Here is a 122,071-nt window from a genome sequence, read left to right on the forward strand (position 1 = left end):
ACACCATTCTTTGTAAACCCTAGAAATGGTTCTGTGTTAAAATCCCAGTAACTGAGCAGATTGTGAAATACTCAGACCAGCCCATCTGGCACCAACATCCATGCCATGCTAAAAAAAAAATTCCCATTCTGACATTCAGTTATATGTTATATAATGTTTCTTTTTTGCCATGTCATCCAACCCATGAAGGGACACTGATTACTAACCTATTTTACAACATTACACCATGCAGAGATGAACAGAGCACATGCTGGAACTATTAGTGGGGAAATCCTGTGCCTGTTGCTCTGAACTGTCTTGTACAGAAGAGTGATGTGAGACAAGATAAGAGAAGGGCCTGTGTGAAGTGGAGCTTTTGAGGATCCTCAGAAGCATTCTATAGTCATTCTCCTAGAGCTCTGTCTGTTAGGCTATCAGGAATGCATTAGCCATGACATCATATCAGCTCCTCTTTATGGGGTGGATTGATTTTACGTTTTTGAGACACATTCTCTAAAATCCTAGCTTTAAGTTGTAACGTGATACATTCTGAACTGTCGAGGCCTCAAGCTCTGGGAGGTGATGTCACTCTGGGACTAATTTTTGTGAGGAATGGCCAGATTTGTGCAACTCCATTATTAAACCCCCAAGGCCTGCAAATTATTAGTGCATACTCGTATACACTTTGCACTACATGTGTTTTGTGTTTAGATTTTATACAATGTAATTATCCCACAACACATGCCTTAAAGGTCCCAGCAGTTTCCCAGAATCAAACCTGACACATTATGTTTGATGTTCATGTTAAATTGAACTGACTTTCTGACACTTGCAGATATTTTTTTAGAGAAACGTTATAAAACTATCACATTTACACAACAATATCAATCACACTGCCCCTACAAGAAGTGTTGGGTTATGTTGGACCAGCGTGTTAATGCCAGGTAGCCTATTTGTTGGGGGGTATTGAAAAATTGCCCTTAATATAGGCTGTTTTTAATTGTGACTATCACAATAAAACTTTAGTGATAATAGGTAGTATAAGAATATATAGTATAGTATAGAATAAGTGGGCTACTTCAAATGGGTCTCTACGTTTAAAAAAAAATGCTAATTCAATTTTCGGAAGAAGATAGAGCCCCGCTCCCGAGACTCCAAATAAACAATGTGGTCAGCCTTTACAATGCTACATTTTTACCAAAAACTTACACATAAGTAAGCTTCCAAATAACTTAAGAAACAACATCTTGTTCTTTAAAAATGTCTATTTAAAAGGGTATTTACATCTACAAATAATATTAAAATATTTAAACTAGTTCTGGTTTGAATGTGTGATAATAAAACAATTAGTAACATTTCCAGTAGCCTATGTTTTATTTGTAACATTTCTGGTAATTTACTTTTCTTCCCACCTGTCAAATCCTCGTTTGACTTTATACGAGTCAGTAATCGGTTCTCAGCTCACTGGGAATTGATTCAGACAATGTTCGAACGAGACGGCAGCAGCTAAGACCGGCGAGTTTTTATGAAGTGTGTCATTTGGGACAGGGCATTTCTCTGACCGACTCGCACATCCCTGATTCAGTCCAATTCGTAAATGGATTGTTTAGACCAGTTTTATGAACGGTGCAAAGGGTTCAACCAATTCATTAAAACTCTTACTCAATAGAACGATTTGTTTGTGTGATATACACTCACCTAAAGGATTATTAGGAACCCCTGTTCAATTTCTCATTAATGCAATTATCTAATCAACCAATCACATGGCAGTTGCTTCAATGCATTTAGGGGTGTGGTCCTAGTCAAGACAATCGCCTGAACTCCAAACTGAAAGTCAGAATGGGAAAGGAAGGTGATTTGTGGATTTTTTCCACATTGTGGAGCTTACGAAGACTTCCGCCATCAGCTCTGCTTTCTGTTCAGAAAAGCTTTTATCTGTTATGTGTTGGTATTAGTCTAATTTTTTTTTTTACTTTGTTGCACTTCGAAATTCTTCGGAATGTTTTCGTACTGTACGTTATTAACGTATTGTACGTTATAAATAAAATGTATTATTATTTAAGCAATTTTGTGCGTGTCATGGATGTTGGTGCCAGATGGGCCGGTCTGAGTATTTCACAATCTGCTCAGTTACTGGGATTTTCACGCACAACCATTTCTAGGGTTTACAAAGAATGGTGTGAAAAGGGAAAAACATCCAGTATGCGGCAGTCCTGTGGGCGAAAATGCCTTGTTGATGCTAGAGGTCAGAGGAGAATGGGCTGACTGATTCAAGCTGATAAGAGCAACTTTGACTGAAATAACCACTCGTTACAACCAAGGTATGCAGCAAAGCATTTGTGAAGCCACAAAACGCACAACCTTGAGGTGGATGGGCTACAACAGTAGAAGACCACACCTGGTACCACTCATCTCCACTACAAATAGGAAAAAGAGGCAACAATTTACACGAGCTTACCAAAATTGGACAGTTGAAGACAAAAAAATTTTGCCTGGTCTGATGAGTCTCGATTTCTGTTGAGACATTCAGATGATAGAGTCAGAATTTGGCGTAAACAGAATGAGAACATGGATCCATCATGCCTTGTTACCACTGTGCAGGCTGGTGGTGGTGGTGTAATGGTGTGGGGGATGTTTTCTTGGCACACTTTAAGCCCCTTAGTGCAATTGGGCATCGTTTAAATGCCACGGCCTACCTGAGCATTGTTTCTGACCACGACCATCCCTTTATGACCACTATGTACCCATCCTCTGATGGCTATTTCCAGCAATATAATGCACCATGTCACAAAGCTCAAATCATTTAAAATTGGTTTCTTGAACATGACAATGAGTTCACTGCACTAAATTGGCCCCCACAGTCACCAGATCTCAACCCAATAGAGCATCTTTGGGATGTGGTGGAACGGGAGCTTTGTGCCCTGGATGTGCATCCCACAAATCTCCATCAACGTCAAGATGCTGTCCTATCAATATGGGCCAACATTTCTTAAGAATGCTTTCAGCACATTGATGAATCAATGCCACGTAGAATAAAGGCAGTTCTAAAGGTGAAAAGGGGTCAAACACATAGTATGGTGTTCCTAATAATCCTTTAGGTAAGTGTATGTTGCTATTGTGTAAGTAGCCTAAAGCATGACAAAACTTACTTTCATTAAAGTTGTGGTAAGTGTTATTTCAAAACTTTTACAAAACGGACTCGGGCCGAGTCCAAAAATAAACTTGTAGCCAATCAGCAGGTAAGGGGCGTGTCTACTAATAATGGTGAGAAGAAAGGCTCAGTGCATTATTCAAAACACACGACACACATTAGCCGAAAACTAATATGCTGGCTTTTGCTTAAATATGCTCGTGTGTCATGTTCACTTGTTTGTTCATTTGCGATTGTAACGTTCGTTCACTTCACCGATGATCGATGATTCAGCATCTAAACCCCCTAAACCTGTTTTAAACGTCAGTTCACAAAATGTGTCCGACAATTAAGATACTATACTCCTAATATATGTTTGTTGCCTCTTTTCATAATCTATATATCGTATACCAATCTATATATTCGTCATAATGGTAACTTGTCGTTAGCTGGACTGTCGCGTTGGGTTGGTGTAGCCTATTGTCATGAGAATGGTTTGTGCTTTTGAGATGGAAGGGGTGACTTTTTCATTGAATATCCGACCTGGATTAGTAACACACAGATATATAAGTATATAAATTGTACTTCTTCCTACTCCTTTTTTGTTCATGAGATAGAAGCATGTTTTTAATAGGAAAGTAAGATACTTTTGCTGTGTTTTTTACTTTACTTTACTTTTCTATTTTTTTCATCTTTACTTATCCTTTTAATTGTCTGAACATTATTGTATTTTTGTTCTCTCATGTTCAAAAATAAGTAAATAAATAAAAATAAATAAATTCTGCCATAGTCGTTGCCTGGGTTATGTATGTGTGGGGCGGAGCTATCAAAATAGGGCCGGGACCCTTTTTGAGGTAGGGCATGTTAGTTTTGGTGATTTGAAATTACAACAACGGTTGCCAGAAAGCACTTACCCCACCTTTAAGTTAATTTAATTTGTATTTAATGTTCATAAAATAGCTAACGTTACTTACTCTTTTGTTTCTGTCCGTCTCCTGAACGTCCTCCTCTGTAACACCTTGTCTAATCATGAGTTTCACTATGAGCGCGTTGTTTTTGCAACATGCTTGAAAAAAGGACAGCGGTGCTGGACTCTCCGGGGAAGGGGTTCTCAGGGAGTCAGACAAGTCATCGTCCGGTGGATAAAAAGAGTCATCTGAGACGATACTCCTGGTATCCGGCAGTTCTGAGAAGTCCTCCAACTCCTCGAAGTCCTCATCGTTCCTATCCAACTCGCACGAGCCGAGATATTCATCATAATCGTCATCACCCGCGCGATCAGGTGATTCCTCCACGATAGTGGGACAGTTCTGGGCGCTTTTAGCATGTTTAAGTGGTTTAACTTGTCTTGGAGATGATCCTCCGTCTCTGCTGTCCGTTATCAGAACCATTTAACCCCTATAGGACAAAATCCTCAAATCCTGCGGATCAAACACCTCCAGGTCTCCTTCGGCTGCATTTAGATGCGGTAAAGTCATAGATCCCAAATGAGCAGAAATGCTAGGCTATTTAAAAAATAAATAAATAACACGTTTAATCTCCAAACTGAGGTTCAAATCTTCTTTTAAGTATCTGCGACGTCATTTTCCCCTACTCATATAACATAAATGCCGTAAGTGTCCATAAAATAATAATTTATCAGCTTATTTTAATTACTTGATGTCTCCATAACACGAAAGTGTCAATGTAGTGTTTCTCACTTACACCCGGCGAAGCTCGTGTGGAAACCGAAAAGTCCCCCTAATAAATATTAGCAGTTCCGTGTAAAGTGAAACAATCTTCAGAATGACGCAATTTCTTCCCAAGAGAAACTTTTCAGATATTGTGATGTTCCCAAAAAACACCATTAAGAGTGGAAACGCTGGACCATCCCGCAAAAGATAAGAGGAGGAATAGACGCGTGCGCTACAAAACTCTGCCTCCATAATCCGATTAGATGCTCTCTCTCTCTCTCTCTCTCTCTCTCTCTCTCTCTCTCTCTCTCTCTCTCTCTCTCTCTCTCTCTCTCTCTCTCTCTCTCTAGTATATGGGTCAATGACAATTTCTCCCCAGATCTATTAGTTATTCAAAAATACATCGAAAATTTCAAATGACACAAAACACATTTTGTCCCACGAATATGTTTGAATTAGTTGTGTTTGAATTTAAATGAGTTCTAGATTAAAATGTAACATATAGCTATTTACATTTTATATACACACACACACTTAACACAAAGCTCCTGAAACCTGTAATTTCAGGAAAGTACAGTTTTGTTTACCATCATCATGGGTTTTTCTCTTCTCAGTGACTTTGACTCTGCCGGGGCTGTCCCTGACAGTAGCAGGGTAATTAATCAACTTTCCAACACTTGGGTTTTTTTTTCTCACACATCTTCAGAAACTGTCAACATTTAATCTGTCATCTCAGCTTTTTTTCACTTCAGTCCTATTCAAATAATGTCATTCACATTTCACTTCTGAAAACAAACTTGTCACTTTCAAATAAAAAAAATCAGCTCTTTTTAGGGAAGTTACACCATACACACATGCACAAACTTCTCACAAATGCCTCTAAGTCACACATTATAGCTAATGCGTGTGCTCTATTACAAGCTCAAGCTTTTTCCACAATCTTAACACTCCCATTTCCTCTGAGTTCTTAGATAAGTGCCATAATTGCCGTGTCTAATTAGTGAGTCGTTTAGCCCCGAACAGCTGGGAGCTTGGGCTCCATCCCCTTCACTTGCAGCTGTGATCTTATCAGTCAAATATATGTACAGTGCAGCAGTCCACACCGCTTTGTATGCTTGTGTTCAACCGTTAACCATCTGTGATAAAGGAAGTACTGTGGTTATTAAAACCAAAACTGCCAAAAATGAGTTGCCTAACTGCCATGGCATGACTCATTTTATGGCCAGTGATGCAATTGTACTCACACAGAAATTCACCCGTTATACTATGCTATATTTCCCACTATATATGCACAATTATACTACACCATAGTCCTGTAATATTAAATATAACATTTATTAATTTTTCAATTGACAGTATTTCAGGCATAATGCTGATTTCTCTGGTTCAGGGTTACAGTTAGGCATTGTGAATGGAGCCAATCCATAAACATTAAAATACTCACTTTCAGTAGTCACAAGACATGAACAATAAGAGTGTCAACATTTTTAGTGGAAAATCACATCCTAACCTTTTTGTGTAAAGTTGTATCTAATTTTACAGCTCGTTTTACAACTTCAAATGCCACAGACCCTAAACCTCCCAAAACGGTTGTAAAAAAAATTGGGTTTAAACAGCTTTACTGCTAAAATAACACACGTTTTAACAGAAGAATGATTGTAAATGCTGATTATAAGAATTATTTCTGCTTTTAAATCCTCCAAAAATGATCCCCATTCACTGTCATTTGAAATGCCTACTTTAGAGAAAATGAGGGACGAGATGAAATGGTTATTTGCTAGTATCAACCTGATTTGTAGCGAGTTGTTAGTGAGGATCAGAAAGGGAACTGACTATCATCTCTCTAAGAAATAAAAGAAGCCATGCTGCTCCTTGGCTATTTCGGCTTAGGCAATTACATTAGCTCAGCACTCTGGCCTGCTTAGGTTAATAAATCCCCAGGAGCTGATCGAGAGGGGAGACCTTCATACTGTGTAAAACTTCACGTGGGATCCTCTGTCGAGCATTCAAAAGCAGATCCTTGCAAGCTTTGATATTAGCTGTCCAAAAGTGATATGTCTGCATCAAACAGTCTGTCTCTAATTTAAAACCTCATTTAAAATTGAAGTGAAATTAAAAGTGAAGGTTGAGTACCACCTTTTGGTTCCAAATTAGTACACAGCCTCTTTCCATCCTCAAAAAGGTAATTAATCAGACTAACAGGGTGACTGTCTGCTTCTGTGCCACTGCTTCTCCAAAACACAAGACAAATGTGGTACAGAAAATGTGATCTAGTTACTGTCACACTGTGTGTGTGTGTGTGTGTGTGTGTGTGTGTGTGTGTGTCTGTGTGTGTGTGTGTGTGTGTGTGTGTGTGTGTGTGTGTGTGTGTGTGTGTGTGTGTGTGTGTGTGTGTGTGTGTGTGTGTGTGTGTGTGTGTGTGTGTGTGTGTGTGTGTGTACAGGTCCGGAAAAACTGAACCTTTCTCCAGAGAGGAATCCTTTTGTGTTCCGCTGCACATCCCTGTGTGTGTAATAAGCAGTGTACACGCTTTGTGCACCTAACATAGGCGCATATTACTAAAACACACCTTTTAAAAAACACAAAAAATACTGCGCTATTGACTTTAGACCATGCAGGTTTCAGTTGGTCAGTGGCACAGTCGATTTCAGTTGCCTCAAAATAGCAACACGCCTGTGCCTGAACACACCTCGTTTTCAGACCAGCACGGCACATGGACACACAAATGGGCACAAATGCATTTTGTTTTGAAAAGAGTAAAAATGTGCAATTTGTTCTGTAGGTACGTAGTATTAGTGGTGGTTTTGATGGTTTTTGGTGGTGTTTGTGACTATAAGTGAGAAACGAATTCATGTAAATTGGAATATGTAGTCATTTACAGCATTTTTTGCTGAAGCAATGATAAATGATCCACAGTTTATCCCATAAAGACCGCTGTTGTGCTCACTGTGTGAAGACGTTTGAAAAAGTGACCTAAGTATCATGAAATGTCTACTAGCAATTGTTAAAAACTGTAATGTTTAACATGTTTCTCGGATGGATAGGTTAAGAGGTAGGGGTTTAGTTATGCGCTAAAATATAATTAATATGATATAAAACCAATGGAGTGTCAACGAAAGCACATGACAACTACAGTGGAGTTAATTTTTGAAAAGCCTAACGTATGAATGGTAAATCTGTAAATCAAAATCAAAACTGAAAGCTCATAATGCTTGAATAAGCACCTAATATACCACTAGCCTTGTTTTGGCTTCCTTTCACTTTTGTAACATTATTCCGGGCAACCTAGATTGGAGATTCGAGGATTTATTTTGGTTAAATAATCCAATCACATCACAATATACAGAATATGTGCAAACACAGGACACAGAAACTAGGATCAATATTTTTGAAGCCTGGTGTAAGATATGGACCTGAGGAACATCTGTACTGGATTCTACGCAGACTTCTCAGCGCTCCGGAAGCTTGTAAAATTTGAAGGTTGCACCATTCCTCCTTGGCATTCTCTGAAAGCAGGAAAAACAAAGTTTCTTAAACAGCTATAAATGTCATGTGTAATGTTTTTTCTCATCATGACAGATTTCTGCATCCAACTGCTCTTGACCAGATCTTATGATAACTGTTTTGCTTATTATTTGCATACTAACTTCCTCTTTTCAACTCTTACACATTCATTGGCTGTCTTCATTATTCTGAAACACGTCGGTTCACTCAGCATGTTTTTTTTTCTTCTGTGTCTGTAATGTTGACTCACTAACACGCTTCCCATACATTTGTGTATTTTCAGGAATCGACTGCTCTTGTTTTAGGAGTTCCTGTTTCTAGGAACACTAACAGACATTAACCTGTGTACGAGATTTTAATCAAGATCAGTTAATGTGCTAAGAATCAGCTTGTATATTTGGATTGGAATTTAGTTTTCACATTGAATATCTGTGCAGACACACTGCTTGTGTGCTGCTGTGTCTGTTGGGATGGTTCAGTGATATCAGTGACTGGTACACACATACAGACATGCAAAACAGAAGAAAAAGTCTTATCTGTTTTCCTGTTGTCTCTCAGACAGTTTTTATTTTCTCTCACATACACCCTTAAAAACAAAGGTTCTTTATTGAAAAGGGTTCTTTAGGTTTTATAAATGTCCTTTACTCGCAGATATAGATTTTTTTAAAGAACTGTTTACTGAAAGGTTCTTTGGTTGAACCAAAAATAGTTATTCTATGACATCACTGCAAAAATCACACAATGACATCAGATTATTTTATAACAAAGGCTAAAAGGGGTAGCGAATCCAAAAATGAAACCAAATCTCTATGACTTTCATTCTTTCGTGAAACACAAAAGAAGATTTTTTAAATGTTTTTGCTTATACAATGAAAGTAATTTAATTCTAAAATAATATTGGACACCTTTTGACTGGCATCATATGGACAAAAATGAATAAGGGTCCTATTTTAACGATCTGAGCGCATGGTCTAAAGCCCACGGTTTAAGTACATTTAGGGTGTGTCCGAATCCACCTTTGTTTAACGATGGGAAAAATTGTCTGCGCATGGTTGTCTCTATCCTCTTAAAAGTGCACTATTTTTGCAGTAAAATACCCAAAAACCACTAGGCCATTGTTATATATTTTGTTCAGTTGCGTACTTATGATACCCCAAATGTTTCCAATTATTTGTAAATTGTGAAAAAATTGCTATTTTAACCAAGGAGCCGGGACGTCTCAGCATAGTGTCTGAGAGAGTCGTCTATCAATTGCGTCATATCTGCGTTACCCTCGGTTTTATTTGGTAGAAGCGCTTTACTCTTAGCAGCGTGAACAATTGTCACAGCGGCTTTGCCTCAAAATAGCAATGTGCCAACAATGCGCCTGAACACACCTTGTTTTCAGACCAGCACGACCATGGGTGCAATAATGCTATTTAAAAATATGTGCCGCTGAACATGAAAATGATAACTCCGTTGAGATGAAACTAGCAACAAAAAAAACACTTGCACTGTGCCTGGTGTTTGATAGGGTCCTAAGATATTTCCTTTTTCTTCTTTTGTGTTACACAGAAGCGATAAAGTCATACAGGTTTGGAAACGTGAGGCCTAGTACATTTTTGGAACCCTCTTTAAGAGCCATTTTTGTGTATTAAATGTATAAAATTATCGTACATTATGGGCTTTTTAGTCATTTTTAATACAGGTTCTATATCTAAGAACTGTGAATGTCCATTTTGTCTTTAGTTCATCATTTATATAACAACGTAAATTACAAATGTGTCAATTAGTCATTCTTTCTAGCCTTTAAAAGTGCTGAAGAAGAAATAATTTAAATTGCCTTAAAGCAGGACTGTTAAGTATAAAGCACCTTCTGATATAGTGTCTGAATTGTAATTAAATAGACTAAATTAATATTTAGGCTATACTTACCAACAGGTTGATTTACAACATGTCATTCAATCTCTGACAGTATTTATGGGGCCAAATAGATGTACATTGTTGTTTTACCAGTAGGGTCAACTTTGAAGGCTATGCTTGGATGTAATAATTGCCGTTAATAATAACAAGATTCATCCAAAGTTCATCTATAATTTCTTGCCATTATGTCTTAATAGTAAAATGGATGGTGTGCTGGCTCTTTGAATTGTCTTAAAGATGTTTAGGCTTCCTATGTCTTAAAAACATTAAGCTAATAAAAGCAGGGGATGAAATCATGTTGAATGTGATTTAAAAAGACACTTGCTGTTGGTATGCTGGTGAAGTATGACAACAAAAACCCATCACAAAGTAAAAGACACACCCGCAGGACACAATTTCTTACAAATGCACTGGTAATTTTTTTCCGGTATTGTTTCTGCAGTGATTGAACTGTCTTATATGAGTAAAGACAATAATGGTTCAGATTCTTGCATTATGCAATTGGAAAACAACGTAGCCTTTTGGCATTATGTGATGTTTTAAGTCGTATGTATTATGTATCTTTTCAATCATTGTTTGAAGTAGTTTGGAATATAGAACAGTTTTCTAAAGAAGAAAAACAGAAGCCTTTGTAATTTTCATAGGAGTAAATGCAAACAAAAAAAGACCTGAAAACACCTCAAGCAACAATGTCAAAGCAATTAATTTTATTCCTTATCACGTATAACCTTCTAAAACAAAAGTAAAACAGATAAATGGTCACCCTCAAAATGTGCCTAAATCATTCAGTCAAGCCTCTTCTCATTGCTCAACTTGTCTCAAACTACTAGCTGTCAGAATGATTGAGTGTTTTGCATTTTTTTTCTTCTGCAATTGGTCACCTTGATCAGACCTTCTTTCCCCTAAGGGTAATATTAACGGCATACTAGTACTACGTGTGTGTGTGTGCTTGCGTGCGTGTGTGTGTGTGTGTCCTTGATAACGTACACTGTGAGATAGTAATACCAGAATTTCACCTTGTGGGGACAATTTTTTTTTTTGCTGGTCCTAATGAGGAAAATGGCTTTTAAACCATACTAAATGATGATTTTGGAATATACAGTTTTTACAGAATAAAAATCATGTATTTGGAAAATACCCATAATACATGGAAATCAGTGTGTGTGTGTGTGTGTGTGTGTGTGTGTGTGTGTGTGTGTGTGTGTGTGTGTGTGTGTGTGTGTGTGTGTGTGTGTGTGTGTGTGTGTGTGTGTGTGTGTGTGTGTGTGTGTGTGTGTGTGTGTGTGGCCATGGTAAACCCTCTGAAATCCTTGTCCTTGTGTGGATATTTTTTGGTCCCTATGAGAGAAACAGCTTATAAATCATACTAAGTGATGTTTTTTTGAAAATGTAAAAATGCAGAAAGTTTTCTGTGATGTGTTGGTTTAGAGGTAGGGTTAGTGTATGGGGATAGAAAAAAAAAAAAAGATAAAATAGATTAAAATGTAATTATATATATATATATATATATATATATATATATATATATATATATATATATATATATATATATATATATATATATATATATATATATATATAACATATATACATTAAGTACAGGGTAATATTAATTACTATTGGTAGGTTAATTAGGGTTCGGTTGAGGGTTAGTTGCATGTAATTATGCATAATTTACTGTTACACTATCAATAATGGTTTACTATTACTATTACTGTTTACTATTACTATGGTAAGTCTATGTAACATGTAACACGGACACTGTAAAATAAAGTGTTACCAAAAGTCCTCATGTCTATGGAAAGTCCCCATAAAACATGAAAAACAATGTGTGTGTGTGGGCATGTTTTTGTGACATATGAGGACACAAATGTGTATAACAAGGAGTAACTGTTTTAGAAAGTTAAAATGCAGAATGTTTCTGTGATGGGTAAGTTTAGGTGCAGGGACAGTGTAAGGGGATAGAAAATACGGTTTGTACAGTATAAAAACCATTATGCCTATGGAATGTCCAAAAACAAGCGTGTGTTTGTGTGTGTGTGTTTACTCACTCCTTTAAACGGTGCAAGAAGCTGTCGATCTGTTCTTTAGGAATTTCTCCATCCAGATGTGCCAAGTATGTGTACAGCCTCTGAAATGTGTCGAAAGGAATCTGGGCTGCACCACCCTCAGAGTCCTCTGTGAGTATTTCACAGGCATGTTTCAAAGCACTCACGATAGTCTATGGGAACAGCACAGTGGGCTTTCTTTTAAAACTTACACTTTAACATCACATTTTAACACATTTTTGATGAATGATGACTACTGTGTCTCTTAATGCATCATTACTCCTTATTCAACTCCTTGAAAGTTAAGACCATTTCAAATCCAACACTGCCCTCTAGAGTCAATTAATAGATTAAATAAAGCCGCCACCGCACAAAATTGTATTAAAATACTGTTAAATACATAATAAGATATTTATAGCCACTCACCCCTCCCAAAGTACTGCATCCTAAAGCAAAAAAATGCATCCAATTGATATTTTCACTGAAGTTGCCAAGGGCAAGGATTGTGTCAAGCTGTTCAACTGGCAAGCAAAGATCTTTCCACTTCCAAAGAAGCTCCTCCTTTGTAATGATTTCTTTATATGCGAGCTACAGGCAAGAGAAATCTCATCAATATTGACTGTTGCACTGTGTATAAAACAAACAAAAAAATGCAGTGGCTCACACCTGTTGATGAAGGCTCTTTAGAAGGCCTGGCGTAAGTCCTGTGTCTGTTTTCTGAGTTGCCACTGGTATTTCCAGCCCCTCCTTGACTGGTAGGTCCTGGCCTTTTGATAACGCTGAAAAATAGCTAAAGTAGAGGCAGTTTTATTGTTGTCGTTTGTCATACTGTATAACATTTTCACTACAATATGAAGCATAGCATATATTATACATTATTGGTCAAATGTTTAGAATAATAAAAAAAATTGAAAGAAGTTTAATATTGTGAAATATTACAGTTTTACACTTCCATTTTATTATATTTTAAAACGTAATTTATTTCTTTGATCAAAGCTGAATTTTCAGCATCATTACTTCAGTGTCACATGATCCCTCAAAAATCATTCTAATATGCTGATTTGCTGCTCTAAAAAACATCTTGTTATGTCATGTTTTTGTGGAAAACCTATATACTACCATTCATAATCTAGGGCAAGATTTTAATTATTAAAAAAAGAATTCACTTTTTTTTCCTTCCGCAGACACATTAAATTGATCAAATGTGACATTGTAATGTTACAAGAATTTATTTTTGAAATACATGTTTTCTTGAAAGGTATAACTAAGCAGCACAACTGTTTAACATTGATAATAACCATTATTAGTAATCCATCCCCAATCATAATAATTCAGCAGCAAATCATCATATTAGAATGATTTCTGAAGGATCGTGTGATACTGAAGACTGGAGTAATGCTGAAAATTCAGCTTTGCCATCACGGGAATAAATTATATTTTAAAATATATTCAAATAGAAAGTTATTTCAAATGGTAATAATATCTAACAATTTTATTGTTGAATAAAATAAATGCAGCAATAAAATCCAATAAAAAATGTAATTCCAAAACTTTATAAACTTCTGAATGGTAACGTTAGTGTATATAATGCCAATCAGATACATTATTAGTTTACTTTAAATCATTTTTTTTTTTAAACAAGACTTACTCAGCTGCCCATTGCAACACATCACATGGCTGTGTTCTAATTGCAGCTTTTGTGAATTGCTTTAAAATATTAGGCAGCTCTGGAGGGATGTTGATCTGCTGGGCGCAGTACATGGTTTCAGGAGGAGGCATCACTTTTGGTTTTGTTTTAAGGTAATGACAAGAAGAACGTGAACACAAAAAAGCACAGAAATTACATTAGACAGTCAGAATATCATCAACACATGCAATATAGAAAAGGAAAATTAGAAAAATGTTGTAACGTTAACTTACTTAAATTGGCTAGCACAGGTGCTCAAGCTAAATTATACAGCATTTAATATCTTAAACAAAAGGACTTACCGCTTTAAGTTAAGTTTATTTTATAGTTAGGTCTTTGGTACTTCTTATTACATATAATATAGGATACGTTTATATAGCCTAGTACTTTATAATATACAATTTTGTCATCTTATGGGACAGCAGCGACTTGCATCTCTGTTTTTCATAGCAACGGGTTGTTTGTAAGAATCACCTAGAAACCAAAAAGGGCTCCGAGATCTGATTGGTCAATGACAACATAGAGGACGTTAACCAGATAAGTTGTTGCCATGTCCGCTTATTATATTTATAAGGGGCTTGTTTAGCTCTAAAATAGGATCCCTTGGGTTGTTTCAAGAAAAAGAATATGTTAGGTTACAATAGTTTTTTTGAGACTGCTTGGGACTCCCCTCTTATGTGCACTTGCATTTTTTTTGTTACTTTGTGCGCACGAGAGCCTTACACTGTAAGAAATGATTCTGTGGTCATGTAGATTTAAATTAATGTTTTTGGTTAAAATGTATTCAATATAATTGTGTTTATGATTTTGAGGCAAATATTTAATTAAATTTAAAATAAAAATGGTTGGAATAAAATCTACCCATTGTAGTTAAATAAAATTTAAGCATTATATTTACCTAATCCCAAATGCAGAGAATATTGAGTTAATTCAAATTAATGTAATCAGGCAAATTTAAATTGAAAACCACTTCCTTTCAAAGTGCGCCTTTTTTTTTTTTTAAAGTCAGCTGGCCTACAAGACAATAGAGAGTAACGTTAGGCTACAGACAGTGAATGTTCGTTTTCTTCTATATTGCTCATCTTGCAAAATTTAACTGGTTGACTTAGGTAAGAAAACTTCTTTTGTTATCACTGGGCTAGAAGAACGAGTAGTGGTATATTACAATTTAAAATGAGTTACCACAGAAAAAGAGACTCAGCAGCAACACAAAGTTGACTTCTGTCGGAAGGCAGAATGTTGTTACGCTATAATATTAACACAGCATTATACATTTTGTAAGAATTCTTATGTATCGAAGTCGAACTTTTATTTTGAAGGGTGTGCTAGCATTTTCACTGTCATGGTTCCTCTTTTGCGTGTTAATATAATATCCTCAGTATGTTTTAATGAAATTGCGTAAATAAGTACATTGGGTTTAATTTTAAGGTTCCATAAAGAGCAATATTTGGGGTTATCGCTGGAAGAGCATCGTATATTTCAGACGGCACTTGACGCAGTTCTGTTGGCTTTACTTCTCGGCAGGTAACGTAACTTCTCTCTGTTTTTTCACCGTTTTGTTGCAACTTGCAAATGTGAAGTTAACTTAGCTAAATCCACGTGAAGTCAGTCTATTAACAGTGTTACGTTTTAGAGTCGCAATTTTATTTTTTACCATGCATCTGTTAATTTTATTGTGGTAATGTCCGTCCTTAGCGGCTAGCAGCGAACACAGCTCATGCCTTTAAGATGCTGCTTTTTGTTTTATAAATTGATCCGAGGCAAGGCAATTTTATTTGTATAGCTCATTTTGGAAACATTTAGTTTCAAAGGGCTTTACATAGCATCATGACAACAGCCTCTGCCCTTAATTTCTCAAGTAGGTGCTTGATCTAGATGTGACCTTTATCTGTAAATTAAATTAATGATGATTTTCTTCAGAATTTCTTTTTATCTGAATATTTTTTGGTAATGCATCGTGTAGGTCTTAAATTTACATCTTTATGGTCTTAAAATGTCTTAAAGTTCTCACATTTGACTTATTGTAACCTGAATGGACCCTGTACAAAAGCATCAAAATGGAGAAAACAAAACAGACCAATTTGACACCAAGGCCTGCGAGAAAATAAAATCTAATACAATCGATTTATAAGCTATGAAAACAATAATGAATGTATTTTCTAGTAATGTGATATGCTTGCAATATATTTCTGACAGTTTTATACTAAGACAATGACAATTTCTTGTTGCAGGATGCTGAGAACTTGGAGGAACTTGAACAGGTCATAATGGCCGTGAGCCCAAAGCCTGGAGCTATTACAAGCAACACCCCAAAGAACATTGGGATCGTCATAGAGGGCGTGGAAGTCATCACAGGACTTGGAGATATTGCAAGGGCTTGCTCTGTCCTCCTTGGCTTGACCTACGCGATGAATCTTAAATATCCCACACAGCTAAAGTACACCTTTTGAGGTCTTCCAAAAACTTTTCTTGGAACTGGATGATTTAAAGCTTTCAAGCAAAGTCCAGTCTCTCAAGAGCAACCTTCAGGCTTGAAATGAGACTGTATTGCCGTGCAGACTTTTGTGCTACACAATGTTTATCTTCTAAAGAGAGTGAAAATTGCTGAAAGTGCTATGTTTGTAAGTTTGCACTGATCTGTCCCACATATGTCATGACATTTCAATTGTTGTAAGTTCAAAGTCTTTTCTTTAAGATCATTATTGATTCAATGTAGTGGCTAAGTGAGGTCATAAAGCATGGAAACTGGATTATGGACACATCACCATTCTGTATGTCATTTATTTTTGTTTTTACAAAATAGTTTAAAGTCAGCATTCTCTCCTTTTTCAAATGTCTGGTTTGAAATGCAAGATCCATCTTCTGGCTTGAAATATAACTGGTTGCAGTGTTCAATGATGTGCTACAACGTGTCTAAAGCACAAAAGTGAATTGTTAATAAAATTCTTGAGTATTTACATTCTGTACTTTCTGGGCCATTTATAAGAAAGGAATATTTAGATTTAATTAATTGCATTGATTAAATTCAAATAAGTGTGCAGATTAATGTAGTTGATTACTCAATTATGATATGTAGAATCTAATTAATTTTTATTAGTACTATTTACACATTAGGGAGTTTATCTTTTTCAAATCAACTCAATATTTTTGTTTAGGTTATAATTAATTATGTACCGTTTTCTATTCAAATTTACTAATATTAAATGTGTAACTATTAAGAGTCTCATTTAATTAATATTTACTCAATGCCAAACCTTGTGAAATTTAATTAATAATATTGCTTGTAATCTGTTGCCTCATTTTTATTGAGTAGATATGGTGTATTTTTTTTTACAGTGTAGATGTAGATGTGTAAAATATTTGAATAATTTTTGTGAAAGAAAATAATTGTCATGAATGATTGCATTTTTAATACCCAATATGTCTAAGAAATGGTTCGCTGCTTTCGCTTGTTTTTTTGTTGTTGTTTTTTTGTTTTTTGGGGGGGGGGGTTTAGCGAGTTGCTTTCTCGATATCTGGCAACACTCCAACAGCGTCCCGTTTACGTCAGATTTTAGTTTTTTGTTTAAAGATTTAATTTTTTATTCAGTATACTTGAAATAGGCTTTTAGAAGCATTACAACCCGTTAAAGATGTAACGTTAATGATAAGAAATTGTTGTGTGTTTATAAAGGTTCATGAGCACACGACTTCCGAGAAAGAGCAGTCCGAGTTTACAGCCTATGCAAAGTGAAAGCTAAAGGACGTTTCATGTTTTTGCTTTTGTGTTCAGCTGTATTTGGTTTTCAGTTTTATTTGCTACACGAGCGTATGCCAGCGATCTTTGCAAAACAATGGATGTTCAGAAGTATTTGGCACGTATAGGCTGTTCTGGTCCATGTCCTCCAACATTGGAGACCTTGCGATATGTTCACCTTAATCACTTAATGGCAGTTCCCTTTGAGAATCTCTCTATTCATATCGGAGAGCGGGTCAGGCTTGAGTTGCCACTTCTATATGAAAAAATCGTCATCATGCGACGTGGGGGATTCTGCTTTGAGAATAATGGACTCTTCTCTTGGCTTCTGTCTCAGATGGGCTTTGACGTGACTATTCTCTCCGCTCAGGTCAAGAATCGTTTCACCTGTGCTTACGGACCACCCTTCGACCACTTCATCGTGATGGTGAAGCTGGATGGACACAGATGGCTTTGTGATGTTGGGTTTGGATACGGATTCCAGCTCCCTCTCTCTCTTGAGACAGATGGTCCTCAAGCCCAGAGCCACGGAGTGTATCGCCTCAGATCTCAGGGAGACTTCATTTTCATGGAAATGAAATCTGAGACTGAGGTACTGGGAAGTGGAGGAGAATGTTGGTTGGAACAGTACAAATTCACCCTGGAGCCTTGTGAAAGAGATGATTTCAGAGCCATGTGTGACTACCATCAGAGTTCTGTTAGCTCGATTTTCTTCTGCAAATCTCTGTGTTCACTCTTATTGCCCACTGGAAGAATCACAATCATGGGCCGCAAACTGATTATAACCAGTTTGACCTCAGTGGATGATGGACACCAAGCTATGAAAACCACAACAGATCTTTCAGATGAAGACATTACAGAGCTATTAAGAGAGAAGTTTGGAATTGTTCTTCCTTCTATACTCACTCCAAAAGATGTTGAGATTGTACCTCCACCAGTTACTTATTAAATCATTGTGTAGCATATGCCTATTTAATTGGTGCATCTTGCTCTTTAAGCAGATCTAGTGTTTTTTTCCCCATGATACACACAGGGGAATATTTAAATAGGCTTTACATTTTTGTCTTTGTACTTTATAAAAAAGTTTAAAAATAACATTAAAAGTCATATTTTATAGATCTATTAAGATTACACTGTTATTTCATGAAGTGCCTTTTCCATTTCAGTAGTGATTTTGTAGGCCTATGTCTTTTTAATGATCAGACAATTTATAGTGTAATAAATTATTGTCAATAAATTAGTAACAAATAAATAAATTCATTGGATCGGTGTTGATGTGTTATGAAATAAATGCATAATTACAGTAAAACGTGCTGTGTTGTTCATTGTTAATTTAGGATTTCTAGTAGGCCTAGCATTTTTAATTAGTTTTTTCTGGTGGTTTAATGTTTAGGAATTTTGTTATGTGCTTTTGTCATTTTGTGCTGTTAATAATAGGATGTTTATTGCAGTTTTATTAATTTTAATAGGCTACTAACTTAAAATTATTTAGTTTCTTTCAAATTAGTAGAATCTAATATTATTTTTGTATCGGTTTAATTTCAATGAACGAAAACTATTTTTAATACTGCGTTGTTCAAATAATTGTTTACAAATGATCGATACACAAAATCAATGAAATACGTATCTTATTTGTAATAGGTCCCAGGTAATAAAAACATTGGCCATTCACAAAATTCTTTACAAACCCGTTTCAAAATATTTAGTTGTCACTGAGAAGTTTGTCCTCACAGATTTGCCGTAGCAGCAATGTTGCAAAATCCGTGGTTTTCCCATTGACTTTTGGTACTAGTACTTTAGAACACTGTTGCCTCTGGTTGTTTTTGTCGTGCACGGTTTGAGAAGAAAATTTCCCCCTAGAACGTAATTTTTACCGGTTCGCCTTGGAACGCGACTGGGGTAGTTTTAGCCTGCGACTGGGTTATAAATTGGGCTGGTGTTGTTGTGCAGACCTGGCAACCCTGCGTAGCAGAGCGCTTTTCTCCAGGAAAAATGTCAAATCTTGGGAAAATAGCCAAGGTAATAAATGCATGAATTCAATTTATTACTGTTGTATTTTATATTTTTAATTAACGTTGATAATTATTCGTGATACTATAGTAAAACGCTTATTTTAATGATGAGCTATCTCAGCGCATAGAGTGGCAGCAGCAGCACTGATGTAGCTAACGTTAGCTGTAGGCTAACTATAGCTTTGCTTGATAGGTTATATTATTTAATGTTATACATTATCCATTATATATATATATTCCATTTGCTCCATTGTAATACTTTTTCAGTTAATCAGTACTCATACATATACCTCATTTAATTGCTCTGCTTCTGAGGTTATGACATTTAATGTATTCTATCTTTCTATCTATCTAATTTTTATAATATATATCATAGCAACCATCAGAGCATCCATCCATCCATCCATCCATCCATCCATCCATCTATCTATCTATCTATCTATCTATCTATCTATCTATCTATCTATCTATCTATCTATCTATCTATCTATCTATCTATCTATCTATCTATCTATCTATCTATCTATCTATCTATCTATCTATCTACTTCAAACTTTCTGGCTAGGCTTTTTCAAGCCAACCTAAAGCCACCTTCTTTGTTCAGGTGGTGCTGCCCGTGGCAGTGCCTGGAGCCCTTGGCCTGATGTCTGCCACAGTTTTTGCTGCAAGCAATGCCAAAGAAAATACCACCACCCTAATGACTGATGAGGTACTTCCTGTGCAGTGTGTTTTAGGATGGCTCGTGGCAGAACAAGGAGGTAATTTGCTTAATGTCAAGTGTTTTTACAATACACCATTATTTTTCAGCTTTCACTCTACAGCACACCAGAGTCCCAGCTGAGGTACGAGGAGCCCGAGGTTGGTCATGTTGAGCAAGGTGTGGCGTCTCTGAGAAAGACGGCGGAACCTTATATTTCATGGTGTCAGGTATGCTGTCATACTGACAGTGTTTAGTGAATTGATTCAGAAAGAAAAGCTTGACTTCTAGGGAAGCAAAATGTAGTTAATATAGTGTACATGAAACTGATGATATCAGTATGCATTCATAGTTCTCATTAATTCTTTATGACTCTTGTCCACCTCCAGGAAAAGACACAGTTTACTGTGGAGAAAATACAGGCAAGTTATGTGGGCTTTTTTAGCCACAACTATTATGCTCATCATTTTTGATTGTGATAATTAACCTGTAATATATCTGTTACCTAACATTTTCTCTCTTTTAATCATAGTCTTACTACAAGACTGTTGAGCCCGGTGTGAATACCACTCAAAATATTGTAAAGGGTATGGACACACACACTTATCTATATCATGGGCTTTTAATCTTTTAGATGCTACAAGCCCCCATATATAATCACTGTAGTGCGAGGGACCCCCATCCTAAAATTGAAAAGGAAGATATAGTACATATTTATGTATAAAGACCCAATTTATACTGTGAAAAATAAATTTATATATTTATTTATTATATATATATAATAAGTTTTTATCTACTCACTATAGTACACTATGTATTATTAGTTATTTATTTGTTTTATCTCTAATTTCCTAATTATTAATGTTTAATCATTTTAATGGATTATTTTTATAATTTATTTAAATCTAATTTATGTATTTTATTTTTATCACATTCGTGTTTGTCATTATTTTAGAATTAATATCTTTTTATATTTTAATATTGTTATTTAATTTATTTATTTTTCATTTTTAACAGTTTTTCTCTAAACATTTCCTCTGACAATATTGCATTTCTTTTTTTCTCAGATGTATATGTATTTTTGAATGACCCTCCATCTGAGTTCTATGCCAGTGTGGGTGTTATAGGGTTTTCTGGAATTCTGGGGCTTTATTTTGCAAAAGGTATTATTTTTATTAATTGTTTGTTATTGTTTATTCTATTTGAATCATATCAAGGTCTTTGGCCTGTAACATCTGTCCGGTGTTTGGATTATTAACTACTGTTTTTTTTTCTGTTTCGTCTGGACAGGCAGCATAGTCAAAAGACTGATGTTCCCCACTGGGCTAATGGCTCTCAGCGCCTCCATGTTCTACCCACAACATGCCGCCACTGTTGCCAGGGCAAGTTTACAGTTCTTTCTGTACAGATGGACAGAGTCTGTTGTTGTTTCTCAGCAGGCTGCTCCAATACAGACAGCAGCAACTGAGGCTTTGAATAATGTAGTATCAACTACTTCACTTGCATCCTGGGATATTAACAGCGCCTGCCTGAAGGAAATTCAGTCTGTGAATTGTGTGTTCAGATAGTCATTGTTCCTTCCTCTTTTTTCCCTGTGCGACCATCCATAAGTGTAAAACTAGAAAGTGGAGGGATATTTTGAGATTATTTCCATGGATAAGATCAGTCAATTAAAGTGAAAAATGTACTACTCCCTTCCTCGCTGGAAGAGCACAGAAAATTATATGAACACTAAGTTAATGTTTTAATTTTTGCACAATTGTTTAAAATTCAAAAGTACAACATTTAAAGGGATAGTTCACACAAAATGGAAAATTCTGTCATCATTTACTCACCATCATGTTGTTCCAAACCTGTATGAATTTCTTTCTTTTCCTGAACACAAAATATATTTTGAAGAATAACCAAACAGTTGATGGGCCACATTGACTTCCATAGTATGGAAAAATACTATGGAAGTCATCAACTCAAAATCTCTGTTTGTGTTTAGCAGAAGAAAGAAATTCATACAAGTTTGGAACAACATGATGGTGAGTAACTGATGACAGATTTTTCCATTCATCAACTATCTCTTTAAATATTAGACTTGTATAGTCTACTGATGATGAGTTATATGCCCCGATTGTGTTTTCTCAATGTGAGTGTTTTTTGTTTGTTTTTAATAGACCACAAAAGACTACATATTTTCCCGGGGTTCAGAAGGGCGAGTTGTTTTGGAGGAGCTGCTGAGAGGAAAGTCACCATCCAAGGACAAAGTGAGGAGAAATCTGATACTTGGCACAGTTTTGTCCTAGTTTTTCCCCACTTCCAAGACAGAGTGCATACAGTCTTGAGCCAAATGTCTTTAAGGTTGAACTGCCTTTAACTAAATTGTTATGATGCATTCTTGAAACTTTCAGACATACACTTCCATTCCAAAGATAGGGTTCATGCTGTGTTCACGCAATGGTATAATTTCTGACTACTCAGAGCCGTTCATGTCCTCGGACTTGTAATTATGCATTTCTTTGGCAACTCTATCAACGGCAATAAGAATCTGAGGTGGTCATGTGGTACAAATTCCCAGCAAACAAGCTGTAATGTACAAGTTCTACAAGGATGTGAACACTTTTTTATCTTGTAAATACAGATACCTTGTTAATACAGTAACAACATGGATGTAAAAAGCACCTTCAGTCTGATTTTCAAAAATGTTTGAAAACTCATCCTTTATGCTCACCAAGTCTGCATTTGTTTGATTACAGAACAGTTTTATTTGAAAATACAGTAAAAACAATAATATTATGAAATAGTTTTCATATTATATTTAAAAGAAGTTTTCTATTTGAATATATTTTCAAATGCAATTCATTGCTGTGATGAAAAGACAAATAATTTGGTGCTCAACAAACATTAAATTCTTATTAGCAATGTTGAAAAACAGTTTTGCTGCTTAATATTTATGTGAAAACCAACATTGTAGTCGAGACCAGCTCATTCGAGTGTGAGTCAAGACCAAGGTCAGAGAGGGTCGAGTCCGAGTCGAGACCAAATTCAGAGAATATCCACAAACAACATTAGAACTTAATTTTATTTATTTTTTAGTTAATTAAACAGATTTGGTTTTCTGACATTTTTGTCCTACTATGTAAACAGTAAATATGTTAAAACATAGTTGAGACAAATAATGTAGCGATGTGACTTTCTATTCTTTGATGAATAGAACATTTATTAGAACATTGTTTATTTGTAATAAAAAACATTGAACTTCAACAAGTAATGTCAAAAATCAATACTGAGAGACTGTTTTAATGGCATATATTTAACATAAAGAGCCTTCTAAAAGTTGCGGAATGAATACTTTTGCTTCTTTGTAATGGTTTTCCCTTTTCTTTACAGGTTGAGAAGACACAGAAAACAGACAGCCAAAAATCAAGTTGAGACAAAGCAGCAAGTTATGAGTTCCTGCTTTGCACCTGGATTGTGCTCCCTTATCAATGCACTGATCAGTTTAGTGGTATTTGCTATATTATTGTGTTGACTGTGTTTACCGTGACTGTATATTATACTTTTCCGTGCATTATATATATTTATTTTAATTTACTTTATAAATGTACACTGCAATAGCAACCATTTGGACCAACCTAAAAAAGATTTACCTACCTGACCTGCACTGTGAAATTGAGACATTTTTCAGCAACTAAGTGACTTTTAGGTTTTACTGATGGGTCCAATTGTATTTTCAGAGTATTCTACACCAGTGTTGGCATTGCATTATATAGAGCTTTCCAGTATCATTAAACAAACCTCACATTTCAAACTTATTTAAGTTTTTTACAATCACACTTACCCGTTCACAAACCACACTGATAAGAGCCTGTCCCATGCAACATGAACTTGGCCTAGTCTGGACATAAACAAAGGGACATTTTGCAAAGTAAAGCACCCTCCTGGAGGATACAATCCATTCTCTGTTAATTTACAGTACACTGCACTACAGTGCAGCAACACTACAGCAAGTAGTCAACTTTTACCCATTTACCATTATGACTTCCACATTTACACTGAGAGGAAAGCCTGAAGATGTTATGTTATGCATAGAAAGAAATACAAATACTTAGTAGATATGTTATTTTATTTTCAATGCATTCAATTAATAAATTACTGTTGATGAGTTAGTCTGACATGCAAACTACAGAATATGATTACAAGTCCTATTATAACTTCCTTTTAAGAGTAATTTGGTGTATTTTAACATGATTAATACCAAGTGTCTAAAATAATACAAGTAATTAAAATGCCTGTGAGCCATCCCTACTCCCTCCTTGAACACTGGAACTTTGGCCAGCTCACTCTTCAGCAGACATTTTCAGGAGATTCTCCTTATCAATCCTGAAAAGTCGCCATCCCTCCTGCAGCGAGAGGTCAGAAGCCCCGCGTCGCTTGTAAAAGTCGATGGATGCTTTGTTGGACTCGGCCACGATGAAATGCATGCTGCTGCAACGACTCTTCACCGCTGTCTGAAGGAGGACACAACTTTTTATGGTTATGTTTAGATGTGTAATACGTTTAAAAAAAAACAACAACAACACTTTAAGCATGATCTGTTGTCTATTTTGAATTTTAAACTACTTGCTGTGTCAGCAATGCCAACTAGAGTTTTGAATGGAATGGTGATTTTAACGAATCAAACCATGTATCCAAAAGATGAAAATGAAACTTACATCACTGAGTGTTTTCAGGATTTCAGACCCAATTCCAAAACCTGTGAAGTATGAAACTAGTCAAGGGAATTTAGGAAAAGCCTGCAGCTTCATAAGAGACACATTAATAACACACTCTTACCTCTGTACTCGCTCATTACATAAAAATCCTCAAGGTACAGCAGTTTGCCAATCCAAGGGTCATAGGTGAAGTAGTACATGGCGAATCCAATCACAGAATAACCTATAAGTGTGAACACTAGTGTCTTACACAGTAGCATTACTTGAACATGCATGTGCAGGAATGTGCTTTGTGTATGAATGTTAAACAAGGGATGTAAGAACGCCGTTTTAGGACATTACTTCTGAACGTTTCAAAATCAAATGAAAAACACTTTATTCATTAGTCTATTAAAGGGCATCTTGGTTTTGACGTTTTACCCTCGACTTTCTGATGCTCGACTGACACGTCTGCGACCACGCAGTGGTAAAACGGGTGGTCTCCGAATCCGTCCTCGAGCAGATCTAAAAACAAAACTGTTGTCACTGCCGACCAACTATTGATCAGGTTTCACATTTGATATACTGTGTCATCTCACCTTTCTCAGTTAATATAACTTGGTCTTCCATTTCTTCATACTTAGCGAGTTCCTACAGAAGGTAGGAAAGAAAGAAAAATTGGTTGAACATCATGTCCTGTAGGCGGTGGGCCGTTTGTTTTCATGCAGGGTCATATTTGGATACTTTATCAATGTCATGGAACGGTTTTGAAACTATTTCAAAACATTAATACAAACATCAGAATATGTGTGATGATAACTTTTACTATGACTAACGTTACTTGGGACAGTATACCTAATGAACGCATTTAGGGCACATTTATGCACTTTTTAAAAGTTTATATTGGCACCCTTAACAGTGTTTTTAAACAAAATATACATATGTATTATAAATGTATTATGTAAAGTCTACCTTTATTAGTCGCAATATGTCAGGCACGTCTTTGGGCTCCGCTTTACGCAAAATAAAATTGGCCATTTTCTTCTTTTACTCTTTTTCCCTTTTCTCACTAGTCCTCTATATGTGAAGTGAAGCAAAAGGTGTTTCTTCATTCGCTTCCCAGAATATTACCCTCCGCTGTCAAGTTTGGGTTTCTCCTGTATGGGACTCGCATGCAGCAGCTGAACCGGCTGTTTTCACCTGGCTTCTGTAAATGTCTTTTGTTTATCAACTCGAGCGGGCATATATTTGCCGGTGGGGGAGGGGTCTGGTTACCATAATAACGTTTTCTCCGATTGCGGACCAATAGCAGTTGTCCATTCGAGATACGTCATGACGCATCGTTATTATTCACTCATGCTGGCTCTGGCTGGTCCATATCATATAACTGTGGGATCAAAACACTGTAGGGATGTATGTTTTCAAGTGAAATTGGGTAAAAGGACAATTCTTTCTAGAATAATATAGAAGATGAGTAAATTCGTGTCAAATATTTTTATAACTTTTTTCCACACTTTTATGTCTCGTTGAGTACTTTCAAAACTTCCAAAGTATAACGGCCGTAATTACGGTAGAAGTTTTACCGTTAACTTATTGAGGAAGACGCCTTTGAATGCGCTTTTAAAACAATAATTACGGTAAATTTGCCGCGCCTACGTCCCAGGAAGTGAAGAAAGCTGTCGTTTCTGCAAGGACTGCGCTGTTGTATACATAGATGGTTGTATATGTCACAAAACTCTTGCTGTTAGTGTTATACAATAAAGTGGTTAGCCAAGAACAAGGAAGATGCTTTCTCAACGGTGAGTTTTACAATCTTGCGTCACTCATTTGTTGTTTTACACGTTATTTGAGTCATGCACAAGGAATTCCAGACTAGTCTGGTCTCTCAATGGGAGATTTTTTAACAGTCAATGTCTTTAGTTAAAGGTTTCATCATTTTGTGACATTACTATCAGTATTATATGAAGTAATGGTAGCTCTCGCCAATGTTTTTTGTTTTGTTTGTTTTTTGGCTTTCTGTAAAGGGTCTTGAAATCTGCATCGTCCCTAATGTGCAGAGGGTTTTCCATGGGACAAATTCGCCGTCAAGGGAAGGCACCTGATATGGCTGAGGGTAATTATGAAAAAAAATATGTTTACACTCACCCAACCCACCCAACACTTTAAACCTAGTCCAATAAAAATATTGTCAGTGAGTGTACTATTAGTACTATTAGTGCTTAGTTAGTGCTTACTTTACTCCTTCAAGATGAATGCAGATAAAGTGGGACTACAAATCAATTATCTGTGTTTATTCTTCTATTACCATTACATTGATCCCAAAATAGAATGGGGGTGATTTTGATGTGGCTTTTGGATTTGACTTTTGGTTCATATTTTTAAAAACAACATCAATGACATTATCATAAATTGTCCCACTTTACCTCTATTCACCAGTGTTGCCAGATTGGGTCGATGATTTCCAGCCCACAAGCTCACCAAAACCCGACCACTCCAAGAAAGAACTGGCCAAAACTTGAACTGCCAAAATAATGTGATATAATTTTATTGCCATACCAACCAATTATCTCCTTAAACATAATGTTGATGGGGGGAAAAAAACAATTTCCCAGCAAAACAGACCTAATAAATGAAAGATAATTAGCAAATATGACTAAAATGTCTAGGTGGAAACTGTCAAAACAGCAATCCCTCAGAAAAACGTGCATCATTTTCTGTCAACAGTAAGAATAAGCCAATTTAAGTGCAAAAAGTACCCAATATAAGATATCGGAACAATGCAATGTAATTAACAGGCATTTCGCAAGCGTTAATCCACACACCATTGCCAACATGTGTCATCCATTGATACTGTACAATTAATCTGCCAACAAAAAAATAACAATGCCGTTACCTTTGTGTTGTGCTTTGCTCTGACAAAACTAAAGTACGTCTTTGGTGAAGTACATAGAACATGCTCATAGCACAGTCAAAACTGATTAATTGTTGATTCAAACCTCTTTTAGCAGCTGTTGGGGTTGCTAGTTGCAGATGTCCTTTGTATATGATGGTGGACAGGAGTCATGGTTCTATTTATAAACAGTCTTCGAGTCACAATCCACGTTTGAGAGTTAGATCACTCTACCACTCTTTACTGTACTGTATACCTATTTATGCCACTTTGGCATTGCGATCACTTGAATATACAGCTATGAGTTATCGCACTAAAAACCTGTCAGTCATGTATGAGCACTTCTGCCTGCTAATCACTGATTGGCTGAAAGTGCATGCCCGTCTTCGACGTCAACAACTATGCCAGCTGACTCTTTGTGGGCCTGTGTGTGTAATGATGCCTGATTTTTTTGGAGTACATACACACTTGAGTTTTGTTTATTAAGCAATTTAACTACACAATTTAGATTTTTGAAAACCGCCAAACTAATCCCAAACCAACCCAAATTTTGTCCACCTGTCCAAACCCATTTTTACCCACACAATCAAGTTCAAAACTGCCCAATTGTAATCTGGCAACATTGCTATTCACTCTGCCTATTCAGATATATGAATGTGTTGCATGTACATTTTTGTGTAGAATAATGTCCAGCTGTCCAATCCATGCCTTAAAAAGAAAATTGTAAAAGTAAATATTAAAATCTATATATCAGTATATCACTGACAGAATAATAATCATTGATGTTGGCTAAAATGATTTAGTAATTTAAGAGGTTTTTCTGCTATGTATATAAATATATACATACACACAGTAATCATTATAGTATTTCCCATTGGTGTTCCTGACCCATTTTTATGTCCCCACAGGAAACACATTTTTACTTGTGAGCAATGGTAAAATGGAAGATCATTTACTTTCTTTGATATCAGACTCTCTTTTGCATGTGGCTTAATTAACATTGTCCTGCTGTTATCTTATGGTACCATGTGCATTGCATGTAGTTCTTTTTTAATTTGACATCTAGTGTTTTTCCTTTTCAAATGCCTTCGTCTTGTGAGCAGCCTGTTCATATAGACTAGTCTTGGTTCCTCTCTAAAACATTCTTTCTGCTCACTAGTACTTACTGTCTCCATATTATGTTATTGGATGATATAGACTCTGCTATGCTTTCCAATCCAAAACTACTATAAAATGGTTAGTCCACCCAAATATTAAAACTCTGTGATTAATTACTCACCCTCATGTCATTCCAAACCTGTAAGACCATTCATCTTAGGAACAAATTAAGATATTTTTGATGAAATCCGAGAGCTTTCTGACCCCTCCATAGACAGCAATTTAATCACTTTCAAAGTCCAGAAAGGTATTAAAAACAAAAATAGGTCATGTGCTGCTGCAACCTTAATTTTGTGAAGCATTGAGAATACTTTTTGTGCGCAAAAAAACAAACAAAAATACCTTAATTCAACAATTTCTTGACATCTGTGTCAGTCTCCTTTGCTGTTGACGTAGTAGATCGAGTGCTGCACTTCCGAGTTATGTCAGCACCCCGGCTTACCATTGACCGATGCTGGTGTGTGGTACATAAAATCCTGTCTATGGAGGGGTCAGAGAGCTCTCGGATTTCATCAAAAATATCTCAATTTGTGTTCCGAAGATGAAAGAAGGTCTTTCGGATTTGGAACGACATGAGGGTGAGTAATTACCGGTAATGACAGAATTTACATTTTTGGGTGAACTATCCCTTTAAATAAATACAGTATGTGATGTCTCGGTGCTTCATTTTGGTCCTCCTTATTTTCACAGTTCGTAACAGGCTGAGGGAGATAGTTGGAGCATCTACCAACTGGAAGTATGTTTATGTTATTCCTTTTGCAGAATAACAAGTCCTTGTTATTTGTGACAGCTTTACATAAAATGTTTAATTTTGTCCATTGCATTGTACAGGGACCATCAGCAAGCATTAGCTGAGCGTGCGTCACTAAGCCAGTATCTTGCTCAGAGTCAGGATGAACTGCCTGCAAAGACAATGAAGGACAGTGCAGTCGAGGCTCACCTTCCTCTGGGTACCCAGCCTGCCTTGAGAGAGAAATATCTCAACTATCACAACAGTGTCAGGTACTAAAAGGCAGATTATATAAAGTGGCATTCAGATAATAACCAACTTGACAACCAACCATTTTTAAATATGCTTTCTGATCGGAGTAAATTTTTCTTTGCTTATGTACCTTTTTCTCAACAGGTTTGGACGAATTTTGGAGGACTTGGACAGTTTAGCAGGTAATGCATTTTAAATATAAAAGTTACAAAAGGAGGTTTTCACAGTGTTGATTCCCCAAAAGAACATTTCAGTGAACAGTTCTTAAAGGGGACCTCTTATGCCTATTTTTACAAGATGTTATTTAAAGGTCCCGTTCTTCGCAATTCCATCTTTCAAACTTTAGTTAGTGTGTATTGTTGCTGTTAGAGCATAAATAATACCTGTAAAATTATAAAGCTCAAAGTTCAATGCCAAGCGAGATATTTTATTTAACAGAAGTTCCCTTTTTAAAGCCTACAGCGAACGGCCGGTTTGGACTACAGCAGGAAGTGCAGGGATGTAATGACATCACTAGAACCATAGACTAGAACAGTTTGTTGACTAACCCTCCACCCACAAGAACACGCAAAATAGGGGTCGTGGTCTTGTTGCTCTCCCACGTGGAGAAGAGCGCGCATTCAGCGCTTGCATCTCCCCGTTATGGTAAGAGGCGGGACCTTTCCGGGCAAAGTGCGCTAAGCTGCTGTCCAATCACAACACGGGAAGCGCTGGCCCAATCAGAACTCGTTACGTATTTCTGAAGGAGGGACTTCATAGAACAAGAAAATCATCAGGCCGTTTTTAGGACAGAGGAAACAGTGTGGGACAGTGTGAACAGACTTTAGAACAGTGTGAAGTTTCAGCTTAAAATACCTCACAGATCATTTATAAATCCATGTGTAAATACCCATTTCTGACTACAGTCAAGAACAGGCTGTTTTCGTGCCATGTGCAAATGAGCTGCTGCGTGCCACCCCCTCTCCACACATTTCCTGCCTCAATCAGATTCTCTGACCAATACTAACAAGACATCTGCTTGGTTTTTATTATCAACTATATCGCGATCACTCTCACGGATAGCATAAAAAACAAAATAAAGGTGCCTTTGGTGGAAACTTGCAGATTAAGGGGCCGCAATGTAATAATAAGATCACCTTCCTACATCAGAAGGGGAGAGATATCTGAACGGCTCGTATTTTTCACACGATTGCAGATTAAGACTTACCAAACAAAGTTATTGGGTTGTCTTTTTTCACGTTTTCTGGGTTGGTAGATGCACCGGGGACCCGATTATTGATTATATTATATATTACTATAGTATATATTACAATTCTATTAACACTTGAGCTTGGTTTGGCACAACAACATTACGAACTGTTCTCTACCCAGAATTGTTTGCTGGTAGGATCTGTGCTGGTAGGAACTAACACACTCAGGATTGGTCTGTTTTATCTATTGCCTTGCTTGCCTTCTCATATCGTCCGTAAACTTGCTTTTGCTAATGACTGATGCATTTGTATTACTTTCTAAAGAGCGTGTGCATTATCAGCCCCACAGTGGAAGCTGAAACCATATAATTTTCATATAAATAATCGGATCGACACGACCCAGAATGTTTAAGCAACAAGAGCAACTGTGAAAAAGCATCTATTGATGCCATTGCAGAAACTTTATTTTTAAGAGTGAGCTGTAGATGAGCACACCTGTATGGGCTGAATCATAACTCACTGTTTTATCACACACGGTCTCATTCTTGTCTCTTTAGTGCTCATCTGTTACTCTCACACATGGAACAAGGAGCTGAAAAGATCTCCACTGTCTATTGTCACCGCCCTAGTGGACAAGATCGGTATTGTCTCTTGTATAGTAGTCTGATAAATCGTTTTTTATATAATTTTTTTTATTTATGATTATTTGAATTCAGTTTTTTATTGTTTCACAGACATGAGAAAAAACATCATCTACCCAGACTGTGACATCAAGTTCACAGGTCACGTGACATGGGTTGGCAAAACCTCAATAGAAGCTAAAATGCACATGTCTCAGGTATATCTGGTCTTTTTTTTAAATTGAAACATATGTTATATGTTGCGCATAAGATCATTAAAATAAAATGAACTGTTTTCTCAGTATCACAATGGAGCTTACACCGATGTATTAGATGCCACGTTTGTTATGGTGGCTCGAGATCCTGAAAACAAAAGGTAACGTTAAATCATTTGGTACGATCGACATGTTCATGATTTATATCTGCAAATAAAAGCATGAGTTATATACTGTTTATCCAGGGCAGCTTTTATAAACCCACTGATACCAGAAGGACCAGAAGAAGAAGCCATTTTTCAACAGGGTGAAAGTAAGTAGCACTTTTATACGTTTGCAATCACAATTGCCACTTCAACTTGAAACATATAGAGTAAAACTGACTGTCTTTATATTGATAAGTTAACAAGAAGAGGCGTGTGGAGCTGAGCACGGCCTCTCTTCTTAAAGTGGCCCCTACAGCTGAGGAGAGGACTCTCATTCACAACCTCTTCCTCAACACTCTAGACACACGGTGAGATTTATTGTCAATACACCGATATAAATCTCTGTCTTTATTTTTATGGCCAGTTTTTAAGAATAGTTACTTTTTCCCTATAGAACTGTTAGCTTTCGAGGTCGGATTTTACCGCCTAACTCAATGTGGATGGAAGATGCCAAAATGAAAGGGCTTGAGATTTGCCACCCACAAGTGAGGAATTTTTTTTTTTTTTGCAGTAGTTGACTCGAAACTGAGACTGTCAACGAGTACATTGGTGTAGTGACCTGGATTTTCTTTATTCTTTGCATTATACAGGAAAGAAATATCTTTAACCGGATATTTGGTGGGTTTTTGATGAGGAAGGCCTATGAGCTTGGTTGGGCTAATGCTTGTGCATTTGGGTAAGAGGATTCCCCATTGTTATTTACTGAATGTCTAGAAGTCTTTCATTTCTTCACATGGCTGTATTTGTGTCTTTCAGCGGATGCAGACCAACGCTGGTGGCTGTAGATGACATCTTATTTCGGAAGCCTGTAGAAATTGGTTCTTTGCTATTGCTTTCCTCACAGGTTTCTAAGTTCTTTAATATCATTAGTGTTGTAGCCTATTTTTCTCTTATTTTGCACATCTAAGATTGTTGATAATACTCTGTCTGCTGTCAGGTTTGTTACACAGAAGGAATGCACATCCAGGTGAGGGTCCACACAGAGGTTCTTGACCCATTGACCCGGCAGCACAGCACCACCAATGTGTTTCACTTTACTTTTCGTGTTGAGAAGGATATCCCAGCTGTTGTACCACAGAGCTATGGAGGTCAGATACATATTTTTTTTTTGTTATATACAAATGTTGTTACATTATATTTTAATGAAATTATTTGTAACTTGATATTGTTGTCATTTGCAGAGTCTATGCTTTACTTGGATGGAAAGAGGCACTTTGATGAGACGATAAGGACCCAAAATTGAGCATTCTAAGATGTACTGATGGAATGAGATTCCTGCCAAATCTGCAATGACGCTCTCACTGTATTTACATGATAATTTGTATGTGTAGATTCAGCTTTTATATTATTTTAGTTCTGTTCATTTTATATTTATATATTTTATTTCTTGCTGCGTTTTTACATTAATGTAAAATATATATACATATATATATATTTTTTTTTACAAATTCAAGCTTACATTGGGAGAGGACATATTAGGAAATTGTCTGTTTTGGGGTGTTTTTTTATGCAGTCATATCTGAATTGTTGAGCTGTTGCTACCGGTTTAGTCTTTGAGACTAATAACACCATGTTTTATTGGCACTACAATGACATTTATTTAAAGACTGGTTGTACATGTGCAATTGACCTGTTTTATAGTGTTAATGATCTGAATACTGCCAGAGTGATTCAAGAACAACTTGTGTATGCACAACATCTAAGAATGAATACAGTCTTCCTTCCTTGATCCCCTTAAAAGGAAACAAGGAGATCCTAAACTGGAGAACAAATAACTCCAAAAACCTAACCTTACACGTCTGTCCTAAGAAGTTAACATGATGCCTTTCGTGTACAAACTACCAGTGCCAGAATGAGCAAAAACTGACAAATGATGAGTGCATGCCGTTCCAATGTTTTTGTTCAAATATATATATAGCATCATATTTTTATGCATTATTTTAAATGTTTGTTCGTTTCTTATGGACTGTTGTAACAACACAGACCCTTCTACATCTACATTGCCTTAAATCTCCGAGATTTATTCTCTTGATTCATTTATTTCATATGCGAAAGTGTCCGTGGATTACTCAAGAGAGTAATATTTGTTCTGGTCATGTGACGTAAGTATGGTCCCCGTGAGGCGACCCGCTCCATGTAAATAAAATAAAATTTTATCCCATGTGAATGTATAATTTAAACATTTTACTAAGGAAAAGGTTACTGAACGATTACTGCCACCGAGTGACCAACGCGTGAAGTTGCAAGAGTGATAAATAGCTGCCACTACGTCAGAATTATATTTGGTCATGCTGAGAGAGTGAGTAATTTTTCCCTGCTAAAATTGTTACACTGAATAACGCTCATTGATCGATTTTAAAACAATAATTTAATAGACAATAATGGGCGTAACTAGAATCAAGAAAATTGTGTGTGTTGTTCGTTAAAAGTTAAACAGTAGCCTACGGTGGATCAAAAAGTGAAAGAAAAACTATATCTGCAAGTTCTGATCTGTTTTGACAAAAGTTCCTGCAAAAGTGGTGAGGGAAGAACCAAAACATATGTCGTGTCCACGGTGAGTTACATCTATGTCTGACTCTTATTTAATCTGTAAGACACTAACTTCTTTGTTTGTTTCCTTCGAAAGTTTCCAATTTACGCACATTTTCAGTCTTCCTCATGCCTCTTTTTCATTGCAGCTCACTTATTTTATATAGGGTCCTTAAATCTGCAGTGTCCTTCACGTGCAGGAAGTTTTCCGTGGGTCAAATATGCCAAAAAGGGAAGGCGCCGGATATGGTTGAAGGTAACTGAACAGATTTTGTCATTCGCAGTTTATAAGTCGATCAGACTTGGAACCAGGAATAGGTGCTAATCATTTGAATTCCCTGGGTTTTTATGGGTAGGGTTAGAACAACATTTTCAGACAGACAGGAATGTTGTTCCAGGATCAACAAAATATGTTGATCCTGAATGTCTCCACGGTGATCACACTAGTCATCCCTGATTTGTTGTAGTACTTTTGGAATATGTTTTATAGAAATATCAAACTGTTAAGTATGCAGGTTTACTTTTCACTTTTTTTACATGATTATTTTACTCAATAGCAAGAAAATTAACAGGATGCCTGAATAAAGGGAAGGTCTGAGTGTCAACTTGAAATTTGAATATTTATTATTAGATTTTCTTTCGTTATACTGTCATTTTATCCAACAACACTGCTTTTTAAAGTGAGACAAAACAACTAATGACTCAAAACATCACAAAATTCGCCAAATCCATTGCTATTGCACATAGAAAAAAAGGTGTTAAAATTATTGTACCTTCAGGAGTACAACAGCTTGTCGCTGGTAAAGTACCCTTAAAAGGTCATCTTTGTACTTTTTTTACTCCTAAAAGTACATACCTTACAGTACTACTATGAACCTTTTTGTGGTAATAAAGGTACAAAGATGTCCTTTTAAGGGTACTGCCCCGATGACAAGATGTTGTACCCCTAAAGGTACAATTTTGACCCTTTTTTTTCTCTGTTTGGTTACAGGCGTTTGTTGTTTTTCCACCAGCAATTAGGGAGAGAAAAAATCCCCTCTTTTTGCAATGGCGAAAAAATTTAATTGCCCTGCATATTTTCCCTTTTATCCATTCTGAATGCATATTGAGCTCTGGAAAGTTATTTCTCTCTCTCTCTGCATGCGGCTGCCCTCCTGCTGTTATTTTAGGTATACATATGCATGTAGTCCTTAGTACATGGGATTGTTTTTCATTTTTGAAAGGCCTTTCCCTTTTGTGACCTTATACCTTGGCTTTAATTAGCAACCTGTTGAAGCATTCTTGTTTTCATTCCTGTATTTTGCATCCTGTTTTGCCATGTGTGTCCATTAACTGCATTTTTTCCCTTTAGCTTTATTTTCTTAAGAGCTCTGACCAACGAAACAGGCAACATAATGCAATTGTCATAAAATTGACTCTAAATGTATCAACTCCAGGGTAAAGCACTAATACCAAAACTGAAAGGCTAACCAATGTCTCTTATTAAAATATATTTTTATGTTTTCTGTTTTTTTCACAGTTCGCAACAGACTGAGAGAGATAGTCGGCGGATCTACCAACTGGCAGTATGTTACTGATATAACATTTTTGCAGTCATCACGCATTATGCTGAAATAAGCAAATAAGTTAGAAATGCAGACGGACAAACATAAGCACGCCCACTAAGCAAGATGGCGCCTTTGTTTGGCATGGCCGCTGCTGTGTCACATTTATGTAGTTTTTATTTGTTTGTTTTCGTCTCTCTTATGGTTACATTAACCATGCCTTTACACCACTGTGCCACTGCTGTTCGGACATACGATCGTTTCACCCTGATGAACATTGGAGTGTACATGGAAGGACTTTGTAACAACTGGGAAAGTTATAGTCAAACTTTTCCGCCCCCGTTGGTGTGTGTGCCCAGCCTATATGAATTCCGATTTTTGTTTCGGTGCCGTGGCAATTCCAAGAGGAGACGAAGGAGAAGGGGCTGCAGAGCTGGCACTCAGGTCAGAATGAGACTGTCTTCGGGAATGGGGGTGCCCAAGCCTTTTTGTGGGTGGCGGCCACGGTGGCTGCTGCCTGTTTTTCCCCAGGATGCAGGTGCTCGTTGGACAAGATCCCCTTCGGTCAATTTGGGCCGATGGAGAAAACGCTGTCTGGATTTGCAGTTTGTGGCGGACCTGCCTGACCAGCGACTGACCACTTGGCACCGCTGGAAACCGCGTGATTGTATCAGGTGTTTGCGGCCACTACACCTTGCCATTATGGAGACCAGCTTGCCATCATCACTCCGTTTAGCACTGCTAAATGTTCGCTCCATCACTAGTAAGGCGCATGCCATCAACGATCTTTTTACCAAGGAAAAGATGGATTTCATGTTTCTTACAGAAACGTGGCAAAAGGATAAGGAAGCTGTACATTTAAATGAACTCTGCCCTGCAGGTTGCTCTGTGATTGGGACACCTCGAATGTCACGTCGAGGTGGTGGCCTTGCTGCTGTTTATTGTGACAAATTCTTATGCAGAGTAATTAACTCCGAAACCTTCTCCTCATTTGAGTCACAGATGATTAAGGTCGGTTCTGTTAATATGTTTTATTGTGTGGTAATTTACCGCCCCCCTGGTCCTACAGGCGTCTTCCTTACTGATTTTACTGATTTCCTATCCTCTATAATCAAGCTGGAGAAAGTTTTAATTATTGGAGATTTTAATCTTCATATTGATGATATCTCATGTATTGCAGCTACAGACCTCTTATCCATTACAGACTCTTTTAACTTTACGCAACATGTCTCAGGACCTACACATTTAAAGGGGCACACTCTGGACCTTGTTTTCTCATTAGGTCTAGAGATAGTAAATGTGTGTGTGGAGGATGTACATATGAGTGATCATAGTTGTGTTTTCTTTAACCTAAATTTACCTCGGGACCCTTCACCCCCGAGAATTAAGGCTCAAAGGAGAGTTATTAACCAGGATGTCGCTGAGAAGTTTTCTATTTTGTTTGATCCATGCCGACTAAAGGGTTGCAGTGATGCAAATGTGTATGCTGAGTCTTTTAACAGTCAATGTTTAGAAATTTTAGATGAAGTGGCACCTATGAAATCAAACATTGTCTCTCTTAAAAAGCCCTGCCCCTGGATAAATAAATCTATCCAGAGTTGTAGAAGTAAACGTCGGAAAATAGAGCGCTTATGGAAAACAACTAAACTCGAAGTTCACAGGCTCTATCTTAGGGAATTAACTGCTTCTCTAAATGAACTTCTGAAAAGTGCTAGAACGAAATACTTCTCTCAGCTAATATCCTCTAATAAGAAAAACCCCAAATTCTTGTTTGATACCATTAACTCTATTGTTTCGCCATCTGTCCCTCCAATTGCAGTTTTCTCTCCATCAGACAGTAATGTATTCCTTAACTTCTTTATTGAGAAGATTAGGGATATTAGAGTTAGTATCTTACCTCGACCTGCCCGTATAAAGGCATGTATCTTGGCTCCTTCACATCCGTGTTTCTCCTTTAAACTAGTGACATTGCATGAGGTCACCACTCTGCTAGATAATCTGAAACCTACTTCCTGTCACAGTGATGTTCTCCCGATTATGCTGTTTAAGCAGGCTTTTGATAGCATTGGCCCCTGTGTTGTAGAAATTATCAATACTTCTCTTTTAACTGGTGTGGTTCCAAACTTTTTTAAGCATGCTATTGTTGAACCTGTTCTTAAAAAGCCAAGCCTTGACCCATTGAAACCAATGAATTATAGGCCTATATCCAAACTCCCCTTTATGGCTAAGATTCTAGAGAAAGTGGTAGCAGAGCAGCTTACGACTTTCTTAAAGATAAATGATATTTTTGATAAATATCAGTCAGGTTTCCGTAAAAACCATTCTACTGAAACCGCATTAATTAAAGTCTCGAGTGATATTTTGATGTCAGCTGATTCTGGGAAGCATACAGTATTAGTTTTACTGGACCTTACATCTGCCTTTGACACTATTGATCATAATATTTTGATTAATAGACTTCAGGATCTAGTAGGGATATCTGAATCGGCTATAAAATGGTTTACCTCTTACCTTTCTGGTAGAAGTTTTAGTGTCTTTATTAATCAGATCATGTCAGATACTGCAGGTTTATTGAGTGGTGTACCTCAGGGTTCTGTCCTGGGACCGATTCTTTTCCTGCTGTACATACTACCGCTAGGACAGATAATTGGCCAGTTTACTGATGTTTCCTATCATCTGTATGCCGACGACATTCAGTTGTACTGCTCTTTTAATCCTACTGAGTTACATAAACTGTCTTCTTTAATCAGCTGTCTGAGCAATATCAAGCAGTGGCTAAATGATAACTTTTTAGTTCTGAATTCAGCTAAGACTGAAACACTGATCATTGCCCCTGAGCAAAGCATCTCTCAGATTAAACAACATATCGGTGCCCTAAGCTCGTCTGTCCAGCCGAATCTTAGGAGCCTAGGTGTTGTTTTTGATTCGGCCATGTCCTTGGAGAAACACTCAAATCTACTTATTAAAAACTGTTTCTTTCAATTAAGGAACATTTCGAAAATAAGAGCCTTGGTGTCAAAGGCCGAATTGGAGATGATCATTCATGCTTTTATTTCATCCCGTTTAGACTATTGTAACAGTCTTTTTATTTGTCTAAATAAGAAAGATTTGTGTCACCTCCAGACTGTCCAGAATTCTGCTGCAAGGCTTTTAACCCACACCAGTAAAAGAGTACACATCACACCGATCTTAGCTTCCCTTCATTGGTTACCAGTGAAATTTAGAATGCATTTTAAAATTTTGGTTCTTACTTTTAGAGCCCTACAAGGACAGGTGCCTTGTTACATCTCTGACCTGTTACAGCTGCGTACGTCTTCACGTAGTCTAAGATCAACAGGTCAAAGATTTTTAGTTGCCCCCCACACACATTTTAAAACAAGAGGGGACCATTCATTTCAAGCTGTGGCACCTAAACTGTGGAATGCATTGCCTTCTTCCTTACGCTGCCTGGACTCAGTGGAAAATTTTAAAACACAGTTGAAAACTCTTCTATTTAAAGAGGCTTTTATCTAGAGTGTAGGATTTGGCTGGTCTTTTGTGTATTTCTGTTTATTTTCATTTATACTTATTGTTTTTGTTACTTATTTTGACTAGAACTGTAATGTTGTGTATTTCCTCTTTTTGTTGTGAAGCACTTTGTGATTTTTATCTACGAAAAGTGCTATACAAATAAATTTTACTTACTTACTTACTTACTACAAACATGCATTTTCTCCATAACATACAGGGACCATCAGCAAGTATTGGCCGAGCGTGCATCACTGAGCCAGTATCTTGCTCAGAGTCAGGATGAACTGCCTGCAAAGACAATGAAGGACAGTGCAGTCGAGGCTCACCTTCCTCTGGGTACCCAGCCTGCCTTGAGAGAGAAATATCTCAACTCTCACAACGCTGTCAGGTACTAAAAGACATTACTACTATGCACATGCAGTATGCTTATTGGTTGCTGGCTGCTTGTATATGCAAAAAACACCTAGTGTTATTTTGAATCTTTGTTTAAAGTATATCTTTTTCTGATCACAGGTTTGGTCGGATTTTGGAGGACTTGGACTGTTTAGGAGGTACACTACAGATGTTTGCTCTAATAACTCACATGAACACAGGGTATCACGCTGCATAATTCTTGTCTCCTTAGTTCTCATCTGTTACTCTCACACATGGAATGAGGGGCTACAAAAATCTCCAATGTCTATTGTCACCGCCCTAGTGGACAAGATCGGTAATGAATCTCCTTTATTCCCACAGATGCAGATACAGATTTCACAAAGTAGACATGTTCCTGGAGACAACATCTTTGTTGATCCTGGAACAACATTCCTCTTCAAAAATGTAGTCTCAACACTATCCGTACCTCTAAACCTAACCCTACCCATTACTTATCCCTAAAATCAGAGGGAAATAATCTCTGAACATCTCTGATGTAGAATAAAATTGACATAAACTGTAAAATTGTCGCTCAGATCTGATTGGTTGATTGGAATCCGATCAACAAAGATGTTGATCAAGGAACATGTTGTACTTGGTGAAGTCATATTCACCCAGCATAAACATTTAGTTAATTGTATTTGCCACTCAAGTTGATATAATGTGAAATTAAATACATGTATTCATACTTTGGTTTTTTAGTTTTTATAAATAATAATTCATTTATATGCTATTGCTACTATGTCTCAGACATGAGACAAAACATCATCTACCCAGACTGTGACATCAAGTTCACAGGTCACGTGACATGGGTTGGCAAAACCTCAATAGAAGCTAAAATGCACATGTCTCAGGTATTTTTTTTTCTTTTCTTTTTTGTAGATATGTTTTGTATAGTATTATTAGAGTTTGTATCAAACTAAAATTAACTTTTCTCAGTACCAAGATGGTGCGTACACAGATGTATTAGATGCCACATTTGTAATGGTGGCTCGAGATTCTGAAAATAAAAGGTAACAAAGTTCAAAGATGTGATCAACATGTCAAAAATTGATATGCGGTGTCAGTGAGGTCATGCATATATTCTTTCCTTAGGGCAGCTTTTGTAAACCCACTCAAACCAGAGGGCCCGGATGAAGAGGCAATTTTTCGTCAGGGTGAAAGTGAGTAAATTTTATTTTTGTCTATTAACAATAAAAGTATTTTCGACCAGAAACCTTTGATCATTTTTGTTTGAAAATTTGTTTTGACTTCTTAATCAATTACCACATTTATATTGATAAGTTAACAAGAAGAGGCGTGTGGAGCTGAGCACGGCCTCTCTTCTTAAAGTGGCCCCTACAGCTGAGGAGAGGACTCTCATTCACAACCTCTTCCTCAACACTCTAGACACACGGTGAGATTTATTATCAGTACACTGATATAAATCTCTATGCCTTTATTTTCGCAGTGGTATTAATTAAAAATATTTCTTCCTTTCCTTTAGATGTGCGAGTTTCCGTAGTCGTATTCTACCACCAAATTCGGTGTGGATGGAAGATGCCAAATTGAAAGGGCTTGAAATTTGTCATCCACAGGTGAGAAAAATCAGTATTTTTAAATGCAATTCTCGAAATAATTTTAAAGTGCCCCTATTGTGCTATTTTAAAGGTTCCTAGTTTTGTTTCAAAGTGTCTTACAATAGGTTTACATGTATCAAGGTCAAAAGACACTTTAATTTTCTTATAATATAAATTGCAGCATCACCTCTTTTTTCACATTGTCTGAAGTGGTTCAATAAAGGATTCAGTCTCTCTGAACCCCTCCTTTCTGAGATTCTTCTCTGCTTTGATCGGTCAGATAGCCCTGATTCAATTGGTCTACCACTACAGCACACAAGTCAGAAATGAAATGGTCATTAGCATTTGAGCTATTTCAGCTTTTGAATACGCAGTGATATGAATAGTAATGTGTTATATACATTTCTTCTCTACATGTTGACATTATGAGCCAATTCTCTTCCAGAATTGTGTTTGAGGGCTTGTCAAAGTAGACATTGTTCAAGAGCAGCCAATGAAGACCACAGACAGGCATTATGCAAATATGTTGCAAACCTACATACACTGATCAGGCATAACATTATGGCCACTGACAGGTGAACTGAATAACACTGATTATCTCTTCTTCACGGCAACTGTTAGTGGGTGGGATATGTTTGACAAGGGCCAAATTGTGATGGCTAGACGACTGGGTCAGAGCATCTCCAAAACTGCAGCTCATGTGGGGTGTTCACTGTCTGCAGTGGTCAGTATCTATCAAAAGCAATCCAAAGAAGGAATTGTGGTAAACCGGCCACAGGGTCATGGGCGGCCAAGGCTCATTGATGCACATCGGGAGCAAAGGCTGGCCTGTGTGTTCCAATATAAAAGACAAGCTACTGTAGCTCAAATTGCTCAGGAAGTTAATGCTGGTTCTGATAGAAAGGTGTCACAGTGCATCACAGTGTGTTGTGTATATGGCTGCATAGCCCCAGATCAGTCAGGATGCCCATGCTGACCCCTGTCCACTGCCGAAAGCGCCACTGAGCATCAGTGAAGAACCACGGAGGGATGGAAGAAGGTTGCTTCGTCTGATGAATCACATTTTCTGTTACGTCACGTGGATGGTGTGTGCGTCGCTTGGGGAACACATGGCACCAGGATGCACTATTGGAAGAAGGTAAGCTGGCAGAGACAGTGTGATGCTTTGGAAAATGTTCAATTGGGAAACCTTGGGTCCTGTCATCCATGAAGATGTTACTTTAGACCTGTACCACCGACCTAAGCATTGCTGCAGACCATGTACACCATTTCATGGAAACAGTATTCCCTGGTGGCTGTGGCCTCTTTCAGCAGGATAATGCGCCTGCCACAAAACAACAATGGTTCAGGAATGGTTTGAGGAGCACAACAACGAGTTTGAGTTGTTGACTTAGCCTCCAAATTCCCCAGATCTCAATCCAATCGAGCATCTGTGAGATGTGCTGAACTAACAAGTCCGATCCAGGGGTCTAGTGGAGTCCACAACTCAACAGGTCAAGGCAGCAAAAGGGGGACCAACACAATATTAGTACTGGAAGTACTGATGACTCGTTTCATACAGTGCAAAACCAGTTCTTTCTTTTAGGAGACAGTAACTCCATTTATCATGCACTTTGATCTATGAAACTTTGCAGACCTTTTAAATTCACAAACAGCTATATTACACAATACATGAAAGATAATTTCCAAAAAATCATAATGGAGACCTCTTAAATATTGTATTTATATATGTGAACTTTATTTATTCTTTGTACAGGAAAGAAATATCTTCAACCGGATATTTGGTGGTTTTCTGATGAGAAAGGCCTATGAGCTTGGTCGGGCCAATGCTTATGCATTTGCGTAAGAGGAAAACAATGTTGAATATTTCCTGTGAAAATGTTATTCACTCTTCACATGGCTGTATTTGTGTCTTTTCAGTGGATGCAGACCAACCGTGGTGGCTGTAGATGATATTTTATTTCGTAAGCCGGTAGAAATCGGATCCTTGCTCATGTTGTCTTCTCAGGTAAGTAACTTTTGCTGTTTCAGCTTATTTAAATATTATGCACACTAACAACACTGTGATGTGATATCTTAATATATATATATATATATATATATATATATATATATATATATATATATATATATATATATATATATATATATATATATATATATATATATATATATATATATATATATATATATATATATATAATATCCCAGCTGTTGTACCACAGAGCTATGGAGGTGAAAAATATTATATATATATATATATATATATATATATATATATATATATATATATATATATATATATATATATATATATATATATATATATATATATATAGCAAGGACAGTGTGTAGAGAAAATAATATTTTATTTCCCATTTAAATATAATTTGTAACAAATCATTTGTCATCTTCAGAATCTATGCTGTACCTGGATGGAAAGAGGCACTTTCATGAGACGTTGAGGAACCAGAGTTGAGGATTAAGGGATGTGCTAAAAGGATGAAATACATGATAATTCTTCACCAACTTCCATCACTACAGATAAATGAGTGTGTTTATGTAAATCCTGCTTTTATTTTCTAAATCTCTACTCTACAGCTGTTACATGCAAGTAGTTAATAAATTCAGCAATTGTTAATTTAATGTTTGTTTATAATTTTTCTGAAGCCTTTTTAATGACATGTTGTTTAAAAGTTGAGATAAGGTGGGACGGTTGCAATAATAACTGTCCAAGTAGCTGTGCTGAATCCTTGTTATCTGCCATTTTGTCCTACACACTCAGACATTGGCTGCACCTGAAATCACTTACTTCCCTACTGTATAGTAGGTGGAAAACGAAATGTGACAAAAGAAGTATGTCTGAAATCACAGTTCTCATTAAAGAGTAGGCAAAAAGTACTTAGATGTCCTCTACTACTTTCAGTGAGATTCTGAATTGTGCAAAAGATGGACAGTTTACTATCCCATGAGGCCACGGGAGAGGTTTTATGATTTACAGTGAAGCTGGTAGTTTTTTTTTGTTTGTTTGTTTTTTTTTATCAACATTACTTTTCCTTTTTTTCTGTCAGATCTAAACATTGTAGTTTTGCTCATCTCATTTTAAAATGGAAATTGCCTGACCTGAAAAAGCCATGGAAATAAATAATATCTTAAATTCTGCATGAAACAGAAGTTGCAATTTTAACAGATTTAAGTTTGGTCTTGAGACCCTTGTTTAAAATTTCAAAAAGTGAAACCAAAAAAAAGTTAGAGCTTTAAGTTTATGAAAATGATTGATGAACATTTTTTTAAATATAAAATATATATTTTACGAAACATGTTAAAATAAGAAAACAAATCTAAACCAGTTGTGTTCCAAGTTTAAGGTGGATGTCTCAAAAAATAAGCTTTCTGTAAGGTTTTGTTTGGGCACAGTGCCATATTTTCCCCATCATATGCCAGCAAAGATTCACTGGTGCACACAGTGGATGGATTTGTGATTTGTAGTTGAGTTTTTCTCCCTCAAATATTACAAGCACACATTCATTCACATTTTTATTATACACATTCAAACCACACTCTGACATCCAACACACCCTTACAATTATAGCTGCATGATGCATCATCTTAACCAACTGGCTCTATAATAATATGCATAAGCAGAAAGCAGAAATAAAGTGAGTATTGACTTTTATAGGCCAAACCTGAAAAAATGGCACCATCCGGTTAAAAAAAAAAAAAAAAAAAAAAGTACAACTTTACACTTTGAATCCTTGCCAACAGAATGAAAACCGATTAACAAAGTTTTTTTAAAGCATTTTGTGCAGGCCTACCTAGTGCAAAACATATCTGATAAAGGAAATAGATGGGCGAAATAGTAAAATTCAAATCAAGATACACACGGGACCAAATGTATGCAATTGGCATCAACAAAGGAAAAATAAATGAAAAAAAAAATATGAAAAAGACAAAAATGTCCGGATGCTCAAGAGTTAAGTTTTTAATGTAAGAGTGGTATATCTGGTTTACGTCGACTGGTAACGTTTGTGCAAAAAAAAAAGTGAGGGACGATTTATTTTGCTATATATTTGGCAACATCACAAATGCTTGTGGGGGGGGGGGGGGGTATATGCGTTTAAAACATGGCAACCCAGATATTCTCGCGTTATTTCTGCGGTGGGTGGTGGTGAGACGGCATGGCAGCGCTGGTGCTGAAGCATTGTTGGAGAGGACTTTTGCTGAATTCGAGCAATGGAGCTGTCCACGCTATCAGACCGAAGGTTTTGGAGGGTACGTACAATTAAACTAAAAAGCTACATTTAGGTATAAAACAAGCAAACGACGCTTGTTTCAAAGTAGACAAATGAAGGGGGTGTGGTATCAGGACGCCTTGGGGGAGTGGAACTCACTGAATAACTGCACATTATATATGATATTTAACCTTTAAAACTGTAAAAGTGTGTGCTTCAACTAAAAGTCTTCAATGTTTATGTAATTTAATCTATTCTAATCAGGTTTGTTAGGAGTTGATTTAACACATGTTGTCAAAAACCTAAAAGTCAACGATGATGACCATAATATTTCTCTCAAAGACTAACGTTAGTATTTCAATAAATGCTTTTCTTTTGAAAGTTCCTTGCATCATTCCTTTTCCACAAAACATGAAGCTGCATTAACGGTTTTCAACATTGATGATGATGATGATGATATAATAATAATAATAATAATAATAATAATAATAATAATAATAATAATAATAATAAATGTATCTTAAGCAACAAATCAGAATTTCTGAAGGATCATGTGACACGATGTCTTAAGTAATAACTGCTGAAAATTCAGATTTGCCATTACAATAATAAGTTATTATAAGTTATTATGTGTTATAATCTAATATATGCATGTTCGTATAATAATTTAATTTTGTGTGTGGGAGTGTGTGTGTGTGTGTGTGTGTGTGTGTGTGTGTGTGTGTGTGTGTGTGTGTGTGTAAAATATAATATGTGTGTGTATGTATAAACAAAAACCTTATGTTAAATGCAATTATTAAATTTGACAGCACTAATTTGAAACTATATAAAACTAGAAATAGATTTAAATTGCACTAAAAATAATGGCATCTTATAGCTTACTGACCCTAAACTTTTTGAATGGTCACAAAATGTAGACCTATGAACTCTAAAGCCACATACTGTTGTGATTATTTGCAGGCGTTCGACAGAAATCTACAGTACAATACATATCACGGCCAGATCAACCAAAGCTGGCCTATCGTAGAGTGAAGGGAAAGAGTCCTGGTGTTGTGTTCCTCCCTGGATATGGATCCAACATGAGTGGACAGAAGGCAGAGGCCATGGAGGAGTTCTGCAGATCTCTAGGCCATGCCTACTTGAGGTTTGTGTCTGATATTCACAATCATAAATATGTGCTATGTGGTCTAAAGGTCTGAGACTTCATTTAAATAATAATAACATACTGCTTTAGAAAAAAAAACAAATGTTTTAATGTAAAAAGTAACATTTTGCACTATTTCAAGGTCACTACTCAATTAAGCACATTTGTGGCATTTTTTTATGTGAACTCTTGTACAGATGTTTTTTTCTTTGAAGTCTCATTGGCTCATTTGCAAATTATGCTAGAGATCATGATTGTCAGATTATTCATACATTCTTTTAGTTCTTGCAGATTGGTCAAATACTAAGGCATTCAGATTTTATTTCTGAATTCAATATTCATATAAAAAATCAGATCAAATTATTATGCTAATAACATAATTTGTGATAAACCTATTAAAGTCATGATGAGAAAAATATTTTCTTCTGCATTGTGATGTACATCTGAGTGTTACAGATTATCGGAAAAGAAAAAAAAATTGGACAGGGACTTGGTTCTATGCAAAGTTTGTTGATTCAAGTTTGAAATGGTCATTGCACTCAATAGCAGAGTCAGATGAATGCGACCTTGAGGGGGGGTTAACGGACTAAATAACCGGAGAAGTCCTGCATATTCACCAGAAATAAGCTGCTTGTGTACACCATGACATTATTAAGAAACATGAGGTCAAAAAATTAGGTAGTCTGACTGCATAAGAAAAAAAAATGAGGACCCCTCTTAACATGTTGCATAATTTGGATCAGACAAAACCCAGTGTGAAATGAAAAACTGTTGAATTCCTCTAGGTGAAAGTTCACACAAAACCCAAATCATTTTACATGGATTTACAGGTTTGATTACTCTGGTCATGGAGCTTCTGAAGGTGTATTTTCAGAAGGCACCATTGGAACATGGAAAAAAGATGTCCTGTTCATGTTAGATGAACTTGCTGAAGGTCCTCAGGTAAGGTACAAAGATTTTCTTGGTGCTATCTAAACATCGAAGTGAAATTATGTGACGTGATGACCAATTATGGTAACCCATACTCTGAATTTGTCCTCTACATTTAACCCATTCAAGTTAGTGAACACGCATTAAAAGAGTACTCAGAAGTGCACACGCACTGTGAACCGTGGAGACACACACACATCCGGAGCAGTGAGCAGCCATTCACTATGGTGCCCGGGAAACGATTGGGATTTAGGTGCCTTTTCTCAAAGGCACCTCAATCGTTTCCTGCTAGTATGGGGATTCAAACCATTAGGGCACACCTATCCCATTAGACATGATAGACATGAGTCAATAATTTGGACCAGCTGAGGAATGGGCAGCTTTTGCATTTTTAGAAGACTTACTTCTTACTAACTAATCAACGAATAAACTAATTTCTGGGAATAATCATGCTCAGTGTTTTGCCTTAAAGAGATAGTTCCCCCAAAAAAGAAAATTGTCCCATGATTACCCTCAAGCCATCCTAGGTGTATATTTTTCTTACACAATCGCATCAATTCACTTCACTTTATTAACCTACTGAAGCCGTATGGATTACTTATATGATGGTTGGATGCACTTTTTTGGCCTTCAAAATTTCATCCCTCCCTTCACCGCCATTATAAAAATGGGAAGAACCAGGACATTTTTGAATATAACTCTTATTATACTCGTCTGAAAGAAGAATGTCATATACGCCTAGAATGACTTGAGGGTGTGCAAATCATAGGGTCATTTTCATTTTTGGGTGAACTATCTCTTTAATTCTTAATTCATTTTAAAGAGTGACCACTAGAGGTCACTGTTTTCAATTATGGCATTGAACGCTAGCTTTGACTGTAAGTACTGTAGTATGTTGTCGCCTAGATTCTTGTTGGCTCCAGTATGGGTGGCTGGCTGATGCTTTTGGCTGCTATGGCTCGCCCAGAGAAGACAAAGGCTTTGGTGGGCATTTCCACAGCTGCAGATCATTTTGTTACAGCCTTCAAGACACTTCCTATAGAGGTGAGATGCAACTGAAGTAGTTTGACATGTTTTGTGTTCAAAAAACATCACATTAAATGTCTGAAATGTTGGGGTGTTGATACTGTTGATGTTATTCAGGTGAGAAAAGAGTGTGAGGACAAGGGTTCATGGACGATCCCCACAAAAAGTAACGAAGAGGGCATTTACACTGTGAGTATAGACTTCCTGCGTGAGGCGGAGAACCACTGCATCTTACAGAGCCCCATTCCCATCACCTGTCCTGTTCGTCTCATTCACGGCCTGAAAGATGAGGACGTGCCCTGGCACATATCCATGCAAGTGGCCGAGCGCGTGCTGAGCCCCGACGTGGACATCATTCTGCGCCGCCACGGCCAGCACCGTATGGCTGAAAAAGATGACATCAAACTCATTGTCTACACCATCGATGACCTCATAGACAAACTTACCACCATGGTTTGAGCCACCGTTTGGATCAGGTTACCAAGCAACTAGCCTTAAGACCCTCTCCCACTTGCTTTTGCCAAACACTCGCTTCCTGTTTTGTCTTGCAAGACAAGAACAATGGAAAGAGTGAACTGTGGGAAGACAAAATCTTTCTTTTACATGTTTACTCAGTGCAATGCTGTGCCATAAAAACCTTTAAGGTAAAGCTGCTGTTTGTCTAGCATGAGGTTTGTCTAGATCTCCTGTGCCTTTTTTAACCATTTTTCAAACTGTTTTATGGAAATAAAGCCTCTGTATACCAATACACAGTATTTTGATGTAAATATCAGTGATTACTGTATTCCTTTAATTCCTTTGAAGCATATTCCTGTTTTAATGCAAGTTAAAGGGATAGTTCACCCAAAAGTGAAAACATGTTTCTTTATTCTGCTGAACAAAAAACAACTTTTCTTTAATAAATGTTGGTAATCAGACAGTTTACAGCACCCATTGACTCCGATGCAAGCCACAACAACTTCACCAGGCTTTTTCGGTCAATGGCCAGACCCATCCAGTCTCTGCCTATGTCTTGTCTGAGCGAGTCCCGCTATTGGGATGTGGGGCGGCCGAGCGGTCTTCCATAGTATTTTTTTTTTTTTTATTACTATGGAAGTCAATGGGTGTCATCAACTGTCTGGTTTTAAACATTGTAATTTTTGTGTTCAGCAGAAGAACGAAACTAATACAGGTTTGAGACAACTGGAGGGTGAGTAATTAATGAAAATAATTATCCAGGCTGGATGCTGGACACAATAATTTACCATGACAATGATAAATTGAAATTGAAAAATTACCGAAAATACACACTTGTATACTAAGGCCCCGTACACACGAAGCCAGCGCTTTCCCTATCCGATCTTTTTTTTCCCTCGTTTCAAGAAATATCTGCGTCCACACGAGATTACGAAAACGGACTAAAAACGATGTAGTTTGCATGCTAGGCCAGTGTGTGGCGCTGTAATTTTGCAACAGAAATACACTAAAAACGGAGAAGAAGAGTTGTGGCTAGCAGGGGTATAGCAGTGGTCGGAGGTGAGGCAAAATCTCACAATTAAATAACAATAAATACATTTGCTACTTAACAGATGTTTTATTAATGCCTACACCTACCCCGACCCTAAACATACCCTTACAATAATGCAGATACGGTTATTAAATGACGTGATATTGATGTGCGCATGCCCAGTGCCTGTAGTTGTATCCCTTAACTCTTTCACCGTGCTGGACGTAGTGTGATGACATCACCGTTTCAGAAAATATACGGATTCGTTGTACACACGAAAATGGAACATGATCGTTTTCAGATTTACTTTGGGACCCGGTTTGGAAAAATATTGGATTCATGCTTCTAAAACACCAGATCCGTGTGGACGAAACGCTGATACGGTACAAAATTTATACGTATACAGCTAAACGCGTCTCCGTGTGGACGGGGCCTGAATAACAACCTATTCTGCACTGAGCCAACGCAGAGCCCGGAACATGACTCCCTCGAAAAAAAAAAAAAACCTTTTTGCAAACAGCCAACGAAACAGCCACTTTATCTACTAAATTTGTGCTCGTGTCTTTTTACAACATTTCAAATCATTCCTGCATTACTATTTCATATGGTATTTTCATACAAGGTTATACAGGTGCTAGTCATATAATTAGAATATCATCAAGAAGTAGATTTATTTCACCAATTCAATTAAAAAGTGAGGATATTCATTCATTACACACAGACTGAAATAATTCAAATGTTTTTTTCTTTTAATTTTGATGATTATAACTGCCAACTAAGGAAAATCCCCAATTCAGTATCTCAGAAAACTAGAATATTACTTAAGACCGATACAAAAGAGAGGACTTTTAGAAATCTCTGCCAACTGAAAAGTATGAGCATGTACAGCACTCAATAATTAGTTGGGACTTCTTTTGCCTGAATTACTGCAGCAGTGCGGTGTGGCATGGAGTCGATCAGTCTGTGCCACTGCTCGGGTTTTATAAGAGCCCAGGTTTCTCTGATAGTGGCCTTTAGCTCTTCTGCATTGTTGGGTCTGGCATATCACATCTTCCTCTTCACAATACCCCATAGATTTTCTATGGGGTTAAGGTCAGATGAGTTTACTGGCCAATTAAGAACAGGGATACCATGGTCCTTAAACCAGGTACTGGTTGCTTTGGCACTGTGTGCAGGTGCCAAGTCCTGTTGGAAAATTAAATCTGCATTTCCATAAAGTTGGTCAGCAGCAGGAAGCATGAAGTCCTCTAAAACTTCCTGGTATACGGCTGCGTTGACCTCTGACCTTAGAAAACACAGTAGACCAACACCAGCAGATGACATCGCACCCTAAACCATCATTGACTGTGAAAACTTTACACTGGACTTCAAGTAAAGTGGATTGTATGCCTCTCCTCTCTTCCTCCTAACTCTAGGATCCTGATTTCCAAAGAAAATGCAAAATTTACTTTCATCAGAGAATAAACTTTGCCACTCAGCAATCATTTTTGTCTTTAGCCCAGACGACACACTTCTGATGCTGTCTGTTGTTCAAGAGTAGCTTGACACAAGGAATGTGACGGCTGAAACCCATGTCTTGCATTCCCTGTGCGTAGTGTTTCTTGAAGCACTGACTCCAGCTGCAGTCCACTCTTTGTGAATCTCCCCCACATTTTTTAATTGGTTTTGTTTCACAATCCTCTCCAGGGTGCGGTTACCTATTGCTTGTACACTTTTTTTCTACCATATTTTTCTTCCCTTAACCTTTCTATGAATGTGCTTAGACACAGAGCTCTGTGAACAGCCAGCCTCTTTTGCAATAACCTTTTGTGTCTTGCCCTCCTTGTGCAAGGTGTCAATGGTTGCCTTTGGACAGCTGTCAAGTCAGCAGACTTCCCTATGATTGTGTAGCCTACAGAACTGGACTGAGACACCATTTAAAGGCCTTTGCAGGTGTTTTGAGTTAATTAGCTGATTAGAGTGTGGCACCAGGTGTCTGTCTTCAATATTGAACCTTTTCACAATATTATATGAAATATTACAATAGGTGCCTCTGCACCTTCGGTGCTTGGCCCCTAATTATATAACATAATATGAATTTGGGATTTTCCTTAGTTGTCAGTTATAATCATCAAAATGAAAAGAAATAAACATTTGAAACATATCAGTCTGTGTGTAATGAATGAATATAATATACAAGTTTCACTTTTTGAATGGAATTAGTGAAATAAATAAACTTTTTGATGATATTCTAATTACATGACCAGCACCTGTATATTCATTTTAATTATTTTTTTACCTGCAATATGCCCTTTTTATATGCCTAGCTCAGTTTACCGCACATAATTTTAAAATTAATTTCAGTCCATTGATTGAAGCATCGGATCCGGTCATATATATGCCCCCTTAAAAGTGTGTGTGTGTGTGTGTGTGTGTGTGTGTGTGTGTGTGTGCGTGCGTGCGTGCGTGCGTGCGTGCGTGCGTGCGTGCGTGCGTGCGTGCGTGCGTGCGTGCGTGCGTGCGTGCGTGCGTGCGTGCGTGCGTGCGTGCGCGTGCGTGCGCGTGCGTGCGTGTGCGTGTGTGTGTGTGTGTGTGTATGTATGTATGTATATGTGTGTGTGTGTTCTTCACATCTGTTAGATCTTGTGTATTTGAGTGTCCTTACATAATTTAATATTTTTTTGCGTCTTGTGATTATAATATTGAAACAGTGAATATTTTAAAGTTTACAAGTTGTCCCTATTAATTTCCATTATACGTCACTGTTACGGCCCTCCTTTGACTGGTAACAATCTAGGGATTGGAGGAGGGAACATTTTAAACCCAGTTCTGATTGCCACCTGCAATGACCAATGTAACCCAGAATTCTACAAGTGAAAATTCACTTTTGTGGTCATCAACATTATAGTCGAAGATCATTGCAATTATTCTTTAGAGCATAAAGACACAAAAATAAACTGCCACAGATTTAGCTCAAATTAGATTTAAATGAAACTGTAAATCAAACAATCATGCATATAAACCTGACCTTTCAATTTTCCCTCGCCCCCTGCACTCTTTGTTTGTTTAGAGGACGTATTGGGCCACTGCTCCACAAACTGCTTGGTTGTTTATTAACATGCAGGATTAGTGTTGGACTGTGTTCAATGAGCCAGGGTTCTTTTTTTTTACCCCATCCCAAACGATGAGCTTGTTTTTTTAAACGATCAGACTGACCTTTCTATATCAGTTGGTTATCCGAGGTCTAAAAATGGCATTATGCAGTTTATGCATAGTGAATCAATTAAACATGAATCAAACGATTCATTCAGGTGCCATTTAAACAGAAAATGCATTATAGAAGAACCTTCTTGAATTATATAAGCTGCCTTTACAAATATACATTGATATTTACACAGTATTTATACTCTACAATGTAAGAAAATAATTGTGTGTCTAAAGATTTACATTTACAAGATTGTTTTTACAAGATTTACTCAGTTTACTCATTTATTGGCCTACTTTTATAAGTAAAAGGAGATTTAAATCATGCTTAAAGATTTCAGTAATTACTTCAAAGACTTTTCCTGGTTATCACGTGCTTCTCAAGGTTTTTTTTCTTTCTTTTTTTTTTCAATTTACAAGCATTGGTAATGCATCTTAATCTAATTGGAAATGGGCTTGTTCCTGAGAGGGGAAAGGTTTTTTTTCCATTTCGCATTATGAAAACGCATTTAACCTCGTAGAGAAGTATACATGTTTATATATAATCTTATTTTTTTAAATACGTGAAGTTACTTAAGTGAAGTATAATAAGGAGTCATACACGAGAAAAATGTTTGTAGACTGTTTAGTGTTACATTTGTTTGAACAGTCCGTCCTTCTTGCTATTCCAGATAAGCTCATGAATGTTAATTAAGTGAAGCCGACGCTACTTGGTAACTTTCCACCAGCGTCCAGATACGTAGCTAATTAATATTCATTAGCCAAGCCTCCTCCATAGTAGGGTTCCGCACTCGGACATTGAGCTCGGAGCCACGCCCCATCCTCGCTGCATTCATGGATGTTTCAGTTCAGCATCTCTGAGCAGTGACCACAGGAAGGATTTGACCTCGTTGCGCAAGAGGACTACACGCACATCTCCTTTCAGTAAGTAAAATGTTATCCTTGACAAAATTATTTGTGTGTGGACATCGCAATAATCTAATTAAAGGCTATAATGATCAGTAGGATAGTTGTTTAAATGTAATAGTTTCAAACTAATTTGGTCTAAACCTGCGGGATGCAGTCTGCATGCTCTACCTTATTCTAAACAATAGAATCATTGCCATGATCTTCTGTTATTAAGTTCGAAATAGGTTTAAAATTAAATATATTTAGATTTTTTTCTTTTTTTAAGTCACATGGAAACAAGCATGGACCACACCCCGGTCAATATTACCCCTTGCCAGTTCGTGATCATCATATTAAACAAAAAAATATTCAGACACCAGATATATATTTTTTACTAGTGGGTGCAGGACACTATAGTTAATTTTTGTAAGTGAGGATAGCAAAATAAGGTAAACAGATTTTGTATTAAACATAATAAGGTAGCATATTATACCTAAAAATTCTTCATACAGTGGACCAGTAAACTAGATACATTTGGGACCTAAATGATTCAGACATGTTTTGCTGAAGTGTTTTTTTCTTTAATTGCTAATGTGAGCTTTTAAACCACAGACTGAACAAAATTAAGCAGTGCTTTGTAATTGGTTGACCTAAATTGTTAATTTCTAAGTGTGTACTTAGATTTCAATCAACCAATCAGCTGTTAAATTCATTAAATACATTTTTTATCAAAGTTATCAGACATCATCAAGATTCATTTGTTCTGACACAGTTTAACTCAGTTTTTGTCATATTTTATTACCATTTTTCTAAACTATAGCGACTAAACTGTGATAATGTGAGAAAATGTTGGTGTCCGAATCAATTTTAGTTTGATATATATATATATATATATAGGCTTTTGGATCTGAACTCTTCATACATATATATTAGTATACAATTATATCTTATTGTATATATCAGTATACAATAAGATATCAACATAATACAGGACAGTTAATATTCAATAAAGACTTTTATACCCTTTTTATAGCTAATGGGAAAATATTTTTTTCTCTCTCTGTTTGTAGCACAGGTTCAGCTAGTGTCTCTTTATATATACTGGGGAATTAATCAACTTAAGTGACCAATGGCTAACCGAGGACCAAGTTATGGGCTGAGCCGTGAGGTGCAGGAGAAGATTGAGCAGAAATATGACCCAGAGCTGGAATCTCGACTGGTGGACTGGATTGTTGCTCAGTGCGGAGGAAATGTTGAAAAACCACAGCCAGGGAGACAAAACTTTCAGAACTGGCTAATGGATGGCACTGTGAGTAAATATCAGTTTGACAATATCACAGCAGCATGCTTCTGTTCATCTTTTATTTACCTTTATCTTCCCCGTACCTTTATCGTCCATGTCTGCAGGTCCTCTGTCGACTCATTAACAGTTTGTATCCTCGTGGTAAGGAGCCTATTAAGAAGATCCCAGAGACACAGATGGCCTTTAAGCAGATGGAAAAGATCTCCCAATTCCTTCAGGCAACTGAAGCCTATGGAGTAATCACCACAGACATTTTTCAGACAGTAGACTTGTGGGAAGGTACAGTAAAATTATTTTTTATAAGTTCTATAACAGCACTACTCGAACAACGGAATTAGCTTGTAAAAGCATGCAGCTGTAGCAAATTAATATAGGAGTTTCGATTGTTTTGAAGGCAGTGCTTTCTGGGGTGATGTACTGTAGTATGCAAGTTGCGTTCTTGGTTTGTAGCCAAAGTCACTTCAGTGTTTGTTGGTTCCCTTGGTTAAAGGAAAAGACATGGCAGCCGTCCAGAGAACTCTAATGGCGCTGGGTAGCGTGGCTGTTACAAAAGACGATGGACATTACCGAGGTAACCGGGACTGGTTTCACAGGTGAGCAAGATTTCTGGCAGACTAATTCATAATGGTGCGTTAAGTCCTGTCTGTTTGGACCTGTGAATGGATTTTGTTGTGTCTCAGTGCCATGTGAACTCTTTTGATCTTGTGTGACAGGAAATCTCAAGGCACCCGTCGAGAGTTTTCTGAGGAGCAATTGCGTCAGGGTCAGAATCTAATTGGCTTACAGATGGGCAGTAACCGTGGGGCATCTCAAGCAGGCATGACTGGTTACGGCATGCATCGGCAGATTATGTGAAGCTATATGAGTGCCAGGCAACCTGCCTAAAACACCCAGAAGACCTTAAACCCCCCTCACCCTCACCCTTACCCTTACCAAGCAGTGTTCTTTAATGGTGGCATCAGATCTAAGGGGTTTGAAGACATTAGAGCATGCTAGATATATTTATTTTATGTTTGGTTTGCTCAGCTTGTGATAAAATGTATTTATTTAATGTATGCAATTAGTGATAGTGATTCTTAAAGTTTTATCTAAGCAAGTCAAAACAACTGCCTTATCAAACGGTGTGTTGATATACCAAATAACAGACAGCAACTGTAACAGTTTACCAGTTTACATAGTGTTTGAATGTACAGTAAAAGACAACAGTTTGCCCTTGCGGATACTGTATTGCACCTGTTGCTATTTTGATCAGCTCTTTTGCTGTTTTAATAGTAAAAAATTAAATAATAGAACCATTAAAATGTCATTTCACAGACTAACCAGAAGTACTGTATGCAGATTAACAGTCAATACATGTATAAATATACTTGTTTGTGTTGTCCATTGTTGTTCTGTGTTAACATTCCATGTCAGTTTTGGTGACCATGTTTGATCCAAATGTTTAATAAATTGGTAACTTAACATGATTGGTAAATGTGTTCTTGTTTTCATTAAAATAATATTTCACATTTTAAACCTAATGAATATTGTACAATATTTTAAGTATTAATAGGTTTTACAATAGTCATCTTGGATTGCCTAAAGGTTCTTTATGTCTACATATTTAAAACATTCTTAATGTTATGTTTTTTTATGATCAAGATACTGCTTTATAGTTTATTAAAATCAATAAAATTTGGTTTTTTTAAGGCGCAGTCACAATTTCACGTGCAATAAAAACGTACATTTTCATCAGAATGCAGAGGTCACTTTCAAATTAATCACCTTTCTTTTCGTAAATGCTGCAAATTTATTTTACCCAAGCATTTTGACATGTTTCTCATAAATGTGAGTTCATATCTCACAATTCAGACTTTTTTTTTGCAATTGCAACATTATCTTATTGCAAATATATCCCTCAATTTTGTAGACTGGGTAAACCTAGCCTGATCTGCTGTCGATTTGATTTCGCCCTGCAGCTCAGGCTGCAAACCTGTACATTTTTCTATCCTGCCACCATTACAAATGCAACATGACAGATAGAGAAGTGATGGATCGTTGGTCTGATTAGTTGAATGACTATCCAATTGCCTACAGAGTCATTTGCCATTGATCACTCCTCTTGTGGTCTGATTGGCTGAAGGACTATCCAATTGTGTACAGTGTCATTTGAACTATGCCCGTTGATCACTCCTCTTGTGCAGTTGACAATACTGAGCAGACTCCCCAGACTAATGTTCAATCTTAAAAGATTGAGCTTGGTCTGGTGATAGCCTGTTTTTACTTTTTTTCATGCAATTGCGAGATATAAGAGAAATTTAGACTCGCAATTCTGAATTTTTTTTGTGCAAATTTATTTCTCGCAATTTTAACTTGTTTCTCGCAATTCCGAATAGATATTTCGCAACCCACTTTTTTCTTAAAATTGTGAGGTATAAACTCACAATTGAGTTTTAACGTCCAATTGTGAGGAAAAAAGTAAGCTCACAATTCTGAAATTTTCTCGTGTTTGCAAGTTTAGATCCCACAATTCTAACTCTTTACTCAAAATTGTGAGATATAAACTCAGATTTGCGAGTTATAACGTCCACTGCTGAGAAAAAAGTAAGCTCACTATTCTGACATTTTTATTGCAGTTGCAAATGCAAGTTTATATCTTGCAATTCTGACTTTATAACTTGCAGTTGTGAGTTTATATCTTATAATATCTATTACGAGATAAAAAGTTGCAAATACCTTTTAATTTTTTTATGCAGTGGCAGAAACTTGCTTCCTATTGAAAAAAAAAAATCCCACCGACAGTAAATATGACAGGCTGTCATTGACAGCGCCTTAAGAATAAAACATAAACAAAAAGGTTGCCTTAATTTATTATGCCTTCATATTTCTGCTTGTTGTGGCACATTTAAGCTGTGTTATACATTTTCATATATGGCTGTAGAAACCTTTTAGCTCTAATTGAAACCTTAATGTTCAAGAGTGGGAGGAAGACATATTTAAAAAGCTTAAAGGCAAATGGAAAAGCATTATTCATAAGGTCAAGCGTTGGGATGCGTTGCATTGCAATTGCTGTGTCACTGATGTGGAAATTTAATCAAGATAGAGTAACACCCATGTGGAGCTGAATGGGGCCATGTTCAGTATGCAATGAATTTCAGGATGCTCTTTAGACTGACTTTATGACTGTTCAGTAACATTTATAAAGCAACCAAATCAATTATGGCAAATTAAAAAGCAAGATGCTTGGGTCACATAACATCCCAAAGCCCTCATGGAAGTGACAGACTGACTTTCATGATGGCTTTCAGTTTAATATTAGCTTTACTCCACAATATAATGAATATAAATGGCTTTTGTTAGCAAAACTCATGCTAATATGGATTGTGCAATAGCATGTTTCAGGTTAATCATTATCTAAACTAAAATACAAAAAGGAATTACAATAGAGGACACAACTGATGTGTAACATATTTGGGTAAAATAAGTAATCTAAACAATGTCTTTCTGACCAATGAAATAACAGGTTTGCAATATATGAAGTCTGAAAATTCTTCAAACCTTTGTGCAGATGCAGCCTCCTCAAATGCAGCAACTATTCTTGGACTCTTGCTGTACAGGTGCTTGAGAGGAACATGATCTTCCCCAGTCAGATTTGTATGCTTTTTCTAGTTGTATTAATCGACGCTGTGGAGCAGAGCGTTCCTGACAAAAATTCAGGCTGTGTGTACGGACAACCTGGAATCCCTGGAGATCCAGGACACAATGGAATGCCAGGTCGTGATGGCAGAGATGGGGCCAAAGGTGATAAAGGAGATAGAGGTAAGTAGGAAAGTGAAAAAGTCTTGACTCCAGTTAATCAGTCACCTTTAAGCTAAGGTATGATCAAATAAGGTCAAATAGGTTCACAAATTAAACATTGTAAAAGAAAATATTTAGAAAGATGTTTGCAATACTTCTTGACAGTCTAAAACAATAAAACCCTTTCTTATGCAATTTAAGTGTTTCATACAATACAATCAACTGTTGGTTTTCTAAAGGTGATATAGGAACATGTGGCGAAGCTGGAAAAGTTGGTCCAAAAGGAGATAAAGGAGAACCTGGTAAATATTTTTCTAAATACTCCCATATGGCAAATACAATAATCAGGCATAACATTATGACAGCCTTCCTAAAATCTATAGCTCAAATTGCTCATGAAGTTAATGCTGGTTCCTGGTACAAAGGTGTCAGAATACACAGTTTGTTGCGTATGGGGCTGCATAGCCGCAGACCAGTCAGAGTGCCCATGCTGACCCCTGTCCACCACTAAAAGCGCCAACAATGGGCATGTGAGCATCAGACATCAAGTGGATGGCCGGGTGTATATGTGTGTCTCTTCCCTAGGGAACAATCTAGCACCAGGATGCACTATGGGAAGAAGGCAATTCGGCAGAGGCAGTGTGATGCTGGAAAACCTTGGGTTCTGTCATATGTGGATGTTACTTTGACACGTACAACTACCCTAAGCATTGTTGCAGATCATGTACACCCTTTCATTGAAATGGTATTCCCTGGTGGCTGTGGCCTATTTCTGCAGGATAATGCGCCCTGCCACAAAGCAAAAATGGTAAAAGATTGGTTTGAGGAGCACAACAACGAGTTTAAGGTGTTGACTTGGCCTCCAAATTCCCCAGATCTCAATCCAATCGAGCATCTGTGGGATGTGCCGAACAAACAAATCCGATCCATGGAGCCCCCATATAGGACTTAAAGGGTCTGCTTCTATGTTGGCAGCAAAAGGGGAACCAACAAAATATTAGGACGGTGGTCATAATGTTATGCCTGATCTGTGTGTATATATATATATATATATATATATATATATATATATATATATATATATATATAACATTTCCTCATATATTTACTAGCATTTATTATGTACAGTATTTTCAATATAAATATATATATTTTTTATTATATTATAAAAAAAATAGCATTTAACCAAACTTGCTAATTAAGATTTAAAATTGTAAATGTATTTTATAATGTTTAACTGTATGTATACAGTTGAATAGAATACAGAAAATATTCACTTAATTTGGCTATTGCTATTATCATAAGGTTGGTGCTTTTTCAGGTGTTCCTGGCATAGTCGGTGTGAAGGGGAAGCGTGGAGACAATGGAGAAAGGGGCCCACCTGGTAAAATGGGGCCCCAAGGCTTCTCAGGGCCACTAGGTTTGAAAGGGCAGAAAGGAGAACTTGGTTTGCCAGGACCACAGGGTATCAAAGGGGATGTGGGTCCTATAGGCCCTGAAGGAGCACAAGGAGAAATTGGTCATAGGGGAGACAAGGGCATACAGGGTCCTTTGGGGCCCCCAGGGCGACCAGGCCCAAAAGGTGAGCTCGGCCACCAAGGTTTCAAAGGCAGCATTGGTGTTCGTGGTGAGAAAGGGTCAAAAGGGGACACCGGGGAGCAAGGTCCAAAGGGGGACATGCCTGAGATACCAAAAAGTGCCTTCTCAGCTAGACTGAGCGAAAGCACCAAGTTACCCGCCTCCAATACTCCAATTCGCTTTGATAAAATCCTCTATAACCATCAGGGTCACTACGACCCTGAGACTGGCCGCTTTACTTGTGCCATCAGCGGAGCCTATTTTTTTACCTACCATATTACTGTCTACTCTCGCAATGTAAAAGTGGCCCTGGTGAAGAATGGTCAGCGAGTGATCTACACTATGGACACCTATCAAGGAGGTGAGGACCAGGCTGCCGGGGGGGCAGTCCTAGAACTGGAGGCCGGAGATAAAGTGTGGTTGCAGGTGGCTGATAAACAGCTACATAACGGGTTATATGCAGATGAAGACGACGACACAGTTTTTTCTGGATTTCTTCTTTTTGCAACCTAAAGATGCTGCCCCAAAGAAGAATACAGTGGTGCAAAACCATGATTTGAAAGAAAAAAATTTAAATTCACTAAATGTTGTCTTTGTTAATTGAATTTACATCAATAAAAATATGAATCATCCTTTGTGCTTCTCAGATCCATCTGTGAACAAAAGCTTAAAGTCGACAAATGGATGTTGCGATTGTCTTTTCTTCCTTATTGTGATGTTTATCTGCTTTAAATGGCTTCTCTGACAATACTTTTTTTTATCATTTGTAACCGATTGGATTCTTGTCATTTGCTCTCATGTGAGTGACTGGTTGGTGGAGAGGAGCGATTATTGTCCCACCCTCATGCTGACGCACAGTAGGCTAGACACACAGGTCATCAGAGAAGAGATGTCATTACCAGGTGGAAGTGGAATGAATGTTTTGGAACAATTATTTAAAATCTTTAAAAATATATATATATATATGTACGTGGATAAATCATTTATAATTAGTCACACTGTGTGTTAACACATTGTGTTAAAGCAGCTTCACATTAACAAACATGAAAATTAGTGTTGTAAAATTAAGTTATGAAATGTATTAAATTTCAGCTGTAAAGCAGTGTCATTATTCATCTTAATTTAATTGTTTCAATTTGGTTCAATAACTCAGTGTTGCACAGTTCATAAATAGCCTAATAAAAGTAGGCTAAATGTAAATTATAAATTGAGTTCAATTTAGACATAACCAGCTCTACCGAATATATCATTTATCAGCATTGTTGATTTAATAAAGTTCAAGAAGAGTGCCATGTTGTAAAAGTTGGTTTCAATATTAAGCTCAATTCTGTATTTTGTTTATAAATACTGCAATATGACATATTTGATTTGTAGACCAAAGTCTGTCTGCTAGAAATATCTGCCAAATGTAAATGTAGGAATATCCCTATGCTCATTGGAGAATGTGAATCCTCCGGCTAACGTTTGTGCTCATCCCATACTGTACAAAACATATTGGACGTCCATTGGGGGCATTTAACCAACTATAGCAAACACTTAGCACTGCTTAACACTCAACACAATATAGCAAACAAACACATATGCAACGCAGCGAGTTATGCACTGACAAGCAGCACTAACATTTTTGTTTTAAGAAAATGTAAAAACATTTTTATATTCATATTGGATAGGGAAAGAACAAACATAGCTGAACCTGCCTGTGGTCGTAAACTTGAGGAGATTGTATAATTTTAAAACCAAAGTTTAATGGCAGGACACTGTGATACCAAGCATATTATCGCAGTTATTATAGTGTTGGTGATTGTGATTTTGGCTGGCGTCCCGTGGGCAGACTACAATCCGCGTATCACAGTCGCCTTGTTTCTCCGCCCCGCAGCAATCAGCGCAACAAGTGCACTGATGCTGTCCAATGCTGTGGCGACGCTGCCTGGAGTCATGGCTCTCTGGCTGAGCTTTTCCGCCGCAGCGAACCAACTTTAAATTTTCAACTGAGGCTGTTTTGACCCGCAAAGCTGCTTCGTGTCCGGTTGGTTTCGGTCATTTGCCTGAGGGAGTGCTCGAGCCACACATTTAATGGAAAGTTTTCCGTCCCAGTAGATCTGTGACTACGAGGTGTTTGTTCTTGTGAATCACGCACCAGACGAAATATTGGGTTGTTTGTTCATTATGTACTTTCGCATTCATCGCTGGTCTGTCGAACGATTTCCGCTAAGTTAATATGCGCAATTCGTCGGACATTGGACTGTCGGTGGTGTTAGCAGCGGCTGACGAGTCGATCGAAGCCGCACAACTGTTGTGACACCGGGCCAAGACACCACTCAAGAAGTATGATAAAGGTAAGATTCTGCGTCTAAATAACATTTTTGATTATTTTAGAGGTGACATATTGAAGTTCATGCTTTATTATTACAGTGAGAATGTAAAGTGAATTTCAAATGTGCGTTCAAAAGTTTGGCAGCACTTTATCATCTTGCCATTGCCGTTGGGTTCAAAAAAGAAGCTGAGAAGGGAGGAGGGGACTGGGGAGGGGGTATTGTGTATGCGTTACTATCCCACTTGTTGCCATAGTGATGTGGGGGGTGTTCGAGCTCGCAAAGCTTGTAGGGAGATCGAAGACGAGGAGGGGGTTGGTGGTTGGGGTGGCGAGGTTCTTCTTAAAGCGCTTTATAGAGAGACTGAGTTAATTAAACTCACAAATAAACGAGGGCTTTTTTTCTTCTGTGGAAAAAAAACCAAACTCCGTAATCGCCTTCATTCATTCCAGCAGGCCTTTCTTAAACCTGAATATTTGTCTTGATCTGATCTGCTTGAAAGGTTTTCCTTGTGGTGGAACCAAACGGGATTTTTTCATCTGATGTAAAGAAACAAACATTTCACTCAGTGTTTTATAAATCCTTGCTTATCAGTCGGGGAGCCGGGGCCCACTAGGGGTCATCAGCAACACCGTTGGAAAGAGAGAAAACGGCTTAAACCAGTATAAAATGGTATGCTGTTCTTAACTGATTTAGCTGGTCTCACAGTCTGGCCAAGATGATGTTCAGCTTGTTGGTCAGCTCTTTTAAAGGGATAGTCCACTCAAAAATGAAAATCCTGTTATTATTTAATCTCATCAGTTTGTTCCAAACCTGTATTACGTTCTTTTCTTCTTGTTTTGTTTTGAAGACAGAAGAAGATATTTTGAAGAATGTTGGTAACCGACAGGCCCCATGGTCCAACATTCTTCAATGAATTAATCTTCAAATAATGAATATATAATGCAAGTTTGGAACAATTTGAGGGGGAGTAAATCATGATAGACTTTAAATATTTTTATTTGGGCAAACTATCCCTTTAAAATCAGCTTGACTAGACTGTGGGAGTCTAGTAAAGACCAGCAAACAATTTTAGGCTGATGTCAACATATTTATTTAAGCAGAACTGTGAAGTGACCCATTTGTTTATGCATAAGTATCTGTAAACTTTAATTGAAGTGTAAAAATGTATTTGGTCAGCTTGCAAGCTGCATTATATCTTTACTTTTAATATTAGGGAACTAAAAAAAAATTGAGGGTCTGTGGGGAAAATATAAAAATGTCATTGAATTTCTATAATGAATATACTTTATAGAATGTTTCTAATTCAAAGCTCTAAAATATCTTGTGAGATAACTTTCAGTATCTGTAAAATTATAATATTATAATTAATTATGAGGTTTTAATGACTGAACAACTCTAATCACAAACATGGTCATGGAATTTCATCGATTAAAAAGTGTGGGAACATACAGTATTTGAAGCTTTTGAAATTACAAAAATAATCAAGGTTAATTACGTTAATCTACATCCCGTTTGAAAACAAGCAGCTTTGTCATCATTACAGGCAATGCACCAGATTTAAAGTATCTTGGCCTACATGAGGTGGGGCGGGGGGGTCTCAAACATTGTCTTGGACAGCAGGGGTCCCTGGAATCCTCTGTGAGAAGCACTGTTATAAATGCCTTGTAAAATAGATTACATTTAGGTTTGTAAGCGACTCATTTCCCATGCTTTAATGACTAAAGTCCTCTACATGTTTGTTGTGTGCAATCCTGCTGGCATCATAAATTATAACAGATTAAAAAAAATCACTGAATTTGTAATTCACCATAACAGCTGGTTAGAAGTACTATGCCCAGCACTTTCATTTCTCTAAACAATTGCTTTGCTTTAAGACATCAACACGTCTGTGCTGGAATGCACTCCTCCACACATAATGAGAGAGTTTTCCTTATCACAAGACACGCACAAGGAACTTTAATGCCTCACTGGGTGCCTCCTAAGCCATGACTGCCGTAAATGAACACTAAATCTCACTTCTCACCCTCTTCTCAGCGATCTCACTCTCTGATACCACACAAATGCATTGATGTATGCATTTGTACTAAGTGTTTAAATTGTGCCCTAGTATGAAAAATTGAATTAACCTTGCCATAGTGAAATAATTAGAGTTCAGTACATGGACATCACATACTGTGAGTCTCAAACTCCATTGCCTCCTACTTCTTATGTAAATCTCGTGCATGAAAAGCACCACGAAAAATAAGTGATTCTCAACATAACGCCACCAGTGACGCAACCGCTGGAGATCATTAAAATACGTCCGCCAACATTTGCATCTGTCCGAACATGTTCATTGTCAGGCGGAACTGACGGAGCCGAATCATTGGGACTGCAGATAAACAAGCGACACGTGGCAAGTGGCAAAGGGAAATTGGGGAATTGATTGGAAATTAATATGCCTTAAACCTGGGGTCTCTCAAACTCAAATTAGGGAATTCAAAGGGAAGATGTGTTCGGAGTTTTGCCGACCGGATACGGCAAAAGTTTAATCCTTCAACTAGCTCCGCTTCACCTTCGTTGCTCTGGTTGGTTGTAGTGCTATCCAATCACGTGCAGAGGGAGTTTGAAAAACAACGGTTTATCCCGCCCCTCCGATTGAGCCCTGTCAATGGGGAGTTTTCAGAGCAAACATCTTGATGTGGGTCTGGCTTGTCAGGCTAATTTGGGACTTTTTTATGGGGAAGCACAGGCGAAGCAGATAGTCTTAATCTGCATCACTATATAGCTGGCAACATAGAATTCCATTCATTATGCTAAGCTAAGCTAGCGGCAACCCTGCCAAACTAAAAAAATGCATGCACTGAGACAAATGCATTTGCCCACATATCTAAATAAATGTAGGAAAGAAGTCAAATAAGCCCTATTTTTAAAAAAACGGTTTAGTGTTCCTTTAAGTCTGTTTCCCACACAAGGCTATCTTCAGAAGACTTGTAATGTAATAGCCATGTAATATTAAAACAATTTTTGTGACGCTTTTGCATCCTTTTTGAAGCTTGAAGGGCACGCTTCAGTCCCCACATAAAAGTGTAATTACAATTCGATCCTGTCCTTTAGTGAAGAAAAAAATAACGTTACACATTTGGAATGACACGACACTGAATAAATTATGATTATTTTTATTTTTTTTGATGCACTGTCCTTTTAAATGCCACTTACTTCAGGTTACACAAGTATAGAGAAAGTTCTGACCTTTACATTCAACTTAGCATTGTTTTTCGCAATTGCGAAGACATGTGCTTCCTTGACATGTTTTCCATCAGTGGACTGGACTTGGAGAAGACAAATGCAGGTCATGAGACAGGTGAGATGAATGGGGTGTCAAATGTAGCATTACTTGACGCTTCCCATGCCTGAAGCGGGCAGGGTGTGTCTGCCTCCTAACTATGCTTCTTGTTCTCCTTGATAAAAAGGAGAACTGGGTTGTAATATGGTATGTGGTGTCAGTAACCAAACAAACAAAAATAATCAATCACTTTGCTCTCCAGCGGGTCCTCCTTCCGAATGCCAAACCTGTATCAGACCGATTTAAGGTTATTGCTTCAATGAACACTGCTTCTTCTTCTTCTTCTTCTTCCTCTCTCTCTCTCTCTCTCTCTCTCTCTCTCTCTCTCTCTCTCGCTCTCTCTCTCCCTCTCTCCCCCTCCCCCTCTCCACCTCTCCACACATGTCTATGTGTGAGTGTGTTTGACAGTATGCAGATATATTGATGCTAGTCCAGACTGATAAAGCCTCATAATCAGATTAGGACAAGGAGAGGGGTGCTGCACGTTATCATGTGGGTTTGAGCGAGCGCAGTCTTGTCGGAAGGGATGAGGAAAGATATTGTCCTTGCATTTTCATTGTGAAACTCTCCTTCAGCCAGTGGAAGGATCATCAACGGGTGAGTCAAATAAACTCTTTTCACTCTTACTCGTAAGATAATCAACAACGATAAAAATAAATCAAAGTTTGGATGGCTAAAGGGCGTGTAGCCATCATAAGCCAAAATGAAAGCATAAGGGAAAAAAAGTTGCAGTTGTGGTTCTAGTAGTTCAATAAAGAAAACATTGACTTAATTCCATAGTGATGTCACAGCATGGCAAGACTTGTTCATCTTGATGGGCTGATCATGAGAACTGGTGTAGTCAGTTATTCTAAGGAATTTCCTTAGTCAGGAAGCATCATTTTGGGCTTACGTGGTTTTATGAAGTCAGTTAACACCTTCAGTTGTTGTTCCAAACCAGTATGACTATTTTTCTTCTGTGAAAAGTAGATATTTCGACAACTGTTTCTATTAATACAATGAAAGTCAATTGGTTCCAAAACAATGAAAAAGTCATATAGGTCTGGTACAACATGAAATGATGACAGTATTTTCTTTTTTGTGGTGAGTGAACTATCCATTTAAGTAGGACTGCTTGTGATTTTTCTGATCAAAAACTTTGTTTTAAAGGGATAGTTTAGCCCATTATTTTCTCACCCTCAAGTCATTCTAGGTGTATATGACATTCCTCTTTCAGACGAATCAAAGTGGTATATGTATGTATGTATATGTGTTATATTAAAAAATATATCTTATAATGGGAGGGATTGTTGCTCTGTTTTTGAAGTCCAAAAAAATGCATCTGTCCATCAAATAACGTGCTCCACATGGCTCTGGATGGTTAATAAAGGACTTCTGAAGCAAATCGATGTATCTGTGTAAGAAAAATATCCATATTTAAAACTTTATAAAGTTAAGTTTTGGCCGATTGCATTCCGTATTCAGTTTATGGAAAAAGTGTTGAAAGTGCCTCTGCAGTTCAAAGGCTTAGGCGACATGTTACGCTCATCAGGCGTCGCGTACGCATCTTGAATTCCGAGAAGGCACTATCAACACTTTCCCATGGAAGGCGATTGGCCGGAAGTGTACTTTAAAAAGTTTTAAATATGGATATAAGTAAATAAATGTGAGAGATATATATATATATGCTGTGGATATGTCATAATGACTATGAAATAATTGTATAATTTTATTATTACTACTAATGAAGGTGACTTTGGACCACAAAACCTGCATAATTTTCACAGATATATTATATTTGTGGCAATAGCCAACAACACATTATATCGGCCAAATTATACATTTTTCTTTTATGCCAAAATAATTTGGATATTAAGTAAAGATCTTAGTCCATAAATATATTTAGTCAATTTCCACACAATTTAAAAAAAATTATTATTATTATTTGCAATATGCGTTGCTAAGGACTTCATTTGGACAACTTCCAAGAGGATTTTCTCACTATTTAGATTTTTTTGCATCGTCAGATTCCTGATATTCAAATAGTTGTATCTCGGCCAAATATTGCCCTATCCTAACAAAACATACATCAATGGAAAGCTTTCAGATTATGTATTAACCTACATTTAAAAACATTGACCCTTATGTAAGACTGCAAAATAAAAAAAATGAGTACAACTAAAATTACAAAAGGAATATACTTGTTACGAGGTGTCGATTTCATATACATTTGTGTTTTTGAATATTCTTCCTTGTGCTAAAACTCTTTTACACGTAGTTTGATATTTCTGGCACAAGGAAGTTATTTATTTGGAAGCATAAATTCTCTATCCTCCACCACCTGTAGTTGGTTTGACTGCTGTCTGTTTGCCTCATAAAGGCGAAATAATGCTTTAAGGCTTTAAGAATGTCGTCAGTGTTTCATATACTTGCTTCAGTGCATATTAGTTGTAGGTGTGTTTGGGTGTATTAGTGGCTTCCGTAGGCATGCCTGTGTTTATATTTGTCTGAGACCTTGTTTAGGGAGTTTCGTTTGAGCCTGACTCCAGCTGGTAGCTGCACAGAGGTTGTTCCAGAACTTCCAGCTCTTAATTAATTCTTACTCGGCAACAGCAACGATACAGAGGAGGAAGAGTAGGAGAGAAGTTCAACTTTAAACTTGGAGACATTGGACATTTGAGTAGACTGAGGAGTGACTTGAAAGTTGAATTAATTGCATTCTTTTGAAGCTCTAGTTAAACACAAAGGTCAGATGGCAACTTCTTCCTCATGCCTCGATGGAGCTAAGTGCTTATGGGTAGCTGGACTTGATGTGATAGAGATCAGCATTTGAGTTAAAAATTGAGCTAGAATCAACCTATGCTCGCACAGCAAGACAAAAAGTCAAAAGGGACGTGGTTAATCTAGCCCCTATACGGTGGTCCCAGGAAGTATTTGAACACTTAAGCCACACTTAATGTATGGATGTTTGCATTGGATAACAGAATCTCAAACAAAGTGGCATTTATTTTAAAGATGGCAGAAAAACACATGTTTAGTAAAGTACAAGTACTTAAAGGGATAGTTCACTTTGAAATTAATTTAGCTTACCTCATGGGCATCAGAGATGTAGGAGTATTTGTTTCCCCAGTAGTTTCAATTTTGATCATTTTAGGTCAAACCGTTCTTGTCTGTGCTTCACATAATGCAGGTCTATGGTCACCACCTCAAAGAGCATACACAGAGAAGTCCAAATTAAACAATCCCCCATCGTAAGTACACACTGATGGCCTAAGACACGAAACGAGCGGTTTGTGTGAGAAAACGAACAGTATTTATATAATTTTTACCTCTTGTGCACCACTACGTCTGACTGATCCGAGGGCGCGTGTGCGTGTTTCCTGTGGTGTACAAGAGGTAAAAACTATATAAATACTGTTCGTTTTCTCACACAAACCACTCGCTTTGTGTCTTAGGCCATCAGTGTGTACTTATGATGGGGGATTGTTTAATTTGGACTTCTCTATGTATGCTCTTTGAGGTGGTGACCATAGACCTGCATTATGTGAGGCACAGACAAGAACGGTTTGACCTAAAATGATCAAAATGGAAACTACTGTAGAAACAAATACTCCTACATCTCTGATGCCCATGAGCTAAGCTAAAACATATCAAAATTTAATTTCAAAGTGAACTATCCCTTTAAATCGTCTTGACACCAGCTGATTTCTAACAGTTTCCTCAGCATATGCCATGATTTATTTTAATGTGTGTATTATTTACATTTGGTAGCTTGTTTTGTCTGAGCAAATAGAATATTAAAATTCATACGATTTATTTATGTTTAATCAGCATATCCTGGTATCTCTCTTCATTCTTACTCTGCAACAAATGGGTTAAAACAGCTCAACCTCCTGAGCTGTTCCCCTCTCTCCTCACTCAGAATATGGCTTAAAAATCCTGGGCAATTTATTACATTAATCACAATGGATTAGGGGTTTTCATTGCTTAGTCATGCTCACAAAAGCCTTTCATCATAGCGAACATCACACCAGGCAACAACGTCCACACCCTGCTGGAGGGGCCTCTCTTTTTCAGCACTTTTACAGGAAATCTTACAGCATTTAGTGTAACCTACTCATGAGCAAAACTCTCATGCTACTTACTGACACCCTCCAATTTGCCAGATAAAGGCATTATTCATCCATAGCAGGAATGTTGAAGCTTAATTTACACCTGTGGGTGGATAATTACACTTTGAATTACTTCACCTCTACTGATTTTTAATATTCCGTAGGTCAAGTAAGCAGACTGGTAATATAAGGATATAGTTTAAAGTTCTTTCATAATGTAACTTATCAAAGTTAAGGTTATTACAGTGGTGTTGTATTGTTTCATTGAAGTGTGAAGTTTAAGATCTTCATCAGACAAAACAGTGGGTCATTTATTGTCTCTCCACGTCACATGCTTTCTTTGTTCTTTGTTCCAAGACTTTATTCAAGTTAGTCAGATCATTCATTGAGATTCAATTTTTTTCAATCTGGTTCTGCAGGCACATTCGTCGGACCCGCAGAGCTCCTCTCTCAACAATGACCTGCAGAGTGACTGTTTTACAAAGGAACAGCTCATGAATCCAAGCCTGAGGTCTGGTTGTAGGTTCCAGGTGCAACCGGTGCTGTCCGAGCCTTGCTATGAGGAGAACCATCTTAACAGACTGAATTGTCAGGCCCAGTCCGTTCCTGTGATTGCCGATGGCCAGGCCAAGCTGTACCCCTCCAGGACAGTACGTCTGTTTTCAACCCAGACAAAATGTGAGGACAATGCTTCGCTTAGAGGTCAACCTGTCACGCCACAGGCTTGGTCTGGATTGGCTAGTTTCCGTGTCATGGGTTCTTTTAAAAAACTGCGGACTTCTGTGCTCCAAGGAATCCAGAACAGGAGCAATGCGATGGCAGCCGGTCAGGAGAGAAACATGTCCTTGATGCTTGAGGATGGCGGTAGTTTCTTTGTAACCAAACGAGAGGTCCCGACCAATCAAACCCAGGAAATTGACAACATGACTAATGGGACGTCTCAAACTGGGAAGACATCTTCGGTTTCAGATGAGGAAGATTGTGAGGAGGAAGAGGGCGGGTTTCAGAGGAATTCAGCCTTCTCTCAAAGCATACGCAAGGCTTATGGGGCAGGACGGATCTCCTTGCTTGACACAGTCAAGACTGAAAGCCCGTCTACCAGTGTGGAATCGGTTGTACCTTGTAAGAAACTTGAGACTCAAGAAAATGTTCACAAAAGACTTAGCAAAAGTGCAGATAATCTACATGTCTTCAAAAGCCATTTTAGACGCAAAGTCACCTCAACTGAGCCACAAAACCCAGAATGCACCCAAAATATAATTTTTCAAAGGACCACCAGTTCCTCATCGGTTGACTTACAGGAGCATGGTTCAGTTAGGCATCAAAGCCCCATGAGGTCGCGAGGACATTTGCAAAAGCTTGTCGGTAGTTTAACAGACCTGACTGTCAAGCGTAAAAACACACCAGACCCCCCTTCTAGAGTGCCGCTGTCACCTCTCAGTCAGCTACATGATGACTATTCCCGCAGAATTCCCTGTCTGTCCATGAGCGGGCGTCAACGGAGGCCTTTACCCACTCCCAGCAAAGCCCAGCAGGTCAACAGTCATGAACACATCCCAACTTTACACCCTGTCGTCTTTGGCTCCACACTAGATGACTCTCTGGAGCCTCCTAGCAAAACAACAGCTCTCATAAGTGACACTATCCAGGTGGCTGTGTCCTCAAAACACTTCTGTTCAGATGCCCCAGTTTGTCAAGTGGAAAAATGCTGTGAAACTATGAAGTGCCATCAAAATGGAATAAATGACCACTACTCACAAATGCCTAAGCTGTGCTCAAGCCCCAGTCAAAAGCAGACCGTCAATGGCATTAACACTAACTTAGAGGTAAGACACTCTTATAATCCCATATTGTAAAAGTTTAAACTGTTATGGCCTGAGGCTTCAATACAAGTTTAGATCTACTGTCAACATTTGTGGTATAATGTCAATTACCACAGAAGAAATATGGTTCTCTCTATATAAAAAAAGTACAGACAGTTTATTCACAGTTAAAATTGAGCTACAGTGTATATTTGCACAATCACGCTACTGCTTGCATCTCTTTGAATGATTAAATATGCATTGAGCATCAAATTGTCTAGTGTAACCCCTACTGTTCGGACCGGGACACGAACCCGGGTCCGCCGGCATGAGAGTCGGACGCTCTAACAAGGAGGCTAAAGGCTGCAACCTCTAGCGTCAGTCGCTAGAGCATCTCTTGAGGTCAGAGGAGTGAGGTTTACTCGCACAGCAAACTACTACTAGCTGGCCTCTGTTACACTCACCCCCTAAACCTCACTCCCATCCGGGTCACGGCACCAATGTAACCCCTACTGCTCGGACCGGGACTCGAACCCGGGTCCGCCGGCATGAGAGTCGGACGCTCCAACAAGAACGCTAAAGGCTGCAACCTCTAGCGTCAGTCGCTAGAGCGTCTCTTGAGGTCAGAGGAGTGAGGTTTACTTGCACAGCAACTTCTACTAGCTGGCCTCCGTTACACTAGGCTAATTAATGTATAGACAAAGCAAGGTACAATTGGGTTATCTAGATTTGTTTGTCCGGACTGGTACAAAATCTGTCAGACTAAAAGCTAAGATATACTTCATTCTCCTCACACCACTACATATCCAGCCTTTCAAAGTATATACTCCTTCTTTGACCATGAGCATTTGGCATGTGCACACTCTTTTCAAGTGCTCAAATCACCCGCACGTGTATTTCAGGACCTTGTAAAATGTAGAAAATATTTACTTTCAAATTGGAGAACTTAATTGGAGAACAAAAGTTGTCTAAACTGACTACTGTTCTTAGGTAGAACTACAACTTGACAGTACAAATCAATAATTTTACACACCTGTGATCACTATTTTTGGATTTTTAAAAAAGTCCTATGGGACATATGCTATAAATGCTATTGGTAGCACTTGTGTAAAACATGGACAGTTTCTATAAGACATGCAGTCTGTGGCCCAAAATGTGTAATTTCATATGTAACTTGTTTGTCTCTCCTCGAGACAATATTGATTTAACTGTTTTTGTTGTTGTTTGACTTAGTCTGACTGATGATGAGCAAGGTCGGACAAGCACTTTTCTTACTGATGTCTGTCTTCTGATGTCAGATTGTAGATGTCAGATGAACAATTGCCATAAAGTGAAAGAGGACATGGTAATCTTATTCTAAACATTTAACCGGAACAGACCAGTTCATTAGATGACCTTGGCCTTAACAGAGCAAGTCATAAATTGCAGTAGACAGATTTTTGTTGAAGCATGACCTTTTGTGCTTCGCGTCATATGTTCCTCTCACAGGTAACCCTTGTATCTGATGATGCAACCACAGTCTCGATCTGGAATGGTTTAGTAATCGATCAGGACCAACCAATGCATTTCATTGCTCTGGCTTGATTGATACCCCCTTCGAATATTTTACTGAGCAACTGACATCTAATTTTGCAGTACTGAAGTGGTACATTGCTACAGTGTCACATGGGCTGCTCAGCTGTATGGCACATGCCAGATAGAGTTAATGATTTGCCGATGTTTATGATTAGCGGGATTGCTTAAAAACAGCTCTTGGACCTGAGGCTGGACACGTATGTCGACAAGGACAGTGTCTCCTCCCCAGAAGAACAACCCAAGGGCCGAAGTCCAGTTATCAAACCAAGCTAGCTTGGTGCAAATGGACTGCAATAGGTCAGGGAAATATAATAGAAAGATGTAGACAAACTACAGCGAGCCAAGCTCACCAAAACTTTTTTTTTTTGCATTTCTATTTTTTTTTTTTTCATGTGTGCGTTGATGTGTTTTCATATATACTTTGTTTGTCTTCCTCACAATGGTGCTGATTTATTGTGTGCCTTTTCAGTGTCTAGGGACTGAAGAGAAAGAAACTGATGATCTTGAGGTAAGTGTATTTTATACAGAATTGACTACAACCTGACTGCAAATAATACATTAGCACAAACTACAAAACTAAAATTTGATTTGCCATGATGTACAAATAGTTGTGCTTATGTCAAACAACCTTCCTGTTCTAAAAATCAGATTTGTTCTAAAAATCAGGCTTTCTGAATCCACCATGTCACTGTCACTTGCCTCATTTGTCAAATTGCAAGAATAAAACCCAGTAATGTGCTCATTGTAGTTATCACTGAGTGACATTTTATATCTCTATATTTCCAGCAATTATTGCCAATTAAAAACAAGCAAAAATATTGTATTGCATTGCATGTTTTTGTGAAGATAACCATAAATGTAATGAAAAAAGTTTATTTTTCTGATTAATTCATAAACATAAAAAATAAAATTAATTAAAACAATATGCCTACAAATAAAATCAGTTCTGTTTTAGTGGTAAGAAAGTAAAATGTTGGCAGAGTTAGTAAATGTCTGAACTAATAGTTAAAGGGTTTGTTCACACAAAAATTGAAATTGATGTCATTAATGACTTATCCTAATATCGTTCCACACCAGTAAGACAAGTTCATCTTCGGAACACAGTTTAAGATATTTTATATTTCTTAAAATCAGCGTATTGATTCATGATTCGGATCGCATGTTAAACTGTCAAACTGCTGAAATCGTGTGACATTGGCGATCCGAATCATGAATCAATCCGCTGATTCATAACCGTTCGGATCTTTATTTGAGGATTGAAAACTAAACCGGAAGAGAAGACAATGCTGAATAAAGTCGTAGTTTTTGTGGTTTTTGGATCAAAATATATTTTCGATGCTTCAAGAGATTCTAATTAACCAACTGATGTCACATATGGACTACTCTGATGATGTTTTTATTACCTTTCTGGACATGGACAGTATAGTGTGCATACACTTGAATACACTCTATGCTACTAAATATAAAATATCTTAAACTGTGTTCTGAAGATGAACGGAGGTCTTACGGGTGTGGAACAACATTAGGGGATAAGTCATTAATGACATAAATTTTATTTTCGGGTGAACTAACCCTTTAATAGTCATTATTATTGAGCCCTGACTGCTTTGAATTATCATTTGAATTAATTTGAATTAATATGAATCATTATTCATTACTATTGAATTAACTAATCTCTAAGGTTGCTGTAGTTTTTGTATTAATCCCTGTGTCTTGACCACATCAATAGTTCACTTCTTTTTAGAATCATTTATCAAATGTTGTAGGTCTTAAAGAAAAAACTAACTGCTGACATTTGATTTCTCCTGTAGGCTTCATCAGATGACCTGTTTAGAAATGCATTTTTCAATGAGATCTCAGCCTCTGCTGCTTCATGTGTCACAAACACCTGTTCTTCAGAATCCCCTTTGGTAACTCCAACAACATCAAACTCTCCAGTCTTTTCCAGTGACTCTCCTACTTCTGTAGTGCCTAGGAAGAGGGCAGGTCGCTCCAGACCCCGTCCAGTGTCCGACTATGGCCAGCTGGCCAACACAAAGTACTGCATCCCAGAGGAGGATAGGGAGTCAGAGAATATGGACTACACTTCTCAAAAGGACTACAATAGCAATGGCAGCTACATGGAGAGAAACAGATCCGAGAATGGTCATGTGTACACTCAAACAGAGAGCAGAAAGAGACGTCCCATCTCTGTTATTGGAGGAGTGGATGTGTTTTCATCCCCAACTGCTGAGCAGAAGGACGACACTGAAAGTTTGCCTTCTGTAAGGCCTTTTGCACTTTTACTTATATTGTTTTGTTGTAAAATGTTTGCGACATAAAACTAGGTTACATAAAATGTTTCAGAATACATTTCCCAAACATCTCCCCATCTTCCATTATTTGGACAAATGATTGTCCAGCCTCATTGGTCAAGAGTCCAGTTTAGGAAAACAAATTCCAATTGGCTAACAATCAGTCTGGTTTGTTTATGCATGCATACATGGATAGGGCTGTCACAAAGACAAGTGTCAAGATGCCAATTGCAGTAGCTTCAATAGACCTTTTGCTTTTTTAATGTAGAACATTTGAGACCTGACAGGAGGATAGAGAGGGGCTGCATTGAGACATGATACAGGCCTGATACAAACCCATGAGCCTTTGAGTACCACTGCTACTTATGTGTCACCAGCATGTGTACTTCACACTGTGCCATGGCTCTGATAGGCCTTGTGGACTTTGAAACCTGCTTACATTGACATTTATTTTGTGATAGATGCAATGCATTAAGTATTTAGTCAAAATGTAACCATGTAGATAGTGTATTTCATACAGTGTCCAGCTTTGTTGGTTGGTGAAAATAATTGCAAGGCTCTTTTAGAGGTACTGTATCTCAGAGATGCTCATGTTTGGTTATCTAAACATTTATATGGTCCCATTAGGTCTCTCCCTTTGGGTGTAGCATTATGAGTTTATAATGTCATAATTCAGGTGGTTTGACAGAACTTTTCAGGTCCTGAATGTAACTACTTTTGTTCTTTAGTGACAATGTGATCCATGTTAGAATGAGTTTGAAGACATGCTACATTTTCTTGATGCATCAAACACTGATCTATTAAAGGGTTAGTTCACCCAAAAATGAAAATTATTTAATTAATTATACAATTTAAACATTATAAACCATTAAAATGATCAATATGATGTTCAGAACCATATATTTGTACATTAAATGTTTTAAAAAAAATGTAAATGTTATTGTACTTAAGCTTCTTAACCTTAGCAAAACCCCCTATTTTCTCAGATTTGCCATTTAAAGGGTTAGTTCACCCAAAAATGAAAATTATTTCATTAATTACACACCCTCATGTCATTGGACACCCGTAAGACCTTCGTTCATCTTTGGAACACAAATGAAGATATTTTTGTTGAAAACTGACGGCTGAGAAAAAGTTAGTTATTTCACTTAGTTCTTTCAAAAATATATGTGCTCATTAATGTTTATTTACTTCTTTCAAGTAATAAAGTATTCTCGTAAGTTTATATGCCATTGGAAATACATACGGGTGAGGGGTTTGAATGCTGGTCGCCATGTTCTCCCTTGAAAGTACATTAGCCAAAGAGGGACATACCCATAAATTCAAGCTTCGCCTTTTGTGTTTTAACACTCGATGGCACCGTGTCGAATGTGAAGAGAGGAATTGCCATGTTAATCTGGGACTAAATCGGCCACCGTAGGAGTTAAAATGAAATCAAAATTGAGAGGAACAGAAACTATTATTCACTGGATGGTCATATACCTTTTCACCTCTAGATGGGGGAAAATATCACACAGTGTAACTTTAAAATAATCCATGTGACTCCAGTGGTTCCACCTTAATTTTATGAAGCAACAAGAATACTTTTTGTGCGCAAAAAAACCTGAAAAAAATAATGACATTATTCAACAATTTCTTCACGTCTGTGTCATGTTCCTAGCAGTTTACATCCGCCTGCTCCTGCATCAGCGTCACATGCAGGTGTCGTGGTCCTCAGGTGACGTAACTCAGAAACGCTGCACTGTATTTACTATGTCAACAGCATAGGAGACTGACACAGATTATGAAGAAATTGTTTAATTATTTTTGTTTATTTTTTTACGCACAAAAAGTATCCTTGTCGCTTCATAAAATTAAGGTTGAACCACTGGAGTCACATGGACTATTTTAACACATTTTTTTACTACCTTTCCGGTTTGTGTTCCGAAGATAAACAGGTTTGGAGTGACATGAGGTTGAGTAATTAATGACAGAATGTTTTTGGGTGAACTAAGCCTTTAATTAAAACATGTCACAATGAACAACAACAAAAAACTTGTGAAAATAAAATCAGGCATCAATGTGTGTATTGTTATGCATTTGACCGAGCGGACATTTCTGTTAATTATCTCACAGGTCATTGTCCTGCTCTGAACAGTCACTGAACTCTGAACATGAGGCCTGCTGGATGGTTTGCTCATTTTAAGGCTGCCAATTAAAGTCTAACCCGTCATGTTTTGTTTCAGCCGGTTTCTCGTCCTCCAGTGCCCTCTCACAGAGTGCCTCCATACCGGGCGGTGTCTGCCCGTCTGAGACCCTGCGTCTTCTCCCAAAGCACACCTATCGGCCTGGATAGGATGGGACGACGCAAAGCGCGCAGAGTGCTCAGCGGTGTGTTTTTGTTTGTATGCATTAGTGTGTGCACTTGACATACAAACATTAGAAGCTCAGTGGGGAGATTGTTTTGATGGAAAGGGAATATTGATTCTTGCATAATTTCTAAGCTCATTCAGTTTGGTTGTATTATAGATGGTGGCTCTGATGCAATGCTCGATGACAGTGTGAGTGAGGAGGACGGCAGCTTTGAAGAACTGACTGAAGGAACACCATATCTCCAACCAGAAGTTGATCTTTTCACTCTCAACCAGGTTGTGATTTTATGCATGTATATAATGTATATGTTTGAGTTCAGTTAAAGGGTTACTTCAGCAATTTAGCATATGGCTTTATTTCAGTAGAAACCCGGGAGTATATTTGAATGATCGTGCATCTCGTGACTCCTGCTGCGTTTGTGCCGTGACACTCAATCGGCTTCATCACATTATATTGAACAGACACGTTCAGTTTTTAATTGTAGTGTCTGTTCTCTAATTTAACTGATTTTATGAAAATGAGCAAGTAAAGGTAGCCAAGTGATCCAGTAGTCCAGTAGCAGAAGTGCATTCTGGGAAAAATAAATTTTCTGTCTTTTCTCAGTCTAGAAGGCACCAAATTCAAAAATATTTTCATATTTGTATTACATTAATGACCCAGTTTAAATACAAAGGTCAATGCTAAATCACTGAAGTAACCCTTTAAGCATTATATATACAAAATAAATTTGCAAAAGCAATTTATTATTGGTTATTTCTTCTAAATATAGTTTATTTAAATTACAAATATAGAATTGTATTACTTTTTAGTTTTTTTGTATATCTCTAAATCTTTTTGTAGAAATGACTGGAATTCATCATTCATCACAATAACTTGTTTTTGGCTGTTTACAATATTTTCTTAACTTTTTTACAGTAGCAGGAAACACTTTTACAGTTCTGAAAGTTACTTTGTGGACCTTTTATTATATGAGATCTACTTTTAGCACATTTACGCAAGTTTTAAAAAATCATTTTACAGCTGTTTTAACTTACAGGCTGTGCTGTACAGTCCAGGTCATATTTCATGGTGTATCTTATCTGTTTAATCACATACTTTTATGTACAGTTGTTTTATTGTATGCGTATATACATGTGTGGGATCGTCACATACTTCCAGTGTATGATGTCACCCTGTACTGTTCTTATCGTATAATTTTATCTGACCTTTAGCCTCAATATTTTTAGCCTGACTATAATCTTTTTCCTTCTCCAGTACATTAACTCAGGCCATGCCGTGTACGCAGAGGCTCTGTGGGATCATGTCACAATGGAAGAGCAGGAGCTGGCCTTCAAAGCTGGGGAGGTGATCCGGGTTCTGGAAGTTCAGGAGCAGGAATGGTGGTGGGGGATGGTGGGCGACCGTGAGGCCTGGTTTCCCTCCAGCTTTGTGCGGGTGAGTTGCACTGTGACCCTCTTGGAGTAATGAACATGAAACAAAAGTCAAACCATAGAACCGTAAAAAAAAAATATGGATGACTCCACTTAATTCGCTTCCGCTGAGGAAAAGTGAAGCCTCTGGAGGTCAGAATATGGCGCTGACATCTTGCGCAGATTTTGGACAGAGTCTGCGCAGTAGTAAATGTGGGACCGGAATCTGCGCAGTAGACAGCAGGAAGTAGAGGTGCGATATCACAAGCCCGCCCACATTCTAGCAGATGCAGAACAATGAATTAAGTTGGTATACAATATTATCTTTGCTCGCTCCTTTGAAGGCATCTTGAGTAAACGGCACTATATTTAAAGGTGTTATGAACTGGATTTTTTTTCTTTTTCTATACTGTTGTCTGAGATCAACTACTGACATTGGTGTGGTTTTTACAGTCAAAAACATCATTAATAAGAAATAGGCTATTTTCTACACTGGTTTTAGGCTTTCTCCCGAACGCTGGGTTTTGATGGGCGTGACGCACCATCAAACTTGGAAGTAAAATGCACACGGCTAGGATTGGAGAAGATTTGCATATTTAAGGAGCTTCAGCTCCTGTCATATCTATGCCCCTGCCCTGTCAGTTCACATGAGGGAGAGATTATTTTGAAAGCGGTAACTTCTACGATTCTCTAGACCACAGGGCTCGTAAACGTCTTTATCAAACAAACACAATGATTTATTTCTCATCCATCCACAATATTTTGGAATATTATTTCTGTATTACATGGCCCGCAGTAGGTATATTTTGACCTTGACACAGTCTGACCCAAAAAGAAACGCTAGATGTGTCATTGCGAATGCATGTGCTGATTGACCGGTTTGGAAATGAGGTTGTACATAATGGTGTTTAATTGTTTAAGCTCTAGATTAATGCATTCCATTGTAAATCAATGACTCTCTCGAGATCCAACAAGATGAGTCAATCAGACACAAAGAGGCCTGTAGGTGATTTGATCACGACTTCCTGTAGAAGTGGATTAACCAGTTGCCTCAATCACATTGTTGTTTAAAAAAATAATTCTGCTTCATGGTTACCCTCAGTTTGATCCCCTGGAATTAACCATAATATGTTATCGTCAAGGTTCGAGTGAATCAGGGGGATTCGAGCAGTGACAGTGTGGAGAGTGTCCCAGATGCAGAAGAGTCCGTCCCATCAGATGCACACAAACAAAACTCTGAGCACAGGGAGCAGATGAGAGCCAATGTGGTCAAAGAGATCATGGACACAGAGCGCGTTTACATAAAACATCTCAAAGATATCTGCGAGGTGAGCCTCCATCCTAGCCATTTCACATTTACCTTCTTTTGTAGTTTTTTTTTCTGGAATCATAAAATAACCATTATCTTCAATTTATTCTTCTATGCCTGTCATTTTAAACATGAGATTAAGATTGAAACACTTTTGCCTTCTTTCAAGATAACGTCATTATATCAGAGTATAGGAGTTGTAAATCCACCCTAGTGAAATGCAGGAATACTATTATTACAATTTTTTTGGAGGGGTTCAGATTTTATTTTTGAAAGAAATTAATACTTTTGTTCAGTAAGGATGCATTAAATTAATTAAAAGTGACAGTAAAGACTTAAGTCTTTACTGTAAAAGTAAAGAATACTGTAAGAGTAAAGACAGAATTCATTATTAAAAATCTTTTCTTTTTTTATACTTTTTAATCCAAAATGTTTCACGGTTTCTACAAAAACATTAATACACCAATTTTTAACATTGATAGTAAGAACTTGAGCAAACAAAATATATTTAAATAGAAAACAGTTATTTTAAATGACTGTTTTTACTGCCTTAAGATAGCATACAATTTTTTATTTTTTATTTTAAAAGATCTTACCAACCCCAAACTTTTATATTATGACTATGATGATGATTATTATTATTGCTTTAAGTATTTGAAACTACATTATATGCAGTGAAGATCTGACACCGTAGTTCACTATTGTTCATGTGACTTTTTTTGACAAATGTCCTTATGGTTTTCTTTGCAAACTTCAAATTTTTACAATAGAATGTATCTGAAACTAGCCTGGATTTAGCGGAGAGCTTTCTCATTGCTGACCTCTGCTGGTCAAATGCTTCAAATATTTTTTTTGTGAAGGAAAACTTTCCAAAGCAATGCAGAATTCTCTGAATGAATGTTGATTTAAAACAGTGTTCATTTTGTTGTTGTAGGGATATATCCGTCAATGCAGAAAGCACCCTGGCATGTTTACTGAGGTACAGCTAAAGACAATCTTCAGCAACATCGAGGACATCTACAGGTTCCAGAGAATGTTTCTCAAGGACCTAGAAAAGAAATACAACTCCGAAAACCCTCATCTAAGTGAGATCGGCTCCTGCTTCCTTCAACAGGTACCTTTACAAGATACCTTTACCACGCAATAATTTTTTACACACACAAGAACATTTTTCCTCAAAAATTGCACATTTCTTTACATCCTTTTCTCCTTGTCAGGATGAAGGTTTCTCCATATACTCTGAGTACTGTAACACGCATCCAGTGGCGTGTGCTGAATTACAGCGACTGATGAAACAAGGGAGATATAAACATTTCTTTGAAGCCTGTCGTCTCCTACAGCAGATGATCGACATCTCCATTTCTGGCTTCTTACTCACACCTGTACAGAAGATTTGTAAATACCCTCTTCAGCTGGGAGAGCTTTTGAAATACACACCCAAAGACCACAGGTGCCTCATCCTCTTACATACACTACTGTTAAAATGTTTGGGGTTGGTATGAGTTTTTGTTTTGTTTATGTTTTTGAAAAAGTCTCTCACGCTCTGAGCAATATTCTGAAATATTATTACAAATTAAAATAACTGTTTTTTATATAAACAGTTAATGTATTAAATATGATTATTTTATTTTTTTATGTAATTAATTCCTGTGATGTCAAAGTTTAATTTTTAGCATTATTACTCCTGTCTACAATCACATAATCCTTCGGAAATCATTCTTATATCCTGGTTTGCTGCTCAAGACACATTTTTTATTATTATCAATGTTGAAAACTTTTGTGGAAGCAGTGATCATTTGTTCAAAAGAACAGCATTTATATTTGTAACATTATAAATGTCTTTACTATCACTTTTGATCAACATCATGTCCTTGCTAATTATTTTTTTTAAATCTTACTGACCCCAAACTTGTAGCGTCTATTTTTAGTTTTTGTATCAAAATGATCATAATAATAATTTAAAAAATCTCCTCAGTGACTATGCAGGGGTGTGTGCCGCACATAAAGCAATGAAGAACGTGGCAAGTCTGATAAACGAAAGGAAAAGGCGACTTGAGAGCATCGACACCATCGCTCACTGGCAGGTTTCCATCCTCCACTGGGCGGTCAGTGTTTTTAGCATTACTCAAACTATTTCTGACTTATTCAAGGTAGCAGCCATATTCCCTCTGATGTTTTTGTATAAAGATATTTGATTTGACAGATGTGTGTGTGTGTGTGTGTGTGTGTGTTATATTATTAAAGCCACAATATGTCATTTTTTTCGCCGCTAGAGGTCCCTTATTCAAAACAAGGCGTCATCAAGCTGCGCATTTGATTTTGCAGAGCTTTTATTATGCCGCGGTCATTCGTATGTGGAGTAACGCAACGCTGTTTTATCATATACCTCTGAGTTTGTTGAAAGTTATGTTATAATGCTACTATGTGCGTTCGCTCAGAGTGTACTATCCACACAGTTGCTCACCTGTCTAATAAAACACACTATATAGTAAAGCGTATTTTGGTGTTTCCATGGTTTCTACAAATAAAACGAGGAAATCAGGGGTAACGCGGGTATAATGTAACTTAATAGGCGATGCACGGACACAGTCCTTGTCCTGGTTAAAGTTGCTTATTTATCTGGATTTAAAACATTCTTGGAAACATTTGGAATAATGTGAGTACACAAGTCAACAAAATGTATAACATTGTTCCATTTGGATATTTTAATCCAAAAATCGTACATATTGTGCCTGTATTTGGATACCACATTGATGGCTTATTAGTTAATACACTGGATCATTCACAGGGCTTAATGTGGCTTTGTGAACTATAATATGATAATTTCATGTTTCAAAGCTTGTTTTAAAATTTCAAAGTTGTTTCACTTCCTTCAGGGTGATGATGTGTTAACGCGAAGCTCCGAGCTCATCCACTCCGGTGAGCTAACGCGGATAGTACGACCCGGTAAGACGCAGCAACGAAGCTACTTCCTGTTTGACCACCAGCTGGTGTTCTGTAAGAAAGATGTCCTGCGGAGAGACCTGCTACACTACCGCGGCCGTATGGACACAGACCGACTCGAGCCAGTCGACCTTCCCGATGGACGGCACGCTGAGCTGGGCCTGCTGAAGAACGCGTTTCTCCTACGGCATTCGGAGAACCTGAACGTGTTGTGTGTGCTGTGCTGCAAAAAGAACCAGGACAAGCAGAGATGGCTGCAAGCGTTTGCTCGAGAGCGCAGACGGGTACAGGAAGACCAAGAGATGGGTGAGTCTCAAGGCTGAAGGAGTCAATTTGGATGGAAATATGGCAGTGAATTCAAAGAATGCACATTCTCTTTTTTTGGTCTCTTTTCAGGGATGGAGATTACTGAGGCCCAGAGGAAGCAGGCAGTTCACAACGCCAGGAAATCTAAACAAGGCAAAATGAAAAGTATGTCCAGGCTTATATCTTTGTGCAGGGTTATAAAAGTTATAATTCTAGTTTCCTTTTTTATTTAGTTTTTATCTTAGATTTAGGATTGTTTAGGATTACAAAGGTTTGGATTTATTTTTTTACTCTTTTTTTTCTTTTCTTTTTTTCCTCAGTTGGTTTTAGATTTATGAAAACGTATTTTAATTCACTTTCAGTTTTCCTTTAGTTTGGATTACAGGAAAATCAGTGTTTGTTTGTTTTGTTTTGTTTTTGTCTTTGCGATTTAGTTATTTTCTTATTATTTACTTTTTATTTTAGTTTTAATATTGTAGGGCCTCCAAAGATAATGCATTTACTGGTATCAAATGTTAAATTAATGTTAGAAAATCATTGTAAAGGTTTCAAGTTTTTCCCAGTTATGTTAGCTTTATCTTTTATGTCTATTTCAGTTAGCAAAAAGGTTTTCATTTAGTTTTGATGATAATGACACTGGGTCAAAAATCTGGGCAGTATCATATTTATTCATAGGGAACAGAATGGACCAAGGACTTTCCAAAGACTGTTATGATTACATTTTAATGTCAAATCACCAACCAAATCTGATGAAGTCATACTCACATTCTGTGTCTGTTTGCTTCCAGAAATGAATTATTCTGGTCATCCTGTGCCTCCCCACCATCAGCCCCTACATCCTCTCCATCAGCGTCATGTGACCGTGCCAACCAGCATCCCTCAGCAGCAGGTCTTCTCTCTAGCTGAGCCAAAGAAGAAACCGTCTCACCTGTTGTACTCGCTTGCACGCAGTGCCCTCTTCAGGAAATGAAAAATAGACACTTTGTTTTATGTCACACTCAAATGCATACACATATGTATATTTAAATACGTATAAGTAGGTATGTGAGTGCAAATGACATATGTGCCTCAGTATAAAGGCTCATTATTTAGCCTTAACTAAGTCAGTGTGTTAGTAAGGAAAGTGTTAGTTATCTTTTTGTCAAGAAGCTGCTTCCCTTTGGGTTTCTCCCGTTTATTTCACAAAAATGTGTCTTTTATGACAAAAGGTTATATTCATCTTTTTAGCAACATGTCAAAATAATTATATTGCTTTACATGAGGCTTGAGCAAAAATAAAACAGCAAACACTAACGTCTACCATGTTCTGTAAATAAAGTTGAACCAAATGTACACAGTCTGTGCCTGTAAGTGTTCAAATACATCGAATCTTAAGTTGAATGTGTTCTCTATTATTGTCCTAAGAGGCTGAATGCATCTATAGGATAAGCGAACACAAGGCTCACTGTCTGCACACCTGCCAGGATACAGTTACAGTTGGGTGGAAACGGAGCGCCTCGTGTCGTTTGCCTTCATTCCGCCGCTTACATTCACGTCGTTTTTGCAGACAGTTGCATTTTTCGGGGGAAAGGTTTTAACAATGAAGAATCCCAGCATTTGAGATTGCCGGTCCAAATGAATGTATGCCATGGAAACAGCGCGAGAGGAAGGCGGGCAGGGGAGCGAGGATGATGCGGCCCGGGAAGACGCCACAAGTGTGAGTATTTAATCCTGCGATACCCCTTGAATATCAACATAGTAAACATAGTTTTCGAAAAAATAACAATTGTTTATTATTGCAGTCAATAGTCACTGAGTAATCATCATAGTTGTTATTACGGGAAAATCACAATATAAAATGGGATATTTCAAATAAATATACATTTATCCCCCCCCCCCCCCCCCCACACACACACACACACAGTTTTTATGACCATGACAACTAAATTGTATAGTTTTACTCTAATAGTATAGTCTGAAGTTATTTTGGCGTAAACTGCAGTATGGTCATTTTTGTGAGAATTGAAACATTGTGACCTCTGAGGCGTCAGTGAAGCCTATTGGTCTGACATTTCGAAAAACTGAATTATTGCATTAACGATTCGGATAAAACCCCATAACCGCGTGAAAGTGGGTTTAACAAAAGCTGAATATCATAAAAATACCCAGAACATAGATCGCAGTTTATGTGTTGTAAGCTGCCTTGATAGATTGCAAAGTGCATAATGTTCTCACTATAACTTGGTGAAAGACGGGGGACTGTCTACAAAGAAGTTTCTAACTAAAAACGTTCAATGATCTTTCATCGAAAGTGTAAGTTACACAAATATATTTTTTAATTGTGTTGTGTGCTCGAAGATACATGGAACAGAAATATATGTGTGAGCATTATTCTTTTTAATTAATTGTGACCGAGCCATTGTACCCTTTTCCTCATTTATCCTTTATACTTTGTAGATGGTCCCTAAGTATGCCTAGCCTACTATACTTGCTATTTTTATATTTTTAACAAAATTTTGATGCATTTCAAAATGAAATTTAATTTTAACTCGCGATTGTCTCTTTGAGCTTTATTTTAATCGAAAAGACGGTGTAACCTCGTTGTAAATTAAATGCAGCGAAAGAGATGGGATGACATCATGTAAATAATGCATAACTGGACAACCACAATGAACGCGAGTCATTGTAATGGGCTCAAAACAAATTATTCTAACTTCCTTTTTTTGAAATATGTACCTGTATCTGGAAAATATAGTTATATAATATGGATTATAATCATCTCATTATAATGGTAAAATGTCACACACAAAAAAAGAAGAAAAATAAGTTAGCACCATGTCCAATAAACCATGACAGTACCGTTTTAAAGTAAATATTATATGTAACTGTGTGCCTAAATCTGAGTGGGATAATTGTGTAATTGTTGAAAAAAAAAAAGCATTGTTTGCATTTTTTGTAAAACAAAAACCATTTGTAAAAACTTTTTTTTTTTACCATAAAAAAAACAAACAAAAAAAACATTGACAGACATTATTGTACTCATGTCATGGCTGTAACCAAATATTCAAGATTGGGGGTGACCAATAGGTGACCCCATGTCTAAGGTGATTACTGCCCTGACCTTGTGAACTGAGAATAGTGTTGACATAAAATCTATATTTATATGTTTTATACTCAAGAAAACTCTTAAATGCACTTGTCGGGTTGATGGACTAGATAGAGATTGCTGTAATTGGTTGTTATAATTTATTATGGGAGGAAATGACTAAAGCAGTTGTCCATTAAGTCATCATGAACTCAGAGTTAGGTGTATTTTGTAACCCAGTTGGATCTCTCTCAGAATTACTGAGTGGCTTTACCATGTAACTCTAACCGCTCATTGCAATAATATCTGTTTGTGATAAGACCACAACACACACCTTAAATCCAAAGCCACTGATTTCCCACTCATTCCCCCATTTGAACCAATTAAATGTTAGACTGTCTTTTACATAAAATGCAAAACGCATTAACATCTGGACACCTGAAAATGACATCAGCACTTTTATGGCAGAACATTTATGATATCTGGTGACTAGCACTGTGTAATACAATGATCAAAAAGTTAGAAACTCATGCAAATTGCTATAATCAAGGTCATCACACTTTTGATTAACAGCGGTTTGCTTTAGGTGAGTGTGTTTTTATTGCATCAGGTCAGAATGTGATACATACCTGTGGTTTCAGGTAGCTGATGTGTCCGTGGAAGTGGCTACGGTGGACGCAACTCTTAATAAACTATGCAGAAGATACAACCGACGCAGAAGAAGAGCAAAAAAGCCAAAGAAGACAAACCCAATATTAGATCTACAGAATCTGGCCATCCTCATTACAGTGGTGGTGTTTGTCGTTGTGGTGATAATGTGGTCTCTTCTGTGGTTTTTTATATGTAAGCTAAACACAAGCACTCATATATATATATATATAGCATTGTCATCATTACATATTTTTAAAACTATAATTTAAGATTAAGATAAAAAAAATATATATATTTATTAAAAGTACAAGTCTGCACAATACAATTAAGTGCACTTCTTTTTCACAAGGGTATATATATATATATATATATATATATATATATATATATATATATATAGAAGTGCACTTAATTGTATTGTGCAGACTTGTACTTTTAATAAATATATATATATATATATATATATATATATATATATATATATATATATATATATATATATATATATATATATTATATATAATCTTAATCTTAAATTATAGTTTTAAAAATATGTAATGATGACACTAAATAGTCACCATCTGCAGATATATGTTGCATAGTTACTAAAGATGAATAGTAATTATAACTATTACTAAACCAACTATTCCTAAACCAAACCCTAAGCCCAACCCTATAGTAAGTACATAGTACTCAGCACTTAAATGTACAATTACAATGTAACAAAGACACTTTGAAATAAAGTGTTACAATGCAGATCATTTAATATTAATGAAATAAAGGGCCACTTGTGTACTCAAACTAAAAGTACTATTAATAAACACTTGTGCACTTTGTAATTATGTCAAATAAAAAGTTCTAAAGTACATTTTTTACATTATATTAATAATAATTTGTTATGCTTTAAATAAGTACACTTATTTTGATCTGACATAAAGCACATGTAAAGTACTTGATTATGTTTTTTTTTATAATGGATTATAATACTATGTATTTTACTGATTACAGTTATATTATACAATATTTTATTACTAAGCAACTTTATCATTACAAATGTGTAATTACAAATAGCCCTATATTTAAATACCAGACATATAAGTGTCAACAAACATTACATTAAGTATATTTTAACTGATCATAAATGCTTGTCAGTATATTTATTTTAACCATATGCCAAAGACATTTAATTTCGGTTTGCTTGCAATTAAATGTCCGAAAACATTCAATTCAGTTTTTCAGTACATTTTCAGTACATTTAGTCATACAATAGTAGCCTACTTTCTTTTTCACAAGTGTATGCAAAGTTATGTCCACAAGTCTAATTTAACTGAAGTGCACACTTTGCGTTTTGTAGTCCGGAGAGAGAGCAACAGTGGTGTTTATTTCGCTGGTATGTTCCGTGTTGCCAACGTGGAGTTTATACCAGAGTACCGGCATGCTGACTCGAGCGAGTTTGTGTCCATGGCTAACCGTGTACAGCATGTGGTGAGTGACACAGCATAAATATGTCATTAGAATATAAGGCCTTCAAAAGCCGTTGTCACCCTCGCTTTAATATTTATCTTCCCATAAGATAACCAGGGTATACCGAACGTCATCAGTGTCCAGACTCTACAAACAAACTGTCATCGCTGATCTGAGGTACAGCCGCTCTAGTATTAATCTGCTATGGATTTACTTCATTAGGTCATTTGAGATGTCATATGGTTAATGGCTTTGGGTGCAAACAGTAATCGCAATGACCTCTCACCCCGTCAGTAATAATAATCAAGGTGGTGTACTGGTGCATTTCTGGATGATCTTTGTGGTGCCTCGCCTGAAGACTCCAGCAGTGTGTGAGGAGTGTGTGAGTGCCATCCTCAGGGACTCTGTGCTGATGAGTATGAAGAACAGGTCTTCAGTGGGCTTCCTGCAGGGCCTTCCTGTGGACATCGACTCCATTCTTGTCAATGGTAATCTTAGCCACTGGTTAACCCCTTCTCAAGGGGGTGCCTAAATTAAATGACAACCCCAAAATAGTCCTTCTGACTACGTAGTGGTTATTTTACATAATGTTAAATGGTGTGCATGTTTTACTTGTTGTGTGTGTGTGTGTGTGTGTGTGTGTGTGTGTGTGTGTGTGTGTGTGTGTGTGTGTGTGTGTGTGTGTGTGTGTGTGTGTGTGTGTGTGTGTGTGTGTGTGTGTGTGTGTGTGTGTGTGTGTGTGTGTGTGTGTGTGTGTGTGTGTGTGTGTGAATAATTTCAGCTTCAGAAGTATTATTATGGTGAATTTATAATAGCCTTTATATATTTTGTCTTTCCAGTTGCTTTACGCTCAGATTACACATCAACAGCTGTGGGTGAGTCCGTCAAGACAGATATTTACATATATGACCAGGGCTGTGTGCAATTCAGAACTGAATTAAGCAGCCTTTTAAATGTCAGTTACTCAACTCCTCAGTGTCACATGATCCATCATAAATCATTAATGTTGATTTGCTGATCAAGAAACATTTCTTATTATTATTATGTTTATAGTTGTGCTGCTTAATATTTTTGTGGAAACCATGATACATTTTTAGGATACTTTTATGAATAGAAAGTTTAACTAACAGCATTTAGAGTCAAACCAAAAATTATTCAGAAACTGTCAACATTTTTTCACATTATCAAAGTTTATTCGTTAGAGTAGAAAATGTTAATAAAATATGGCAAGAACTAAAACTGTCAGAAAAAATTAATCTTGATAATGTCAGATAACTTTGATAGAAAGGTATAATGGATTACAATCAACCAATCAGCTGTTTAATTTAAGTACTCATTAGATAACACCAGTTTAGGTCAACCAATGACCAAGCAATGCTTTATTTTGTTCAGTCTGTGGTGTAAAAGCTCACATTACCAAATAAAGAACACTTCAACAAAACATGGTCAGGTCAAAGTGTCTGAATCATTTTGGTCCCAAATTTTTATCAATTTTACTGGTAGTCCAATGTACGAAGAATTGTTGGTTATAATGTCACAGTTTACTTTATTTTGCTATCCTCACTTACATAAATGAGCTATAGTGTCCTGCACCCACTAGTAACAAATTATATCTGGTGTCTGAATCATTTTTGGTTTGACTTTATATGACATTAAAAAAAAAAGTGTAATTGTATTGTCACTTTTGATCAATTTAATGTGTCCTTGGCAGTGTACACATATTTCTTTATGACAAATATTCACATATTTTCTTTATTTACATGTTTCATTTATTGTTTGTCATTTTATGGAACATTTCCTACATGCTCCACTACATTTTAGGAAATAAATGTTTTATTAAATTGTATTTATTGCAAGTTGACAATGCAAATTGTGAAAACTGGAAGTAACTGTGTTGAGTTTCTTTGAATTGCAATTTAGTAAATTTCACTTGCAGTAAATTTAAATTCAAATTTACAGTTCTCTAAAGGATTAGTTCACTTTAAAAGGAAAATTACCCCATGACTTTTCTGATGAACACAATCAGAGTAATATTAATAAATATCTTGATGTTTCCAAGCTTTATAATGGCAGTGAACAGGGCTCAGGAGTTTAAAGTTTAAAAAAGTGCATCAATCCATCATAAACGTACTCCACACTGCTCCGGGAGGTTAATAAAGGCCTTCTGAAGCGAAGTGATGCAATTTTGTAAGAAAAAATATCCATATTTAAAACGTTATAAAGTAAAACACTTCTGGCAGACCACCTTACGGAAAAAGCGTAACTGACACTAACTGACGTGTATGACGTCAAGATGTAGCGCAAGCACTTTAAACTGCGAGAGGCGCTACAATGTCTTCGTAAGTTGGTAAGTGAGTAAATCATGGAGTCATTTTCATTTTAAAGTGAACTAATCTTTAAACTTTTCCCCAACCCTGCAACAAACACCTTTTGAATGTGTATTATTATTATTTTTAAGATAATCTTGTTGCTGTAATTCTCTGTTTGATTGGTTCTGTGTGTCTAGGCTCTCAGTGTGTGAATAAGCTGTACGCAGGTGTTCCTGATGTGAGTTTTCCCATTAACGTGTACTCTTCATGGGGAAGCTTGAGCTGCTTCATCAAACTGACAAGTGCTCCAGGCTCTTTCATTCGACTCACTGTGAACAGCTTGAGCATTGACCCTAGTGACTGCATCTATGATTCCCTCACCGTGTATGATGCTCTGCTTCCCATGAGAGGCATGGTTCTCTACAGGTTTGTGAAGAAGGGAGTGGAAAGATATCAGTCTTGACTGGGTTGGTGAAAAGAAGGACAAAATAATCTGAGATGATCAGTTTGGTTTTCATGCATTCTCTTCAAGGTTTTGTGAATCGGTGTCAGCCCCGATCTCATTGGTCTCCACCTCCAATGTCATGCTGCTCTCATTCCAACTCACACCAGGCAGAAAGGTCTTCCGAGGACTCTTCCAGGCTCTCATGGAGGAGCGTGAGTCCTTCGATTAAAGTATATGTATATTTGTGCCTGGTTGTGATGCTTAGCCACTTTTGTCCTTCCCATACAGAGTGTATGAATATGATAGTGTTACCCGCTGGCCCAGGTGATGCTGGAGTGATAACCAGTCCATTCTACCCCAATCTGTTGCCCCGTCAGTGCTCCTGCACCTGGGTGTTTCAGGTACTGCACCCAATCAAAAGCTTTTTTTAATGTGTAGAAATATTATCCACAGTATTCACATGACAGAAGGGTGTATTTTTTGTTGGCTTTTGATGTGTCAGATGGCCAGCGGTCCTCTGGGTGTAGCTCTCAGGTTCAAGAACTACATGCTAAAGCTAAAAGACTCGCAAAACTGTGAACACGGCTGGTGGAAAGTCAATGAGATTATGTAAGTGCTTTGTCAAGGGTACAATTTCACTTAATTTCTGAGTCATTTATCTTTCTATTTTCTTAATTGTATTTTTTGTACATTTGTAAAATAATAACCTAAATGTGTATTTATGCAATACATTTCTTTTAGGAATAGTTAAATGCCATTATTTACTCACCGATCACATGAGACGGAAGTAGCGATAGTCTTTTCTTCCCTATTGTGACGTATTTCCGAGTGAAACGGCTTTTCGAACAAACAAAAAAATGTACGGCGGGACTTGATCTTGTTAATCTGGAATTGATTGGATGGTTATGGTTCCCTATTGCTGTGATGTCATATGAGTGACAGGTTGCTTCAACATTCGCGCCAGTAAACATCAGAGAAGAGAAGTCTCTGCGAGGGAGAGGGAAGTTATTTCGCTAAAAAATTATGAGGGCTCATGTATTAATGTGCATGGATAAATACATTTTTTCTCAGTTTTGATTTCATGGTGAAAAAATATATATTAAAAAATTTTAAAAAAATATTATGAACAAGCACTGACCAAACGGCACAAAAAAAGCCAGTAAAAATTATCTATACAACACAATTTGTGTTCCACATAAGGCCAGGTTTAGAAAGACAAGACGGTGAGTAAATGACGACAGAATATTCATTTTAGCTGAGCTATTCCTTCAGTGTTGTTGACTGTAAGTGATATTTATCAGGTTTTTCTGATATCCAACGTTTGTCAATTGGTATAGAAATAACTGTGACTGATTTACAGATATTGTGGAAATTACATCGACCACTCAACCGTCTTCCGTATTCCTGTGCAAAACCCTGAAGTGGTTTTCCGCTGCAGCTCACGAAATGCTGACCAACCCTTCAGTGCCACTTACAGCAGCTACAACACCAGTCAGCGTAAGAACAATGCGGCTGAAACAAAGGAAATGGAGAACAATTTCAAACAGTCTCTTAATTATTCTCTAACATTCTTAAGTAATACATTCTGACTTACGAGCACAGGAATAATATTTATAATTTTATGCCAGTAAAATGACTCATGGCACCAAATGGTTTTCCTCTGGTTTTGTTTGTTTCTCCAAGCTTGCCCAGAGGGTCACTTCCTGTGCTCTACAGGCCTGTGCGTGGAAAAGTTCAAGCGCTGTGATGGACTGGATGACTGTCAGGATGAAAGCGATGAGATTTTTTGTTGTATGTTAACCACCAAATCATGTAATTCTAGTAGTTCTATTATAGTAAAAATAGTAACAATCTAGTATGTTATGTTAGTTTGATATTGCCTACTTTAGCTTTTTTTTCCATCATTGGATCAAACCATTCGCATTGCTTAACCATGCCATTCTGTGCTGATCTGGCCCAGCTGGTATAAGGATGGTTTCATTTTCCACTGTGGGACTGATAACAGAGTTCTTTGGAATGTAATACAAATGTGTCATTATCTTGGTAATGCAAGAGTACTGTGTATAATTATTATGCACATATAAATACATACACATATATAACTGATATAAACATATTACATATAAATATTTTAAAAAATCTTAAATATATACATACATGTGTGTTTATTTTATATATACATAATAATTATACACAGTACACACATATATTATGTAAACATAAACTTTTATTTTGTATGTGATTAATCGCGACTAATTGATCTGACATCAATAATTCAAACATTAATTCTAGTAGATTTCTAGTAGACCCTAAAAACTAAATGAAGACTTTAAAAATAATATAACATAATAGGTCTCCTTTAACATAATCTTAATTAAAATAAGATTTATCTTAAAGGTTTATTAGTATTACAACAGATGTATCAGAGGCATTGACCTTTCAGCTTAGATAGGAGATTCTTTGAAATTTAAGGGCTTAAATGAAAGATAAAAAATTAAAAAGGTTGAGAACTATTAGTTCACAACAATATATTGGTATATCCAAATAGTATTCATATGAATTTACACTATTTTATTGGCCGTTGTATCTATCTGACAGCTAAACCTCCTAAAATCTGTGGAGGTTCATCACCTCTGCACCCATTATACATCTGTAATGGAGAGATGGACTGTTCCAGTGGCAAAGATGAGACCAACTGTACTCAAGGTAATGTGAAAACTATTTAAAAATTCAGACTTTGATATGTGTCAATTGTATATGTACAGTTATTAATGCATTGGCTATGCAGAGACTAGCTGTTCTGGAGTCAGTTACCAATGTGGCAACGGAGCCTGCATTCTTAAGAAAAATGCTAAATGCGACGGCTTACCTGACTGCTTCGACAGCAGTGATGAGAAGGACTGTGGTGAGTTTTACTGTGGTAACATCCAAAAGCATCATGTCACTCATCAGTTTGGTTTATAGACATTTAAAGAAACAGAACTAGTCGTAGTCTAAATACCATTCATGTAAAAATATTTTTTTATTATTTTTCAACTATTTCAACTATCGACTTCTCATATGAACCAAAAAAATCAACAAATATGGTAGCTTCAAATCCATACGAGGTATCAAAAAGCTATTTATATATGAATATGCATGAATCATATAATTTTTTTCTTAGAAAGTTTTTTTTTTCTTGCAGAGATTTTGTTTTCTCCCTGCTCACATTTTGGGTTTCCTTGCTCCCATTTCTCAGTTCCTCGCTTGTGATTTCAAAAGTTGTAAAGAAAACCAATTGAAGAGAGAGAAGATGACAGTGAGAGAGAAGATCAAAAGATTATAATTGAAAAAGAAAACGTTAAATAACTATCAATCCGGTCCTGATGCTTTATTTATTTTTCTATTTTTGATTCTTCAATTTTAAGATTCACATATTATCTTTTAATTCTTTGACTGAAATACATTTAAATCCGAATTGTTTCTGTAGACCAATTAAGTTCCACATCCTTAAAAAATATTCCAAAATTTAATTTAGGACCATTTTATGTATGACTGGCTAGCCACTCAACCTAGAATAGCCTCCATATTCCTATGATGATATTGATGGTATTATTATGATTTACTGGCCTATTTACCGTGTTTGGTAATTGGTGTGTGTGTGTGTGTGTGTGTGTGTGTGTGTGTGTGTGTGTGTGTGTGTGTGTGTGTGTGTGTGTGTGTGTGTGTGTGTGTGTGTGTGTGTGTGTGTGTGTGTGTGTGAGAGTTGGAGTTGGAGTTGAATCAGAGGGTGATTACAGGAGACAAGCTAAACTTTGTTCATGGTTCATTCTCTTTCTAAATGCTCTCTGATTTAATTGGATTTGGCTCATCAGATGCACCTGTCATGACTGAACGGTTTATGCACATACAAAGTTTAGAATGATTAAAAAAATGTATGCTTACCAAGGCTGAATTTATTTAAAAATACAGTAAAAACTGTAATATTGTGAAATAATCTTAAAAAGTTAGTTCACCCAAAAATGAAATTTATGTCATTAATGACTTACCCTAATGTTGTTCCACACCCGTAAGACCTCCGTTCATCTTCGGAACAGTTTAAGATATTTTATATTTAGTACAACAGCGTAAAAGATTGCCTGCGAGCGTCTCCTCAGGTCTATACGGTAATTTCTCAACTGTGCGACAGAGTCACGTTGGTTATGACGCAATAGTTAGCCTATTTTTACAAAAACAGCTTCTGCGGGGCGATAGTGTAAGATACAAGGTAACGGAGCCTTTTATGCATTGTCGTGTTTCTTTAGAAATAAACAATGGACAAATGGAGTCTTTAAACGCCTCAGATGTAAAGTTATTCACTGTCAAAGTGACTCAAAAATGAATGGGAGTCAATGGGATGCTAACAGCAGGTGATGGCTTGGTTAGCAATGGCCGCCCCTATGGGTGGAACGTTTTCCGAGTGCTAGGTTACCCCCTTGGTCATTTCAGCAGTTTGACACGCGATCCAAATCATGAATCAATCCACTGATTCATAACCGTTTGAATCTTTATTTGAGGATTGAAAACAAACATGGAAGAGAAAACAATGCTGAATAAAGTCATCGTTTTTGTTATTTTTGGACCAAAATGTATTTTTGATGCTTCAAGAGATTCTAATTAACTAACTGATGTCACAGATGGACTACTCTGATGATATTTTTATTCCCTTTCTGGACATGGACAGTATAGTGTGCATACACTTGGATACGCTCTCTGACTAAATATAAAATATCTTAAACTGTGTCTGAAGATGAACGGAGGTCTTACGGGTGTGGAACGACATTAGGGTGATTCATTAATGACATAAATTTAATTTTACCCTTTAACATATTTTAAAATGTCATTTAATCCTGATGACAAAGCTGAATTTTCAGCATCATTACTCTAGTCTTTAATGTCACATGATCCTTCAGAAATCATTCTAATAAGCTGATTTAGTTCTTAATTATTATTATATTGAAAAATCTTTATTATTCCCAACTAAAGCACACACCTTTATCAGTGCAACATATTTACATCCTTACATAGCATGTCAGTCATTTTGGATGTCTGTAAACGAACCCACTTTTTTATGTTTCCATATGATTTGTAGCCTGTGGCAAACCCACCCCTTTAAAGCGCATATTTGATAGCGCCTCCCCACAACAGCGTATTGTGGGTGGGATGAATGCGGTGGAGGGAGAGTGGCCGTGGCAGGTCAGCATGCATTTTTCTGGTCAGCTATATTGCGGAGCATCGGTCCTCTCTGATGAGTGGCTCATTTCTGCAGCGCATTGTTTTAGCAAAGAGAGGTGAGGAACATCAGGTAGACCTAAAAAGTTCTAAATATCAAAGTTTATGTTAGCATGTAAGTAAACCATGACCTTTCTTAATGCAGTTGAGCAAGTGTGATCTTTCAGGTTGGCAGATCCTCGTATGTGGATGGCTCATATGGGCATGCTAAACCAGGGAAGCGCTAAGCATGTGGCCGAGATCCGTCGAATTGTAGTGCACGAATACTACAATGCAAGAAATTTTGACTATGACATCGCCCTCCTGCAGTTGAAGAAGGCCTGGCCCAGCAGCCTGGGACAATATATCCAGCCCATCTGTCTTCCGGCCCCTTCTCAGACCTTCTCTGAGGGGCACCGCTGCTGGGTCACTGGTTGGGGTTACCGTTCTGAACAAGGTAGGAGCCCAAAAAACAATGACAAATGATGTACACTCAAAAAGTTTATTGAAAATGTTTTAATAAAAGTTTCTTATGCTCACCAAGGCTGCATTTATTTGATTGAAAATACAGAAAAAGTCATATTTAGAAAAATCAACATTGCATTTTTCCCTTTGATAAGTGAATACACATTACTTCAGTCTTCAGTGTCACATGATCCTTCAGGAATTATTCCAATGTGCTGATTTGGTGCTCAAGAAACATTTATTATTATTAATGGTATTGAAAACAGTTGTGCTAGTTACTATTTTTATGCAAATGTGACGTTTATAGGTCTATATGGTTATGAAATAGCATATTTTTCCTCTGCTTATACAGATAAGGTGCTACCCACAGTATTGCAGAAGGCAGAAGTTAGCATTCTAAGCCAGAGTGAATGCAAAAGAAGCTACGGCCTTGTGTCACCTCGCATGCTGTGTGCTGGCGAGCCCTCAGGAGAACAAGATGCCTGCCGGGTGAGGGGAGATAACAGGCATTGGACTCAGTCCTGCTTTATGAACCAAACATAAGCTTAGTATCTCATTTCAGAACATTATTAAAAGGCTAACTTTTCTCATTGATTAAAGTGAGCTGTCTCTTTGGATTTGTACATAACCCGTTTTTGATCGCAGGGGGATTCGGGTGGTCCTCTGTCCTGTCAAGCACACGCAGGCAGCCGTTGGTTTCTGACGGGCATTGTGAGCTGGGGTTCCGGCTGTGGCAGACCCAACTTTCCCGGAGTTTACACCAGAGTGGCCAAGTTCATAGATTGGATCCAAAGACATATTTAAAATGCACAGCCAAGTGAATCCACCTTCAGTCTGCAATTTAACTCTCAAAACAAGCCATTTTCACCTAAACAGCTAAATGTGTTATTTAATGGTCTTTCAATCATGTAACACAATTTTAATACATTTGTCTTGAACAATAAAGTTCTTTTTGGTGTTTTTTAAGTTAACATTTATACTATATAGTACAACACACACATTTTATACTAAGGCCTGGTTTCATAGACAGGGCTTAGATTAAGCCATGATTAGACCTTAGTTCAAAGTATCTTTTATAAACATGCCTTAGAAAAAAAAACATTCTTGGTATGCATTTTGAAACAAAACAATGACACTGGCATATTTTAGGATATAAGTTACTTTCATTTAAAACAGATCAAACATGCATTTTAGTTTGATACTAGACTTAAAGGGTTAGTTCACCCAAAAATGAAATTGATGTCATTAATGACTCACCCTAATGTTGTTCCACACCCGTAAGACCTCTGTTCATCTTCATATGATATTTTATATTTAGTCCAAGAGCGTATCCAAGTGTATGCACACTATACTGTCCATGTCCAGAAAGAGAATAAAAACATCATCAGAGTAGTCCATATGTGACATCAGTTAGTTCATTAGAATCTCTTGAAGCATCGAAAATACATTTTGGTCAAAAAATAACAAAAACTACGACTTTATTTAGCATTGTCTTCTCTTCCGCGTTTGTTTTCAATCCTCAAATAAAGATTCAAATGGAAATGGTCATGAATCAGCATATTGATTAATGATTCGGATCATGTGTCAAACTGCTGAAATCACGTGACATTGGCGATCCGAATCATGAATCAATCCGCTGACAGTATAGTGTGCATACACTTGGATACGCTCTCGGACTAAATATAAACATCTTAAACTGTGTTCCGAAGATGAACGGAGGTCTTACGGGTGTGGAACGACATTAGGGTGAGTCATTAATGACATAAATTTCATTTTTTGGTGAACTAACCCTTTAAGCATTGTCTGTGAAACCAGGGGTAAATGTAATATAATACCAGTGGTGCCAATGGTTCTACAATCTACTTAGGCTTAGTTGCAATGCAGACCATTGGTGACTATTGTTCTACAATCAAATTAATAGCAAATGAATAAACATTTCATATGGGTAGCTACTGTGTTGGCTTTTATTTTCATTTAATAAAAAAATTAAATTAAAAAAACTTTGCTCGGATTCGGAAGACTCGGACACAAAGCTGGATACGAGAGAGCTTAAAAAAGGAATGGTAGATCTAAAAATGTTATTTATTTATAATGATTAATGAGAGATTATATATATATATATATATATATATATATATATATATATATATATATATATATATATATATATATATATATATATATATATATATATATATATATATATATATATATATATATATGTTTTTTTTTGTTGCCGTCAACGGCGTTTTGGGGGACTGAAAAAAAAACGATACCGTTACGATCTCCGTGTTACAAAATCCGAAGTTAAAAAAACGGTGACGGCATGCGCATGCGTATTTCGTGTGCAGTATAGCTTTTCTTTACACCGTGACCTCGCCATCTACTATGCATATGATATAGGCTACAGCGTTTTTGATCGTTTTATAGAAACGCTATAGGCTACTCTTACAGTATACCGTCAATACTGTGAGGAGGAAAACGCCCCAGTGTAGAATCATTGAGTAATAAATTACAGTGTGCAGCACACGGGGATATTGGGTCTACTTTGTTCCCAGGCTGCACGCCTCGCTAGTTCGTAATGTGAGACACGGGGGAAACAACAGGGAAATATTTCACCCACACCGACTCTTTTTAAACAAAATATTTTAGCTATGCGCTGATGTTTTTCATCCCCAGAAGACGGACCGATGTAATGATGCATTCTTCTTCGCGATTAATTTAATGACTCACTAATCATGTAACATCAGACTGCCCATTGTGGCCCATGGCACACGCACACCACGGGAGAAGTTTGCCCACAATTTCTGTCGCACGGATGGCTGTGTGGATTGTACCTGCTCATAGTGCTCCCTTTGTGCCGCGGTGCATGCTGGGTGCCGTGCAGCACCTGTTCACGGAGAGACACGGAGAGTGATTGCTCGCAGCGCCAGACCCGCTCAGGTCGGGTTTCTCCGGGATCGCACTACGTCTCCGGGCTGATTTCTCTGCCCGAGGTATTGTTCTGTATCGCTGCATCGGAGCCATAAGAGAGCGGGCCATGAGGACTTTTCCCAAAAACAGGAGCTGCGAAGTTTACAGCGTCTCTGGTTTAGGAGCCTGCGCCCCCGCCGGTGCACCTGCACAGGTATGAGAGACCCTCCATCAGCACCGCGCGCGCAGACGCAGCGTCTAGAGCGAATTCAACACGGTGATGATGCTTTTGAGCAAATTGCAGAGTTTATTCTTGCTTACAGAATACATATAATTATATTGTGTGAGCCTAATGTTTCAACATCTGTGCATCACTGTTTTTAGTGCTGTACGTGTCTCAAAAGTAGGCTATAATTTTTTTTAATTAAAACAGCAATAATATTATAATAGTCTGAAATTTTATATATAATTATTATGTGTAATTTTATGTTAGTTAATGTGTGTAAATTATTGTCAAGGACATGTACATTGATGCTGTTTCTTACATCTACATAACGGAAAACGTGGATGTTTTAAATTATGTGCATAATATTTTCATCACCGCTTAATTTTAAGGGCACTTTTTAAAACTGCAATTTCAAACAAATTTAGAAATGCACAAAACATGGACTAATTGTAAGTTTGTAACTCTGAAAAATATTTATGTATGGGATTATTCGTTGATTGGAAAGTGGGTCTCCTTGTCTGGTCAGCCATGATATTACTAGGTTGTTGTTTTTTTAAACCCATAGATGAAAAACATGCATGGATATTATTTGTCCAATTATACCTGCTATATTTATTGATAACCTGCTGATTTATTGATCATACATTTTCTGTCATATTATTATAATTTGTGTCGTGTAACCTCTGTCACCTTATTTTGGTGGTCACATACACTTTGGCATCGAGGTTCCATGAATAACCTCTAACATCCATGGAACGTTTCCATTCCACAAAAGTTCTGTATAGAGAAAAAGGTTCTTTAGATTATTAAAATGTTCTTCACGCTATAAAAATGGTTCTTTTAATAACTTCTCACTGAAAGGTTCTTTGGGAAACCAATGGTTCTTCTATGGCGTCGCTGGCAATCTTTATTTTTAAAAGTGTATGATAGATCTAGTTTCTAATTGGCTAAACTGTTACAACTCACCCTGTGTTACAGCACTCCCCTCGCCCCTATACAAACTTACAAAAGGTATTTTAAGCTCATTCCAGCTGTGATAATGAACTTAAAACTTTTAGTTTGGCCACGGGTTGCCTGTGTCTAAACGTTGGTCTTGATGGTCTCATGAATGTGCTTGTCAAAGATGGAGTGCTGACACCGCTGAGAGGGGCCGTGGGAAAGCAGACCCTCAAATTACGCTTTGTGCGACTCCACAGGGGAATCCCACCAGGATATCCTAGTTCCGTGACCCCTTCCTCCTAATAAAAGGATGTTTAGAATGATGGTGGGGGGAAGCCAATTAAATACGACACATAGGTTGTAGGGTGACAGAAAGGTTGTGATAATGATCATGACTTGTTTCGGCTCATATAGCATGCAGTCTCTCAACAAGTGACGTTAAGGCAACGTTTCTCGACTTGTGTTTCACAGGACTTTGTGACAAAGCCCATCCAGACGTCAAGCCCATCTAGCAGTGAGTCTGACATCAAGAGCCCAGCGGGCAAGAGAGCGGATTGTGGGGCATGGAGTAAGTGGGCGCTGAGAGTCTCCCCCCTCCTCCCTCTCTCGGCTGCCATTGCACTGACTCTCCATTTTCTTGCATGTAAGTTAAGACCCTCTGCTGTAGAGGAATGCTGAGATTATGATCTGGTATGTTCCAGTATAGCTAGTCAAGCCTCTCATCCTTGGCTGTCCAAGTGTCTTCGAGGAGAGAATGAAAATGTTCTTATTTTGTTTTGCTTCATCGGGCTACTCATACATTGGGCTGCTGTAGATATTTTTCTTATTCACATGACCACCAAAAGATGTCACTTTTGAATACTAGTCATTCTTATAAATGTGTGAATGTTATTGCATTAGATATAAATGATGTGGCAAACAAATAATACAAGACCTTTTGTCAGAACAAACTTCATATATAGTTGTTTTGCAGATACTGTTAATTATAATAATGAAGATTATTTTTTAGTAGATATACAGTAGATTTAGTGTTCAAATAATTGTTAAATAATGTGCTCAAATTATTATTTATCTAAAAAGAATTATAAACACCAGTTTAAAAGTTTGAGGTCAGTAAACTGTTTGGCATGTTTTTGAAAGAAGTCTCTTATGCTCCATTTATTCGATCAAAAATACAGTAAAAACAGAAATATTGTGAAATAAAAATGATGTGTAATTATATTTTAATATATTTGAAAATGTTATTTATTCCTGTGTTGGGAAAGCTAAATTTTCAAAACATTACTCCAGTCTTTGTTGTCATATGATCCTTCATAAACATATTTTGTAACATAAATAAATTAACTGTCACTTTTGCTGAATAAAAGTATCCCTTTCTTTAAAATGAGAATAAATACAAACTTTTAAAAGGTAGTGTAACTTGAAAGAAAATGGTATTTTTATTTCATTCAAATATGTGTTTTTACTAAGTCTTTTTACAATATATGGCAACTAAATAGCATATTTTCCATGTATTAAATCTTAAAAATGAAATAGTCAGCTTAAAAAGTATCTGTGTGCTTCTTCCTTTAAAATAAATGTCTCTTGATTTGATATTTTGTTGTATAATTCAACATTTGAAGTGTGCAGATACTTTTTTGGGGTGTATGGTATGTTGTGGTAATCAACATTTTAAACTTCTGAAAGCATTTTAAAATGTTCTGTTTAATATTATGTGTTCCTGTTCCCGCAGCTTCTCCATCGCCCTCAGTGTTCTACCTTGGAGGAAGCATCGAGTTCTCCAACCTCAGTTTCTCCCCAGACCTGGCAGACCCGTCGTCAACACAGTTCCGCCTCCAGTCTCAGGCGCTAAGCCATTACGTAAGCATAAACATACATAACGGTCTCTCTGTGCCGCCCTCGGCAACAAAGCCGGTTTCTCCGTGATCTCTCCGGAATGCGGCTGCTCTCCAGAGACCACTCAAGGAACGATGCTCGCCCCTGGCACTTTCAAACGCAAAGTCCGCCAGAGCTGCAGGGCCGGTGGTGCGCTCGTCCCTCATTGTCACCCTTTTAAATGTAAAGCAGGCTCTGCCGAGTCTTCGGCCGCTCCGTGGCCCTCTTAAATGTAAAGCCAGCTGTAACCGGAGCTCGGCTCGGTGTGAGGCGGTGCGGTGAGACCGGCTCCCAGAGGACTGTAGCTTTTCAGGCCCGAGGACAAGAACGGTGTTTGTGAGAGGGACAGGGCCCAGGCGGGCTGAGTGAGAGGAAGAGCAGTCCTTCAATAAAAACATTGTCTGTGGGCTTCCTCACACACAATCAGATGCTCTGTACCTCTTTTGCTGAGAGGCTGCAGCCAGCGGAGAAAAGAAAGGTAGACCAGGGGACAGAGTAGGCAAGGAGAGAGAAAGTAAGGATATAGGCCACCGAAAGAGAGCGCAGGAAAGCGTGGGCCAAAAGGGCCAATGTGTGCCAGTATCATGGGAATGGTTGGCATTTGTGTCCACAGATTAATAGAGGCCGATGAGGAAACTGGCCAAGTGCGGCATTTCATCCAGTACGATGCTCTAATTAGCCTAAATGTAACCTGTGTCATGCCTGTAATCCAGTTTAATAGCAAGCAAATGTGATTGTGAGAAGTGATGGCCTACAAGTGTGCGCCTTTGCTCATAAAAGTTTGTCTAAACCTGCTGCCCGCCCCTTCCATCCAGCACTTCGGGATGACATTGAGCCCCAGACAATGGCGCTGTTGTTGCCCAAAGCTCTTGTTGCTCAAAGCCAATCGCACAAGAACAGCGCTTTTGTGCCAAGGCTGCAGGTCTCGCCTGGGCCACTGATGTCTCACCTTCTTCAGTGATGTCACGGCCTCTGTGGCTCTGATGTCACTGTGACGTCCTGAAATACAGTATATACCAGACGGAAACTTCATGACCTCGGCAGATGTCATCGGCGGTTTGTTTGCAGTGTGCAGATGTGAAATAGAATAGTGGGTGACGTTTGTCATGGTAATCAGTTATTTCATGTCTCTGTCGTCTCTTTACTTCCTTTCGGTTGACGTACCGTGGATCTAAGTTCTCAGAGTTGTATGATTCTTCACCATGGAGCCTGTATTACCAGCACTCAGGAATTATTGCATTTAGGTGAGTCTGTACATAAACACACGTCACAGTCGATTTTTTTTTAACTATCTCTCTCTAAAACCCTGCCCTCAACAAAAATGCAAAATCAGGCCTATTTCTGATTGGCTAAAAAAGTGTGACTCCATGACTATTTTTTGCTTTTTTTACAGAGCTGTTAAAGACAGTTGTGATTTATTATATAACACATTTTGCATGGCATTTCAATTAATACACAATTACCATTGCACACCTGTTGGTTATACAAACCCGATTCCAAAAAAGTTGAGACAAATTGTGAATAAAAAAGCAATGCAATAATTTACAAATCTCATAAACCTATATTTTTTTCACAATAGAATATAGATAACATCAAATGTTGAAAGTGAGACATGCCAAATGGCATGCCAAATATTGGCTCATTTTGGATTTCATGAGAGCTACACATTCCAAAAAAGTTGGGACAATAAGAGGCCGGAAAAGTTAAATGTACATATAAGGAACACCTGAAGGACCAATTTGCAACTTATTAGGTCAATTGGCAACATGATTGGGTATAAAAAGAGCAGAGTGGCAGTGTCTCTCAGAAGTCAAGATGGGCAGAGGATCACCGATTTCCCCCAATAGTGAAAAGTAGTGAAGCACCATCAGAAAGGAGTTTCTCAAAGAAAAATTGAAAAGAGTTTGAAGTTATCATCATCTACAGTGCATAATATCATCCAAAGATTCAGAGAATCTGGAACAATCTCTGTGCATAAGGGTCAAGGCCGGAAAAATATACTGGATGCCTGTGATCTTCGGGCCCTTAGATGGCACTGCATCACATACAGGAATAGTTGTTGGTGAACACAATCTACCGTGCCATTTGCTGTTGCCAGCTAAAACTCTATAGAAGCCATATCTAAACCTGATCCAGAAGCGCAGGCGTTTTCTCTAGGCCAAGGCTCGAAATAGACTGTGGCAAAGTGGAAAACTGTTCTGTGGTCAGACGAATCAAAATTTGAAGTTCTTTTTGGAAAACTGGGACGCCATGTCATCCGGACTAAAGAGGACAAGGACAACCCAAGTTGTTATCAGCGCTCAGTTCAGAAGCCTGCATCTCTTATGGTATGGGGTTGCATGAGTGTGTGTGGCATGGGCAGCTTACACATCTGGAAATGTATCATCAATGCTGAAAGGTTTATCCAAGTTCTAGAAAAACATATGCTCCCATCCAGATCTCATCTCTTTCAGGGGAGACCTTGCAATTTTCAACATCATGGCTGTGTAGAAGAAGGATCCGGCTACTGAAATGGCCAGCCTGCAGTCCAGATCGTTCACCCATAGAAAACATTTGCCGCATCATAAAGAGGAAGGTGCAACAAAGAAGACATCTCCTCAGTCCCCAGACGTTTGCAGACTGTTATAAAAAGAAGAGGGGATGCCACACAGTGGTAGACACGGCCTTGTCCCAACTTTTTTGAGATGTGTCATGATATTTAAAATCAACTTATTTTTCCCTCATTTTAAACATTTGATATGTCATCTATGTCGTATTTTGAATAAAATATTGAAATTTGAAACTTCCACATCATTGCAATCTGTTTTTATTCACAATTTGTTCAGTGTCCCAAGTTTGTAGATATGTGTGTGGGGAAGAGGTTAAACAAATCCAAAAATCTTTAAAATAAAAGGAAATCCCAGACTCTAATACTTGCAGAAAACGCTTTATCAGCAACTTTAGGTCTCATGACCTTCATCTGCCTTATACTTAATTTAATGATACATGGTATTTAAAACAATCACTTGCCATACGTCTAATCAATAAAAAAGAGAAAATAGAAAATAAATAACAAATAAAAAGATAGACTACTGTTAACAATTACCACAAAGGTCCAGTGTTGGTTTAGTATTTATTTTGTATTATAATATTTATTAAACTTTTAAATTAGCTTTTATTTTTTAAATTCAATTAGTAATTTGATAGTAATGTGATTTTCATAGTTTTTTTTTTTTTTACTTATTATTTATTTTTAGTAATTGAGTTATTTTTAGTACTGCAACTTATTTCAGTAATTTTCCAAGGCAACATTTCTAATTTTCAGATTTTTAAGAAGATTTTTAAGTTACGATTTTATTTAATATTTCTTATATCATCTAATATTTATATTTTATTTTATTTCAGATTTATTTCAATTAACAAAAATATGTTTTAATAATTTCTGCTTTAGTTAACAATAACACTAAAATGATATTGCATTATTTTTTGACTTTGATCACAGCTGTTGTAGCTGATGCAGATGTTTGCTGGCATTTTCAGCAGTGATCTAATGTGATTTGCTACTCTAATTTGCCAGCGCTGCTCTGATGTGGTCATTTGCCCATTTTGGCTATTAGCAAATGAAAATTCAAAGCCCATCAACCCAGTTTACTAAACTAAAACAGTTTTAGGTGTTGTCATCTTGTTAAAAGTCATGTGTCCTGATGACAGTGAAGGAGTGGAAGGTCTTTGTGTGTACTACTGGAGTAAATTCTCTGCTCCTCCTGCTATTGCTGAGGAACTCCGGAGAGTGAATCCCAACCGGTTGCAGCGTCGTCTACCTGGAACAAACAAGGTCCTTTTTAGCAAGAACGAGGAACGCTACTACATGGAGAGGGATGAGGACACACTGCGTCTGCTGGGTTAAGAGCATTTCATCCCTCTGTTTTTGTCCTTTCCAAAGTACGACAACTCTTAAACGTGTGTTTCTATGTCTGTAGGTTTGAATCCAGATGATGGTGGTGATGCTGCGGATGATGACGACGAAGATTCTGATGACAAAGCGGAAAAAATTAAGAACCCAAACTCTTTGCAGAGTGGCAAGTGGCAGTTGGGGCTGCAGGGTACAACCATAATACACTGTAAAGCCTGTTGAGTTTACTCACATGATTTATGAACACTGACTCATTTGAGTTGCCAAATGTTGGTTAACTTAAGTTCTTCTGTATCCTCCATGATACATCGTACCATGAGCGAAGAAAAACACAATATACGCCACGAGTAGGTAAGGCAATTCAAATGCAACCATGTCCCATTAATCCTCTGAGTAAACTCTGCATGCAAGTCCCTCAACCAGGCAGGTTTTACAGTGTACTATCACTACCATACTATCATTCTGTCATGAAATCACCCCTACAATCATTGTTTTCTGATTGTATTCTTGACTTATTCTCTCATTCTGATAATTTCTTACTTCCATCTGCCAAACAGCCATGTCTTTTGACCTGTATGCCAAGTACGGGAACAATCGCACACTCAGTCTTGTCAGTCCGAAGAAGCCGTATTACCAGTGGAGGCTGCGGGTTCCCTCCGGCCACGTTGTGCGACTGGTCATTCTCACACTTCAAGGGGCAACACCAGGAAGCTGCTCTGCCAACAAGCTGTCTGCTTATGATTTCCTTTTGCCGCTTCAGAACAAGATCATCGCCAGGTGAGTGTGACATCACATAGAGAAAAGTACTGATCAATGGGCAGCGACCCATCGTTTATCTATCCGTCATCATATTAAACCCGCCAACAGCACGGCAGGTGGATAAGCCAGTCTGCAATTGGTTCCCGCAAAAGTGTAACAGAAGCAGTAGAAATTAATGTACAGGTTTCCAGACTGAGTTGCCGGGCGAAATCAAATCAGATTAGGCTGGGTTTACCCAGTCTAAGTCTGTAAGTTTCCTGGCCTTAATTTGGCATAAAATGTAATTATAATGCTTAGAGGTTTAGTTCACCCAAAAATGAAATTTTCAATGACAATTTATTGTCATTCAAACTCTGTGTTATCTTGCTCATTGGATCACAAAGAAAGATATTTTGCAGAATCTTAATAATTATTTTCATAATGGAAATAGATGCTGTCAAGAAGTCAAACTGCCAAAAAAGCACTATAAAAGTGGTTTGTATGACCAATTAATTTGAAATATTATTACAATTGAAATGAACTTTTTTATTTTAAAATGTAATTTATAATGTAATTTATTGATGTGATGCTACACTGAATTTGTTTAATATGCTGATATGCCGCTCAAGAAACATTTCTTCTACATTATTATTAGCAATGTTGAAACAGGTGTGCTGCTTAATATTTTTGTGAAATTATTCAACAACAAAAAAATCAAAATTCAGGATCCTTAGATGAACAGAAAGATCATATATATATATATATATATATATATATATATATATATATATATAATTATTATTATTTTATTTATTTTTCTTTGTAACAATGTAGAAGGCTTTACTGTTACTTTGTTGTTTTCCTTTGACATTTTACTAACCTCAAACTTTTAAATGGTAGTGTATATTCCAAGTCTTTTGAATCCAGAGTTTTAATGGGATAGTTCATCCAAAATTTTTAATTAGCCAATGATTTACTCACCTTCACACCATCCTTGGTGTACATGACATTCTTCTTTCAGACGAATACAATCAGAGTTCATTTGAAAAATGTCCTGGCTCTTTCCAAGCTTTATAATGGCAGTGAATGGCTTTTGAAGTGCATCTATCCATCATAAAAGTGCTCCACTTTCTGAACTGAAGTGATGCATTTGTGTAAGAAAATATCCTTATTTAAAATGTACAAACTGTAATCTCTAACTTCCGCTAACTGACATACGTGTGTTCACGAGACACTGGCGTTCTAGCGTATGACGTAGGAAGCTCCAGTGAGAATATGCTAGTTCTCGCGACAACCAAGTTTTGTTTTGTTTCTGCGCTTCCACGTTCGTCACCGGAACTTATGATATGTCTGCATCCTATATGCAGAAGCTCATATGTCATATACTGGAACGACAGTTCTCGTGAACACACGTATGACAGTTAGCGGATTTTACAGTTTGTAAATTTTAAATAAGGATATTTTCTTATAAATAGAGATTATAGGTCTTTATTAACCCTCCAGAGCCGTCTGGGTCAGTTTTATGATGGATAGATGCACTTTTAGGGACTTAAAAAACAGAAACAGCCATTCACTGCCATTATTAAACTTGAAAGACCCTGGACATTTTTCAAATGAACTCCGAAATGTATTATGCATTTCATATGCACCTCGGATGACTTGAGGTTGATATGGGCTAATTATCATGTTTGGGTGAACTATCCCTTTAAGTTGATAGTTGTCGAACACCTCTGCTCTAAAATATGCTGCATCAAGACCAGGTTGGATGTCAGTGGCCAGACACATGAGAACAATTTGCTATGGCACGATTTGAATTGAATGTCATCACAAATGTGATCTGAGCATATAAATAATATAAACTTAAGATGCTTTGTTCCTAACAATAAGATTCCTCACCACTCCACACTTGAATGCTGTTTGTATTTGTTTTCATGCTGTCACTGAAGTGACCTAAACATCAAACATCCTCTCTTTTCTTTTTAGATGGTGTGGTCTGCCAATATCAGGAACGTCCCCTATAATGAAACTGACATCTTCTGGGAACGTCATGCTTGTCACATTTTCATTCAGTCGTCAGAGGCAAGGAGCCATCTTCAAAGCTTATTTCCAGGCTATACCCAAAACCGGTGTGTGAATTAGGGGTCAGCATGAGACGCTATCATTGTAGTTGTTATTCCTCTCAGATGTTAGAATTCCTTTGGTTCCGTGTCACTGTTTTTTCTATAGAGTGTGGTGGTTTCCTCACTGCATGGAACGGCACAGTGACGTCGCCTTACTACCCCGCCTACTACCCTCCAAATGTGGACTGTAACTGGAAAATCAGGGTGAGCTAAGGCTAAAGGCTTTCCCATGTATCCCATGAGCCTCTTTCTCGGTGTTAGCATGCATGCCCTGTGAACCCCTTTCAGAGGCCTGGGATGCTCCTTCTTTGAGACGAGGGCCGCAGGGTGGCCACAGCTTTGTGTAGGAGTGCGTCTGTTGAGAGTCTGGTTTCACTTTTAGGCTCCGTTGCCGGGATACCTTCTCTCCGTGACCATTGTGATGCTAGACATTCAGGATTCACCAGCCTCGAGTACCTGCGAAAAAGATTGGCTGGAAATAGGTGGCGTCAAGTGAGTGTCATGTCTTTCACGTGTTGAAAAAATTTGGCTTAGACATCGGTATACAAGCTGTGAGTCTACATGCACTAGGTTTATAATACATCCTATGAGAATCAGATCATATTTGTTGCTGAGCTAACTTTGAGCTATATTTGTGTGCGTGTGTTTTTTCTACGCATCCACAGGCTCTGTAACCCGATTGGGGACAGCAGCAGAAAGAGGATCTATTCTTCACCCGTCCTGCTGCACTTTCACTCGGATGAGTCTTTGACACATAAAGGTTTTTACCTGATCTACAGAGCCTTCTCTCCTGAAAGCGGTGAGTTCTTTGTATTCTGCTTTTATCTGTGTTTGTTATTGTCTTGTAGAATGGGGGTTGATTTGTGGTAATGTGTTCTCTGTTACTGCTTTGTGATGTTTCAAGGCCATTACATGTAAAAAATGTATCCGAATGTTTTTGTTTTTGAGCACTATTAGATAAAATGTATGATGTAATATAAAATTAAATATTTTAGAAATTTTTTTTTTTAAATGGTCTATTATTAATTATTTGAACCCTTTCACGCATAGAGGTAACTACAGTGGATAGCTATTCAAAAAGCCATTTCTTGTGTATGAAGAGTTTTGATGGCACAGTTGCACATCTACCACTACAGTGCATGACTGGTAATCTGGCATACCGGGCATTTGCCCGGTGGGCCGAAGCACTTTTGGGCCAGTAGTGTTTTTAAAAAAAATGTTGTTGTTTTTTTGGACCACTGACAACATGCACCGACAGCGGCCCATTGCTTTGTCTTCTGAATTGACAAGCCGCCGCGAGAGAGACCTCCCCTCCATATTAGGCGCTTTTTTCTATTTTTTTTTTTTTTATTTTATTAGTAGCCTATTTGAGCGCATGGAACTGCAAAGGTGAATATCCGCACAGCGCAGCCGCTGATGAACGTACACTGCATTTAAATGCTGCTCTATGAACGGCACTTTGACTCCGAATTTTGTTTTATACAATCGTATGATATGGAAACATTACAGGTTCTGTGTTGAATCAGCTAAAATGACGAGGTAAAGTGGAAAACGACAATACACACAAACATTTCACTTTAGCAGAACCATAATTTACATTGCAGCTAACAGCGAAGAAATATTGGAAGAAACATTTGGAAGAAACATTTATTAAAAATGTTGCTATGTTACTTAAATTAATATTGCAGAATATAAATCACTTTTATAGAGGCTGTTTTCGTATTTTCTACAGGTGTTTACATTTTTTTTACTTAGAAATATAATAGTTTATTATATGTTTTATATAGTTTTAGAAACCATATAGCCATATAATGAGGAGCAAGGTTTTTACAGCCTATGTTTTTTACCCTGTGACTACCATGATCTTACATTTAAATAAAACTGGCCTACAGTTAAACTATAGTCTTTAAAACAGTTTTAAAGTCTGGATCCCATGAATTAAGGAAAAAGCTATTTTTTCCTCTTTAAAAGTTTTATTAACTTTTTTTAATAGATTTAATGAAATGCAATAGCTTCATGAAAGATAGATATTAGTGTCTTACTTAAATGATGTGTTAACTATTGTTCAACCCAAAAATGTGATCATTTACTCACCCTAATGTCATTACAAACCTAAATTAATTTATTTCTGTGTAGCATAAAATAAAATTATTTAAGTCTGTTTTTTTTGTTCATACAATATTCAAATGGTAGCCTAACCAAAATGACTTGTTTGCCAACATTCTTCAAATCATCTTCTGTGTTTCACAGAAGTCATACAGGTTTGGAAGGACACAAGAGTGAGTAAATGATGACAGCATTTAAAAGAAGTAAATTTACTTTACTGCATCCTAGCTCAAAATCATCAGTGCTTTACTGCCAAGGGCATTTCTGTGTGACAAAAAAGCAATATTAAGTTTATCTGCATTTGCAGCAAATTCGATAATATCTATCATTATTTGTCCTTGTCCTAGTTTTATTTATATACTCCAATTTAAGGCCCTAACCCCAGCAAAAACATTCACGGGGAACTCATGGGCCGGATGTGCTGGGTATGTATGCCAGAGCTGAATTTTAGCCCCAGTCAAGCGCTGCTACAGTGTAAACTAGTGCATCATCCTATACACTGCCACCAAGTGGTGAGAAATGTAGGGGTGATGTGGAATATTTTTTTCTCCATACCCTATAGCTGCCGGCCAGTCAGAAATGCCAAGTTTCTCCGTAATATCCATCCATTCCTTTTATCCTAGGAATCTCTTTCTGGTAAAAAATTTGAATTGTCATATAACTGTTAAATGTTCCAAGTATTGATATTAGATTGTGAGGAAATTCTGATTAATCATCTTCCACTAATTTGGACATTATGCATCTCTAGCAATATTAGCAAAATACTGCAGTAACTAGAATTAGAATTGTAATTTGCAGTTATGTTAAAGTAATCTGATTACGTAATGCATGTTACGTGTAATGTATTGCTTTTCTAGTTACATCAAAAAAGTGATCTGATTGCATAATTCATGTTATTTGTAGTGTTACTGTAGAAACATCAAAAAGTAATCTTATGTTCTGAATGTAATTTATAATAGTTACTTTACTTGTTACATCAAAAAAGTAATCTGATTACATAATGAATGATACGTATGTGTTTCTTTACTCATTACATCAAAAAGTAATCTGATTATGTACTGAATGTAACTTATAATTGTTACTTTGCTTGTTTCATCAAAACGTAATCTGATTATGTAATGCATGTTACTTAAAATGTGTTACTTTTTACGTCAAAAAAGTAATCTGATTACTTAATGAATGTTAATTATAATGTGTTTCTTTACTCATTACACCAAAAAGTCATCTGATTACATAATTCATGTTACCCCCAACACTGCTTTTTTCAGATGAGATTGAAAACAACATATCGCTAGTTTTTTTTCCACAGTCTGAAAACATTGATAGATCAATGTAGTAGATTTCAGTCGGAGGTTTCTTTGGGAGGATAGCTACGGTAGAAATGTGTGTAAACATAACCAAAATGATCTGTAATTTGGGTAAATCGACATACTCTGCTAGACGGGGGGCTGGATAAGTTTTGTAAAGTCTCAGTTGAGTTTCCACACATAGGAAAATGTGTGGTTGTCACAATTCATGCATGAATTGGTTACATAGATTTTTGAATCATGATTTTATTTCTGTCCCACATTTTGTGTGCAGCCCTGTTGCCACATGTTTTTTCCCGGTTACCAAACATTTAAAGAATCTTTCTTTAAAATTGTGAACTCTAAAATTGAACACTTTTTATAACATTGTGAGAAGACATAATTTTTTACACACCTTTTAGTGTTCACTGCATTGAAACATGCATGAAGTTGCGATTGTTCTTTTTTTCCTTTTTGTGATAATATTCGAGTGAAATGGCTTCTGAAAAAAAAAAAAAGTAGCGCGATATCATTGTAGTATCATATAGACAGACCGCTATAGCCCACCCTCACGCCAGCACATGACAGGAAGAGAAGTCGTTTTGAGGAGGAGGGAAGGTTAACGTTTTTGATTAAAGATTATGCGGGCACATTATTTTTTTTTTTAATTATGAAGTGCACAGATAAATCATTTAAAATAAACAATATTACATAAAATGTAAGGGGTCGGTTTTAATTTCATTGTGACTTTAAAGAGTTAGTTCACCCAAAAATGAAAATTATGTCATTAATTACTCACCCTCATGTCGTTGGACACCCGTAAGACCTCCGTTCATCTTCGGAACACAAATGAAGATATTTTTGTTGAAAGCTGATGGCTGAGAAAGGCTGACTGACCAACTCACAACACGCATAAAAGGTGAGTTCACGTCAGAGACCTACACGGAAGACAATAACTTGGTGGATAAAGTCATTATTTTGATTTTTTTGCGCACAAAAACTATTCTCGTTGCTTCGTAAAATTATTGTACAGCCACTATAGTGAGATGGACTTTGTATCGACGTCTTTAGAGCCTTTATGGGTCTTGTGAGTGGGTCAGTGGGAATGTACTGAATGCCAATGGAGGCCTTTCTGAAGCCTTTCTCAGCCCTCAGCTTTCAACAAAAATCTCTTCATTTGTGTTCCGAAGATGAACGAAGGTATTACGGTTGTCCAACGACATGAGGGTGATTAATTAATGAAATAATTTTTGGGTGAACTAACCCTTTAAGCTCAGTTGATTCAACCCTGTTTCCCAAGTTACTAGGGATATATCAATTTGAAGATTTGAAGATTAGATTGTTCCAGTCACTGATCATTTGTTGAAAAATAAAACTTACCGGAAGTTCAAGTTCATTTTTTTAAGAGTATGAGGAGAATATTTTGTACCCTACTTGGGAAATAGAAAATGTAGATAAAGATTAATTTCTTATCGAAAATAAAATTCTTAACTTATGATGACATTACAAAGAAAACAAATGTAATCTTAATGAATATTTTTTTTCAGAGCACAAATGTACACCCCAGTAAGTAATGATCATGTTTATTCTCCTATATTAGCATGTCCGAGGCAGTTCCGCTGTGGAGATGGCAAGTGCATTCCTCTGAGGAAAGTGTGTGATGGAGAAAAAGACTGTTCTGATGGACGAGATGAGGCTAAATGCAGTAAGCGCATGAGCCATACTTGCATTCTTTTCTGCCATTCATTGCTGTCTTATTTAAACCTGCCTTCCTTTGCTTTAAGACTCATGTAAACCAGGAGAAGTTTATTGTAATGGTCAGTGCAGACCACACAGCCAGTGTAACGCTGCATGTGGTGACAGCAGTGAAGAGACTAACTGTGGTAAGAATGTCTTTATCAGTCCTTATGAAGTTCTAATACTTCATGCAACACAATTGTCCTCTTCCTAAATTCATTGATAGAGATGACCCAGAGATGTCTATTTTTATTGCTACAGTCGTGTGGAGAGAGTTTGTGGTAAGACCTACCTAAGTTCTTGTGTGTGTGTGTGTGTGTGTGTGTGTGTGTGTGTGTGTGTGTGTGTGTGTGTGTGTGTGTGTGTGTGTGTGTGTGTGTGTGTGTGTGTGTGTGTGTGTATGTGTGTGTGTGTGTAACCTTTGAGTTTGTCAAGCTCATTTCTTTTTGTGTTCAATTTGCCCACCTTTTAGGAGGTAAATGCTACCATATGTGCCCAAACAAAATCTGCCTCCCCAAAGCCTCAGTGTGTGATGGGATTGTGGACTGCAAAGATCGCAGCGATGAACTCAACTGCACAAGAGCATGTGATTAAAATCCACTTTGTCTACAATTTAGTTCTATTCAATCTTTCAGGGCTTATTATCCCAAAAGAGGATTTGGACATTCAAGCCACATGGTTTTCAGTACAAACATATTCATAACAAGCACACATGTATAATGACACGATGTCTGAAGTGTTTTTATGATCACATGGATCATTATGGTCATATCATGTTTTTAATTTCATTATTTTATCAGTGATGCAGAATTATGTCTGCCTGATCCTTTGCAGTTTCAAAAGGATGCTCTACCTCCTCCTTCAAATGTGCCAGTGGAAAATGCTTGAGTAAGATCAATCCGGAGTGTGACGGCATCAAGGACTGCAAAGATGGCTCGGATGAGTTGCGCTGTGGTGAGCATGTTTAAAGAATGACATATTTACTTTGATTTAACTACCTATAATAAAGATTCTTTGCTTTCAACAGTAACAGCTCCTACAAATGTAATGCTGTGCGTGTAGGTTGTGGCACAAGGCCCAGGAAGAGGGCAAAGATTGTGGGTGGAACGGATGCCCAGACAGGCTCTTGGCCGTGGCAGGTCAGCCTTCAGATGGAGCGTTATGGTCACGTTTGCGGGGCATCTCTGGTGGCCAGCCGCTGGCTCGTCTCTGCAGCTCACTGCTTTCAGGACTCGGATGCAATCAAGTGAGGTTTTATTCAGGCACATACACTGGGGTTAAAGGTTTGAGGTCAGTGAGATTTATTGGTGAGATTTATTGGAGGCCTTGGTGAGCATAAGATACTTTTTTTTTTTAAACCGACTCCAAACCTTTGAACGGTAGTATTTTATGGTTTTATTCATTCATTCTGTTTTGTTTTATTTTATTTATTTGTCACTTCTGGTTCATGTTTTTGCAGGTATTCTGATGCGCGGTCATGGAGGGCCTACATGGGTATGCGAGTAATGAACTCGGTCAGCAACGCAGCAGCCACCAGACAAATCCGCCGTATTGTCTTGCATTCGCAATACGACCAGTTCACCTCTGACTATGACATTGCCCTACTAGAACTAAGTGCCCCTGTGTTTTTCAATGAGTTGGTACAGCCCGTCTGTGTGCCCGCCCCCTCTCACGCCTTCACCTCTGGAACCAGCTGCTTTGTCACTGGATGGGGGGTTCTGACAGAAGAAGGTACGGCACAATGTAGAAACACATTCAGAACAAACAATTGCTTCTTGTTCAGCTGCAGCAATACAATTTTATCCACACTTTTAAACGTATGATTCATATGACTAAAGCGCATTCCAAAGTGATTAATATTTGACTGAAAAATCCCCCAAGTTCCCCATTGAAGTGGGAGAGTCACACATTAGAGTGTACCTGAGTGTGCTACCTGAGTTGTTTGGTTGGTACTTGGATTTTTATGGTGATCTTATTTAAAATTGATCATAAAATGCATGCCTAACTAATAAGAAATTACTGAAGTTGGTTCAATGTATTCTTATATTTTAAGTAAGGCTTATTGTATATCCAGCCAGTAGTTATAACAAAATAAACCCCAACAGGGTAACCAGGACCCGATGCAAAGCAGCAAGGAGAACATACGAACAAACCAAGACAAGTTCAAATTAGACGGACATTTGAGAGATAATATACAATTGTATTACTTATTACACATATTTTCAGTACATTGATAATGAAGGCGACATTAAATATTAATTTGAGAGGAAAGCATTTTAAAATCTTACCTGTTTATTATCTAATAATCCATTACAGTGTACAAAACAATCATTCTAGCAACAAGACAAACACTTCGACTAACCTCGACTAATAATAAAATTTAATTTTATTATTATTAAACTACTACACTCTAAAAAATGCTGGGTTAAAAACAACCCAAGTTGGGTTGAAAATGCACCGACCCAACAATTGGGTTGTTTTAACCCAATGGTTGAGTTGTTCTTACCCAGCAATTGGGTTGTCTTAAGCAACATTTAACCCAACCACTGGGTTAAAACAACTCAACCACTGGGTTAAAACAACTCAACCATTGGGTTAAAACAACTCAATTGTTGGGTCGGTGCATTTTCAACCCAACTTGGGTTGTTTTTAACCCAGCATTTTTTAGAGTGTATGAATACTGAGGATCTCCAATTTCATTTTACAGTAAATACAGTCGATAACTGAGATGCAAAATGGCATCAGCTGCATGAATAAAACGAGAGACATGAAAGAAGCACCGGCCTCAAATACCTGGATGAGTGGTCATTATACAACATTGCTATTGACAGTGGTCATTATCAGGGAATAACTGATTTAGGAACGTGATACAAGTAAATTATGTTGCAAACACCGTTTAATTAAATGCATTGTTTTTATCTGCAACCTTCTAAATTTCAGGTGAACTGGCCACATTGCTGCAGGAGGCCACTGTTAACATCATCAGTCATAACACTTGCAATAAAATGTATGATGATGCGGTCACTCCCAGAATGCTTTGCGCCGGAAACATTCAGGGAGGAGTGGATGCTTGTCAGGTTAGTGTGCACTTAGTCACGTTTGTGTGCTTGTCTGAGTTCTCGGTTCATATATTCACGTCTTTGTTCGCACAGGGAGACTCTGGGGGACCATTAGTGTGTCTGGAACGTGGCCGCAGGTGGTTTCTAGCAGGCATTGTGAGTTGGGGTGAGGGCTGCGCTCGACAGAACCGGCCCGGAGTTTACACACGTGTCATAAAGTTCACAGACTGGATTCACCAGCAGACGAAAGGCCAGGTGTGACGCACACTTGCATGCGCACTCATACATTTACACCAGAGAACGGGTGATTTTCCCACGATCAAGGTGCACTGGCCCAGCTTTCGTGGTGCCCTGACACACAGAAAACATCAACACCTCTGCATCGGAAGCAGTTTCCCACCAATTCCAGTTGCTCAGCGTTTTATACCTCCACCCACAGTCTGCCAGCAGCTTCACTCCCTTCTGTGATTCTGTATGCCCCAAAATCTAGAGAACCACCCACAAACCAACTGTACTCTCTCTAAAGCCTCGACAGTGGACTACTAGTGTAGAGATTATAACAAGCAGGTTAAGGAGATACACCTCTTTCATTAATTGCAGTGGAATGAGTTCTCTTGGTAAGATTTGTATTATTTGCATACAGTGACTAAATATTAGTTTTCATTCATTTATTCATGGTAATGGAATCATTTTGACTTTTTTTTCATTGTTTAAGGATGAAATAAACCCTACACTTCATTGTCCATTTTAAATATGTCCAACTGTGAAAATGATTGCATATCAGAAATTATGACCAACATACATTTTAGACTTGTATTATTATTATTAATAACATTTTATATTGTTTTTATAGGGTTTTTGTTTTAATAAATGAGTGTTGGCTACTCCTCCAATGGGAGAACGCAGTGGCAGCCCCTAAGAACCTCTCTACTGGTTGTGATTTGACATTACATTACTCAGTACTCCTTTAGTTACGCACACTTGATCTGTATTCCTGACAACCAGATGTAAATGTCAAAACTGAGCAAATGTTGATACTTTATAATAGCTATATGAAAATAGATATATATTAAAAAGAGGTGCTACATTACATTACGTCCACTCTGTTTTTTAATGCTTGCATGTTTCAGTGGTCTAATTCATGACTAATATCATCTGTCACATGTATATAGATGTATGAAAACTCACAAACGAGTCTCAATTGCTTCTCCTAGACAGCTAGATTAAATGTTCAAATTGAGAATTTTTCTGAAGTCTCCAGCTTCTCAGATTCTTCTTCTGAGAAAAGACTGAAGTAATCTCACCTGTCCTCTAGAAGTCTCACACTGTGCTCAAATTGAGATTTCAGTACAATTACTCATTAAATTCCTCTAAAACCAAATTATCTGAGCTATACACCAATCAGGCATAACATTATGACAGGTGACGTGACTAACACAGATAATCTCTTCATCACAGCACCTGTCAGTGGGTGGGATATATTAGGCAACAAGTTCTCCTCAAAGTTGATGTGTTAAGCAGAAAAAATGGGCAAGCATAAGGATTTGAGCCAGTTTGACAAGGGCCAAACTGCAGCTCTTGTGGGGTGTTCCCGGTCTGCAGTGGTCAGTATCTATCAAAAGTGGTTCAAGGAAGGAACAGTGGTGAACCGGCGACAGAGTCATGGGAGGCAAAGGCTCATTGATGCACGTGGGGAGCAAAAGCTGGCCCGTGTGGTCCGATTAAACAGATGAGCTACTGTAGCTCAAATTGCTCAAGAAGTGGATGCTGGTTCTGACAGAAAGCTGTCAGAATATACAGTGCATTGCAGTTTCTTGCATATGTGGCTGCATACCAGTCGGGGTGCCCATAATTTCATTCGTTGTACTGTGGCTGCCGTCGCATCATCGAAGTTGATGTTGAGGAGAGATACCTGACATGAGTGTAAAGCGCTTTGGGTGTACAGTAGTACATATGAAAGCGCTATAAATGCCTCATTCATTCATTCATTCATTCATGCTGACCCCTGTCCACCACCGAAAGCGCCAACAGTAGGCACATGAGCATCAGATCTGGACCACAGAACAATGGAAGAAACTGGCAGGGTCTGATGAATTATGTTTTCTTTTACATCACATTGATGGCCGGGTACATTTATGTTGCATACCTGAGGAACACATGGCACCAGAATGCACAATGGAAGAAGGTGGTCATAATGTAATGCCTGGTTGTGTATATCCACATTGATTGACTCTCTGTATGACAGCAGTTGTTTTATTTACACCATTTTTATTTCTTCTGAGGAATCTTTGGAGAAATGTCTGAGACTAAATTTATATTGTTGACATACATAACTGAGGTCAATGAAAGTGATATCTGAATAATATGGTTATTCCTCTGTGTTCTTTTCTATTAATTACTGACTTTTCTATTAATGTG

General features: G+C 37.4%; 13 protein-coding genes across 20 annotated transcripts in view; 10 read left to right on the forward strand and 3 right to left on the reverse strand.

The window, feature by feature from the left end:
* ankrd33ba (ankyrin repeat domain 33ba) overlaps positions 1–4,816 on the reverse strand; it is a 15,479-nt gene extending 10,663 nt beyond the window's left edge. Inside the window, exon 1 of the mRNA XM_067434902.1 lies at positions 4,084–4,816. Coding sequence (XP_067291003.1) covers positions 4,084–4,500 — 417 coding nt within the window. The 5' untranslated portion in view covers positions 4,501–4,816. The remainder of the gene's footprint in view (positions 1–4,083) is intronic.
* A 2,400-nt stretch (positions 4,817–7,216) lies between these two features.
* Positions 7,217–14,408, reverse strand: ropn1l (rhophilin associated tail protein 1-like). 3 transcript variants are annotated; one of them, XM_067434480.1, is made up of 6 exons: positions 14,293–14,408; positions 13,885–14,017; positions 12,903–13,026; positions 12,663–12,824; positions 12,240–12,409; positions 7,217–8,288 (listed from the first exon to the last, which is right to left on the reverse strand). In XM_067434480.1, exons 2-6 carry the CDS (start codon positions 14,013–14,015, stop codon positions 8,219–8,221), a joined length of 657 nt encoding a protein of 218 aa, XP_067290581.1. In that variant the 5' UTR covers positions 14,016–14,017; positions 14,293–14,408; the 3' UTR covers positions 7,217–8,218. The 3 variants fall into 3 exon arrangements, with proteins under 3 accessions (XP_067290581.1, XP_067290579.1, XP_067290580.1); XM_067434478.1 differs by having other exon boundaries at positions 14,157–14,388; XM_067434479.1 differs by having other exon boundaries at positions 7,219–8,288; positions 14,226–14,387.
* Positions 14,409–17,639: 3,231 nt separating this feature from the next.
* LOC137063927 (arylamine N-acetyltransferase, pineal gland isozyme NAT-3-like) lies at positions 17,640–18,791 on the forward strand. Its single transcript, XM_067435235.1, has one exon. It carries the CDS (start codon positions 17,757–17,759, stop codon positions 18,606–18,608), a length of 852 nt encoding a protein of 283 aa, XP_067291336.1. The 5' UTR covers positions 17,640–17,756; the 3' UTR covers positions 18,609–18,791.
* Positions 18,792–19,384: 593 nt separating this feature from the next.
* Positions 19,385–24,531, forward strand: apoob (apolipoprotein O, b). Of its 2 annotated transcripts, none has more exons than XM_067435201.1 (9): positions 19,385–19,678; positions 20,288–20,380; positions 20,479–20,598; positions 20,758–20,790; positions 20,901–20,955; positions 21,436–21,531; positions 21,659–21,750; positions 22,534–22,623; positions 23,747–24,531. In XM_067435201.1, the coding sequence occupies exons 1-9, from the start codon at positions 19,652–19,654 to the stop codon at positions 23,786–23,788; spliced, it is 648 nt and encodes a 215-aa protein (XP_067291302.1). In that variant the 5' UTR covers positions 19,385–19,651; the 3' UTR covers positions 23,789–24,531. The 2 variants fall into 2 exon arrangements, with proteins under 2 accessions (XP_067291302.1, XP_067291301.1); XM_067435200.1 differs by having other exon boundaries at positions 19,387–19,678; positions 20,276–20,380.
* Positions 24,532–24,664: 133 nt separating this feature from the next.
* On the reverse strand, positions 24,665–26,286 carry sat1b (spermidine/spermine N1-acetyltransferase 1b). Its single transcript, XM_067435202.1, has 6 exons — positions 26,023–26,286; positions 25,650–25,701; positions 25,492–25,575; positions 25,193–25,294; positions 25,072–25,112; positions 24,665–24,867 (listed from the first exon to the last, which is right to left on the reverse strand). Exons 1-6 carry the CDS (start codon positions 26,086–26,088, stop codon positions 24,697–24,699), a joined length of 516 nt encoding a protein of 171 aa, XP_067291303.1. The 5' UTR covers positions 26,089–26,286; the 3' UTR covers positions 24,665–24,696.
* A 382-nt stretch (positions 26,287–26,668) lies between these two features.
* Positions 26,669–44,513, forward strand: LOC137063327 (acyl-coenzyme A thioesterase 9, mitochondrial-like). 3 transcript variants are annotated; one of them, XM_067434396.1, is made up of 16 exons: positions 26,669–26,849; positions 27,075–27,163; positions 28,849–28,875; positions 29,789–29,834; positions 29,930–30,100; positions 30,225–30,262; positions 31,828–31,911; positions 32,005–32,108; positions 32,193–32,266; positions 32,351–32,418; positions 32,508–32,619; positions 32,706–32,796; positions 32,902–32,987; positions 33,068–33,155; positions 33,249–33,399; positions 44,285–44,513. In XM_067434396.1, the coding sequence occupies exons 1-16, from the start codon at positions 26,836–26,838 to the stop codon at positions 44,344–44,346; spliced, it is 1,305 nt and encodes a 434-aa protein (XP_067290497.1). In that variant the 5' UTR covers positions 26,669–26,835; the 3' UTR covers positions 44,347–44,513. The 3 variants fall into 3 exon arrangements, with proteins under 3 accessions (XP_067290497.1, XP_067290496.1, XP_067290498.1); XM_067434395.1 differs by lacking the exon at positions 44,285–44,513 and adding an exon at positions 33,493–34,311 and having other exon boundaries at positions 26,681–26,849; XM_067434397.1 differs by lacking the exons at positions 28,849–28,875; positions 44,285–44,513 and adding an exon at positions 33,493–34,311 and having other exon boundaries at positions 26,683–26,849.
* Positions 34,452–43,923, forward strand: LOC137064261 (acyl-coenzyme A thioesterase 9, mitochondrial-like). The gene is made up of 13 exons (XM_067435635.1): positions 34,452–34,865; positions 35,008–35,096; positions 36,360–36,405; positions 40,112–40,282; positions 40,408–40,445; positions 40,520–40,603; positions 41,059–41,162; positions 41,248–41,321; positions 41,404–41,471; positions 41,593–41,704; positions 41,795–41,885; positions 43,624–43,709; positions 43,788–43,923. Exons 1-13 carry the CDS (start codon positions 34,852–34,854, stop codon positions 43,921–43,923), a joined length of 1,113 nt encoding a protein of 370 aa, XP_067291736.1. The 5' UTR covers positions 34,452–34,851.
* Positions 44,514–45,994: 1,481 nt separating the features above from the next.
* Positions 45,995–49,968, forward strand: abhd10b (abhydrolase domain containing 10, depalmitoylase b). Its single transcript, XM_067434631.1, has 5 exons — positions 45,995–46,139; positions 47,060–47,243; positions 48,074–48,185; positions 49,080–49,217; positions 49,317–49,968. The coding sequence occupies exons 1-5, from the start codon at positions 46,046–46,048 to the stop codon at positions 49,656–49,658; spliced, it is 870 nt and encodes a 289-aa protein (XP_067290732.1). The 5' UTR covers positions 45,995–46,045; the 3' UTR covers positions 49,659–49,968.
* A 4,674-nt stretch (positions 49,969–54,642) lies between these two features.
* Positions 54,643–57,525, forward strand: tagln3b (transgelin 3b). Of its 2 annotated transcripts, none has more exons than XM_067434805.1 (5): positions 54,643–54,792; positions 55,827–56,065; positions 56,164–56,338; positions 56,550–56,652; positions 56,773–57,525. In XM_067434805.1, exons 2-5 carry the CDS (start codon positions 55,886–55,888, stop codon positions 56,912–56,914), a joined length of 600 nt encoding a protein of 199 aa, XP_067290906.1. In that variant the 5' UTR covers positions 54,643–54,792; positions 55,827–55,885; the 3' UTR covers positions 56,915–57,525. The 2 variants fall into 2 exon arrangements, with proteins under 2 accessions (XP_067290906.1, XP_067290907.1); XM_067434806.1 differs by having other exon boundaries at positions 54,668–54,792; positions 55,832–56,065.
* A 2,061-nt stretch (positions 57,526–59,586) lies between these two features.
* Positions 59,587–62,041, forward strand: c1qtnf9 (C1q and TNF related 9). Its single transcript, XM_067435059.1, has 3 exons — positions 59,587–59,857; positions 60,076–60,138; positions 61,158–62,041. The coding sequence occupies exons 1-3, from the start codon at positions 59,671–59,673 to the stop codon at positions 61,925–61,927; spliced, it is 1,020 nt and encodes a 339-aa protein (XP_067291160.1). The 5' UTR covers positions 59,587–59,670; the 3' UTR covers positions 61,928–62,041.
* A 1,241-nt stretch (positions 62,042–63,282) lies between these two features.
* spata13 (spermatogenesis associated 13) lies at positions 63,283–86,467 on the forward strand. Of its 2 annotated transcripts, none has more exons than XM_067435560.1 (14): positions 63,283–63,750; positions 71,565–72,971; positions 74,992–75,030; positions 76,334–76,786; positions 79,042–79,186; positions 79,325–79,443; positions 80,423–80,602; positions 81,720–81,905; positions 82,821–83,000; positions 83,104–83,336; positions 83,862–83,991; positions 84,763–85,135; positions 85,226–85,288; positions 85,924–86,467. In XM_067435560.1, exons 1-14 carry the CDS (start codon positions 63,742–63,744, stop codon positions 86,103–86,105), a joined length of 3,699 nt encoding a protein of 1,232 aa, XP_067291661.1. In that variant the 5' UTR covers positions 63,283–63,741; the 3' UTR covers positions 86,106–86,467. The 2 variants fall into 2 exon arrangements, with proteins under 2 accessions (XP_067291661.1, XP_067291660.1); XM_067435559.1 differs by having other exon boundaries at positions 63,285–63,750; positions 85,226–85,300.
* Positions 86,468–86,588: 121 nt separating this feature from the next.
* tmprss7 (transmembrane serine protease 7) lies at positions 86,589–99,923 on the forward strand. The gene is made up of 18 exons (XM_067435562.1): positions 86,589–86,831; positions 88,841–89,042; positions 90,205–90,335; positions 90,424–90,491; positions 90,609–90,802; positions 91,154–91,189; positions 92,821–93,049; positions 93,156–93,280; positions 93,357–93,469; positions 93,571–93,677; positions 94,429–94,565; positions 94,752–94,859; positions 95,667–95,774; positions 95,857–95,973; positions 98,179–98,377; positions 98,486–98,754; positions 99,115–99,251; positions 99,408–99,923. The coding sequence occupies exons 1-18, from the start codon at positions 86,754–86,756 to the stop codon at positions 99,564–99,566; spliced, it is 2,517 nt and encodes an 838-aa protein (XP_067291663.1). The 5' UTR covers positions 86,589–86,753; the 3' UTR covers positions 99,567–99,923.
* A 1,190-nt stretch (positions 99,924–101,113) lies between these two features.
* Positions 101,114–120,668, forward strand: LOC137064201 (suppressor of tumorigenicity 14 protein homolog). Its single transcript, XM_067435561.1, has 19 exons — positions 101,114–101,889; positions 103,312–103,483; positions 104,573–104,700; positions 105,892–105,959; positions 108,406–108,596; positions 108,675–108,797; positions 109,165–109,384; positions 111,329–111,471; positions 111,572–111,669; positions 111,848–111,957; positions 112,131–112,264; positions 116,458–116,562; positions 116,642–116,740; positions 117,067–117,180; positions 117,429–117,548; positions 117,657–117,840; positions 118,054–118,325; positions 119,535–119,671; positions 119,747–120,668. Exons 1-19 carry the CDS (start codon positions 101,803–101,805, stop codon positions 119,912–119,914), a joined length of 2,673 nt encoding a protein of 890 aa, XP_067291662.1. The 5' UTR covers positions 101,114–101,802; the 3' UTR covers positions 119,915–120,668.
* Positions 120,669–122,071: the final 1,403 nt, after the last annotated feature.

This window comes from Pseudorasbora parva, chromosome 24 (genome assembly GCF_024679245.1).
Source record: "Pseudorasbora parva isolate DD20220531a chromosome 24, ASM2467924v1, whole genome shotgun sequence".
Classification (NCBI taxonomy): domain Eukaryota; kingdom Metazoa; phylum Chordata; class Actinopteri; order Cypriniformes; family Gobionidae; genus Pseudorasbora; species Pseudorasbora parva.

Coding starts and splice junctions, on each gene's coding strand:
- LOC137064201 (XM_067435561.1), top strand. CDS start 101,803: ATGAGGACTTTTCCCAAAAACAGGAGCTGCGAAGTTTACAGCGTCTCT. Junction 101,890..103,311: donor CCGCCGGTGCACCTGCACAG/GTATGAGAGACC, acceptor TGTGTTTCACAG/GACTTTGTGACAAAGCCCAT. Junction 104,701..105,891: donor CTCAGGCGCTAAGCCATTAC/GTAAGCATAAAC, acceptor CGTGGATCTAAG/TTCTCAGAGTTGTATGATTC.
- tagln3b (XM_067434805.1), top strand. CDS start 55,886: ATGGCTAACCGAGGACCAAGTTATGGGCTGAGCCGTGAGGTGCAGGAG. Junction 56,339..56,549: donor GACAGTAGACTTGTGGGAAG/GTACAGTAAAAT, acceptor CCTTGGTTAAAG/GAAAAGACATGGCAGCCGTC. Junction 56,653..56,772: donor AACCGGGACTGGTTTCACAG/GTGAGCAAGATT, acceptor CTTGTGTGACAG/GAAATCTCAAGGCACCCGTC.
- tmprss7 (XM_067435562.1), top strand. CDS start 86,754: ATGTATGCCATGGAAACAGCGCGAGAGGAAGGCGGGCAGGGGAGCGAG. Junction 90,492..90,608: donor ACTGTCATCGCTGATCTGAG/GTACAGCCGCTC, acceptor TCACCCCGTCAG/TAATAATAATCAAGGTGGTG. Junction 98,378..98,485: donor CATTGTTTTAGCAAAGAGAG/GTGAGGAACATC, acceptor GTGATCTTTCAG/GTTGGCAGATCCTCGTATGT.
- ropn1l (XM_067434478.1), bottom strand. Junction 12,410..12,662: donor GATGCAGTACTTTGGGAGGG/GTGAGTGGCTAT, acceptor CTGTTCCCATAG/ACTATCGTGAGTGCTTTGAA. Junction 8,289..12,239: donor TTCTTGCACCGTTTAAAGGA/GTGAGTAAACAC, acceptor TCCTGCTTTCAG/AGAATGCCAAGGAGGAATGG.
- spata13 (XM_067435559.1), top strand. Junction 76,787..79,041: donor ACACTGAAAGTTTGCCTTCT/GTAAGGCCTTTT, acceptor GTTTTGTTTCAG/CCGGTTTCTCGTCCTCCAGT. Junction 85,136..85,225: donor ACAGGAAGACCAAGAGATGG/GTGAGTCTCAAG, acceptor GTCTCTTTTCAG/GGATGGAGATTACTGAGGCC.
- LOC137063927 (XM_067435235.1), top strand. CDS start 17,757: ATGGATGTTCAGAAGTATTTGGCACGTATAGGCTGTTCTGGTCCATGT.
- sat1b (XM_067435202.1), bottom strand. CDS start 26,088: ATGGCCAATTTTATTTTGCGTAAAGCGGAGCCCAAAGACGTGCCTGAC. Junction 25,295..25,491: donor CGAGCATCAGAAAGTCGAGG/GTAAAACGTCAA, acceptor TCACACTTATAG/GTTATTCTGTGATTGGATTC. Junction 24,868..25,071: donor TCCTGAAAACACTCAGTGAT/GTAAGTTTCATT, acceptor GTCCTCCTTCAG/ACAGCGGTGAAGAGTCGTTG.
- abhd10b (XM_067434631.1), top strand. CDS start 46,046: ATGGCAGCGCTGGTGCTGAAGCATTGTTGGAGAGGACTTTTGCTGAAT. Junction 46,140..47,059: donor CAGACCGAAGGTTTTGGAGG/GTACGTACAATT, acceptor GATTATTTGCAG/GCGTTCGACAGAAATCTACA. Junction 47,244..48,073: donor CTAGGCCATGCCTACTTGAG/GTTTGTGTCTGA, acceptor ATGGATTTACAG/GTTTGATTACTCTGGTCATG.
- LOC137063327 (XM_067434396.1), top strand. Junction 30,101..30,224: donor AACTATCACAACAGTGTCAG/GTACTAAAAGGC, acceptor TTTTCTCAACAG/GTTTGGACGAATTTTGGAGG. Junction 33,156..33,248: donor TGCTATTGCTTTCCTCACAG/GTTTCTAAGTTC, acceptor GTCTGCTGTCAG/GTTTGTTACACAGAAGGAAT.
- c1qtnf9 (XM_067435059.1), top strand. CDS start 59,671: ATGATCTTCCCCAGTCAGATTTGTATGCTTTTTCTAGTTGTATTAATC. Junction 59,858..60,075: donor AGGTGATAAAGGAGATAGAG/GTAAGTAGGAAA, acceptor GGTTTTCTAAAG/GTGATATAGGAACATGTGGC. Junction 60,139..61,157: donor AGGAGATAAAGGAGAACCTG/GTAAATATTTTT, acceptor GTGCTTTTTCAG/GTGTTCCTGGCATAGTCGGT.
- apoob (XM_067435200.1), top strand. CDS start 19,652: ATGTCAAATCTTGGGAAAATAGCCAAG. Junction 20,791..20,900: donor TTACTGTGGAGAAAATACAG/GCAAGTTATGTG, acceptor TTTTAATCATAG/TCTTACTACAAGACTGTTGA. Junction 22,624..23,746: donor AGTCACCATCCAAGGACAAA/GTGAGGAGAAAT, acceptor TTTTCTTTACAG/GTTGAGAAGACACAGAAAAC.
- LOC137064261 (XM_067435635.1), top strand. Junction 40,446..40,519: donor GGACTTGGACTGTTTAGGAG/GTACACTACAGA, acceptor TTGTCTCCTTAG/TTCTCATCTGTTACTCTCAC. Junction 41,705..41,794: donor CTCAACACTCTAGACACACG/GTGAGATTTATT, acceptor CCTTTCCTTTAG/ATGTGCGAGTTTCCGTAGTC.